The following is a 144,179-nucleotide window of genomic DNA, read 5'->3' on the forward strand; positions in this document are numbered from 1 at the left end:
TCCCAGGAGACAATGCCAGCGAGGAACGAGCATTGTCTCCATTCTCTACCAGCAATAATCTGCATGTGCGGTAGGGGGAGGGACACTTTTATAGTCTCTGAGACAGCCGTGACAGGACCCCTGGAAACTGAGAAAGGACACAGTTGTGATTGCAGTGATACAACAGCCTTGGCAAATGCAACTCTCTGATAAATGAATACTGTACCAAATATACGCACTGTCATTTATCTGTAACCGCAAATACAGTTATGTTAAAATATATGTTAAAATGTACAAAAGACACATTATTCTATCTTTGTCTTGTGTGTTTAAGTAAATGTAAGCTTGTAATAATGGTATAGTCTTTTGTTTGCTATGATCTCAATTTTAAGGATAGTGACATTACCAAACACAAAACTTACTCCAGTTCTGTTTCTCTGCTCGTTCTTCAACAGCAGTGTGCTTCACTGGTCTACCTTGCTTGGTGTGGGTCTGAGAAGGAGTTACTCTGAATCTGGAGGAATACGATGGAAGGACTCAGGATGGGACTACCTCAACAGCTAGGAAGGAGAAATGTATCTACTTCAAAGAAAACCTATGATGATGGTAAAGACTCCGGAGACTATTACTCATTCAGTTCTGTGAACTGGAGAGAGGTGTGTTCATTTTGAAATGCTGCTGAGTAGTTTTTTGCTGCATTGCTAGCTCAAATGTGAAACTCCTTTTATGTTTTTACTCTGCCTCTGAGTCGTCTTGTTACACTCCTGACTCCTCATGAAGCTTCCTTTGCTTTATTTTGTCCTTTTCCTTTACTCTATAATGCAGCTACTGTTTTTTTAAGACACAGGCCTTCTCCTAACCATCTCCTGCAGAAGAAAAACTTGGGGAAAGCTCAAGGCTCCAACTTACCCACTGGACAGATTCAGGCAGACACCAGAGTGTAGGACATTCCAATAAGAATGAACATGCATCACCCAATTTGGCAATACGTTATCATGTTGCTTTTAACATCATGATTTTTAGAACTGGGTGGGTTCCATTCAATATTCCATATTTCACAACTAGAAGACATTACACTTATGATACATTATCTGAGGTCTCTCTGGGGCAGAAGGACTGTTTCCAATGCATTTTCTGAACTGTGTCAATCTCACGTATCCCTTCATTTCCTTTGACAACACATTGATGGGGGTACGCAGCTCAGTGCCCCAACAAATATTGTTGTGGTTTCTTTTCTGTTGTGTTTGTCTTTGTCACACTTTTTCCCAAGTCCCCAGTCCCATCCATTCGCTGAGTCCCTAACCCCATTACCCCGGCTGTGTGATTTCTTGAGGTGTTACCTAATTTTACATTATAAATGAATCACACACTTACTGGAGCAGTTGTGGTGAGAGCAACACCAACTCACTGTATGACCTTCTTCCTTCTATTACCTGAGCAATATTGCACACTGGCCACATCAACAAGATCATTTAGCCTTGTATGTGTGTTCTGTAAATGCTTAATTTGGTCTTACCAATTCTGAGTCTGAGCCCCCTTCTCCTGACACCATGATTTGATTTCCTAAGTCTAGTTTTATAGCTCCCTACCATTGCTCAGAAGAAATTGACATCTCTAGACTTTATTATCATATGGTCTTCTTTGTCGTGTGTCTAATGCTCTCATTGTGGTAGAGTAATCTCAGTCTTCCTAAGGTTATGGCATATGACACACAAACTCGCTGTTTTATTTCAATCTAGTTGACAGCGATGGATGACCCTTTAATTAATCTTGCAGTTGGAGTTTGCATAGGTGGGAGTGGCACCTTCTGTCTTCCCTGTTTGTGCACTAGCCTGCTACTACTACCCCTACAACACCCTTAAGTTGCCACCTTAGAAAAAACCATGCAGTAAAAAGACTCCCTTGCTTTATCTATTCAAGTAAATGAAGAACTATGGATTGAAGTGAACTTGTATAGTTAGTAAATAACTCCTACTGAAGAAGTTGTTGTCTACATTTACCAGGTTTTTGTAGGCAAATTAGGCATGGGCAATCATCCCCTAATGATCAATATATAGTTGCAGAATGCAATAGAGCAAGGGTATAAGTAAATGATATACACTCTTTTAGCAGAGTAAAATAACAGGCCACTCCTAAAAGACAGCAGTGCAACTTAAAAGTCTAAAACACCAAAATAAAGATTTGAGATGCAGATGAAGTAAAGCAATTTCCCTTTAATTATTTACAAATAGAAAACCTCCTCTCTCCACCCACAACAGTCCCACCCCTCTCCCTGAACAAATAGCCCCATCTCCAAAAAGTCCAATGAAAAGTCCAAAATCCATTCCAAATCCCAGCCCATCCTCTACAGCCACAACAAATCCCTAACACCAAAACAAAAAATAAATATAAAAGGGCTTAAAAGAAGGCACTTTCAATATGGGTCCAGAGCTGGTACAGGCACTGCTGAATGCAGGCAAGTTGACTCTACAGCTGGTCTATCTGCTGCAAGATGCATCTGAGCAATGCCCTGTAAGATTGGGAGTGTACAGCAGCAGGTGCAATCAGTGACCCTGACCTGCTGATGGCTGTTCTGGCAAAGTACTGGCTGGGAGGTTGAGGGCTGGCGTGCTGATCTGTGGGTCCTGGGTCTGAGGCAGCTGTTCAGCCACATCCGCCTCCAGGATCACCAGCCACAGATATTCAACCCAGTTGTTCCCCAGTCTCTGGTGCCGCAGATGGGCCACTATCTCCTGCCTGGCTGTTAGTTTTCAAGCAGGAGTAGCTATATTGAGAAAAAGAAGAATATAAAAGTTAAATTGTAAAAAATGTTCTGAACAAACACTTCTTCAAATGATAGGTAGTGGGTGGCATAGTAGCACTACATTGCTGGTCCCCTCGGAATGTTGGAATTTGATGTGATCATGATTAGGAGAGTCACAGGGCCAAAATTGTATTTGTTTACCTACACATGCCTCACATAAATAATTATTTTTTAACCCCTTCGCTGCCAGGCCTTTTCCCCTCCTGTGCCGAGCCTTTTTTGGGCTATTTGGGGCAGTTCGCGCTTAGGCCCTCATAACTCTTTCTCCACATAAGCTACCCATGCCAAATTTGCGTCCTTTTTTCCAACATCCCAGGGATTCTAGAGGTAGAATGGTCCACTGAAGGAGACCAAGAAATTAGACAAAATAGAGTGAAAATTTAGTTTTTTTTTTTTTTAAATGGGAAAAAAGTGCTGAGGAAGAAGGGTTGTGTTTTTTTCTCTGAAAATGACATCAACAAACAGTTTGCGATGGTACAATAACCATCTTCATAGCTTTCAGGAACAGGCAGACTTAAATTAGCAAACCCAATTTTTCAACACAATTTTGGCATTTTACTGGGACATACCCCATTTTTACGATTTTTGGTGCTTTCAGCATCTTTCCAGTTAGTGACAGAAATGAGTGAGAAACCAATTCTGGATCTCAGACAGCTAAACATTTCTGATAATTAGACAAAGTTCTGAATTCAGTAAGGGGTCATTTGTGTAGAACCTACAAGTGTTTCCTACAGAAAATAACAGCTGAAATAAAAGAATATTGAAACTGAGGTAAAAAAACAGCCATTTTTCTCCACAGTTTACCATTACGTCTGCTGGACTCTTCTGGTTGCGGAATATATAGGGCGTGTAGGTTCATCAAGAACCCAAGGTACCCAGAGCCAATAAATGAGCTGCACCTTGCAATGGGTTTTCATTCTGCGGCGAGAATGCAGCAATTAATTTGCTGAAATATAAAAAGTGAAAAATAGGTATCAAGAAAACCTTTATATTTTCAAAATGGGCACAAGATAAGGTGATAAGAAGCAGTGGTTATTTTCTCATCTCTGAATTCCGGTATGCCCATACTAGCATGTGAATTACAGGGCTTTTCTCAAATAGACGTGTTTTTAACACACTGTCTTACATTTGGAAGAAAAAAATGTAGAGAAAGACAAGGGGTAATAACACTGGTTTTGCTATTCTGTGTTCCCCCAAGTCTCCCGATAAAAATGGTACCTCATTTGTGTGGTTAGGCCTACTGCTCGCAAAAGGAAACACAAAATGGACACATCATATTTTCACATTGAAATCTGACATGTTCTTTGCAAAGTGCCTAGCTGTAGATTTTAGCCTCTAGTTCAGCCGGCACCTAGAAAAACCTACCAAACCTGTGCATTTTTTTAAAACAAGGCACCTAAGATGTAGTGACTTGTGGGGCTCTGACCAGGTTCTGTTACCCAGAATCCTTTGCAAACCTCAAAATTTGGCCCCAAAAAACTTTTTCCTCTCATTTCGGTGAGAGGAGCCACAAATTTCCTTCCACCCAGCGTTCCCCTAAGTCTCCTGATAAAAATGGTATCACACTTGTGTGGGTAGCCCTAGTGCCTGTGAAAGGAAATGCCCCAAAACACAACGTGGACATCACATTCCCACAAAGAAAACAGAGCTGTTTTTTAACAAAGTGCATAACTGTGGATTTTGGCCTCTATCTCAGCCGGCACCTAGGGAAACCTACCAACCCTGCACATTTTTGACCAGGTTCTGTTAACCAGAATCTTTTGCAAACCTCAAAATTTGGGCCAAAAACACTTTTTCCTCTCATTTCTGTGACAGAACATTCTGGAATCTGAGAGGAGCCACAAATTTCCTTCCACCCAGCATTCCCTCAAGCCTCCCGATAAAAATGGCACCTCAGTTGTGTGGGTAGACCTAGTGCCAACAACAGGAAATGCCCCAAAACACATTGTAGACACATCACATGTTCACAAAGAAAACAGAGCTGTTTTTTACAAAGTGCCTAGCTGTGGATTTTGGCCTCTAGCTCAGCCGGCACCTGGGGAAACTTAGCAAACCTGTGCATTTTAGAAAACTAGACACCTAGGGAAATCCAAGATGTGGTGACTTGTGGGGCTCTGACCACGTTCTGTTAACCAGAATCCTTTGCAAACCTCAAAATTTGGCCAAAAACACTTTTTCCTCTCATTTCGGTGACAAAAAGTTCTGGAATCTAAGAGGAGCCACAAATTTCCTTCCACACAGCATTCCCCCAAGCCTCCCAATAGGAATGGTACCTCACTTGTGTGGGTAAGCCTAGCGCCTGCGACAGGAAATGCCCCAAAACACAACATGGACACATCACATTTTCACAAAGAAAACAGAGCTGTCTTTAACAAAGTGCCTACCTGTGGATTTTGGCCTTTAGCCCAGCCGGCACCTGGGGAACCCTACCAAACCTGCGCATTCTTTAAAACTAGACACCTAGGGAAATCCAAGATCGGGTGACTTGTGGGGCTCTGACCAGGTTCTGTTACCTGCAATCCATTGCAAACCTCAAAATGTGGCCAAAAACCACTTTTTCCTCTCATTTCGGTGACAGAATGTTATGGAATCTGAGAAGAGCCACAAATTTCCTTCCACCCAGCGCTTCCCCAAGTCTCCCGATAAAAATGATACCTCACTTGTGTGGGTGGCCCAGGTGCCTGCAACAGAAAAATGCCAAACACCTGTAGAGATTGAGGGGATAGCACAGCGACTTGATAAGCACATATTTTCATTTTCTACATATTTTAGGCTGACTCTGCTTTGGAGACCCACACAAGTGAGGAATCATTTTACTTGGGAGACTAAGGGGAACGCTTGGTGGTCCTACAAAGAAAAGTGATAAAAATATGCTTTTTTAAAATTTGAAGAGGAGTCTGGTTAAGAAACTGTTGGGGGATCCAGGCAAGTCACACCTCCATGGACTCCTTGGGGTGTCTATTTTTAAAACATGTCTGGGTTTGGTAGGTTTCCCTAGAAGAAGACTGCACCTGGGCCAAAAACATAGGTGCCCCCCCCAACACAGGTAATTTTGCAATAGATCATTTTGGTGTGTCCACTTACTTATGTGATGTTCCAAACACTAAAATTGTGAAAAGAAACACACTTAGGTTATGTTACAAAGACCCCTCACCCACCAACCAAGTTGGTGGCATGCTTTATCATTGGTGTCCCACCCAAAACACCTAGAGTGTCACAGGTGTGCTGCGACGCCTGATTACAGCTGGGCAGGTTTTGTTATTTTTACCACACATACTGGTTGAATTTGGCACGAGGGTGAGTGATGGTTCAGTGAATCAAATTTTATTAACAAGAGATTTCACAAAAATGAAATGCACTGTTATTAACTGAAAGGCCAAAAAACTGAACCAATGACTCAGCTTGTGAGATGTAATGCCACGACAAGGCCCCAACCGCTTTACATTCCATTCACACACCTTTCATACATGACATGAGCAAGACCATTCACGCCGCCAGTCATGGGCCCAGCACATTACAACACTTGCATCGACAGACAGCGCCATTCAAGGGCCCATCACTTACATACCCCCACATGCCTGATACAGCAAACACACCAGCTGATGGGAGTGTGTGGACTGGCGTTTGGCTGGCAGTGTGTTGCAGTAGCAAATGGTATCACTTTTGTTTTTGTTTTAAAAACAAAGAAAACACTAACTAATTAGAAATAACTACAAACACAAAAGCTCTAACTAAGTACCTGACAGAAATGCCAACCATGAAACTGAACACATGAAAATATAAAACAGGCAGTTTACACTCATGGTAGTTCCCAGTAATTCTTCTGGGTGTGGTAATTCCTGGAACAACCACCCACACACAGCCCAGGCTTTGAAGGACAATCTGGGCAGTACATTCGAGTCTCCCTCCAGATGCCTTTTTGAGCATAGCCTCTACATTTCTTAGCTGGAAAGTCTTTTTTGGGCATGGAAGGAATGTGCTCAGCAAAGTGGTAACCTTTCAATCTAGCCACATCCTCCACCACTGCTTCTTTAGGAACTCTTGCCTGTTCCACCACAATAAGGCTCTCTATCACTGACTCTTGAAATTTCACAAATGTCACCTTTGACTCTGGAGACCTATCCTGAAACACAATAAAAGCATTAAAACTTGCCAAGTGGAAGAAGTGAATTACTAACTTCTTATACCAAACGTAAGACTTACGAATAGCAGTATAAGGTTCCAACCTCTGATCACCTCTATCTACACCTCCCATGTGCTTATTATAATCTAAAATGCACACAGGTTTGCGCACCTCAGCAACCTGGCCCCAAACAGTCACGGGGGAAGTACTCTCATCATGGATGGTATTTAGCATGTAGACATCCCTCCTGTCTGAAAATTTCAAAGCTAGCAGCTCATCATTCCGCAAGGCACTGTACTGTCCCCTCTCAAGTTTTTTTACAGACAAGCTACCTTGGATAGCCTTTCTGGTTACAATGAATTGTGCTACAAGCAACAGTGTCCACTCTAAACAATTCCTTGAACAACTGCACTCCAGTGAAAAAGTTATCTACATACAAATGATGACCTTTGTTGAACAGTCGTCTACCAAGTTCCCACACAATTTTCTCAGTAACTCAAAAAGTAGGAGGACAACCAGGGGGTCAATACTGGAATCCCTACCAGTGTAGACACGGAAACTATAGACATGTCTTGTACTACTTTCAGACAGCATATACAGTTTAATTCCATATCGTGCCCTCTTGCTAGGAATGTACTGCCTAAAAAACAAACAACCCTTGAAGAGGACCAAAGACTCGTCCACAGCTATTTTTTTGCCTGGAACATAGACCTCTGAAAACCGATCTACAAAATATCAAGGACAGGCCTTATCTTAAAAAGACAGTCATTATCAGGGTGATCTCGTGGCAAGGCTAAAGCATTGTCAACAAAATGCAGCATCCTAAGAAGAAGCAAATACCGATTACGACTCATGGTTGCAGGAAATATAGCTGTTGCCATCAAGGGACTAGTAGACTAATAAGAAGCCAGTGATGGTTTCCTTATCAACCCCATCAAAAGAGTCAAACTCAAAAACCTTTTAATCTCCTCCAAATTTGTGGGAATCCACTGGGTAGCTCTAGAGTGTGGCCTAAGTCTAGCAGCGTCGTCCCTCAAATATTGCTCCGCATACAAATTAGTCTGCTCAACAATCTGTTCCAAAAACACATCATCTATAAATAACTCAAAGAAATTGACAGGCAAAAAAAATTCTGTATTGACTATACACCCCGGGAGACCAGTAAAGGCATGCAACTCTGGCTGCTCCATGTCTGGTGCCACCCAGAGTTCAGGTCTTCTAACGGGAAACCTTTTAGCCCCAGGTTGCTGCACTAATGGCACATCAGTGTCCTCCTCTAAAACAGACCCTTCACCTGTACTGAGTGGCTTCCTCATCAGAAGAATAGAACTTCGATAGAAACTTCACTGCCAGAATTTCTCACTTCCTCCTCTGCCTCAGATGCAGAGTCCGTCTCATGATCATGATCAGACAATGACTCAAAAAGCATACCAACAACCTGCTGAGCGGTCATCCTGCGGCTAGCCATGATCTTTCCTATGAAAAGTAACTGGACAAATGCACCACTTACAACCAGCACTGTGTAAGATAAGTAATAAAGTGTAGCTTTCTCACTAAGAGTAATAAACTCAAAAACTATACCGCTCACTTGCCTGAAAAAGCTTGACTCACCAGCAACTACTCTGCACATACGCAGCAATCCCCAATGATATCCCACTAAAGAGAAAGAAAGAAAATGCAAATTAGAAATAAGACAACACAAATGTCATTGTGCACAAATCTAAGGACAATTTCACACACAATCCTACATTTAGAACATCACCTTCAAACATGTCATTCATGCATGGCAACAATACTCCTTTGCAGTAAATTGTTTTTACTTACCTAAAACATGCAACTATGAAAAACGCAGGTCAACCACCGCCAAAACAGCAAGGAGCCACAGCAAAGCAAGCAAAAGCTTTGAACTAGAACAAAAAGGAGAAAAACAATTTATCACAAATGCAAATACTTCGCCAGTTGACAAACACCCCACCATCAAACTTTAAAAAATTGGTGCCTAAGTGGATTCTGCCCCCTATGGGGGCAGATGGGCGTACTAAAAAATAGGCCTATCTGCCCCAAGGGGGGCAGAAAATACCTTTAGTAATGTGTCCCCATGGGGAGCGACCTTGCCAAAGGGGCTGTCCCCCATCCACTAAACACTCACACACACACTTTATCCCTGGTCCCTAAGTGGATTGGCAGATGGGCCTAAAAAAAATAGCCTGCTCTGCCAAATGGCCAACAGTTCTATGCCCCCCCACATAAATAAACAAATAAAAAACATCCCTGGCATTCCAGTGGTTTCTGCCCCCCTAGGTGGCTTATCAGCCTAAAAATAATAGGCCGCTCCCCCCGCAGTAATGGCCATAAATAATATCCTCCCTAAGGGGAGCGACCCTTGCCCAAGAGGCCACCCCCATCCACTAAACACACACACTAACCCTGGTGCCTAAGTGGCTTCTGCCCCCTTGGAGAGCAGATGGGCCTAAAAAAAAATAGGCCGATCTGCCCCCAAGGGAGGCAGAAATGGTCAACAGTTCTATGCCCCCCTTGCCCAAGGGGGCACCCTCCCCCAAAATAAATAAGCAAATTAAAAAACATCCCTGGCATTCCAGTGGTTTCTGCCCCCATTAGAGGCAGATAAGCCTAAAAATAATAGGACGATCCCTGGTATCTAGTGGGCATTCCTGCTGCCCGATCACAATGCGATCAGGCAGCAGGAATGCTCAAACAAACATCAGGGGAAAGGAAAGGGTTTTCTCTGTGTCAGACCCCCCACCAACCGGAGGAGAATCTTACCTATTTCTCCGATCGCAATCTGGAAGCAAATGGCTCACAGCGTGACCGGCACCCTGTAATAATGTCAGCACGCGATCGCGTGCTGATGTCATTAGGGGGGGATTGGTGGGGTGGGACGGAATGGGAAGGGCTTCCCCTTCCATCCCTGCCTTTAGCCCACGGAGGGAGCAAGCTCCAAGCCGAGGACGTAATGTTTACGTCCTCAGCACAGGAGCACTGTGATGGTGGACGTAACCATTACGTCCCCGGTACAGAAGGGGTTAAAGGCTTTTCAAGTAACTGAACAGATACATTTAGTGGATCATAAAAATGAGTCATCTCTCATTTATGAAGAATAAGGTATTATGCAATATGGAGTACAAGTTGTTGTGAAAAATTATTGGAGGCATGCTAGCCAGTGCTTCAAATACTTTGCTCCTGTCTGCAGCTTGGGCAGCTGTAGCTGACAATTAAGTATCATTAATTCCAATGGCCCTTCTCTATCTCACATTCCTTTCACTTAGTTTAGTGTCTACCCTTACTCCAAAGAGACAGATGAATAAATAAGATACATTACACAAGTTATCTATAAAAGGTAGATATGTTTAGCCTTTCTGCTCTAAGTAGACAAGGGGCAAAACGATGCACTGCACTACAGGGGAAGAAATGGGCTATATGAGTTGTATTTGCTAAGTTTGTCATAGAGTATCCCCTATGCCAAACTTGAAATCATATCAAGCACCTACTAGTCCCACTTTACTCATTGGTCTTGCCCATCAGCACAAATTCTATCAAACAAATAGATTTGCTGGGCAGTAAGGAAAGTAAAGAAACTTGACTTTCTCTATTGCAGATTAAGGCAGATGAATTAGGCAGGTGGGTAGATTGTTTGCTTTAGAAGGATAGATGGATGTCACTGATCTGTCTAGAGAGGAAGAGTTCCCTTCTTTATTTATCCAATCAATTATTCACCCGTCCTTTCAATCTTCCTCTATATACACCCATAGCCACCATGATTTAAGCTTTACGTTCTGTCATCCAGTCTTTCACCCAAATTTCAATCCTTTATCCATCCATTCAGAATCCACGCTATCCACCCCTTCTTTCAATCATCCTTTACCCCATCCATCCATTTATCCAATAACAACACTCACCCACTCATTCTATTTCATCCCCCAATCTTCCTTCCCCTTTAGACTTCTCACCCACCCTTTCTTTTAATCTTACCCTCTTTTACAATTCTATCAAGCCATCATTTTTAGAGTACATTATGTGTGCTTGTGCTGAGTTGCAGATAGAAGAGATCATAAGTAACCCAAACACAGTTGTAGCTGTAATGCAGGGGTGCATGGATTTGATCACGACAACTCCCTTGAGCTAGTGAGTAATAGTAATTGTCAATAGCCAAGCAATTTGACTTACCAACACCTGTCCTTGCTGCCCCTTCACCCTCTGCTCCATCTGCTCCTGCAGCTGTAGAACTTGAGCCTATTCCACTGGTTGGTGTGGCTATAAAAAAAGCAGGATACAGTTTTTAGATGCCAGGTACACCTCTCATCCTTAATTATTTAAATAAAAAAATGCAACCGCAATACATTGTTACAGTTTGGTTACTACTGCAGTATCTTCTGTCACAAATATCACTGTGAGCATTTTGTTGGAATGCTAGAAAAGCCAGGTAGTTAAGCCAACCAAAAGCTTTGAGCAATAGAGGGGCAGAGCAATCTTCTATGGTTAACAATGACTCAGAATCATTGAAGAGCAATGAAGAGGTGGAACACAAAATGGTCAATGAAAGAAAGAAAAAAATAATACAGGTGTTGTAGGGTGGCTGAGTAAGTACACCAGGCTTCACGTTTTCTGTGGATACGTATATTTAATTGTTCAATTACAGAGTAGTTTTGGTGGGCTTTGTTTCTTGGCCGGTAAGAATATGGTTGTTTGTTCATAGTATTGTTCTTTTGTCTAAATGTTCATTTTCGTCTTCTTCTTTCTCTTCCTCTTCAATAGACCTCTCGGGAAGCATGTGGGGACAGAAGAATAGGTATGGTAAGTGAATGGTTCACATCTTTTCTCTCTCTCTCTATCCCTTCTCTAACTATACTTATTTTCTTCAGTTTAATGTCTCACTTCTTTTCTTCAGTTTAATGTCTCACTTCTTTTCTTTTTCCTCTCTGTTGTTCTTTGGCTCTTATCTCTTCCTTTTTCTCTTGGGCTTTCCTATGTCTTTGTTTTCCCTGTCCTGCTCTTCTTCTCTGAGCTGGTATCTGTTAGCCACTTGCTATCTCCTTCTCTTTCTGTCCTTGTATGCTTGTGTGGCCTATAATTTCATCACCCTCTGTCTTCTGTTCCTTCTCTCAGATCTCTCGCTGTCTCCTTCTTTCTTTCTTCTTTTCTCTACTGTACTGGTTGTATCTCCACTCCTTACCCTTTCCTATTACTAGTCCCACCCCGCTCGTGCCTGTGTTTTCCGTGCCCCAAAAACCCCTCACCCACTCCCGGTTTCCTTCTCCCCCCCCCTTTTCCCAGTGTTGAGTTTCGTACCTGACTTTGCCATGCAGGTCCTAGGCGAGTGCTCCCCGGGGTCAGCAGTCTTTATCCAGGAGTCGGGATCGCGAGGGTATCGGATCCTCCGAACTGTCTGCTTCTCTGTAACGCCGGAAACCTCCCGCTGTGGCTTCTTCGTGTTTTCCTCCCGTTCCTGTCGTCCTTTCGCCGGTCGGCTCCTCTGTTCTCCTCCTCTGGAATGGACTCCCCGGCATTATCCCTACGGTCCTTATAACTGCCCCTCCTTCCGCGGACACTGCAGGGAACCAATAGGGAGGCCTGCACTGCGGGGTGTGTCTGGGACGCCATGGACAGAGTCAGCACAAGTTGTAGAAATGTGCGGTTGGCACAGTCCGGCCCGTCACAACAGGTATAACAGGAATTAAACAAAACTTAGATAGGGGAGTTGGAAAAAAGGGAGACAGTATAAAAAAGTAAAGAAGACAAAATTAACAGTAGCATAAAAGTGGGAAGAGGTAAAAGTTAGGGAAATAATAATAATAATATTAAATAATAGTACATACTGAAATTAGCAGAGCCATCAGCGATGGTGGTCGGTGCTTCCCCAGCTCTTGCTAGACCCACCGATGCAGTACCTATCTTCATGGCTCTGGGAGCTTATGTAAGAAATATAGATGAATGTATTGGTCTCGCATGCAGGGTGCTGCATTTTCATCAGCTCCCTGTGTGCAGGAGCAACACTGGCTCCCACAGGAAATGGGGAGCCAGCTAGGATTGCGGGACTCTTGAGGCTTCCCCATGGCCCCCATCAAAATGACAAGAAATAAATAATCCTGCCCTGCGTATTTATGATAGATAAATACATAGGGCAGGATTCATTGTTCGCACAAAGCTAATTTTAGGGAAATTAAACCTCAACAGGAAGCACTTACAAAACAAGGGAGGAGACCAAATTTAAGTTCCCCTTCTGTAAAGTACTAATCAACCTAACTTCGTACACGTGACCAAGGCAAAGCCAGTGTGTTTCATCGGCATTTTCACTGGCAAAAGTTATATGTAAAACTTGAAGAAGGTATTTGATCCTTGCTTTTTAAGCACAATATCTCATGTAGTGACTGTGACAAGTGGGTTCTTTCTTGTCATATGCTGCAGAGACCAGATATCCTGTTATCTCTTTTCCAAAGATGATGGACAGGTTACTAAAAGTACCCCCTAAACGTGTTTCCCACTGATTTTGAGACATGTTCTTGATGAACAGGAATATCATCACATCTACACCAAATAAAAGAAGCACTTAATGAATGCTGTGAAGTAGGCTGAAGGGCCTGGCTGCAGGCCAAGCCCTGAATCCAACCTGCCAACCCCCACCATGCATGGGAAAAGTGATGATAGGGGATTGGCTGCAGGGCCTGGCACAGCCCAGGTCCTATGACCAACCTCCACTGCCTGGCTGAAGGCCAAGCATGATATTGGGGTTGGTGGCTTATAGGGGATTGGCTCAAGGGCCTGCCCACAGAAATTCACTTTAGTTTTCTTGTTTCCCATAGCACTAGAAAGACATTGGTCCTTCCTCTGGCTGTTGTCAATGGCAATTCAAAATGTTATAAAAAAAAGAGACTAACAGTTTGAACTAGACAATAAAAATTAATTTATTTTGGTTCATTGTAACTAAATTAAGGCCCATATCAGTTCAGAGTGCCAGCTGGGAGACAAATTGATGGAATCCGCAAAGCTGGCTCAAAGGGTGGACTACTGTCTGGGAAAGTGATGTTAGCCGAGTGGGGGTGACAGAATGGTGGAAGGGGGTTTGCACCAAAAAATGACGCTAGGCTCGTTAGAGGCAAAATAAATGCCTTTAACCAGCCTGGCATCATTTCCTGATGCAAAACCATCCATACCACAAGACTCCTGTCTTATAAAAGACAGGAGTCATGCCCACCACTCCAATGAGCAGCACAGGGGACAGGAGTCCCCTGGGCATGGCCCCTGCACCCAGTGCCATGTAGGGGGCCCAATTCAGGGCCCCCAATAACAGTTTATAATTTATTTTAAGTACTTACCCCTTCTTACCCTACTTACTTGGGATGAGGGGCCCTCATCCTCTGGTGTCCCTATGGTGTGAATGGTGTTGTTCCTGGGGCTTGGGGTGGACACCTGTGGGCTCTTTCCATTATGTTTGACCATGGAAATAGGTCCACAGGTCTCATAACGCCTGCCCTGACCCAAGTGTTAAATAATGGCGCTAAGCAGGCTTAGCACCATTATTTAGGTCTGCCTCCCTCCGGTGCACAATTTTTGCACAGGAGGATAAATAAGACGCCCTGGGGCTTAGAGTCATTGTTTGGACGGGAACGCATACCTTGCATCTTATTGAGACAAGGGGGTTTTACACATCCAAAAATCACTTTAACTCCTATATTTTTGTGCTGGATGAGTCTGGCATCAAAATATAAAATATGCAGCTAAATGTTGCTGCATTTGCATTAAAATGATCCAAACAAAGTATAAATATGCCCCTAAGTCTTTCAGAAAAAATAGAAATGATGGATTTAAGTTAACGAAGAGAAATTGAGTAAAGTAGATACCTAAGTGCCACTGGGAAGGCAAGCATTGATCCAGAATGGTCACCCAAAAATTTCACATCAAGTTTAATTTACCTGTAAATAACCCCTGAGCAATCACATGTATCATCATCAGTTTGTATGTACTTGTGGAAGTTACTTTTCTTAAGTTTTGTGACCATTTACCTTTGCGTCTCTCTTCCCAGTGGAAGTGATACATAATCAGTATAGTCTTTTATTATTAATTGGCAGCCCAGCATGGGAGTGAAACAGAGGAGAGTGATGGGAGGTAACTTTGTCTTTTTTTAAAACAGTCATAGCTCTTCTCTTTTTGCCCTATTTTGATATATTATATACTAAAACAGCTGGCATAAGCAGCACACCAAATATATGCATAGACATATATATACATATATACATATTCGCTAAAAACACAAAGGTTACGGGGATGCACAAAACTGTAGAAATTCAGCATTTAAAGTTATTTTAAGTATCTATAACTTGTGCCCCTAGGTAACTATAACTCACACCCTCACCATGCTCCGTTTTCTCATCAACAACTTTACTGCAAAGGTTACAGTGATATTGTCAATGATGTCATAGAAGATTTTATGAGTGATGTAATATCTAGGGTAGTTAGCAGGCACATGATGAGGGCATAATACATAGTTACATTAAGGCACAAGTTATAGTTACTGATAATAACACTGGTTTTCTGTGTGTAAAATCTGAACGTAACTATAAAGACCCTGCAACCTCTGTTTTAGTGACTTTCTAAGGTTTTTCTATTCTATTTCCTAACTATAACATCAATGTATCCTTTGCTTTTTTAGTGAATCTCTAGGGTTTTTTCTTATGATGACCAGTGCAATGCAAGGTGGGGCTTGAACAAAGGGCCTGGCCTAGCATTGTTCTGCCCCACCAAATCTTGCCGCTCCTGTCCCCCTGTTCCTTGCCATCCATTGTCCAAGTACAGACCCCTGCTCTCTCATTACAGCCCTGTGTGGCCATTATTTTGACAATGCCCTTCCTGAAAGCACTGAATAGTTAGTCTGCTGCCCCACCTACCTCCTCCCTACCCTTTGTTGCCCAAGTCCATGCACCAGCCCCCCCTTCCTGCCCTACCTGGACCAAGGTACTACCACTACCCTCAATTTAGCTTGATGTCCCTGCCCACTCCTCCTGCCCTCCATTGTCCAATTCATTGCCTTATCAATGGCCCTTGTGCTGCCTCTGTGTTTAGCGTGTTGCCCCTACACTCCTTCCCCCATACTCCGATGTCTGTCTGCATGCTCCTGCTCCCTCAGTTTGCTCACCATATTCCATGGACCTGCCACTGCCCATCCTATCCACTCTGAGTGTTTGTTGAACTGTGATTGCCCCTCCTGCCTCCCTAGCATGGTCAAATGCCTCCTGCCTGTCCCTGACATCTCCACCTTGCCTCTCTGAGTCCATGCCCCTATCCTCTCCCTTTTGTCCACTGTGGTCCATTTTGCTTCCACTCCCTTCTGCCCTCCATGCTCTGCTATTCTGCAACTGCTTCTCCTGCCTGTTCTGTGCAGTCTTTTGTGAAGCCTGTTCCCCTGCCCTCTCTTATCTGTGTCCAGCCCCTACCCATCCCTTCTATCCTCCTTGGTCCTTTGTACATGCCCTGCCTCCTCCCTTTTGCCCACCATGTGCTGCCATTAACCCTCCCTCTTGCCATGCACAGTGTTCTGTGCTGCTATAGCCCTTCCCACATGCCCTGCGTGGTCAGATCGCTTCCCCCAAACCCCCCCACCTTCTTTCCATTGCCTGTGTGTATGCCATTATAGTCTCACTATTGTCCTCCTTGGTATGTTGTGCTTCCAGTGCCCATCCCTCCTGCCCTCCATGGTCAGCTTACTGCTTCTGCCCTGCCCCTTTGCCCCCTTGCCCCCCAGCCCTCTGTTTTTCCTTGTGCAGGCCCTTATCCTTTCTTTACCTCCTGTCCTGTCTGATCAATTGTTAGGCCCATGCCCCCTACCTATTGCCTTTCATGGTCCATTATGCTGCAACTGTCCTTCCTGTCTATCTGGTATGGTCAGCTTGCTGCCCTAGCCTCTTTCCCCTCTGCTCTCTGTTGTCCATGTGCATGGCTGTTTCCCCTCCAGTATGCTTTTAATGGCCCATTGTGCTGCACTTCTGTCCTGCTTTCCTGTGTGCTCTATTGTGCTGCTGAAACCCCTGATGCCTGTCCTGGAAGGTCAGTTGTGTGCACCTGCGTATCTCACTTCTGCCCTCTGTTATCCGAGTCCATACCCCTACCCCATTCCTCCTGCCCTTAGTAATCTGATGTAGCATACTTGCCTACATTTTGAACTTGGAAGGGGGAGATCTTGAAAAAAAGATCCTGGGTGGGGAATTTATTTTCCCTTTTGACTTACATTGAATAATAGGAGATTTTATGCAAAAGACAGAAAAAATAAAGCCCTTTTGGGCTTAAAAACATTTTGAGTCTCATGCCTGAATTGGGTCTGTTGGCATGTACGGTTGTACTGCCATTGTCTCTTCCTTCTGCCCTCAATGGTCTGTTATATTTCCACAGCTTCTCTTGCCTGTCCTGTATCATTGTTTTATTGCCCCTGACCCCTTTCCCCTGCCCTCCATGGTCTGTTGTGCTGCCACTGCTTCTCCCATTTGCCCAGCATGAAAAGCTGGCCCCTCTGCACCCTCCTGCCTCGCCTGAACTATCTGAGTCCATAACCCTGACATCTGCCTCCACACAGTATTCTATTGAACAACTAGATTGCTAACTTCTATATATTTATTACAAAAGAGTGTGTTGGACCTGGCCCTTTTTGCAGGGCCATCCCCAAACGTTTTGCCTCCTTTCTCCTATATTTTGTGACCATTTTCTGTTGACTTTAGGACTCTGTGCATTTTACCACTGCTAATCAGTGTTAAAGTGTACATGCTCTCTGTGTAAATTGTTTTGGTGATTGGTTTGTCCATGATTGGCATATTTGATTTGCTAGTAAGTCTCCTGGTAAAGTGTACTAGAGGTGCCTGGGGCCTACAAGTCAAATGGTACTAGTGGGCCTGCAGCAGTGATTGTGCCACCTACCATATTAACCCGGTAAACATGTCTCAGAACTGACACTGCAGTGTCTGTGTATACAGTCTGGCACTGCAAGTTCAACTTGGCAAGTGTACCCACTTGCCAGGACTAAACCCTCCATTTTTATACATATAACGCTCCCCTAAGTTAGGCCCTAGGTTGCCCCATTAGCAGGGTGCAGTGTATGTTAAACGTGGGACATGTACTGATGTGGTTTACATTTCACAACAGTGAAATACTACCAAATTTGGTTTTCCCTGTGCAAGGCCTATATCTCTCATAGGTTAACATGAGGGCTGCCTTTAAATACTCTAAAGGTACAGATTACCTTTGGGAGCAGGTACAAATTTGGGGTTTGGTGTCCCTGAACTCACAATTTGAAAACACATCTTTTAGTGAAGGTGTTTTTTAGATCGTTAGTTTGAAAATGCCACTTTTAGAAAGTATGCAGTTTCTTGCTTAAACCATTCTGTGATTCTGCCTGTTTGTGGATTCCTCGTCTGGGTCAGACTGACAGTTGGGCTGTTTGTGAATCTCTTCTAGACAGTGACACAAAGGGATGTAGCCTACATATCCTCCTGAGCCATCTGGGTTAAAGTGCAGGGAGGAGCAGTCACTTATACATGAATGGGCTGTGCCTGCCCTCACACAATGCAGTCTCCAGCCCCCTTGTAAGTGCCTGGTGCCTGGTCTGGGCAAGCTTGTAAATGACAGAGACTTTTTTTGATGTTTGCCTACCTCAAAGGCAGAAAGGGGTATAAGTAGTGGGCCCAAAATCCCAGACTTTAGATTTTTTCAAAATTACTTTTGGGATCAAGAGGAAACTCTGCCAAGGAGAAGAGCTAAAAAGATGGAGGAGGAGTACTGCGCCTCTGCCTGTGACTGTGCTTTGCTGGGTTGGCCTGCAGTCACTGCTTCTGCCTGAAGGAGGACATACACTGGACTGTGGTATATTTCTGCTTGCAAATAATCTCCAAGGCCTTGAATTGAGCTTGCTTCCTGTTCTGAAGTCTCAGGGCCATCAAAGACTTCTTCTGCCAGCACCTAGACTCTCTGCTGAGACTGCTGCTCTGCCAACTGGTGATAATTCTAGTCCCTGGTCCCTTAAAAGGTGAATTTGGCAGAACAAGGACTGAAATCCACACACAAAACACCGTGTGGGGACAATTTTGAGGCACCACCAGCAATGTGTCTGAAAAATTACTGAACCATCTGCTTTGTGGCTAAAGTCAACACTCCACCTGCATCTCAGCTGGGAGATTGACTCATCGCGGCTGGAGAAATGATGCAACACCCACTTGCAGCTGCTATAACGACACAAACCCGATGTTGCGCGGTTTTCTATCACCGTGCGGCTGGATTTCACATGCATCAATACTGGGCATCAAAAATCAACGCAAGCTTGCGCGGATTCGAGGTGCCTGTCTGGAAATATTGCAGGAGAGAAAAACCAATGCAGCACCTACCCGACCAAAGAAGAAAATGACACACGGTCTTGCTTGTGAGTGAGAAATCAACACATCGCTGACTTTTTGGACGCACGCTTGCCCATACAGCTTCATTATTGACGCAAACAGAGTACTTTGTGTAATATCAATGTTTCCATTGTTTTCTATGGAGTAAGACTTTTATTCTTTTGAAAATTCATATCTTGACTTGTGTTGGGTGGATATTTTTGTTTTTACCTTGTTTGATTTAGATAAATATTTCCTATTTTTCTAAACTGGTGTGGTGTCCATTTTGTAGTGTTTTCACTCTATTACTGTGTGTTGGTACAAATTCTTTACACATTTCCTTTGAGTTAAGCCTGACTGCTTGTGCCAAGCTACCAAGGGGGTAAGCAGGGGTATTCCTGATTGTCTACCTTCATTGCTCTGACTAGAGTGAGGTTCCCTGCTTGGAAAGAGAGCAGACTGACTGCCAACCAGAGACCCCATTTCTAACAGTGTGGCACACCTGATGTCATTGCAATGTATTCAGAGCTGTAATACCTAAAGCTTTTCCTTCAGAAATTATAAAAAGTAGAGGGTCTTATTGCCAGAGAAATTGTGGTTAGTGCTCTAAAAAGCTAAAATGAGAACATATTTTCTGAGTTCTTAAATAATGACAAAGTCCTTTTAAATGATTTGCTATGTTTATGTTTTTTTATCTGGTTGATCACTTGATTATACGTTACACTTAAAAAAGAGGATGTGGCGTTACAGCCAGAGCTGTATACTTTGTAACTGGGGAAAAAGGTTTCAGTTTCAGTCTCAGCTCAACATCCTGTGATTCTGGGCAAATGACTTAATCTCCCCATGCCTAAAAGCAAAAGGAATGGGTCTTCTGTAATGTAACTAATGCTCCTGCAAAGCACTCCAATAACTTTGGGTCACATCTGGGTTATTTAAAACTGTAATACAAAACAAATTAAGGGCCTTATTTAGATCCTGGTGGCAGGATTACTCATTAGTAGTAGTATCAATTTAATTAAAACCATTAAAAGACAGACAAGCTCAGTGAATATTTGTGTTAAAATTTGATCACAATAAAATAACATGAAGACAACATAACAAGCGAAAATAATATGTTTAATTCTGTTAAGAGGCAGTTAGTGTTTGTCTCCATTATCATCAAAAGATGCCTATACTGCCTTTGAACCTATGTGCACTGTGCTGGCTGGGCTAGCAGCTGCCTTGGTATAGTAAAATATTTTGCACATCTAGCCAAGGCCCAAATTGTAGAGTGTGAAAAGCAGATATTGAATGTTTCTATGCAAGTCCACGTTCCCAAGGCCAAAGCTACTTGTTTCATTAACTGTCTTCTATCAGCGGCTAACATGGAACAGCATCACAGAAGGTCCATCCAACTTTTGTGTTGTTAAGAGCAGAGTCTGCAGGCTCTTTTGTCTCTGTGTGCAGGCCAGGAAGAATTAAAGTCCTTGATTGGCAGGAATAATGTTCGCACGTAAAGAATCCGGTGTTGAATTTCAGTGTTTATTGTTTCTAGGAGATATGGCTGAGGGGCCCCAATCAGATAAGAATCATTTAACACTGGCACTGCTGATGGTGATTTGGCTGACAGTAGATCATGGTTCCTTGAGATTTCTTTTACCCTATTTGTTGATTGATTTTTTTTCCAAGCACTAAATGTCACAGTGTCTGCCAGCTGAATGAAGTCGCCCATTTGAAAGGTCTTCAGTGCTTTGCTTTTCTGCGTGTTCCACAGATTGCCAGGAGTTTCAAAGATTGCCCTCAAATGATGCTTTAATGAGAGGGTGTTGGCCTTCCTGAGCCTGATTTTATATTTTAGGATGGCAGTTTAGCAGTCTAACTGCTGGGACACGAGGCCAAGTTCCAATCTGAGCCTGGACTTCGGGGTGTACTTCGGTTGTTGGAAGATTCTACCCTACAGTGGGCTTGTTCTAAGGTGACTTCTCAAGATCCAGGAAATGGCAGGTTGCTGTATTGCAGAGCTGGGAGTATGGTTGCCTTTGTTTCCCTCAGAATTGGGGTTGCTGAAGTGCTTCATAGTTTTTTTTATATTAATTATTTATGAGTTATTGTGCATAGAACAAGACAACATATAACAAAACAAAACAAGACAGCCAGAATATCTAGATGCAAAAGAATGTCTAAGTCCCAGCTCCGCAAAATTCCTGGGTGCCACCTGTTGAAGGGAATTGCAAATTAGTCATTGGTTCATGAGCCATAGCAAGGTTCCCCACTGATCACTAGTGGCCCCAGTCTCTGCAGAATAGGCACAACTGCCACTGAACTGTCTCAAGGCGGTACACCACGTATCCATCAGGTCATAGCCAACTACCAAACTCGCAAATAAAAAGAAAACGAGAAACAGGAAAGAAGGCAGACAGAAGAAAGGCACAGAAGCGCCTATAACAAATCAATGTCACATTTCCCACACCCCCAAGAGAAAGCGAAGGCACACCAAACTCCTAGCTGTGCATTTAGTCACAAAATACCACCTCAGCCATCCTTCAAGGCATCCAGATAAGTGCGCAGCGGAGCCCAAATATCCCTAGGTCGGGAACCCTCCGGGGTCAGCTCCCAAAAAATCATCAGCTGCTCTTGACAAAAGGAGGTGTTGCCCAGCCAATCAGAGCCCTGGGGGGCCCAACCCCAACACATCACAACCCTGCACTTAGCTAGCAACAAAAGAAGGCTCACCAACTGTCTGTGGGGTCGCCGCACCTCGTCCACATATTCCAGCAACGCTATTCTAGGGGAAAAGGGCAACTCCAGTCCGGTCATCCCCTCATTTATCCTTATGACCTCCACCCAGAAGACACGCACCTCGGCACACTCCCAGGCCAGATGCAAAAAAACAGCCCCGGGAGCCCGACACTGCTCAAAACTGCCATCTGCACGCAAGCCCATCGAACAAAGGCCTCTAGGGGTATAATATAGGCGGTTCAGGAATTTAAAGTGAATCAGGCAAATCCTGTAATTAGGGGACAGTGTTCTCATATGCGCACAGCATCCTCGCCACATCCGCTCAGACGAACCAAGATCACCTTGCTGCTCCTGCATACAATTGTACAATTTAGTAATACATTTTCACGGCGACTGAGCTCTGCACAGGGCCTCCATGGCCTCACACTCCAATGGAGGGTCCGAAATTCCAGAAATTTGCGCCCGTAACATTGCGCTGACACGCAGCACGTACAGCCACTGCAGCGCAGTAGCACATCGACCCTCTAACACATTCCCAATGGAGATAAATCGCCCATTCTCAAACCAATTCCCCAAGGTAACCAATCCCGAGTCCCGAGAAGTGCTTCATAGTCTATTACACAGTCAGGAGATCCAAGGTGAGATAGCAGCAGCTTTTTGTCTGATTGCGCTTTTCTGTCTCCCCAGTCCATTATTTTCGGTGAACCACACTCCGAGGTAGTTATATTTCCTGGCTGTGTTGATGGTGTAGCTTCCAAGCTGGCAAGTTATGATGTTTTTGTTCTTGTAACTTCTAAATACAAGGGCTTTTGTTTTTTCCTGGTTTACTTGGAGCTGGTTGGCTAAGTTGAAAGTGTTCAGGGCATTTAGTGCTCATTGTAGGCTGGTTTTTGTGCAGTCCATTATCACAATGTCGTTGGTGTATTGGGTGATTTGGAATTTTGTGAGGCCAATCTTTGGTAGAACCAGGCTGCTTGCCTTCGGGTGTGGCCTGTACAAACACGAGCGACCCTCCGCCCCCAGGGCAAAAAAGCATTAAAAAAAAAAATCAGCAGATGTAGTGGATCCATGTGTCCACCACAAATTCAAAAAAACTAAAACAAACATGGGCACTTGTGCTTCTTTTTTAATGAGCCCTTGTGTGGGCCTGTTCCCAGGGGCATTGTTATTTTCGTGCGGGCGCTTGACTTCCCAATGCCCCAGGGTCCGCCACCTCCTAGGGGCATAAACAAATATGGTGCAGGGGATCACACGCCCCCCTACAGTTCTGGGGACCACCACGTCCCGGGGTTTTAATATAATTATATGTGTGTGGATTGTGGCCACCCTACAGCTCCGGGGACCACCACCTCCTCAGGGCAAAGTGTAAAAAATAGAAAGGGGGTCTTGCAACACTGGGGACCTCCACCTCCCCAGGGGTTATTCTAAGGTGAAGGAGGGCCACCTGGCCCCCCACATGGAGACCCTGATGGCCCTGGGGACAGTCACACCCCAGGCCTGTTATGTGCTGGGGTGCCATCCCCTGGGACTCAGCTGCTTGCTATGACTTGGCTGCAGCTTTGAAGCTGCCACCAAATCATAGCAAACACTCCAGTCCAATGAAGGGAGAGGTGCCAAACAGCTCTCTCTTCATCGGAGCTGAGTTTCCCCTCTCCGCCTGCCCGGGAAGATGCAAACAGGCACACAGAGGAAACTGCTTTCAGAGAGAGGGAGTTGCTTTACTAATGCTGGCTCCCACAGGAGATGGGGAGTCAACTGCAACTGTGAGGGCCTTCAGGTGCCCTCCACGTTTCCCAACATTAAGACTGGGTGCCCTCGGGGGCGCCCAGGTCACATGGCCAGGCCACAGCCCCCTCCCACCAAAAAATTTAACATTTAGATTGGGCCCTAGTGATTGGGGTCCGTGGGGTGGAAATCCACCTAGGGAGACAGGCTGCATGCCCCCCCTCCCTAAAAAGAAATTAGGGGGGCATATATATATAATGTCCCTGTAACCCTTTGTTTTCATACATTCACTTAAAAACCAAAAAGGTTCAATTAAAAAAACAAAGGTTATAGGTACATTATAGTTAGGCTCACTTTTAAAATGTACAAAATCATATAATTTACCTGTTAGAGTTATTTCAAGTAACAATTACTCATGCCCTAAGGTAACTATAACTCGCGTCCTCGCCATGCACTGTTTCCTCCTCAATAGCTTTACTGCAACTGGTACATTGATATTATTATTGATGTTAAAAGATGTAATGAGTGCTGTGATGTCTAAAGTAATTAGCAGTGCATGGAAAGGGCATGATTTGTAGTTACCTTAGGGCATGATTTACAGTTACTTGAAATAACAGGTGAATTTCTATGGTGGTGTAGGTTAAAAGGTGATCCTAACTATAACATCCCTGTAACCTTTGTTTTTCTGAAGTGCATTGCTGGGGTTTTTCATTCTATTCCCTAACTATAAAGTCCCTTTATCTTTTGATTATTTTCCGTATAATTTCTATGTCTTTTTAAAGTAAAGTAATTTTAATTACTATACATTAATCTAACCACCTGACCTGTGGCTAGGCCCTGCAACCAACCCCCATATAACCACCCAACCCTGTGTCACTCATAACCTTTGCCTGTGTGTGGTGGGGGTTGGCTGCAGGCCTGTGGCCAGGCCCAACTTTCAATCCCCCAATAACCACCCAACCTGTAAAGTAATTTTAATTACTGTATATTAATCCAACCACCATAGCGGTGTTGGCCGAAGGGTCTGACCTGCAGTCAGGCTCAGCGGCCAACCCCCTATAACCACACCAACCCTGCACCATGGATGGCCTTCGCCCTGCATGGTCCTGGTTGGCCACAGGACATGGCTGCAGGTCGAGCCCTGTGTTCAACCGTCTTAAGCTCCGAACCCCGTACCATGCACTGCCAAAGGGGTTCGAAGCTTGAAGTGGGCAACATTAAATATATACTTAGGGGATCCACACGTACCCTCCTTGGCCCCAGGGATCACCACCTCTCTAGGGCTACCTAATAAAAACTGTTTGGGGCCATGGTGACACCCTCAGGCCTCATAGACCACTACCTCCCAGGGCAACATTAAATAGTTAAATGAGAGTTGCAAGGACCCTTCCAGGCCCCAGGGACCATCCCCTCCCTGGAGCTATTTTATAACAATGAATGGGGGGCTGTATATATCCCCCATGCCTCAAAGACCACCACCTCCCTGGGGTTATTTTAGGAATATGTATAGGGTGCTGCAAGGACCCCACGGACCCTGGGGACCACCATCTCCCCAGGGCGATATTTTAAAATCATATGAAGGGGCCCCATGGACCTATCCGCTCTGGGGACCACCACCTCCTGGAGATATTTTAAAACTAGGCATGGGGGGCCACGAGGACTCCAAGGAACCACCACCTCCCTGGGGCTATATTTTAAAGCTATGCGGGGGCCTCATGGACCTCCCCCAGGCACCAGAGACCACCACCTCCCCAAAGCTATTTTGAAAATAAGCATAGGGGGCTGCAGGGAAACCCTGGGCCCTGGGGAGCACCACCTCCCTGGGGCCAAGAGGTCAGATTTTTGTTTCCTGTCAATTGTAACTCACCACCATGGCTAGTGCTGAGCGTCAATTGTCCTCCTGTAAAGAACATGTACCATACATTTACCAGACACTTGACTATATTTTATGAGGATTATAGCAGAGAGTAACTGCTTTTGTCATAGAGATCCTTTTGTTACTTCTTGTGGAACTTCTGCCAGGCACCGCACCAAGCGTTGAGAGTGAGGGAGGGGGCAGTGATCAGGTGATGTCTTTATGCCAGCTGCAAACAATGTGTACCATGCAGATCACAGAACTGCATTTTATGTGGATAACTCAGTGGGCTGAAGCTTTTGTCACAGAGATCTTTTTGTTATAATGTATGTCATTTCTGATATTTATCTGTTTTCATGGACTTCATTGCTTCCTTTTACTCGTAAGAAAGTGTCACTCTGTCACACATGTTCATTGTACGTCACTCATATGTACACTGAAACTATAAAAATGTCAGACATAAGCGATCTGAAACCTTGGCATTTATGGAGAGAGAGAGAGACTGTATTAAAAAGATGCCATAATTGAAGTAAACACTTCTGTGCCATATCAGGTTAGTGCCCTTCCATTTCTTCTGCTTTGCACCAGTTTAAATATCTTCTTAGTGTTTTTTGTTGCTCAAATGGGTGTAATTTCTAATATTTATGTTTACCTCATCTTCTTTGCATGCTTTTTTGTGCAAGAAAGTGTCACTCATAATTACACTGAAATTGTGAAAACATTACACATAGAAATCTGAAACCTTGGCAGCTATGGCCAATTACTTTTTTAAAAATGGGAGCAGGGTCACGTGGCCACCCTACCTAGGCCAATTTTGGCCCTGGGTACCCCATACCCCAGGGCCTCACCCCATGTCCCTGAGTGCCCTTTCTCCACACAGGGTGTCCTGATTATATTTATGGGGACCACTGAGGAAGCCTCAATGCCCCCCTGGTCCCAGTCAGCTTCCATCTTCTGTGGGAGCCAGCATTGCTCCTGCATGCAGGGAGCTGCTTAAAATACCAGTTCCCTGCATGCAGGAGCAATGTTTGCATCTCTTTCCCTGCCCTCATGTTAGCAGGCAGGAAAAGAGATGAAAAATCAATTTTCAGCAAGCGGACATAATTTTAAAGCTCCCGCTCCTGCTTGCTGAAACTGGAATGTTTGCTTTTGCTTGGCTCGAGCTGTCACAGTGCCTGCCAAACAAAAGCAAATGGCTACCTCCTGAATATGGGTACCGTGGGAGGAAGCAGGAGCTGGCCTTGGGGGGTGGCAGTCCCCTGGGCAATATATATAGCCCAACTCCTCTCATCTGCTGAGGGCTGGCCCCAGAATGGTGGTGGTCCCTGCAGCCCAGGGGCACCGTGCAGCCTTCTGCCTTATTTTATGTTATAGTCCTGGGGAGGTGGCTGTCCCTACAGCCTGTGGGGGTCCAAGGGCCCCCTGCATTACATCATGTTTAAAATCCTTATGGGAAATTGTACGGAGAAAATAAGGCATGCCCGCCTCATTTTTCTCAGCCCCATGCTTGATGAATCACTCCAAAACGTTCAAGACAGCAGCTGAAGTGAGTGGTGTATTCATTTTGAAAATGTTGTGAACATTCATCAAACAGTTCAAAAGCTATTAGCAAAACAAAAAACACTCTTCCTATGGAAACTAGGTCCTAACTAAAACAACGTATGGCGACCATAGCTGAACTATGGGAAGCATCCAGACATCATCCACTTCTTCCCAGTGCCTTCTTCAAGCCAATCACCTAAGAGAAATTCAGTCCTCACATAAACTGAATAATTTGTCGTTTCTGTCTGCAGATCAGTAATACCACTTGTTCCCCTCTTCCTGCACTGGTTTCTATCTGCCAATTCCCCCACACTACACCTGGGGATATATCTAGGTGGGAAAATCAGTAGGCTGGTCAAATTTGCACGCAGCTAATAATGTAAAGTAGGGTGCAAACACTATTTCAGGCCGATTTTCATGTTATTGCAGGATTAAAAATCAGCACAAACGTCATATTAACACACCCTTTCCCAGGTCGACCTTTTAAACTATCTCATTTGGGTGTATACGGTTATAATTAAAATAATCAATGAGGACCTGGGGCCCTCATACACACAGGGCCAACTTTCTCTGCGTCATGGTGCACCTTAAAAAAAGCACAAACTGAGAAAGTGCACCCTTTTACATTCAATGCTCTGCCCTCAGTTCAGCCGCAAGCTCGCCTTTCAAGCGCATATGTCTATTACGCCCCCGAGGCACTTTGTATAATATAGCGCCAGATGCCTATTTCATTTTGTAAAGTCAATGCCGTGTCTGGGGTCATGGCCTATGAAGCTACAACTTTGTATCAGGTTAGCATTCTCATGCGCTTTCCTCCATTTAATAAAATAATTTCACGCGTTCCCAGGTGCGTGCCTCACGTTGACTATGTATGTGAGGGTTAAATTGCATCAGGAAGAATTCACAGTCATGTTCAAAATCTCTGTATTCAGTTTGGCTGCCCATTTCTCTCTTGCCAGAACTCACCTTACTTTTCAACTGACACGAGGACTGTTGCATGTGTTCTTCCTTTGCCCAAGTAATCTCTGCACGTTTCATTATTATAATTCGATGAGGAATATTTTTTTGGCGACATACTGATAATGCGCTTCTTTCTACACATGGTTTCAATCATTGCGCAGTGCTTGTGCAGTGAATTCAGATATTAGATAAAATATGGAACAGGAGCGACCAGAAGAGAAACCGTGATGATACCATTATTTATTGAGAAGATTACGAGAGGAATGTGTGTCTGCCTTTTGGTCACTTCGGGGCGCCTACAACTTGCTTACAAGGATAGGCTGGAGACTCTAGGTCCACGAAAAACAAGGTCATTGCATATATGTGTGTAGAACAACACATATTTTATCTTAACAACATGCTTGATTTGACATCATGCACAAAAAAATAGGTAAGGCTAAGCATTTATGGAGAGAATGTAGTAAAGTGTGACATCTAGGAAGGACTCCGTTCCTTACAGAACAATATACAGCTGGCGAACTTCAACTCAGACTAGAAGTCTATCAAAAGAATAATGGAATATCAATAGCACCTGCGCTATCAAAACGCAAATAAATGAATTGGAGTAGTATACGGCTGCTTTATTTGTTCCAGAAAACACTGATTTATGCCACCGTCAGGTTTCAATGCATGCAACACAACTTTCTCAGATTGAATTCCATTGATTTTCTATAACAATGCCAAGCTTTCAATGCATCACAGGAGCGGTGGGACTATAATAAATATTCTCATGAAAAAGAAGCGGTTTGTCTCTTCTTAAATACATAGGTAGGCTTGCTGTCTCCTATAGTGTTATAATCCTTGCTTTAGGCTCCTGCCATCCTAACCTTTACCTCAATCTCATGTTCAGTCTGTGCACGCTGTTTTTTTCGTTCCACCCTTTGCACTTGTGGTTTATACTTGGAGACAATGCATTCGAAAACGAAACCGCGCCATTCTATTTCTGAACCTGGAGTGCTGAAACGGTATGTTCCGAAATGGTTAATTAGTGGTACATGGTGTGAGTGTGCTATATTAAAACTTCAAATTTAGCAGTGGTTTCAATTATTATCGTTGAAAAGCCATTTCCTTAATGGTGCAGGTGGCCTAGAATAGTCATTTGTAATACACACCAATATAGATAATTAAAGGTAAAGCCTTTCAGGTCACATTGGCAGTAACCAACCCATGTCTGCCACTGTGAACTCTGACGCTTTTCAGCTAATGCCTAACATCTAAAGTAGTTATTTCCGTAATGTATTATTTATTTTTCACTAAAAATTACATTTCTGTTCTTATTTTGAACCGTTTATTTCCCATAACTCCACTTCTCGCAAAAAAGAAATTCAAATGAATTCATAATGAAAATATCTCATTAACGTAATTTAGACAACTTCAACATATGTGAAACTAATGTTTATGATGAACGACTTGACGGAGTGATAGCACTATGGTTGCTTAAAAGTCCCCACAGACTGTAATAAATACAGTGATGAATTTGGAGAATTTTTTTTTGCTGATTCTCAAAATTTTCCTTAGGGCACATTATCATCATGTCATGCAGTTCCGCAATAGACAGTGAACTACTCTTTCGATATAATATGTGCAGTGGGCATTCATGCCCACACATACCAAGAATTGCCACAGAAATTCCAGAACTTGCATAATTTTGAACATAAAAGGCAATATACTTTTTTGGAGGGCCAATAGTAAAAACACTAGCAACTGTTTTGCTTCTCTGGTTAAACTAAATTGGCCAGTGTCTCCCACTGTAGTACTGTGGCAGTGCACAGTTCACCTTATAGCTATGGTAGTATCTAGAGCTAAACTCATGCATCATCTTTAGCTTTAGAAAATTATGAGAATGACTTTCCTAGGGCCATCACAATCAACAATGGGTTGGCAAATGCATGGGTTGTTTAACTGTGTGAGAAAACTACACTTTTGCAAAAGCCCCCTCACTTTTTGCCCCCATTTATGACTTGTACTGGTGGTTTCAGACTCTCTGCCCTGGGCCCTGCTAACCAGGCTGTGATTAGGATGCTATATGCAACTGAGGCATATTTAAACCTACCTACAAGTCCTTTTTGTATGGTAGAGCATGTATGTTTAGGGATCCCAGTGAAGTTAAGGAATTCTTTGGTGCACTGCTGTGGTGTCTGCTGTCATTGTAAAGGCAGATCTGTATTTCCGGCTGCTTCTAAAATAAAATTAGCCCCAAATTTAACTTTGTAATTGAAACTACTTCAACAGTCTTAAACTACCTTATTTATACACATAAATCACCCCTCAAACCTGTTCTAGGTGCCCCAAGGGTTGAGTGCAGTGTAAATATAAGCATGGACATTAAAAAATATGTTTTATAAGCCCTGGTGAGGGTGCAACCGCCATTAGTTTTTTCCGCAATGTAGTGCATTAGCTCCAAAGGGTAACATTGGAAGGCTGTATTTTAAAATTCTAAACTCTTATTTCTGCCAGGAAAGAGCTAAATATGTCATGTAAGATAACCAACTAATTGTTAGAATGAAGCCAACGACTTGCCAATGTTAGATTCATTATATCTATTACAAGGTAAGAGTTATAGGACTCTTTTGAAAAGTTACCAAAATCAGCCCTGTAGTGCCCCTTCATTGTTGGTCAGCCTATGGCAAGATGAGCCAGACTACCTGGATGAAGTGTGTAGTGTCCTGGACTGAAACATAGGAAGCATCTGCTGGGTGGAGAACTGCTGTAGCAGATGGCAAAGCAGGAAGGGGGCAGTGTGGCCAAACTGGTCTTCAAAGGAGGGAGCCCCAGTAATTAGATTAGGAGAGGGGTGAAGGGGGTGTGTTAGAGAAACTTAGCCACACCAGTGTCTGGTCTCAGCCAGATCTAACCTCCCTGGAGAGATTTTTCCCATCTTGGATTTTCAAGGAATAGTGCATTCTGCGATTGATTCTTGCCACACTCCACAGTAAGTGGTCAACCAGAGTGTGGCACCCTGCACCCTATTGGTCATGGATGCCTCCCTGCAACCCAGGTACATGGAATAATATGGAGGCGCTACCCCTGCAACCCGGGAACATGGAATAATATGGAGAAGCTATCCAGCAAAAAGAACAGATGATGAACGGAATGCCGAACAATGCAAACAATCAACCCCAGTGTCAGGGAGTCCGGATCCTCGGGGTTTGCACATGTTCCCAATATGTCCACCTCTTTGCTGCTCCAAACTCTACTAGCCATTGTAGCACAGAGTTAATGAATAGCAAGGGTGGGGGATGGGGTCTTAGGTTGAGAACAGCAGAGGAAGGAGACCTGAGGAAGTAAAAGTTAAGAACACAATAGCCAGATTATTCACATTGACTTTCATAAGCTTTGTTCATAATATCTATATAGTGGTAACATGAATGATCGAGAGCTTTCCTATATCATGACCTTATTAGCTCTGAATACCTGGAGAATAAATAACGATTAAGCAAGCTTTCATATGAGAGTTTTGTAGAATACAATCTTATGCTCTGAACCTTGAACTGACTCAAGTTATTTCTTTGAATAGAAACTACTTAATAACAGTAATCAATAAACATGTTAGTTTTCAGGAATAAACTGTGTTAGACTCATGAATGATACTGCAATGACACACTATAACAGTAATCAGTTAACACATTGGTTTTCAGGAATAAAATGTGATAAGCTCTTGATGGAACACATTGGTGTTCCGGAATAAACTGTGATAAGCTCATGAATGAACACATTGGTTTTCAGGAATAAACTGTGACACACTATGTCTAGACTTTCAAGATTCAATTGCTTAGGAATTGTTATACACTTTGAACATCAAACTCTGCATCAAGATTTCAATGTCTAGAAATGATCGCGCAATCTGCTGATCTGAAACACAATTGTTAAATGCCAAGAATGACTAACACACTCTGCCATTGATTCAACCATCAGAATTTAAATGTCAAAATATGATCGCCCAATCTGCCGATCTGAGTTGCAAGTTTTAATTGTCAAGAATGAATCGTGCACACTGCTGTCGATTCAACCATCAAGGTTTAAATGCCAGGATATGATCGCACACACTGCCGATCCAAACTGTAAGAGTTACAGGCCAAGAATGAATCGTGCACTCTGCTGCTGATTCAACCATCAAGGTTTAAATGCCAAAATATGATCACGCACACTGCCGATCCGAACTGCAAGAGTTAAATGGCAAGAATGAATCGAACACTCTGTTGCCGATTCAACCATCAAGGTTTAAATGGCAAAATACGATCGCGCCCACTCTGCCGATCCGAACTGCAAGAGTTAATTGCCAAGAAAACAATTGCACACGCAATTTAACCGAAAGGCCCAAAACTCGAGTATTTCTGAAAACGGATTCGGGGGCCTAACCCGACCTCCGCCTTACTTCCCTGCTTGTAGATCACCAAGGAAATGAAGACAGGGCCTGGAAACCCTAGGTAGGCCTCTGGAACAGGAGTTCAGGAAAATGCTGCTGCGCTGCACTGGGACCTCTGAATAGTGAGCATGTGGAGCTGGGCTAGGTCCCTTAAATAGACCCTGGCCCTGCCCACGTGCCACACACAGCCAGGCTGCAGAAAAGGATTCTAGAAAGGCTTAGAATAGGGACCACACCCTAACCACACCCCGTAATCCTGCAGCAAAGTCTTGAAAATGAGCAATGCATTGCGAACAGCATTAATGATGTTTCAATATGAACATCTGCAATGCAAAAGGTTAACATACTGCATTAACACATAATGCATGAATTATTACATTACATAAGGATTGATTTTTGTCATTACGTCACCTGTAGAGCGCGCACTGTCCTGATGTTGACAGTACTCCCCCCTCCCGCGCGCGCTCTAAGGCCTGGTTTGTCTGGGTTTAGTCAATGAAAACACCGCACTAGTCGTGGAGCATGAATGTCAGATGTGGAAACCCATGAGTTGTCCTCTGGACCGTAACCTTTCCAAGATATTAGATACCAGAGATTACGACCTCTACATTTTGAATATAGAACCTGTTTTACTTCATATTCCAATTCTCCTTGTACTAGAACTGGAGTTGGGTGTGAGCATTTTTTTTAGAAAGCTCTTTTCAGGAGAGAAGTATGAAATAATGGATGAATATTTAGTGATTTTGCTAACTGCAGCTTATAGGTTACTGGATTGATCTGCTGAAGAACTGTGTAAGGACATATATATTTGGGATTAAACATATGTTTTTTCTTGAACTCAATATGGCGTGTGGAAAGATACACTCTGTCTCCTGGCTTATATTTTGGTCCGTTACAATGTTTTTTGTCATAATGTTTTTTATACGTTTGTTTTGCTTTATCTAGGTGTTGTTGGATTTGTTTCTGGTTTTGATGAAGTTGTCGGATTGTTTCTGACACCGCTGGTGTAAGTGAGCTTTCTTGTGGAATTTTGATTGGCAAAGTAGCAGGATGGTAGCCAAATAGACCAAAAAAGGGTGTTGCACCAGTGGAAGTATGATATGATTTATTGTAGGCCAGTTCGACTAACCAAAGCATTGATTTCCAAGAATGAAGTGCTTTCTCAGCATAAGCACGCAGATATTGGTTCAATGTCTGATTGAGTCTCTCAGTTTGGCCATCCGTTTGAGGATGATGACTGGTAGATATTGTAGATGTAACTTGTAGTGTTTTGCACCACATCTTCCAGAAGTTAGAGGCAAATTGTGAACCTCGATCGGAGAGGATCACTTTTGGTAATCCGGGGTAACGGACCACTTGATTTACAAGTATTGTTGCCAATTCACTGGAGGTAGGCAATTTCCTGCAAGCAATGAAATGTGTATACTTTGTGAGACTATCTCCTACCACAAGTATTACTGAGTGAAATTGAACAACTGGCAATCCTGTAATAATGTCTAATGATATGTGTTCCCAAGGTCAGAGTGGAGTTGGGAGAGGATGTAACAGCCCTTTTGGTTTTGAATGACTTGTCTTGATGCGAGCACAAACTTCACAGTTATCTACCATTTGCTTGACGTCTTTTGTCAAATTAGGCCACTAAAACTATTGTTGTATTAGTTCAAGAGTATTAGGAATACCTAGATGACCTGCCGTAGGTATAACATGTAACCAATGAAACACTAATTTGTGCAACTTGGTAGTTGGAACAAATAAACATGTATCATGAAAAGGTAGGTCTTGTTTGATTGATCTTTTGGGATTTGCTTGAGCCCAGTTCTGCCATTTCTCAATGGTGAAAGAATTACGAATCTCTTCAAAAAAGTCTTCTGTTTTGATGATACAGAGGATTTTGTCTGGAGCAATGATAGCTCGTGGCGGCTGGATTGCGGGTAACATGGTGGAATCTTGTCTGGACAAAGCATCCGCTTTGCGATTGTCTTTACTGGGATGGAAGGTTACCACAAAATCAAACTCAGCAAAAAAGAGCATCCAACGCAATTATTGAGGAGTCAAACGTCTGACTGAGCTCATGAACTGGAGATTGCGATGATCTGTGTATACTGTGATATTGTACTTGGCACCTAGCAAATAGTGTTTCTACTCTTCAAAGGCATCATGGATTGCTAGAAGCTCTTTCTCTGCAATGACATAGTTTTGTTCTGCTTCGTTTAGTTTTCAAGACATGTAGGCTACAGGCTGTAGCTGACCAGTATCTTTGCTGCGCTGTGATAACACTGCACCAATTGCCACATCTGAAGCATCTGCTTCCACTGCGAATGGACATTCAGTATCTGGGTGAGTCAAGACTGGGGCAGTGGATAAAGCTTCCTTTAAGGTGGAAAAAGCCTTGTCAGCTTCTGGAGACCATACAAATGGTTCTTTCTTTCGTGATAGCTTGGTGATTGGTGACACTGTCTGTGAGAAATGATCTACGAACCTACGATAAAAGTTTGCAAAGCCTAGGAAGCATTGAACATCTCGAATAGTCTTTGGAATTGGCCAATCAGAGACTGCTTGTACTTTTCTTTATGCCATGCCTTTAGGGGTAAGAATGACCCCTAAAAATTCAATGATGGTAACATGAAATTCACATTTAGTTAATTTGCAATATAGATGATGTTTTCGAAGGGCTGTGAGAATCTTCTTGACATGTTGCACGTGTTCGACTTCGTTATCAGAATCGATTAGAATATCATTGATATAGACAATTGGAAATATATCTAGAAATTCTCTGAGGACATCATTAAAAAAAAATTGGAACGCTGCTGGTGCATTACAAAGTCCAAAGGGCATGACTGTGTATTCAAATAGACCATATCGAGTTTTAAGGGCAGTTTTCCATTTGTTGCCTTCTTTCATTCTAAGTGGTGAGCACCTCTTAGGTCTAACTTGGTGTAGATTTTGGCCTTTTTAACTTGATCCAACAAGACAGGAATCAAGGGTAATGGGTATTTGCTTTTTATTGTGATTTTATTAAATCCTCTTTAGTCTATACAGGTTCAGAGATCCCCATTAGCCTTTGAGACAAAAAAAGAGGAGATGCTGCAGGAGTCTTGGAGGGACGAATGAATCCATCAGCTAGAAATTGGTCTAAGTATTTTCGGAGGTGTTCGTTTTCATGTGCTGAGAGGGCGTACACGCGACAACTAGGGAGTATAGCACCAGGAGTCAGATCAATTTGACAGACATATGGTCTGTGAGGTGGCAAGGTTTCACCTTCTTTTTCATCAAATATGTCTTGGAAAGATGAATACTTCCTGGGTAGCGTTACATTTTTTTCAGCAGCTGTGGCTATGTGATTTGTGTGAGGAACTGTGACTCTCGCTGTCTGGAGACATTTTTCTTTACATATGAGTGAAGAAAACATGATTTTTCTTTCTTGCCGGTCTATCACAGGGTTATGGTGACTTAACCAAGGCATTCCAAGGATGATCCCATACTGAGGAGCATGGCTGATGTCAAAGATTAGTTTTTCTATGTGTTTGGTATCTTGATTCCCCCCTTTGCAGATCACAGATAAGGGGAGGGTCTGTAGAGTCACTGGACCTCGATCTAGGAGCTTTCCATCTACGGCTTGTACTATTTCTGGTATTTTCTTCTTCTTACATGGGATGCCCCATGTTGGAACCAATTCTGCATCAATAAAGCTGCCAGGAGCCCCTGAGTCGACTAAGGCTTTCTTTAGATAACTCTTCTTTTTTACTAGCACTTCTAGGTCTAACTTGAGATATCTTGACTGTGAAGGTCACACCCATGAGCAACCCTTCTTTACACCTTGGATGTCCTAGTTTTCCAGCTCCATTTGTACATTAGCTACCACTTCCTTGGTGGAGATTTGTTTGCCTTTTGGTTTTACTGTACATTATTTGACAAAGTGACTCTTTCTACCACAGTATAGGCATTGTCCGTTCTTTCTACGTAGATCTTTTTCTTCTTTCGTCAAGGGCTGCCTGATGGTTCCAATTTCCATTGGTTCATGATGGTGTTCTTTCTGAACTTGTGATTCTCTGCGTTCATAAACACGCCAGGAATATTTCTCAGTCTTTTTGCATGTTCCTTGTTGTTCAGAAAGACAATGGTCTAGTCTTAAAACAAGATTTATCAAGTCTTGACAATCCGTGGGTTGAGGATCAATCTGAGCAAGAACGTCTTTTAACTCATCTTTGAGTCCTTGAAAGAACAGGGCTGCTTGTTTTTCTTCAGGCCAAAATGTTTCTGCTATCAGACGATTAAAGCTAGCCAAGTACAAAACTAAAGGGTCCAGGGCCAACGACCGCGGAAGCACCGCCAATAGGCTGGCAGTGCTTCCATGGGCATTCTGACCGCGGCGGTACCGCAGCGGTCAGAAACGGGAAACCGGCAGTGTCCCGCCGGTTTCCCGCTGCCCCAGGGAATCCTCCATGGCGGCGCTGCTTGCAGCGCCGCCATGGGGATTCCGACCCCCTTACCGCCATCCTGTTCCTGGCGGTTTTCGCCGCCAGGAACAGGATGGCGGTAACGGGTGTCATGGGGCCCCTGGGGGCCCCTGCAGTGCCCATGCCAATGGCATGGGCACTGCAGGGGCCCCCTAACAGGGCCCCACTATGATTTTCAGTGTCTGCCAAGCAGACACTGAAAATCGCGACGGGTGCAACTGCACCCGTCGCACCCCTTCCACTCCGCCGGCTCCATTCGGAGCCGACATCCTCATGGAAGGGGGTTTCCCGCTGGGCTGGCGGGCGGCCTTCTGGCGGTCGCCCGCCAGCCCAGCGGGAAACTCAGAATTACCGCAGCGGTCTTTTGACCGCGCAGCGGTATTCTGATGGCGGGACTTTGGCGGGCGGCCTCCGCCGCCCGCCAAAATTCAGAATGACCCCCTAAGTCTTTATTGCCTTGTCGCAATTCTAGCAGTTCTCTGTCTGTGGATAAATTGAGAGTTCTTCGATCAAGCACTCCTTCAAATTCCCGGACAAAGTTTCTCCAATTATAAAGCAGTGGACTGTCTTTACGCACAAGAGGAGTTGCCCAAGTGGCCGCATCTCCAGTCAAATAGGATAGCAAGAAGGCCACCCTGGATTGGACATCAGAGAAGGTCTTTGGTCGACAGGTGAAATGCAATTCTACTTGAGTCAAAAAGGATTGTGCTTTCTGAGGATCACCTGAAAACCTTTCTGGAGGAGCCAAAGGAATGGCTTAGGGAACTGTGAGGGAAATGTTAGTTGGAGGATTTCTTCCTGAGCCTTGAGTAGGAGGACTAAACCAACCCGTACCCAGAGGACCTTGCTCCTTCTTTTCTACTCAGTCTTGCAACTGACTCACTGTCTCTGCTAGACTGGTTGCTATATCTTAAGATGCAACTACATCCGATTGGAGCTGCGTAATTACTTTAATTAGCTCATCCAATGTGGCCATATTGACAACCTAGCGCAAACCAGGAGGATTAAAAAATTTGTGGGCTCAGTATTCTGTCAGGGAGTCCGGATCCTCTGGGTTTGCACATGTTCCCAATATGTCCACCTCTTGGCAGCTCCAAACTCTACTAGCCATTATAGCACAGAGTTAATGAATGGCCAAGTGGGGGATGGGGTCTTAGGTTGGGAACAGCGGAGGAAGGCGACCTGTGGAAGTAAAAGTTAAGAACACAATAGCCAGATTATTCACATTGACTTTCATAAGATTTGTTCATAATATCTATATACTGATAACATGAATGATCAAGAGCTTTCCTATATCATGACCTTATTAGCTCTGAATACCTGGGGAATAAATAAGGATTATGCAAGCTTTCATATGAGAGTTTTGTAGAATACAATCTTATGCTCTGAACCTTGAACTGACTCAAGTTATTTCTTTGAATAGAAACTACTTAATAACCGTAATCAATAAACATGTTAGTTTTCAGGAATAAACTGTGTTAGGCTCATGAATGATACTGCAATGACACACTATAACAGTAATCAATGAACACATTGGTTTTCAGGAATAAACTGTGATAATCTCTTGAATGAACACATTGGTTTTCAGGAATAAACTGTGATAAGCTCATGAATGAGCACATTGGTTTTCAGGAATAAACTGTGACACACTATGTCTAGACTTTCAAGATTCAATTGCTTAGGAATTATTATACACTTTGAATATCAAACTGTGCATCAAGATTTCAATGTCTAGAAATGATCGCGCAATCTGCTGATCTGAAACACAAGGGTTAAATGCCAAGTTTGACTCACGCACTCTGCCATTGATTCAACCATCAGAATTTAAATGTCAAAATACAATGGCACACTCCACTGATCTGAGTTGCAAGTTTTAACTGTCAAGAATGAATCACGCACACTGTTGTCGATTCAACCTTCAAGGTTTAAATGCAAGGATATGATCGCACAACTGCCGATCCGAACTATAAGAGTTACAGGCCGAGAATGAATCTTGCACTCTGCTGCCGATTCAACCATGAAGGTTTAAATGGCAAAATACTATCGCGCACACTGCCGATCCAAACTGCAAGAGTTAAATGTCAAGAATGAATCGTGCACTCTGTTGCCGATTCAACCATCAAGGTTTAAATGCCAAAATACGATTGCGCACACTGCTGATCCGAAGTGTAAGAGTTACATGCCAAGAATGAATCGTGCACTCTGTTGCCGATTCAACCATTAAGGTTTAAATGCCAAAATATGATCGCGCACACTGCCGATCCGAACTGCAATAGTTAAATGCCAAGAGTGAATCATGCACTCTGTTGCCGATTCAACCAGCAAGGTTTAAATGCCAAAATACGATCGCGCACACTGCCGATCCGAACTGCAATAGTTAAATGCCCAAAAAAAATTGCACACACGATTTAACCAAAAGGACCAAAACTTGAGTATTCCTGAAAACGGATTTGGGGGCCTAACCCGACCTCTGCCTTACCGCCCTGCTTGAAGATCACCAACAAAATGAAGACAGGGCCTGGAAATCCTAGGTAGGCCTCCGGAACAGGAGCTCAGGAAAATGCTGCAGCTCTGCACCGGGACCTATGAATATTGAGCAGGTGGAGCTTGGCTGGGTCCCTTAAATAGACCCAGGCCCTGCCCACGTGCCACACCCAGCCTGTAATCCTGCAGCAAAGTCTTGAAAATGAGCAATGCATTGCAAACAGCATTAATGCTGTTTCAATATGAATCTCTGCAATGCAAAAGGTTAATATACTGCATTAACACATAATGCATGAATTATTACATTACATAAGGATTGGCTTTTAGCATTACGTCACCCGTAGAACGAGCACTGTCCTGATGTTGACACACAGTCACAAAGATCTGGATTTAATCCATTGTTTTTTTGCCCATCACACCAACCAAGTTTGAACCCAGCCATCTGCAAATCAGTCTTGACCCTGTTCCCACGGGAGCAGTGTAGCCTGACCTGCCAAGCCAGTTCCACACTGGAGTGGAAACAAGCATCCTGAGACCGGTTTCAGGGTATCACCCTTCATTAGCCATGCTAGCTTGAATCCAGTGGTGCAGTGAGCACAGGACCCCCTTCTGGGCATACCCTTCCCATTAAGGGTGACAAAAGCAAAAAGAACAGATGATGGACGCAATGCTGAACAATGCAAACATTCACCCCCAGTCACAAAGATCTGGGTTAATCTATTGTTTTTTTGCCCACCATTCCACCCCAATGTGGATCCAGCCACATGCAAGTCAGTCTTGAGCCTGTTCCCATGAGAACAGTCCAGCCCGAACTGCCAAGACAGGTTCAGGACCTGGACCTATCTGGAGATACCAAGCAGCTCAGAGCCCTGCTGGAAGCAAGTCTGAAGAAGGACTGCCCTGCTGAACCACTTGTCTGCACCTAAAGGACTGCACCAGCTGCACACTCTGGGCTTCACCACAAAAATGACTTTGCCTTACTTCCAAAGAGCCAGGAGTGGACATCCTGTAAGCATCAGGTACAAATGAGCTAATAAGAGTCTTCTTCACCAATTCCTGCAAGAAGAGCCCAGCTGACCATCATCTGGTGGCCTTTTGAGGATTCTCACCAGGTGCATTCCGGGAATTATAGCCCTAACTCCCAAGGAGCAACTCAGAGCTTCTGAAACCTGGGACCAGGTTTGTGGACAGTGCAAGACCCCAAAAGTGATTTCTGAAAGAAGATCGAGATGTTTGGAAATGTTTTGAGCAACTTTGTTAAAAAGCTCCAGAAGACCTGTTAATGAGAGTCAAGCCAGTGATGTTGAACTGCAACCAGCCCTGAATTTCAGGTTTGAACCCTAAAGTTCCAAAGATTTTTCTCATCAACAAGACTTACAGGAGTTGACGGGGACCTCGTGCTGAGCCAAGCCAATGACATTGCATCTCAATGTTGAGAAAAAAAGCTCCAAAAAAAAGACTAATGGCCTGACATAGAGTTTTGTGGACACGTTACCCCATCACAAATGTGATGGATATCCCATCTCCCATATTATGATCTCTAGAGGCTAGCAGAGGATCATGATTTGGCAGACAGATAACCATCACATTTGTGACAGAGTAACCCCCTCCACAAAACTCTAAATCAGGCCCTAAGTCCATAGGTAAAAATTTAACAGAGGCCTCCAGTCAGTGTTTTTGACTTGGGTTTCATTGCAGTCAGCATCAGACTTTGACTATGCCCCTGTGAAGCGTGACCAGATGTCTGCAGTTGGTGCTTTTTGCTTTTAGGCACTAAAAAACATCTTTGTACATTTAATCTTCAAGAAATCAGATCTCTGGTTCCTTACATTTGTATTATTTTGGTGTCATTTTAAAATTAGAAATATTTTCTATTTATATAAATTGATCAGGATTTTTATTGTGCATTTTGTTTTACTTATTTACTATTTTTTTTATATTAAATGTTCATCAGCGTGTCTCGTAGGTTGAGCCTAACTGCTTGTGGGCCAAGCTACCAAAGGTTAAGCATGGATTAATCTATTGAGATCTTGACTGGAATGTATGGGAAACTGCGGCCTATTACTGAGTGCAGGTACCTACCTGCCCTTACTAATAATCAACTTTCCTACAACCTGTGACTCCAAAAGGCATTTCATACTCTAATGCTGTTGATCATTTAGTGATACAATTTTTCATTCTACCTATGCAGGTCTTAATCTGAAACTTAGATCTGGTATGTTTGCCACCGAGACCTCTCAATCACTTGTCAAGGATTTCCATAAACTTTCCACATTTGCTCATGAAGTTGCTGACTGTGCAGAATGTTTGGGAAGCATGGACATTCAGGCACATTTTTTTCAGACATTGCATTTGATGGTTATCTATGTGTGACTTTGGCTGCTTGTGAATCTGTGATGGCTTGTTGCCAGGTATGGTCTAGAAATTGAAAGGTAGAAGGTATACAAAAAGTTTCCATCATGAATTTGCCTTCTAAGTGGTCCAAGATTTTAATTCAAATATATGATTAATTATTGTGTCCATAAACATTATTGTATAAAAGGAAACCTTTTACAGCAGTGTCCTCTTCATTTAAGGGTCACCTTCATCATGATCATGCAGCTTCTTGACATAATTAGACTTGTGTTCCAATTTCAAATAGTCAGTAGGGTGGGTGGAAACATTTACTGTCCCTTCGAAACTTGTACAGAGATTTTGACTAGCTTGGGATACCATGACCGGTGAGAAGGCCGGCTTCAGGCATTCAAAGATATGTGTACAACTTTGTTTTCAGACCTTTGGCTGCACAATATAATTCACAGATGTTACAGACTGTAGTTATGAAATCACTTTCCATTTCTATCATTAGGGACAAGGATTGGCTTCTGCACCATGCCCAGTATCTCCTAAATAAGAAAGTAATATCCCTAGTGTCCTTGTTGGAAAGAGGATGAGGTTGTTACTCAGGTCCAGTCCCTGCCCTTATTGGACTTACCTGGGATCAGTACTCCGACTGGTCTAGTCACTTGTGGACCTAGCTCATGCATCTGAAGGCTCTTGCCTCTTCTCCTGATCTCGCTCTCTCTCTCTTGCTTGCACCTCTGTGCCTACCGCTTCTTGCTCTTTTGCCTTTCACTGTTTGCTTTTTTGTTTTTACGTCTTTTTGAATCCTTGCCCTTTTTGCCTTTGGGCCTTTTTTTCTCTTTTGCTCTTTCAACCTTTGAGTATCATTATTTTGTGCCTTTTCACTTTTCACTCTTTGCTTTATGTCTCTTACTCTTTGCTCTTTTGGCTTTTCACCCTTCACGCTCTTGCCTTTAGTGTCTTTTCCAGTCATTGCTCTTTTTGACATTTTTCTCTTTCTACCTGCCACTCTTTGTTCTTCTGTGCCACTTTCCATCGCTTGGTGACCCCTTCCTGCATTCTTTTTCCCTCTCCCTACGTCCTTCATCCCCTCTTCTGCTCCTTACTGTTCCTTCTCATATCCCTGTTCTTTCCTGTGCTCCTGCTAAGCCCCCACTCACTGCCCGTATCATCCCCTACACTCCCAGAGACAGACATAATGGTGTATAGCCATTTTAGTTATAGCTCCATGCACGTTATTTTAACACCATAGGCTGCTGTGTACTTCAAACTAGATACATTTTTTTCAGCGATGCTTTATTATAATTACAATAACAATTTTTACGGTCTTGTTTTATTTTCATCTATCTAACTGTTTTTGCCTAGGCCAGCACTCTGTTCTCAAACAAGACATTCTTGATCACTCTGTGCTTTATTCAAGGCTACAGCTTGGTACATTGTCGGTGAAGGTGGTAGAAGTTTAGTCTCCAACATTCATAGAAAATACACATCCTTACATAGGGACATTTTCTCAGAACATCAGCTGTGTTATTATATAAACACTTCTGTGTCCCTTACACGTTAGAGGGAGATTCCAGCCTGGGAACCACGACTGTATGCTGATTGCTGAATGCTTTGCTACAGATGCTAACGCAGACCACAGGCCTTTGCTCAGGTATGGGGGTTGATATCTTCCCAGGGGAACGTGAAAGGCAGAATTAGAGCTTAACATGCTGTGCTCAATTACAACCTAGATAGGAAAAAGTCAATTGATCATAGTGACAATATGATAGTGTTGTTTTTATGCTTCACTCTTCTCGTCACAATTTTAATACTGTCATGTTTTGTCATTCTGGTTATTGCAGCTCACGCTTTGTTACCTAAGATGCAGTTGTTTTATTAAACTCATTATTGAAGCACGTACTGCCTCTGTTTGTCATTTATATATTAGACTGAATTGTATATGAGAGAACCGGATGCAACCTGAGTGACCACGACTTCCCTGAGAAGCCTAGTATGTCATGTGCTCGGCTGCCCAATCATCACTATCCTTTGGTAGAGATGAGGCACTGCTAGTTAGCCGGAGCAAAACCAGGATTGGAGTGACAGGTGTCACCCGCAGTGGGTTGGACTCAGTCTCCCACACCGTGGGCAATTCTGCCGCTAAAAATCCAGTAGTCTCATTAGAATAATGAGAGCCTACGCAACAAGACACATAGCAGACAGGTGCAGTGGAGGCCCCAGCTGGCATTTGAAAGATGCACCAAAGACAAGAAAGTCTGTGCCTATCTGCACCCAGAGCTCAGCCAGTACCAGGAACCCTGATCCATCTCCAACCTAAGTAACTCTGTGGCGTTCCTCCAGTCACACCTCCCGGGATGCCCTTTCCCAATATGCTGCTGGACTGCACAGGATAGAAGGAGCCTTTGCTTGCACCCACAGTTGCTTTGCATGCAACAACCCACCCACCTCACCACGTTGTCACATAGGTCCTCATTATCCTAATGAGGGTATTGAATTTGGGTGGCAGAATCACAAGGATTGTGGGGTATTAAGCACAATTCCACATCATGTGATGTCTGTCGGCCTAATATGGGTTTTCCAGCTAATTAGCAGCGCCTCATCTCTGCCAAAGAGCAGGGATGATTATACCAAGAAAGACTCCTCAGGGGAATCGTGGTCAATCAGATCTAACCACTTTCTGTCAGTTACACTAGTCTCACACAGGGTAAGACAAACAGAGGCAGAATATAATTCAATAATAATTTATTGAAGTAACAACATCTTAGATAAAATGGCATGTATTGCTATAACTAGGATGATAAAACACACTAAAAGCAAAAGGGTGACAAGAAGTGTGAAACACAAATACAGTCCCACCATACTGTCACCAGGAGTGATATATATATCTTTCCTACCTAAGCTATATTAGAGCACAGCATAATAAGCCAAATCCGCCCTTCAGGTTTCCCCCCTGGGAAGACATCATCCCCCACACCTGAGCAAGAAAGCCTGTAGTCTAGAGAGACACCGTCCCCATAGAGGCCATGGATTCAGTAGTCTAATCAAGCAGCTGTATTGTAGACGATCAGCAATCAGCTTGCAGTCATGGCCATCTGGCTGGAATCTACCTCTAACCTGTACAGGACAAAGAAGACTTTTTATAATAAAACAGTTGATATTCTAAGAAAGGGTCCCTAATTAAGGATATGTATGTTTCTGTGAATGTTGAAGTCACAGCATACCACTTTTGCTGGCATCCCTATCTGACTGCAGCCTTGAGGAAAGCACAAAGTGAAATTAATGCAGTGATAAGAACAAGATGCTTTCCTAGGCAAAGGAACAAAGGGATAGAGAAAATAAAACAACACCATAAATGTGGCTATTGCTAGAAAAACTAAGTGATGCTGAATAAAATGATACTGGGTTAAAGTGCACAATACCAGGCCTAGTTTTCTAAAATAATGTGTGTAAAATATGGCTAAATGGCTATACAGCAACCTACACTCACTCACCCTACACACAGCACATCTTCTACTCCCACTGCTACTAGTAAACATATATGCCAAGATAAAATATCATGCTTGCTCCTCAACAACTGCTCACTCATCAAACAAGTTGAACAACAGCACCCCAGATTTCCTCTTCCTTTTGGGAACATGGCTGAGTCAGCACTCATTATTGCCATAGCCATCTTGGCAGGATACAAGGTAGCACAACAGGACCACCAGCACAAAAGGGGAGAAGGAATCACAATAAAATTAATAGAAACCATCAAGTGCACCAAAGTCACAGAGCACGTGACCCCAACCCATTCATGGAGAACTTACATTTCAAACTGCAAATCTCAGCAAAATAAGCCTGAACAGAGCCCTTGTCTACTGTCCACCTGTAGCACAAGCAGCCTTGACTTACATCACCTCTTCCGTCACACTCTTTACCATCCACTCCAAAGCCTACACCCTACTCAGAGACCTCAACTTCCACTTGGAAGACTGGAATGATTTCAGCTCTATCGCACTACTTAAAAGCCTAGGAAAACTTGAAATGGCAAAACAAATTACCAGATCCACACACTCCATTTGACACACTCTGGTCCCCATCTTGCCACCTTCAATTGTGTCAAAATAACCACAACCATGCCTCTCACTGGACAAATCACTCCATTGTACACTTTCAAATGAACATCCCTCATAAAACAAAGTCAGTTACCACCAATCTAGGCAGATGCCACTGGAGCAGCTTCTCAGAATCTAACTGGTCCCACACCCTGCACATGAACCAGCCCAACCATACAGGTGATCGAAACAGCAATATTAAAGAGTTTTATGATTGGATCACTGAATGTGCTGATTTGCTTGATCCCTGGAAACAGAAGAACCAAAAGAGAACCCAGAAGCAGGCTAGCTGATAAACTGAGGAGCTCCACTCAACTAAACAACATTACAAATAATTGTAAAATAACACACAAGAGAATCCAAAAGGCCCTACCCAAGCCCATTGATAACTGCTCCATTAGCTGTAAAAGAGTCTTCATGATCGTCAAAAACTTCACCACATCAGTTTCCACCACAAACAGCATCACTCTCTCACAAGACCTATGTGATAATCAGAATTTTTCAGCAAAAAATCAAAAACATCTACAACAACTTCGACCCTCAACTAAACTCCTGCAGCCGTGCCTTGATCCTACCCACTGAAAACCTCAGAAACATCCTGAAGACATGGGAAGCAATCGCCAGGGGGAAAAACAGCCAATATCATAGGAACCATTCACTTTGGGGCACAACAGACCCCTGCCCCCACCGTATCGCCATGTAGGTGCCTCCCAAGTCATCAAAGTACTCACTAGCATCCTGAACACCACCATCATCACTGTGACGTGCCCGGAGGCCTTGAAACAAGCAGCAGTCAAGGCATTTCTAAAGAAATCTTAGTACGTCTCCCTGCTACCCTACTGAGCTACAACCAACTACCTTGACATGCACCGAATCCTAGACACCATTCAAAAAGGTTTTTGACCCAGTCACAGCACCATGACTGCGCTCATCACAGTATCCGCGGCCCTCATACTGCTTAAGCTCTCAGCAAACTTTGACCTTTGATACATTCTCCCACTCCACCCTCATCGGATGACTACATGCGATAAGTATCTAAGGACCCACGCTCAATTCGATCTGCACCTTCCTCACAGGAATAACACAAACAAGTCAGAAGGCCACCCTACACGTCAGAAGCCAAGAACCTCATCTGTTGTGTTCCCCTGGGATCATCTCTCAGCCTGACCTTGTTGAAAATCTACCAGATCCCGCTGACCAACCTCCTCAGATCGCATGGCATTAACATACTTTCCTACTCAGATGAAACCAAACAGATACTCTCCCTAATTGACTAGACTCTTGAGAGAGTGTAGTTTATATAATCTGTATTAACATGAAATGTTTATGAACTAATAATGCCATGTAGAAACTGTATTAGAATATTTTGCTAAAACGTGCACTTGAAATGTGACCACGGGGAGTGGCCAGCCAATGTATACGGGGACTAATGAAAATGACTAATGCTTATGAATCTTTGTATTAAAGAATGATTTTATGCTAATTATTAATGATTATGTTATTGAAGTTTGCTAAATGAATCTTGTAGTCCTTAAGTTAGCATGAGCTGAAGCCTAGCTGCCTGACTCTCATATTAAATGTGTTTTTCAAAACGTGCAGTGTGCTGACTCGCAAAAGGACATGACCTCTTGTTTTCTTCAAACTAGAAGCTGAATGTAACTATAGTGGATCCCTTCTCATGAAATTCATATTGCTTGTAGAAATGTTTTAGACGAAATGCAACAGTGTAGATTAGTATAATGTACAAGGTCGTTTAAACCGGTGCAGGCAATGGAGCTACTGACCAAAAGATGTGCAAAGAATTACAGAAGGATGAAATCATACCGGACGTGCTACCTCTGAAGACGCCAATCATGTGGACCAATAAAACGCTTGTGAACTGTTGTGGGGTGACAAATTTGATGAGCTAATTCAAAGCTAATTGGGTAGAGATAGTGGGGTGCAACCCCTTAGCCAATTAGATTTTAGGGGAATGTACAATGAAAAAGGGATAAAATCCCATGACACAGGGAGCCTTTAGAATTGAGTTAGGGAATGCTATTGATTTTATCCAGAAACTTTGTCACTCTGTTTGGTGACTTTTTGGTTTACTAAAACCATCCTCTTCCTTTGATTGCCCATTTTACCGTTTACCTCCTTATGAGGGAAGTGCCAGTTTTGCCCGAGAGCTGAGTTTTTGACTGATGGCACATCAACTGATGTCCTGAAGACGAAGACTGAACCTGAGTGCTGACCTAAACCTTGGAGGGTAACTATGACAACGAAATTGTGATTTGTCTGTTTGCTTTTCCTTTTGTAGATACCAACTGCTTACTTTTGACTGAGACCATAGCTAGATGTTTTCCAAATTGGTGTTCTAAATTGTTTTGCATGAAGCCCAACATGCTAATGCTAATCAGTGGTTAGGACAGGGATTCACTAAAATTGACGCAAATAGACAAACAACTGAATCTGTGTTTTGTTGAACTGACGCGTTGATGACACTCTGCTAAAGTTGATCTATGTTCACGCCGTGTTATGTTCTGATGTTTGTGATTCTTGCCTTAATGAAATCTTATCAGAGTTGCCATATTGTGACTATGCTATTGTGTTTCTTTGTTTTGAGATTAACACACTTGCTTTTATAATAGTAACTAATAGGAAATAAAACTCATAAAATTCTACTAAACTGGTGTGGTTATTCATGACTGCAAGGTCATGGTGGTGTCTCGAGTTGATTAATGTCTTTGACTAAAGTCAAATGAATTGTTGTAATAAATATTGATGACATTATTGATGTATCGATTGATATATTTATTAGTTATCTCGTCCTAAGGTGTCTCTCAACTGGGTCAAAAGATTTATTGGCCTAAAACGAGTCCTGATGTGTAATAAATTATCATAAAGGGACGTGTTAAACAGTTCTGGTAGCAGAGCGACGGGTTGGCCCTTTGGGGCCCTAGGACGGAGAATTATTGTTTAAATTGTTTTTCTGAGATAATGCAAATTGGAGATATGATGCGTTTCTAAATTCCCCATGACGTTCCCGGGATCTCAGAGCCTGCCTAAGTGAGTTGGGAATGTTCTCAGCATCTTAGCATGTGTGGTGAAGAATCTGCGCTTGCTCAGCTTATGCATTTTGCAGGTGATTTGTGAAGATTATGAGGGTCATTCTGACCCTGGCGGCCGGTGGCCGCCAGGGCCACCGACCACAGGAGCACCGCCAACAGGCTGGCGGTGCTCCAACGAGCATTCTGACCGCGGCGGTTCAGCCGCGGTCAGAAGCGGAAAGTCAGCGGTCTCCCGCCGACTTTCCGCTGCTTGTGTGAATCCTGCATGGCTGCGGAGCGCGCTCCGCAGCCATGAGGATTCCGACCCCCCCTACCGCCATCCTGTTCATGGCGGGAAAGCCGCCATGAACAGGATGGCGGTAGGGGGGGTCGTGGGGCCCCTGGGGGCCCCTGCCGTGCCCATGCCAATGGCATGGGCACGGCAGGGGCCCCCGTAAGAGGGCCCCGCAAAGTATTTCAGTGTCTGCCTTGCAGACACTGAAATACGCGACGGGTGCCACTGCACCCGTCGCACCTTCCCACTCCGCCGGCTCGATTACGAGCCGGCATCCTCGTGGGAAGGTCGTTTTCCCCTGGGCTGGCGGGCGGTTTTTCAGCAACCGCCCGCCAGCCCAGGGGAAAACTTGTAATACCCGCCGCGGTCTTTTGACCGCGGCGCGGTATTTCGGAGGGGGGATTTGTGGCGGGCGGCCTCCGCCGCCCGCCAACATTGGAATGACCCCCTATGTGTGTTTAGGCCAGGAAATGTTGTTTTAGCAGGAGTGGGCGTACTCCACAGTATGAGAGTAGGGAAGTTGGCGTACTTCATATGAGTGTGGCGCTTTGTGCTAAAAAATTATCCACGTGGTTGGTTGTTAATGTGTGGACCCGTCGCGGTCTAAGACTCCGGAGTATATTGACACGTGTAGGAGACACTTGGGTTTATGTTGTAATTTGTGTGATTTATTAGGCAATCGGGCGTGGTTGGCAAGTCAAGTTTGAGTCAAAGTGTATGTGTGAAACCTTTGATGGAGATTTGGCAAGTTCTAAAGTGCACTAGGATGAACCATTGACAAGTCGAGAGTAGGATTTGTGGGTTGAATTCTGCTTGCGTATGCAGGAACTGAGAAGGAGAGAGGAGCAGCTGAGGCTTTAAGTGAAATCTCTGTAAAGTTCTGAAGCAATTGCATACCCTTCCTGTAGCAAACTGGCAAATTTGAGTTGTTGTTGTTGTTAAAAGTGCTCGCAGTAATTTTGCAGTAGTTTGGTGTGAATCCAGTGAGGGGTGGATAAACCACAAGACTTTGTCAGCTGCAGTGTGTGAGTGTGACGTCAGTGGTGCCGCGCTGGGATAGGTCAGTTGCCGAGAGGGGTTGCGCAAGGATTGTCAGCTGTCCGTGAGAGGCAATAGGTTGAGAGAGGTGGGTGAAGAGTGTCCTGGGAATTAAAGTCACTTCCTGATTAAATACAAGACAAAAGAAAAGACACACAGATTAATTTTATCAAAGCTTTTAGGAGCTCTCTGAAAGGAGACAGATACATTATGGCGAGTAAAGGGGAGCCTACACCTCCTGAGGGTACTCCAGCTTATATAGTAATGGAGGAGAAGGGAATCGCGCCTTGCTTATGGATGAAACAGTGGCGAAAATTGACAGAAAAAGAGGGATGTTTGGTGTTTCCGGAACACAGAACCTTCAATACGAGAATTTTAGAGAATTTGAGGTGGATGTTAAGGGTACAAAAGCCACCCCCGAGGCCAGCTCAGTACGAGGCATTAGCAGTCTGGGACTTAATGGATATTAAACAAAGACAGCAGAAATTTGAGAGGAGAATGAGAAGGGCAGAAAAGACCTTAGCTGAGGCTAGATGGGATAATGAGAGCAAAATGTGGAGAAGGGGAATAGTTGACGGACTCAAATTGTTTCCAGCAATTACACAGGGAGACGAAACACAGGGAAAGAAAGCCACTTGTAAGACAGACAAGGACTCTAGCAAACCAAAAGAGACTAAGTGGTCCTGGATAGAAGAAGACGACTCAGACGATGAAGAGTTTCTTAATCAATTGTTACATGATCGCCCGCCACCTTATGCAGTAGACGACAATGCCCCGAGCACTAGTGTGGGTCCTGGGAACCAGACGCAGGAGAAGGAAGTTACTGATACAGCACAGACTAGTGATACGGGTTTGATACAGAATGGTGTCAGTGTATCCACTGCGCCAGACATGCAGATACAGTTGCAACCTCCACCGTAGATACAGAGAATCTATCCAGACGTCCCAGTCATAGAGACTACTATGAATCTGATAGTGCCGCCTGATCCGATATATACAAAATCGAAGTTAGTACAGATTGAGCCAACTGCGCAATTGCTGCCCCAGCCGGAGCAACGGCTGATTCCAGGTTATAGTCCAGCATGTCAGGCCATAATTGAAATAGCTAAAACTAATTCAATTTCAGAATTTGTGGCTGATAAAGCAGCTGGCTGTCATTTAGATTAAATGCTCTGCTAATATATTTTAAATAAGAATTAAGTGTAAAACATTGTATAAGGACAGCAACTAATGTATCCAAGCAATAATATGTAAAATGTAATGCTGTATAGACAAATACATTGGAATGAATCCACAACTTTACCTCACTTGGATAACAATAACGTGTAATCTAGCTTAGCCTTTCAACACTGCTTTTCTTTGGGCAGATAGAAGAGCCAGTTAGTAGATTATTCAAATCTACTTACAATGCCAGTCTAAATATCATCACATGCCCAGGCCAAAGGCAATCTATCTCAATGTGAAGTGATCTTAGGCACTTATACTCCTGTCCATGAAAAAAGGTCAGTTATCTCCACCAGTCCTGCCTCTCGCAGAAACTCAGTGGAAGCCACAGAACAGCATTTGGCAGGGTACAGTGATAGCAATACTTGTTGGTCTTTAAAGCAGGTCCCTTCTACTAACATTACTTATTCTTTAGTCAATGGATTAACCCTTGAATCTCCCTGATAAACAACCATGGAGAGCTCTTCCACAGCTATTATTCTAATCCGAGAAGCATCAACTGTAGATGCAGCTGCTCGTAAACACAGGAAATGTATTTTAGACACCTACCTTTGCTACCACTCAAATATGATCTTCGTGAAGTCGCAACACAAAATGACAAATTCCCAATCACTCAGAAAGAGATGCTGGGCAGGTCTTCGTTTATTCCAGTGTTTTCCTGTACTCGACACCCGCACTTATTTGATAACATGCTCTGCACTTTTTTGAGTAGAGCACATCCGTGGACTATGGGGCGTATTTATACTCTGGTTGCGCCGAATTTGCGTCGTTTTTTTCGACGCAAATTCGACGCTAAACTAATGCCAACTAACGCCATATTTATACTATGGCGTTAGACGCTTCGGGCGCCAAAGTGCCCGGAGTGAGCGTCATTTTTTAGCGTGAACCCCTTCCTTGAATTAATGAGATGCAAGGGAGGCGTTCCCGTCTTAAAAAATGACTCCCAGGCCTTTACGTGGTATTTATACTCCCGGGCAAAAATGACGCCCGGGAGTGGGCGTGGCCAAAAACGGCGCATTTGCGCCGCTTTTTAACGCCTGGGTCAGGGATGGCGTTAAGGGACAAGTGGGCTCAAAATGAGCCCACAGTGCCCTCCCCTGCCCCCAGGGACCCCCCCTGCAACCCCTGCCCACCCCAGGAGGACACCCAAGGATGGAGGGACCCATCCCAGTGAAGTACAGGTAAGTTCAGGTAAGTATAATTTTTGTTATTTTTCAATTTTTTTTTGTGGCATAGGGGGGCCTTATTTGTGCCCCCCTACATGCCACTATGCCCAATGACCATGCCCAGGGGACATAAGTCCCCTGGGCATGGCCATTGGGCAAGGGGGCATGACTCCTATCTTTACAATGATAGGAGTCATGTTGATGGGGGATGGGCGTCGAAAAAAAATGGCGCAAGTCGAGTTACGACGATTTTTTCGACGTAACCTGACTTGCCCCATTTTAAGACGCCCATACGCCATTTTCCCCCTACGCCGGCGCTGTCTGGTGTACGTGGTTTTTTTCCACGCAAACCAGGCAGCGCCGGTCTGCTTGCGCCGGCTAACGCCATTCCATAAATACGGCGCCCGCATGGCGCTTCAGAATGGCGTTAGACGGCGCAAAATTTTTTGACGCTAAACTGCGTTAGCGCAGTTTAGCGTCAAAAAGTATAAATATGGGCCTATATTCATACAAATGTAACGCTTGTATGAGGGTGTTGGTTAGAGGCAAAGCTGGCACTGGCATTTAGCAGCAGTGGCAGGAGCTGTTGGTGGTGCCAGCTGCAGTAGACTCCTGAGAATTACCTGGCCATGATACTCATAGTTTTACAAATTAAGAGTTGAATGCTGGGGAGCAAAACACAGTGGGGCAGGTCTATTAAGATATGGGCAACGGAAGCCTTCACCAAATCTGCAGCATTGTATTGCTCAGTTTGCAGTAGTCCAGCATCACATTTACAGCGAGTTGCACTCGAATGATGTTAATGATAATAAAAAGTCCAAAGAATCCTGGTCCATGCAAATGCCCAAGTGTGACTCCCATAATATGCGAAACGTTTGGAAAAGTTACACATTTTAAACTCTAAAAATTATGAAATTATACCTGCACCAATTCATGTCAATTGTTTGCTCCTGTTTTCATTTAGCATTAGGTATTCGCAAAGTTTCCACTCCGTCATTTGTACTTTGCATATTGTATAAGTTTCAAGCTACATCACTCGATGTTTGACAGTGTGCTCAGTGTGACTTTTTCCCAAATTTCCTTTTGCTCGAGGACGTTGATCAGCGCTACCATTCGTACCATTACTCCTTATGTGATCACGCACCTTTGATAATTATTACTGTATCTGGTCCAAAGGTTAATACTTTCTGATATAGCAGAAGAACATGAAGAAATCAGAAATATTTATTTCAGGGCAGCTTAAAAAATGTTCAGTAGCAGAGATAATTGTCATGCTCATTGCATAGTTTCGCTCAGACCGTGACAAGGGAGTGAAGGTAGGCCTCTGTGCAGTTGCAATTTGTTTAGATTTGGCTTTTTGCACTTGTGGCCAGATGTATGAATATCTGGTTGCAAAATGCTCATTTGAAAAGTGCAACCAGTAAAGATTTTTAAGAACTGACCTGTGTACTAATACATTGGTTCTCAAAAAATTCAAATGGTAGTGGGCTGGAATCTGATCTACCTCATAAATATTAATGAGGTATGCCACAAATTGTGACTCATTCGGATATGGTGCCATCATAGGGAGGGTGGCCTGCAGAGGTCAGCAGACAACCATGTCTGAGATCACTTTTCAATAAAGTAAACATTTTTTTTAAATGCATCTCATTTCCCTTAAAGGACACTGGTCTGTGTTTAAAAAGAAAAGTTGACTTTTTTGTTTTGTTTTAGAGTTTGCAGTGGTTTCCTGGACCACTGCCTACTCCTTATCAAACTTTGGCCTAGATTTAAGAGGGCCTAGCACCATATAACAACACATTTGTGCATTTTTTTTAAGCTGATGTGGCCATAGATAGGCAAAAATAAAAAATGCCATATTTTCAAAGTGGTGCAATGCATTAATTGTGCCACTTTGTAACCCCTTGCGCCCCATTATACCTGAGCCAGGCACAAGGCATGCAAGGGGGAGTATTCCCCCATCAGGGGGCCGCAAAAATGGCACAAAGAAATCTAACAGATTTCTTTGCGTCATTTTTTCCAGCATTTTTAACACCAGCTCAGAGCGGGCATTAAAAAGGGCATGCCATTGTTCTCATTGGGCCCCTATGTACTGTTCATGATGAGCTCCAAAATTTTGGCACTAACCCCGAACAGTACATCAATAGAGAGGGAAATTCTGATGCTGATGCTATTGCTCCCTACTCTGTGCCATGGTGCACTGTATTTTAAATACGGCACACACATGGTGGCGTTAAAGAGGCCAAGGTGTCTCAACAAAAGTGGCTCTACATGTAATGTAGCACCACTTTTCTTGAGTCTGGCCCTTTAATGTTTTTTGACATTGATAAGGGGAAGTGGTTTTAATGGGAACCCTTACATTTTGTGAATAGGTTATCACCCAAACTTTGGGTTCTGTAACTTTTCAGTGGGTTACAGCTTCTCAGTTGGTCATTACTATTCATACATATAGATGGGAATCACTTTTTGGAAGGGACTCCTACATCGTGCCCCTTCCAAATAGCGATTTCTTATCCACTTCTAAACACATTTTAGGAGTCAGTAATACAAATTTACAGACTCCTAAAATAGGGTTAGTTCATGACTAAATGCAGTTTTGTAATCGCATACTCCAAATCAGAGCGTTTCTGACCAAATAACTGCTCTGTACATCTGGCCCTTGATCTGTAAATTGAACTCACTGTTTACATCATACATTAACCCAGATTTGAAATCAGGATATTCCGCCAGTGTGTGCACATGATGACCCTGAACCATGCACACACTCAGTGGTCTTGCATGCAGGACGTCTCTAAGCCGTCCTTGCACATGAGGCAGGAAATCTCTCTGGTGTGAGCACCTTGGGCAAGGGCTTTTTCTGCCCCTTATTTTTTTTCAATAATTCAGTCTTTCTTCCCCCTGGTGGCAGATGGGGGCAGGTGCCCCTAATCTTCCCATCTGGGGGCAGAAAGACAACAGAGTCTATTTTTATTATTTAGTAAGGGATGGGGGCTACCCATAATACGTACAGCAATCCCCCACTCCCCAAAGCATAGACACAGTCTCTCTGCCCACCCAGGGACAGATGGGTGTTATTGCCCCCATCTGCCCCATGAGAGGGGAGAACCCTCACTAGACATGGGCAGGGGTTGCCCACAATTGGCATGGTCATGCCCCCACCCTAGATAAATTAAGTACAAAGTCTTAGTGCCCCCTGGGGGCAGATAGTGTAATTACCCATGATCCACACCCGGGTCAGAAATACCACCATGCACCAGGGATTATTTGATTTAGAAAGGTCTAGAAGTGGACACTGGCCAGAATTGGTATGGCAATGCCCCAAGAAACCCCAAAATAGGTGGTCTTTCTGCCTCCCCTGGGGGGGGGGGGGGCAGATTGGGGTTTGTTACCATTTTTATAAATAAATGGGGGATGGGGGCTGCCCACCATAGTAAAATGGGGACCAAAATCTTTCTGCCCCCCTGGAGGCAGATAGGGTAGTCACACTGGTCTCCCCCCCAGGGATAGAAAACCCACTAGATCCCAGGGAATATTTTTTTTAAAGTAGGATGAGGGCTGACCCCACCCTAAATAAATGAAGATACCATACTTCTGCCCCCTGGGGAACAGGTGGAGGTAATTGCCCCCGATGAGCCCCCATGTGGTTCAGGCACGTCACCAGATACCAGTAAACAAAAAAAATAGTGTGTTGGGGCAGCCCAACACCATTGGGCATTGTTGTGCCCCTACTCCAACTGAAGAGGGCAACCATGTTTCTTCACCCCTGTGGACTGAAGCATCTTCTCCCAATGCTAAGCAAGAGGAGTTGTGACTATTTTGGGTTTTGATTTTACATATGGGCCAGGGGAGCTTGGCTAACCCCCAATATTGTTCCACTTGCAATGGTGAGCGACTGCACTTGGGCACGCTGCCACCTGGAAAAACCTACCAGATCAAGACAACTTTGGAAACTGAATATCTGGGGACAGCCAGGGTGGTGTGCTTCACATGCACTCTGAACCAGTTTCTTACCCACAGTGCCCTGCAAACCTCCAACTTTGCCTGAAATCACACTTTTCTCTATATTCCTCTGATGGAAACTTCTGGAATCCACATTAATCCACAAAAATCTCTACCGCCAAGCATTGCCCCATCTGTGCTGATAAAAACTCCACCCCAATTGTGTGCCTGCACCTAGTGCCAACAACAGGAACAGATCCAACTGTGGTCAATAGGAGTCTCCATATAAGGGCTCCCATTGTCCTTGGTTTGATTCATTCCTCTCACGACTCTAGATCCAGCCACACAAGTGGGACAGCATTTTTATTTGCTGGATTCCAGAAGTTAGAAGTTTCCATCAAATAAATGTAAAGAGAATGTGTGATTTCAGGCAAAGTTTGAGGTTTTCAAGGTATTGTGGGTAAAAAAAAGCTAATGGAATGCATGAAGGTCATACTATTCCGAATTCCTTCAGGTGCCTTGTTTTCAAACATGTACAAGTTAGCTAGGTTTCCCTATGTGCCAGCTGAGCCAGGGTCCAAAATCTAGAGCTACCCACATTGAAAAAAGCAGGTCAGTTTTGGGTAAAAAAAAATGTGCTGTGTCCATGTTGCATTATGGAGGAATGCAGGGTGAAAGGAAGTCGGTGGCTCCAAGCAAATTCCAAAACGTTCTGTCACAGAAATGTGAGTAAAATGTTTTTTTTTTACAATGTTTGAGGTTTGAATGGGATTCTTGGTACAAAATGTGGTGAGAGCCATGCATGTCAGCCCACCCTTGATACCCCAGATGTCTAGTTTCAAAAAAATGTCCAAGTTGACTAGGTTTCCCTATGTGCCAGCTAAGCTGGGGTCTGAAATCTAGAGCTAGCCACATTGGAAAAAAGGGACAGTTTTCAGTGGAAAAATGTACTGCATCCATGTTGCGTTTTGGACCTTTTCCCGTCTGGACACTAGGTCTACTTACACAAGTGAGGTACCATTTGTTTTAGAGACTTGTGGAAGAATAGAATAATAGAACATTTGCTATTACCAATTGGATTTCACTGCATTTCTGCCTTTCAAATGTATGCCGGTGTGTAAGAAAGATGACATTTGGAAAAATACTCACCAAATCGTACGCTGGTACAGGTATCCATAAAGTCAGAGATGTAGAAATAGATACTGCTCCTCAACTCTATATCTTGTGTCTATTTCAGAAATACATAGATTTCCTTGATATCCATTTTTCACTCTACCCATTTCGCTATAAGAATTAGTCCATACTCGGTACTTAATGAAAAATCATTGTATGGAGCAACTCAGTTGTTTTCTCTGGGAATCTTGGGTTCTTGGAAAACCTACAAACCCTATATAATCCCACAACTAGAAGGGTCTAGCAGAGATAATTGTATATTGCTTTTTACCAATTGGCCATTGTGATAAGTTACATATGAAAATGTTGTCACAAATGCCCATATATATTTCTTTAGTTAAACAGTTATTTTATTTGTGAAAACCTTGAAATATCTTATCATATGACCCCTGGCAGAATTTGGAATTTTGTCTATTTGTAACATCTATAGTTTTTCTGGATTACTCATGGGTTTCACACTGGCTTCCACCACAAACCTGAAGTAGGTTGAGATCACAAAAAGTAAGGAAAATAAGTTGGGCTGTTCATTAGGGCTCAGAGCTAGGGTTGGGGTGTTTTCTTAGGTCTGGGGACGTTCATTAGGGCTCAGAGCTAGGGTTGGGTGCTTTTTAGGGCTGGGGCCGTTAATTAGGGTTCAGAGCTAGGGTTGGGGTGTTTATTAGGGTTCAGAGCTAGGGTTGGGGTGTTTGTTAGGGCTCAGAGCTTGGGTTGGGGTGCTTTTTAGGGCTGGGGGGTGTTCATTAGGGCTCAGAGCTAAGGTTGGGATGCTTTTTAGGGCTGGGGCTATTAATTAGGGTTCAGAGCTAGGGTTGGGTGTTTATTAGGGTTCAGAGCTAGGGTTGGGGTGTTTGTTAGGGCTCAGAGCTTGGGTTGGGGTGTTTTTTAGGGCTGGGGCCGTTCATTGGGGCTCAGAGCTAGGGTTGGGGTGTTTTCCAGTATTCCTCCACTAGAATAGCCTATTTCACAACTTAGATGTTTTACTACGTTTGCTTACCATCTTCACGTCCTAAAGAGAACGCGTTTATTTGACAAATGGGGAATGAAGTAATGTGTGAAACTTTGATGAGAACTGTTAGAAACAGGGTCTTTGGTTGGCAGTTAGGTTACCCCTTGTCCAAGCAATGACCCTCACTCTAGTCAGGGTAAGTCACACACAATCCAAATTATCCTGTGGCCACCCTCTGGTAGCTTGGAGTCAGGCTTAACTTAGAAGGCAATGTTTAAAGTATTTGTGCAATGAATCATGCAATAACACAGTATAGCACCACAAAAATACACCACACAGTGTTTACAAATATATAGAGTATTTATCTGGATAAATGCAGATCAAAACAATCAAGATTCAATAAGTACACGTTAAAATGTCATTTAGAAAATGATAAAAAGAGCCTTTAGTTCTTAAAAAGCAGGAAGTGTCTCTTGCAAGCACAAAGTACTTGGTTTGTGTTCAAATACTCTGCAGGAGACCGCAGAGGAGGAGATGCGTGGAAAACGGGGAGGTGTGCGTCAGTTTCTCCGGGCACACACAGACGATGCGTCGATAATTTTGCACGCAGGTAAGGCTTTGCATCAATTTCTGACATGCTGACTTGGATCCTCTTCAGGTTGCAGGGTTTTCGGACGCCCCGGGGACGATGCTGTCAGGGGTTAACCGCGGCGCCTGCATTGACGATCAGGATATTGTAGTACTTCCGGACTACATATCCCATGACGTCTATCGCCGGAAGAGATCGCGTAAAACCACGCGCATCCAGGAAGCGTGGTGCGTTATTCGTTTCACAGATCAAGGTCGGATGGTCAACGAGGGCTCTTGTTGACGGCGTTCTCGAGGGTGGGTCTCGTTCGGCTTCCAGTGGATTACTTGCTGCTCTTTCGTTTCCCTCAAGTCTGGGATATTCCCGTTATCGTCGGGAGTCTCGAGTTGGTAAGCGGTGAGGCGATCTGGTGCCGGATTCCTTCGCCTTTTTTCCCACTATCCTATTCGACCAAGACACTGTTGATATCTGAGGCACGGCATTCCTGTACTTGAACTGTTCGATACCCAGGAACTGTTGTTTTCAGAGCTGGAGAACATTTTTATTCTGCTGTGACGCTGTGCTAATGTTGACTTTTACGGGGATATAAATGCTGGGACATTTTTTGCTTTTTAGCACATGGGGTAGAAAGAATGGGTCATTTCTACCATTTGCGTGACTATGACAAGAGGCTCAGTGTCTTAACTGAGTTATTGAAAGGAGCCCGAGTTGGGTTTTTCCGTTAGTCTTTTTCTTCTCTCTCTTCGTTTTGTTTCCTCACTATTTTTTGTCTATCTTGTACAAGAGTGGGTTTTGAACAACCCATAGGAGATTATCTGTGTTCATCGTTGGCCTGTGGTATCCATCTATGATTCAGATGGAGCATAGACAGGCGTGGGACTAATCCTGCCCTCAGGAGATATTGGCAGGTACGGTCGTTGGTGCTTTAGCGAGACATTGCGAGAATAGATAGGCTAATGTGATATTAACGCTGTGTATTCTTCTCATTACAGATATCCCTTCCATGCTGTTCCTTCCCCTTCCTTCCCTCGCCTGATTACTCCAATGCACCGTGGTTTTTATCGGTGACTTGGTGGTGTCAGGAGGCGGACTCCCATTTGCATCGCACCGAGTATGAGGAGCATCTACAACGTGACAGAATAACGCACCCACGAATAACGCTCCTCCCGCTCGGTGTGTTGCAAAGATGGCATCTATGGATGATGTATTACAGGCGTTAGCAGTAGTCCAACAAGAGTTGGCTAATTCTAGGGCTGAGGCAGCGGCTTTACAAGAAAGGGTAGAAAAGCTTACTAGAAATCCCTTCAACGTCTCAGCATCCACACCACAGGTAACCGTGAATGTCTCCCCTCCTATCCCTTTAGCCAGCCCAGAACGGTTTTCGGGGGACCCCAAGAAAATTCAGGCCTTTTTGACTCAGTTGTCTCTACATTTCTCTTGTAAACCCGCGTCCTTTCCCTCTAACCTTTCCAGGGTAGCTTTCGCTATTTCTTATCTCTCTGGAGACGCAGCTAATTGGGCCGTGCCATTAGTCAGGAACGATGACCCCTTGTTAACAGATTGGAATGCCTGTCGGACTGCCTTCGAGAGGGTGTTTGATCATAGAACAACCACTTTTAGTGCTGATAGGGAATTACTGGAGCTGAGACAGGGGAGGTCTGATCTGGTCACTTATCTTACGACCTTCAATAGACTGGTGGCGGAATCCGGGTGGCCAGAGGAAAAGAGAATGTCTCTCTATTATCAAGGCTTACGAGATGACATGAAGGATATACTCGCTCAAATAGATCCGCAGCCTTCTACTTGTACAGACCTTGTAAATCTTACCCTGAGACTGAACCACAGATTAGCAGAAAGAGGGGTAGAGCGTAGAGCGGGTGATAGGCGACCTGGCATTCTAGAAAGGGAGGTGCGATCTGCTTCTACTCCCAATGAGATAGGTGGGGAGCCTATGGACGTGGGAGCCGTTCGGGCACCCTTGTCGAAATCTGAGAAGGAGAGTAGGAGGGTACAGGGGTTGTGCATGTATTGTGGCAGGAAGGGTCATTATGTAAGAGAGTGTCCCCTCAAACCAAAAAAAAGATTCTCCTACTCCCCCACTCAAAAGGTGGCGGTTATGTCAGGAAAGACATCTGAGAAAGAGGTCCTGCCCTTTACAGAACCCCAACAGGTGCTACGGTTAACTTCCTTAACCTTTTTTCCACAGGAAGAAAGGGCGTCCCACCTTTTGTTTTCAGTAGAGTTGGTGACCAAAGAACGAAAGCATCCAGTATGGGCGATGATAGACTCCGGAGCCACGGGAAATTTCATAGATGCAGGGGTGGTTAGGAGATTGGGACTTCCTAGCATTCAGAGAAAGGACCCCGAAACCGTATTGGTGGTTGATGGTACTCCGCTGAAATCTGGGCCCCTCACAGAACATACGGAGGACATTGGTTTGATCTTCAATGGGGTATCTCCGGAACATAAAGAAAGAATCAGGCTGAATTTAATAGAGGCGCCTCAGTACGAAATTATTTTGGGAATGCCTTGGTTAAGAAAACACAATCCTTTTATCGATTGGCAAACCAAGACGGTTAGTTTTCAGTCCTCGATGTGTGAGAATAGCTGCTTCTTGTACGACGATCCCCCCACGGTAGCGTTGGCTCAAGGGTTACAGTTGGCCACAGTGGTGGAGAAAACAGTGATATTGCCCTCCGTTTATGTCAAGTTCAAAGATGTGTTCGACGAGGGTCGGGCTGAGACATTGCCACCACATCGTATGTATGATTGCAAGATAGATATGATCCCTGGAGCTCTCCTTCCTTCTTGTAGGGTTTATGCTCTATCAGACCAAGAAACCAAGCATTTGAGAAAATACTTGGATCACTTCCTAGAGATTGGGTTCATTAGACCGTCTTGTTCTCCGGCAGCCTCTCCACTCTTTTTCATAGCTAAAGCTAATAAAGAGTTGAGAACCTGCATCGATTATCGAATGCTGAACAAGAATACGGTACGGAATAGATACTCTCTTCCTCTCATACCAGTGTTACTGGACCAGGTGAAAGAGGCGGTAATCTATACAAGGTTGGACCTGAAGGGAGCTTACCATCTGGTCAGAATCCGCGAAGGGGACGAGTGGAAAACGGCGTTCAAAACCCGTTATGGCCTGTTTGAATACTTGGTAATGCCGTTCGGGTTGTGTAAAGCCCCGGCGGCATTCCAGTAGTTCCTGAACGATGTTCTCAAGGAATACATAGACCATTTCGTAATCGTTTACATAGATGACATTTTGGTGTATTCCACATCCCTGGAGCGCCACTTTGACCATGTTTCTTTAGTACTCCAAGTATTGCGACAGCATAGCCTTTTTTGCAAACTGAGCAAATGTGAGTTCCATGTCCAGAAGGTTGAGTTCTTGGGGGTGGATTTAAGCCCCGAGGGGTTTTGCATGTCGACAAGAAAAATACAGGCTGTTCAGGAGTGGCCAGTACCCACTAGTATGAGAGACGTGCAATGCTTCCTTGGGTTTTCTAATTACTACAGAAGATTCATCTCTCATTTTTTCCACATTGTGTCACCTATAACAAGGTTGCTAAGAAAGGGTGTGTCTTTTGTTTGGTCAGAGGAGGCAGAGGAGGCTTTTTGCTTTTTAAAACAGGCCTTCTGCTCCGCACCTATACTTCAACATCCACAGCCAGATGCACCTTTCATCGTTGAGGCAGATGCCTCTGACATAGCGATTGGTGCAGTGTTATCTCAACGAAACAAAACCACCGGACAGCTTCATCCTGTTGCGTTCTTATCCAGAAAGCTATCTGCTGCGGAACTTAACTATACGGTGGCAGAAAAGGAACTGCTAGCCATCAAAAAGGCATTTCAGGAATGGCGACACTACCTTTGGGGAGCTCAACACCCGGTCACGGTGTATACGGATAACCGCAATCTGCAGTATATGAAGGAGGCAAGACAACTTACCCAGCGGCAAATGAGGTGGATGTTGTTTTTTTCGGAATATGAGTTTGTGGTGACCTTCCGTCCTGGGGTTGACAATCGCAAGGCATATTCACTGTCCCGACAAGAGGACGTGAGAACCAGAGTTTCAAGACCCGAGGAAGCAATCCTCAAACCCGAAAGAGTGATTTGCGCCCTTCATATCTCCCATTTCCTAGAAAAAATTTCTAAGCATAAGTCTGCTGCTCAGTGGAAGAAATGGGCAGAACTAAGTCAGGACCGTACCCGTAAGCATGGAATACCGTTGCAAGGTAATCGTTTGTATTTGCCAACACAAGAACTCCGAGTGCAAGCCTTCAATTGGTGTCATGATGCGGTAACGGCTGGTCATCCTGGTTACACCAAAACTGCGCAAATTGTTCAACGACATTTCAGGTGGGAAGGTTGGGCTAAAGACGTTGCGGCCTGGGTGGCTCGGTGTGAGATTTGTGCATGAGCCAAGGGAGAAAACGCGAAGAGCCAGGGCAAACTGATGCCTTTGCCCACTCCGGATAGGCCATGGCAAACCATTAGCGTGGATTTTGTGGTGGGATTACCAATTGACCAGGGGTACAACGCTATCATGGTGGTAATCGACAGTCTTACCAAGATGGGTCATTTTCTCCCTTGTAAAAACCTGCCTACAGCAAGTCAAACCGCCCACCTACTTTTGTCTCAAGTGGTGCGGTTACATGGTCTACCGAGAACCATTATCTCGGACAGAGGCCCCCAGTTTGTCGCTAGGTTTTGGCGCATGTGGTGTAAGGTTCTGCGTATTGAATCCGCCATGTCCACCAGCTTCGACCCGCAAACCGATGGCCAGACGGAGCGCCTTAACCAAACTCTGAAGAAATATCTGAGGTGCTATGCTAAGGACGCTCAAGAATCCTGGGTTTCGTTGCTATGGTTGGCCGAACTTTCATACAACAATGCTTGGCATAGCTCGATAAGGGAGTCTCCTTTTCGTGCTAACACGGGTTTCCACGCAGAGATGTTGCCCATAACCATACCTAGGGATGTCACAGATCAACCTACGGTTCATGCTGTGATTAAGAATCTCCAATCCGTGCAAAAGAAGATACGACTCAATCTGGAGACGGCCAAAGAACAGTATAAGAAATGGGGTGATGAACATCGGCGTGAGGGACCGGCATATCAGCCAGGCGATAGAGTGTGGCTTTCCACCAAGTATATACGCTTCAAGATGCGTAGCGTCTTTCATCCTCGTTACATTGGCCCCTATGTGGTGTTACGCAAGATAAACCCTGTGGCTTATCGTCTCCATTTACCTGCTTCCTTACGGATCCATCCGGTGTTTCATTGCAGCCTTTTGAAACCGGCCCTTTCAGCGACCAGGCAGGCGGTGCCTCCGGTGGTCAGAGATGGGCAGCTGGAATACGAGGTGCGCAGAGTGTTGGATTCCAAACGACGGGGGGGTAAGCTGTGGTATTTGGTTTCGTGGAAGGGGTACAATGCCGAGGATGATTCATGGGAGCCAGAACGCAATGTCCATGCCCCTAGGGCGGTGCGGCTGTTTCATGCCTGTCATCCCTCTAAGCCTGGTCCAAGGAGGCGCTTTGGAGGAGGGCGTACTGTCAGGGTTTAACCGCGGCGCCTGCATTGACGATCAGGATATTGTAGTACTTCCGGACTACATATCCCATGACGTCTATCGCCGGAAGAGATCGCGTAAAACCACGCGCATCCAGGAAGTGTGGTGCGTTATTCGTTTCACAGATCAAGGTCGGATGGTCAACGAGGGCTCTTGTTGACGGCGTTCTCGAGGGTGGGTCTCGTTCGGCTTCCAGTGGATTACTTGCTGCTCTTTCGTTTCCCTCAAGTCTGGGATATTCCCGTTATCGTCGGGAGTCTCGAGTTGGTAAGCGGTGAGGCGATCTGGTGCCGGATTCCCTCGCCTTTTTTCCCACTATCCTATTCGACCAAGACACTGTTGATATCCGAGGCACGGCATTCCTGTACTTGAACTGTTCGATACCCAGGAACTGTTGTTTTCAGAGCTGGAGAACATTTTTATTCTGCTGTGACGCTGTGCTAATGTTTACTTTTACGGGGATGGAACTGCTGGGACATTTTTTGCTTTTTAGCACATGGGGTAGAAAGAATGGGTCATTTCTACCATTTGCGTGACTATGACAAGAGGCTCAGTGTCTTAACTGAGTTATTGAAAGGAGCCCGAGTTGGGTTTTTCCGTTAGTCTTTTTCTTCTCTCTCTTCGTTTTGTTTCCTCACTATTTTTTGTCTATCTTGTACAAGAGTGGGTGTTGAACAACCCATAGGAGATTATCTGTGTTCATCGTTGGCCTGTGGTATCCATCTATGATTCAGATGGAGCATAGACAGGCGTGGGACTAATCCTGCCCTCAGGAGATATTGGCAGGTACGGTCGTTGGTGCTTTAGCGAGACATTGCGAGAATAGATAGGCTAATGTGATATTAACGCTGTGTATTCTTCTCATTACAGATATCCCTTCCATGCTGTTCCTTCCCCTTCCTTCCCTCACCTGATTACTCCAATGCACCGTGGTTTTTATCGGTGACTTGGTGGTGTCAGGAGGCGGACTCCCATTTGCATCGCACCGAGTCTGAGGAGCATCTACAACGTGACAGATGCAGAGAAATCCTTGGCGTGCAGGACGAAGTCAAAGGAGCTGTGTCGATTCGGTGGGCGATGTAAGGAAATTTCTGTAGCACAGCAGGCGCTGCATCGATTCTTCTCACAGTGCTGCGTCATTCGGGTCAGCGTGTGGTGATTTTCTCACTGCGAGGCAGGCTGTGCATCGTTTCTGGCAGGCTGTGCATTGAATTTTTGACACACAAGAAGTTCTTTGCAGGAGGAAGTCTTTTTGGTCCTGAGACTTCAAGGAACAGGAGGCAAGGTCTATCAAAGCCCCTGGAGAGCATTTCTCAGTCAGCAGAGCAAGAGGGCAGCAAGGCAGCAGGGCAACAGCAGGGCAGCAGTCCTTTGCAGAAAAGCAGTCAGATGAGTCATTTGGGCAGCCATGCAGTTACTCTTGGAAGGTTGCAGGGTCTGGTTCAGAGTTTCTTCACCAGTGGTATCCTGTCCAGAAGTGTCTGAGGTGGTAGGGTCAGAGGCATGGTTTGAATACCCTTTGAAATGGGGGAGACTTCAAAGAGTGGCTTAGAAGTGGACAAGGTCCCCTTTCAATTCCATCCTGTCTGCCAGGGTCCCAGTAAGGGGTTTGGCAGTCCATTGTGTGACGGCAGACCACTGTCCTATGACATGTAAGTGTCAGGACCTCCACCCTTCCAGCTCAGGAAGACCCATTCAGTATGCAGATGTTTGCAGATGTGACTGAGCACCCTGTGTTTGGGGTTGTCTGAGTGAAATGCACAAGGAGCTGTTGAGTGACCCAGCCAGACATGGATTGTGAGACACAGAAGGATTTAAGTGCAGAGAAATTCTCACTTTCTAAAAGTGGCATTTCTTAACCAGTAATATTAAATCCAACTTCCAGTCATCAGGATTTTGTATTACCATTTGGACCATACTAAATATGACCTTGTTACTCCTTTAAGATCAGAACCTACCACTCAGACAGCATATGAGGGTAGACCCAATGTTAGCCTATGAAAGGGGTAGGTCTCACAGCGGTGTTAAAATAATTTAGGAGTTTTACACTACCAGGACATATAACATACACAGGTATAAGTCCTTCCTTTTATCTACATAGCACCCTGCCCTATATGTTACCTAGGGCCTACCTTAGCTGTGACTTATATGTAGAAAAGGGGGAGTTTAAGGCTTGGCAAGTACTTTTAAATGCATGCCTGAGGCATGGTTAAGGGGCTACTTAGGTGGGTGGCACAATCAGTGCTGCAGGCCCACTAGTAGCATTTAATCTACAGGCCCTGGGCACATGTAGTGACACTTTACTGGAGACCTACAAGTAGATGAAATAAGCCAATTGGGTATTAACCAATGTCAACATGTTTTAATGGAGAGAGCATATGCACATTAGCACTGGTTAGCAAAAACAGTGTCCAAAAATTGGAGGGAGGCAGGCAAAAAGTTAGAGGCGACCACCTTAGGCTGTCAGGTCTAACAAGAAAAATCTAGAATAGAGCAAAACTTTCTTATTTTGATACCTGAAATTTGTCAGAGAAGCGGGCCAGTGAATTGTTTGCGGCAATCTTTGTCATTTTCTGTGTTCTATATCTGCTAGAAATAAAAGAGAACTGCACTGTTCGAAGGGAAACAAATAACACTATTGTAGTCCTGTTTCATTTTTGTCATTGAGTATTGCTTTTATTAAACAAAAACCGCATCTTTGACATTTATTTGTGCCAGACCCTGGGAGAACATCAGAAAAGCACAGTTACAAATCCACTGCTCCATTTATGTTTACCAACATCGCCATTTTTGTGAATAACTGGTACACTACTTTAAAAGCTATAACACACCAGGTTGTGTAGCTAAGGAAATGTAGAAATATGGCAGTTGAAATTGCACACAATAGGAGTGTTTTCAATGCCTCGTTCCTGTTAATCTACAGTATCTGCAAGTAATCATATATATATCCTCACCTTCATATAATCTATCTTCTATATTTGCATGCTCACTTCTGCCATTTCATTGTGGATAAACTATAAAGAAACCAGCATTTGCTATTTTGTGTCATAGTAGGGAAAATGGTATGTTACCATGAATGCCTTTCATTATGTTTCCATGGCCCTCATTATGACATTGGCATTAAATCCCACTTACCGCCATGCTGACTGCCTCCAACATACCGCCGCACAGTGGATATCAGTTCACCATATTATGACACACACACACCAATCCATCACTAGTCAGCCACACACACAAGTCCCCCACACCAAAGGTCAGTGATAAACTGGTGATATCAAAACCCACACTGTTACCCCAGTAGAACAACGCCCAGCACATCATGACCCACAAATCACCACGGCGGACTTTCAGCGGCTGCAAACCATTGGCGGTACATACCGCTGCGCTTAAAATACAGACACTCAAACAAAACAACACCACATTGGTCAATTTAAATAACACACACCTGACTCTCATACACACACCACACCCACACCACTAAAAAACACACACCCACACTACCCACAACTCTTTATGACTACAAACCATTGGCACAGGACACACACCACAACTACAGACAAAACCAGAGCCACACACCACCCACACCTATACACCACCCACGCATCCCACATCACACACCCCAGCACATCACCCTACACTCCCTCACCTACACAACTCACACAACACCAATGGCACCACAAAGACACCCCAGGCTCTCAGAGGAGGAGCTAAGGGTCATGGTGGAGGAAATCATCCAGGTAGAGCCTCAGCTATTTGGAGCACAGGTGCAGCAGATATCCATTGCTAGGAAGATGGAGCTATGGCTGAGGATCGTGGACAGGGTCAGCGGCGTGGGACAGCACCCAAGAACAAGGGATGACATCAGGAAGAGGTGGAACGACCTACAGGGGAAGGTACATTCCATTGCAGCAAGACACCAACTCGCTGTACAGAGGACTGGCGGTGGACCCCCACCTCCTCACCCACGACTAACAACATGGGAGGAGAAAGTCTTGCAATGATGCATCCTGAGGGCCTTGCCAGAGTAGCAGGAGGACTGGATTCTGATAAGTCAACTCTCTACTACTACTACCCCCATACATGCATGCCATCACATACCCCACCCTCACTCCCATCACTCCACTCCATCCCACACACCCCACCATCACATCTCACTCATCCCAATGAAAAGCCCTGAATGCCATACCAATGCATGGTCACCACTCACAGACCAGCATGGACACCTATCACTAAAGCATGCACACTAGAGAGAACTAATCATCCCACCATACACCAACTTACACAAGTGAAAGCTGCTAGGGCAAATACAAACAAAGAGGGCAGCCCACTGATGCACAATATGTCACACACTGAAACAATAACACAGCATTTGCATCCCCACAGTTATCCCAGCCAATGTCAGCGATGAAAAGGTGCCAGCAATATCCAGTCCCCCAACTGAAGAGGCCCACAGAGATGAAAGCAAATCTGGTTGCCTGGATCAGGATGACCAACCTGGCCCATCAGGGACATCTGGACAGTAGGTTACCCAGGCTTAGTCACACACCACCAAAGAGCCTCTCCCATCAGGAAACACCACCACAGCACCCACCCAGCGTACCCATACCTCTGTCCTCAGGACATGTCAATCAGCAGTGTGTCCACCACTACAGAGACCCCAGGGCACCCCTCATTCCCAAGACAATCAGTGAACTGGGGTCAGTGGCAGTGGGCAAATGGTTCAGGGGACAGAGGTACAGGACAACAGGGAAACTGGGAGCAGTGCTGTGTGCCAGGGGGTGGACAGGCTCATGGAACTGACTTTCCAGGAGGCACTTGCAGAGATCCTGGGAGCCTACCAACATTTCCAGGATACGCTGGGCCAGATCCTGGACAACGTGCAGGAGAACAGGCGGCTGCAGGAGGGACAGTAGCAGGGGATCAGGGTGGACTTGCAGGTCATCAACACCACCTTGGTCTCCATAACAGGGGTGATGGCAGACATGGCCAACATTATGAGGGAGGCAGCCTCACAACAGCTGGCCCCTGCCACTAGCCAGACATCTGAAATGCCTTCCACCTCTGCTGCCGCTAGTGGACAGGAGGCCCCGCCACAGGAGCAACAGGCCACCAGCACTCCTCCCCCTACAGAAGGAGAACCATCCTGCAACATTCCATGCCATCCAGGCAGAAGCCAGATACTATTGCCAAGACCCCCGCCAGGAAATGAGACTCTCTTGATTGTCATCCTTGTGTCCCACTCTGTCACCCTGACCACCTTGAACTACCATTGCTCCCCTTCCAATGTCCCCATGGACAATGCACCTGAGCCAAAAATAGACAAGAACAATACCCTGGACTTTCCTCCATCATCACCCCATCCCAATGCACTTGCTCCACTACTTCTTAGCACTTAATAAACACCTTTTGAAAAAATATAAGTATGGAGTATGTCAAACGTATTTTAGTATGTATCAGTTAAACCAGGTTCAAACATTGCACTTCAATGTACAGTAATGTTCAAATAGGAAAGACCTGTAGTTGGCTGCAGTTATCACACCAGGAGTGATTGTGGGGCACCAACATCTGAAAAATGAGTTGCCAAAGAGTGGGCATAGAAGTGTGAAATAACAGCATGCCAGTGACAAAGATAATCTAAATAATGACTATGAAATGTGAAGTAACACTGTCTTACCTGTGTGTCATTGGAAGTATTGTCGAATCAGGTCAGGGTCCAGTAGGGCACACAGCTCTGTGCTTGAGGCCCTGTCCAGTCTATAGGTGAGGATAATGTGCCTGTCCTCCATTGTTGCAAAGTCTGCTAGGGGTCTGTACACGGGGGTATGTCTCCATCTCCTATTCATCCACAGAGGTTGCAGTCTAAGGGTCAAAGGAGTGAGAAGACGGTCACAAACTGAACATTGGAGCCACAACAGTACAATGCATGATGTTAATTTGAAATGGGTAAGTGTTTTTTTCCCTGTATGTTCAAATTTTAACTGTGACACAGTTATTATCCAGGCCCTAGCTTCACCTCAATGGAGTCAGAGCGACTGGTGGATGGGGTCCTACCCCAGTACGGACAGGTGTGTGGGCCTCCAGACCAACAGGTGACTACACTGTGAGCATGATGCATGTGGCATGAATGCATAGAGTGGTGTGTGTGAAGGCCTCGTGTAGGGGGGGTGGGTGGATGTCCCATGGGCAGCGTTCAGCTTATGTGCTGGGCTATGTGTGTATAAATGGCGGTGTGAAGGGGTATGGTGGGTCATAAGTGTAACAGGCAGGATGGTCTGACTGATACCATTTCCTGTGTGTATTTCACTGCTGGTCAGCACCCATCAAAAGAAGGGTATATGGCATGCCATCGCCAAGGACGTGCAGACCCTAGGGGTCTACAGCAGGCAGAGCACCCACTGTCAGAAACGGTGGGAGGACCTGAGACACTGGGCACGGAAGACGGCGTAGGCCCAGCTGGGGATGGCACCCCAATGAGGAAGGGGTGCCTGTCGAACCCTGACCTCCCTGATGGCCTGCATACTGGCGGTGGCCTATCCAGAGCTGGATGGGCGCTTGAGGGAATCACAACAGCACCAAGGGGGTGAGTACAGTGCCCATCATTACAACGGACGCATGTTAGGGTGGTATCTGGGTTTGTGGTTGTGTGTCAGTGGGTGCCCCTAGGGCAGGGCTGACATTGCAGTAGGTCCCATGTTTGCCAGGGTTCTGAAGTGATAACCCTGCTACCTAGCTCGTAGGCATCCACAACTGATCGGGGCTGTGTGGGTTCCAGGTGTGCTGCATTTGGCGGTATGTGCCCCCTCCATGCCTTGGTGGCTAGCATTATAACTGGTAGGGCAATGCATAGTGTGTAGGGCTGTTCCCTGTGTGTGACAGTGGTGTGTATGCCAAAAGTGGTGTTGGCGCAGCCATTGACCCAGTGTATCCTTTGTCTCTTCTCCCCCCTTTTTGTTATGTCACCCTGTCCCTATGTGCATTAGCATCATTTGGCAGAGGAACAGAGGCACCGGTGACGGAGGGAGCTACGTCCCACAGGACCCAGGAGGCAGAGTCCACTGACGCTTAGGGCACCAGTGGGACAGAGGGCGAGGGGAGCACCACAGCAGAGACTGGAGGGGACAGTTCAGACTCTGACACCTCCTCCGATGGAAACTCCCTGGTGGTGGACGACACCTCTATGACCACCCCAGCTACAGGTACATCTGCCTCCCCATACCAGCACCGTCCTCCCAGCAGCTCCTCATTGAGTTGCCTGTGCCCGCTCACCCAGGAAGGTGGTCATCTCCTTCGCCCCAGGCACCTCAGGCCCTGCCCCCGTGAGCCCTGCTGCTCTGAGTGAGGAGGCTATTGACCTCCTGAGATACATCTCTGTAGGGCAGTCAACCATTATGAATGCCATTCAGGGGCTGGCAGCCCAAATGCATCAAACTAATGCATTTCTGGATGGCATGCACACTGGCTTGGTGGCCCAACAGAGATCGATCCAGGCTCTGGCCTCCTCTCTGATGGCAAGACATTGTCCCTGTTTCCATCCTCCACATTCCTCTTCCCAATCCCATTCCCCTCATCCCGAACCTATCCCAAGCACACAGGCAGACGAGCAAGCACACAAGACAACACACAACAGAGGCACAGGCAAACACAAGCACCACACACCATCCCACAGGCATTCACACAAACACCATCCAGATGCAGACATACCAACATCCACAATTTTCACTGTCTCCCCCTCCTCCTCCTTCACCTCCCTCCCTCCCAGTTGCGTCTACACTCACACCTGCATGCACTACATCCTCATCCACTGCCGCCATCACCAGCACACCTAGCATAACACACACTTCACTGGCAGACACCACCACAACAGCCATGCTCACGTCCCCTGTGTCCTTTCCCACTGTGTCTGTCACCCCTCCCAATGTACACAAACGCAAGCACTCAGACACCCAACAGCCATCCACCTCACAACACCATCCAGCACCATCCAGCCCACGCACCTGCACCCAAACACAGATAGACACCTCCTACAACCACTCCCTCTTCCTCCACTCCCAAACCTTCTCCCTCTTCCTGCCCCAATGTCCCTAAGAAGCTTTTCCTCTCCACCATGACCTCTTCCATATCCGTACCCACCCGTGCTTCATGTCTGGCCAGGGTGGCAAAAACCCAGGCAAGCACCTTAGCCACCCAGTCCATGGTCCCAGTAGTCTCCACACCCACTCGTGGTGGGAAAGGATCCACACATGCAGCCTCAAGGAAGGGGTGTCTGCCCCAGCTGCTGCCCAGAAGGGCAAGGAGCCATTCCCAGCTTCTGCCCAGCAGGGCAAGGAGCAATCCCCAGCTGCTGCCCAGAAGGGCAATGAGCCATCCCCAGCTGCTGTCAGGAAGGGCAAGGAGCCATCCCCAGCTGCTGCCAGGAAGGGCAAGGAGCCATCCCAGCTGCAGCCCAGAAGGGCAAGGTGCCTACCCCAGCTGCTGCCAGGAAAGACAAGGAGCCGGCACCAGAAGGCAGGAAGGACAAGGGTCTGGTGCAGGGACTCAGACGGAGCACCCACCACCAACCATGGTTGTGCAGCCATCCGAGGCTGCAGGGAATGGGCTGGAGCTTCCCCCCACTACCACCAGCAGCGCCACCAGTGGGCAGCTGTCCGAGACTGCAGGGGATGGGCTGGAGCCTCCCCCCACCACCACCAGCAGAAGCAGCAGCACCACCAGTGGGCATCCATCTGAGGCTTCAGGGGATTGGCTGGAGCCTTCCCCCACCACTGGCTGCAGCAGCACCACCACCGATGTGCAGCCATCACTGCTGGTGGACGGTATGTAGTCCTGCCTCCATGGGCTGCTGTGCGGCCTGTCCCCTGCAAATCCTGTGGGTATGACACCCAGCTGAGAGACTGTGACCCTGCACTCCCCAGGATCAAGAGCACAGTGCACGATGCCCCCTCCAGAACTAGTGGGTAAGCCACCCACCAACACCATCCTCCCCAGGATCAGAGTATCAAACAACAACAATCCATCCGGTAACAATTATTTTCATTAATCATACACTTAAAATACCCAAACATTTGTTACTCAAAGATAATATAATGTACAGCATAGACATAAATAACATTCCCAATATCTTCTTTATTATTACTTCTGTACCAAATATATTTTCAATTTTTACACAAAAACATCAAATAACCTTTTTACTTGGAAAACAGAAGACGCAAGACGTGTGCCGCTTATTTTTACTATACTGTACAATAGGTACAGAGAAGATGCATTCATTTTTGTTTCATGTTAGGATAATATATGCAATGTGTACTTAGTGGAAAACAAAGCAATAATGCATACTTAACATGGTACTTACCTTCATTAATGTATGACTACCATTGCCCTTGCCATGAATTGCATGAGTTGCCCATCAGTACATCAGAACATCAGAAACTAGACCCTAACGGCCTTTGCATGGGTGTGGCAGATGGGATACATACCAGTTGCCCTGACGGTCATTTTTCAAATGCATTATACTGTAGTCTATGGTACTTGTGATACTACAGACAGGATATCTGTCATGTTTTGGATGAGTTATGCCAACTTCCAAGCTCTAAAACAAGTCTCAAAACATGTTTGAACACAAGAAACTGGGAATTTGGAAGAGGTGGAACACAAGACAGTGAAAAATACTCAGTTGTACTCATAAGAATACTTCATCCAGATTCACACACATGATGCCACCCACTAAAGGTCCAGTGAAATCAGACATACTTCTGGGTTAATAGTGTCAACCAGGTATGCTTGTCTGGCAACAGTGGTTGTTGCAACTCTTCACCATACAGTAATGTTTGCATTTGGCATGTTTTTTCTCTTCACTTTTGATGTTTTTTCCTTGTCCATTTGCTTTGATCCTTTACTCTTAGTTTCTGCTTGTGAGTCCTTCTTTATTACCCTCTTGTCCTTTGTTCTCCTTGTCCAGGTCTCCTCTCTTTCCTATTGCTGCATGAGCAACTCATCTTCAGCTCCTGTACAGGGTCTGCATTAGACTAGGGGCTTATTATAGTGCCACTCTACTTGCACCAGGTAACTTTGTTACATTTTTGATCAATTCATATTCTAGTTTGTTGACCCTTCGTCATTTTTCTCCCTCATTCAGAGATGGCATTTATATTTGTCCCTGAAATGTGGTGCCTCCAAAATCCATGCCAGATTTTCCAAAAACCAGCCTGCTGGATTGTGACTCTCTATCCTCCTCTGTAACCCCTTTTCCCCTAAACCTGGATCTTTGTTACCATCATTGTTTCCGAACTCAGGGGAGTCGGAGGGATTGAACTTGACATCCACACTTTTGAATCGCTATGGACCTGATTCTTAAACTACACTTTGTAATACTTTTTGTAGTATTACAAAACACAGTACAAATTGACATTCACAAACTTTGTGCAGAGTTTACACCTCTAACTGGTCTATCTTTTTCTGTGTGGAGTTCTCTGCCCAAAATGCAGTTTTCACACACTTAAGAAAAAAGGCATGTTTACTACTAAATGCTAGGGGAATAGGGAGCAGTAGGGTGGGGTTAGAGAGGTGAAGGGAGGGGTTTAGAGAGGAATGACACCCACTCAAAAAGAGTGAGGCCCAGATTTAATAATAGTTAACTTAATGCAGTGCATGAAGGCTAATTGATGCTCTGTGCTGTGCTGATTTGCATGAACAGGAGATAGCTAAATTTCACCATAATTTCAAAGATATGACACTGTTTAGCTCTTTCCCTGAGCTGGTGCACCTTTGGCTGTCTAGTACCAACAAAGGCATCCTGGACCATGCTGTAAGTGTGCCAGTGTTGTGAGCAGGATTGTTTGGTAAAGGAAAGAAAACCTTCCTGAACAACAGAAATCGTTAGAAGTGTATTCCTCTTTGTATGTGTGCTGCACAATGTATATGCATGCAAAATGAAAGAAAGACATGTCTTGTTACGCTGTTTTTCGATAGGCACATCATTTTGGTGCAAGCAAGGTTTGCTGACTTTAGTAAATCTGATTTGGCATCAATATACTTTGGATGGAGGCAAAGGACAACCCATTCTCTGTCCATGTGCACCTCCCTTACACAGGGTAATGAAACACAGATGTATTGCCTTGCATTGAAATGTGTGATGTAAGGATGACACAAGTGCTTAGTAAATCTGGACTTAAGAACATTGAGATTCACCAATTGCATAATTCACCACAAATATAAGAACACTAGTGAGTCAAGCACTACATATACAAAATATTTTTTCATAAAATAGCTTTTAATTACTGGGGCCTCTAACTAGACCCCTTCATTTACCTCTCTTACCAGTATCCACCTCGAAAAACATGAGCCAAGGGACAATTCTGCCCTCAACACCTCACACCCTGCTGGCAAATCTGTTCACAGTGAGTCTTTCACTGTGGCAACACACAACACTGTTATCTTGGACATCCAGGACATATTGGAGAAGGAAGTCAGAAGGAATTCAGCCATTTTGAAATCCTAGAGCTTACAGGTTTTATAGAGTGTGTGGCAGTTTGGCAGTTTGTCTAGTATTGATCTTTTCTTTTTTTGCAGGGGGGGGCTCATACCTCCATTACAATCACTCTGTGAGATATTAATGTCAACTGCAAAAACGCCATTAAAAACACATTGATTTGGAGGTATAAGAGTTACAGGGGTAATTTAATTACTCTCATTGGAAAAAACAGTCTCTGGGTCCACAATTGTATTAATGGCTGGAGTACTTATGAGGGCTTTTTAAGTGACCTGCAACCTCTCCTCAATGCATTCAATTTCACTAAGAACTGTTCCAATGGCACTTGTGAGGTAGTTCGAAACAGTGGCAGTTATTGAGTGTTCCTTAAAGGACAGCATTACTCACTTTTTTCCATTAGGCCTTACCTTCAGTTCAACAATACAAATAAAGATGACTAGTGAGATGGTATAACCACGAGGGGTGATCCAGGCGAGTCTCAGCCAGCTGCACATGGGGGCAGGCCGGAATGCTCTTGGCTGAGTCTTCACCCGGGCTGGTGCCTACACGTGCCCCATGCAATTTCTGTGCTGCAGCAACGTTCCTGCACTTTTCTAACGCACTGTAGAAAGGTTTGGCCTCTCCTTGCCTCTGAGAGATCTGGGGGATGTAATCCCACACCAGCCAGGGCCTCCAGTGCAATGCAGGTGGTACGGGCAGGGAAAACCGCCGTAGAACATGCAATTTTTAAATCATTTTGAGCTATTCCCACCTCAGAGAAGCATCCTCATCCACCCTGCTTCTCCGTGCCAAAATACCTCAAAATGGCTAAGGGACCAGAGCAGAAGGCGCCCCCTTTCACTGACACTGAATGAAACATCATCAGTTAGTGGGGTTGTAATCAAATACCGACAGCTTTATGGGGGACAGGATTTCAGCTGAGCAATGCAGTACACAACCGGCATGTGAAGCTGTGCCAGAAGCACTGGGAAGGCCTGCACTGTTGGACCCGTATTAAGGCCAAAGACCATAAGGGCTTTTCCTCCCAGCCACATACACATGACACCAGTGTACTGAATGCCTCATCGATATTCTGTATTAGTTCAATAAAGAACTTCTAATTCACATCAAAGCATAGGTATTTGTTTGGTCAAATTACCACAATATCAGCAATATTAATAAAGTTAAATTTTAAGTCAACCAAGATCGGCCAAATGAGAACTGTTTGCGTCTTTATTCTTTATGGTAGTCACAGCTGGTAAAGCAATGGCAGAAGGGGACCAGACACAAGAAATGAGAACCTCAGCTCAGTAGAGGACACTTTGCCTTGACACCATCATCAAGGAGGAGGAGGGATCTGTCATCAGCAAGGGAGGTGATCCTACCTAGTCAATATAATGATCTACTGCTAAAAGACTCTGGAAAGAAACAAATCAAGCTTCTAGGTCGAAAGGGGAAGTGGGCACAACCGGCCATGGGGACAAAGATAAAGGTTGTCCTCCTGGCCAACAAGATCTGAATGTTGTTTCCTAGGAGCAGGACCCAGCTCATCTGGGCCTTCTCCCAGCCCCTCCTCAACTGCTAGGGACCCAATCCTTCAGAGCCTCTAGCTGCACTCCTTTCATATAGTGCCTGCCTGAAAGAACATGAGTCGATGGACAATTCTGTCCCTGACACCCCAGTCCCCTCTGATGCTGACTAATTTGTTTAAAGTGAGCACTCCACATTGGCTGCACTCAAGGATGTCATTACTTCCATTTTAGAGGCTCAGGAGATGATCTCTTGAGGTATCTGTGACATTTAGGAATAGGACATCAGGCATTTTGAAAGCATTCTGAGCCATTCTTACCCCATAGGATAATTGGATGCTTCCTCCATCATCCTGCTGCTCCTTGCCCAAAATGTGTCCCTCAACATGGCTGAGGGACTAGAGTAGAAGGCTTGCATATTTCACCAAGACTGAATTAAACATTATTAGTGAGGGGGGCTGTAGCCAACTTACCACAACATTTGGTGACCCAGATACCCAGTTGAGCAATTCAGTACATGCCCAAATTAGAAGGGACTTTATCATGTACTGAGGTGCAATGGGTGTCTATAATCAGCCTGGGAAGCTGTACCAGAATCTCTTGGAAGGCCTGAGTCACTGTGCCCACATTAAGGCCCAGGATACCATGGGCTTGTCATCCCAACCACATACGCAGCACCCCCACATGATACCACTGTACTAGAAGGTCCTGAGAGCTGCCTGACCAACTCTCCATGCTCATCTGGAAGAGTTTGTGCAGTTGAGAAGAGAGACACTAATTCCATGTACTTTGGTATTTGTGATATAAGTACATGTGGGGTTTGACTGAGATGCCCTGTATTTATTTAATGTATTCGTTTTTGGGGGAAATTATGTGAAGTTTAGGGCTAATAGTATACATGTTGCTATTATATGTTATTTGTCTGTACTACTAATTGATTATTATCATTATGTAAAGTCTGACATTGAGTAACGTTACCTTACATCTAGCACAGCATATGCATTTCATGTTGCATATATTCACATATTTGCTGAGTAATGTGATCAACTTGGTTGCTCAGCACATATATAACAGTAAAAACTGCAATGCTTTGTTGTCAGTGAGTAAAAAATAAATGTGGGATACTTAAACATAAACAGTGCATGATACCTGTTTTGAAGCTCCATTCCCTATAGGTATGTTTGTTCTTAAAAATTTCAAAGATCACAAATAATTGGTACATACTTTCAATCTGTCATCTATATTGTGAGCCAGCTAAAATAAAGACCTTATTATTCACATCATTATCCTATGAAATCCTGGGTAGGTAGTTGTTTGGTCATGTTACCACAATGTCAGCAATATTAATAAAGTTAAGTTTTGAGTCAATTGAGATTGAACTATTCTGATTTTGTGTGTCTTTATTCTTTATCAGTGGACTGGGCTGTCAAGTATCTGCAAAACAGGCTGTGGACTGGAAAGCAGAACCTGATCTCAGAGGTGGGCATGTTGATCATCAAAATTGGCACCCCGAGGAGCTAGTCACCTGGAGTCTCTGGGGGCCCATATACGGGGAGACCCCTCTTTTTCGGCAAATGAAAGCTCTAAATCTAAACCTTGGAAGTAGTTTCATTTTTCAAGCCAGCAGCACCCCCTTTGAACTTTGAGACACAAAACTATTCCTTTTCAGGATACTAGACTTTCTGTCAATTTATTGGTATTAAGTGTTATGTCTTTGCCGTGTTTTATTATTCCCTAGAATTCGAATTTTGAACATCATAATGCATTGACTAGTAACAGAGTAACCAATTTATTACAAACATGGACAATATTCATGTACTCACAAACATTACTACAGGTAACTGTTTTGATGCAGTTCTGTGCTTTTTGTTGCATGAATGTGTTAAGACTTGAGATCACAAAGGTGATACTTTATGAATGTTCATGGTTCAGGGAGTTACATCTTTATTGTTTTAAAATGTTGTTTTATTTGTCAATGTTTATTGTTTTGTGTCCTCTCTGTTATTTGACTTTCTATTTATACTGTAAATATAATTGTATGTCATGAGTTATTGTTACAACTCTGCCTTTACATTGCTGTCTTTGGCGAAATTACAATGAATGTGCTGTAGGTTACCTAGACATACCCTATATCCACCTCCTTTGACCTAGGCTTTTACTTCACTCCTCAAATCAAGGATGCTTTGTGAGGGTAACTGACAGAAATGACATCCTTAGAGTGGTATTCCCCCAAATAATTAGCCTTCACCCCTTCGGTTTGCTGAGTTAGTTTGTTTAGGCTTTAGGACTGATAACCAGTGCTAAAGTGAACTTGTTATCCCCTTCAAATATGGAAGAGCTGACATACATCTAATTGGCACATTTAATGTTCTTCTATGTCCCTGATAAATGGTACTACTTGTACTGAGGTCCCGCAAATTAAATACTACTAGTGGGCCTAGAGCATTCCTTATGCTACTCACAAAAGTATCACTTTTCAAATGTCCCAGGTCTATTGCTGCTTCCTCTGGTACATATTTAAACTTCCATTTTAAATTATTACTAAAGTAACATTTCACTGATATAAGGCCTTTCTCTCCAATTGCCTAACCCAGGGTACCTTATTACTTTTCATTAGGTGTTGGAAAGTGGATTATTGGTAATGGCAGGTAAACACCTACACCTAGCAATAGGCCACTAACCCCCACTTTGATCCAGTTAGGTCTCAATAAATTAAACCCAGCTCAATCCTTGGAAGTTTGGCAACACGTGTCAAGGCTTAACTTAGGAGACAAATTTGTAAAGCATTTAAAAATCACAAAACAGTAAATAAGTAAAACACAAAACACAATAAAAGTCCAAAATCCAAAATAGAGTATACTTTCATCTTTAAAATAACATTAAAATGATTAAAATCAGATAAGGTTAACTGAAGAGATGATTTTTTAAAGAATTAATGTTTTCTAGTCCATAGAAACTAAAAGCGCCAATCTAATCATCTGGTCACACTAGACCAGGGCAAAGTCATAACTTGAGACCTACCATTATGGGCCCTGCCCAGCTACAGCAATTCTGAGGCCTTCCTCAAAATGTTACCTTCGGATGAAGTCTTTCTCTTGAAGATTTTCTTCAGTGAGATGAAGCCACCAATCTGATTCGACCTCCCTGGAGCCCTCTTCAGATAGGCATCACAAGAGACCTTGTGAAGAATTCTATCTTCTGACTTAGATGATTTTTCAGGATGGAAATATTCATTCGGGCCAAAGCTAAATCTTGATCCATCATCCCTGGAGCCCTCCACTGTCATGCTGTGCAGGAAGTCCCAGACAACTTTTACTTCTGGACTTTTTTGGAGATTTTTCCTTCCAAGGGGGATTGACCCTCCACAGCAAGCCCATTTTGATGCAAGGTCATGAGATCACCTTTCTAGGAGCCCTCTGTGAAATCCTGAAAGCCTGAAAGTCTAGGGCTCTGGAGCTTTTTAGCGGGATGAACCTGCAAGTCAGGTCGAGTTGCGGTTGAGGTAAGCAGGCTTGACTCACCACAGCGGGTCAGTCCTTTTATGGAGCTTTTTTCAAAATGTTTCCAAACTTCTGACTCTTCTTGCAGAAGGTCTTTGAAGGTCATTTAGGAGTCCACAGCTCACCCCAAGGTTCCAGAAGCTCTGAGTTGCTCCTTGAGTGTTAGGACACCAACTCCCAGAATGCACCTGCTTCATTTTCAAAAATGACTACTAGCCACTGGTCAGCTGGTCAGTTTCTTCAGGTTTTGATGCAGGGGACTCTAGTTAGCAATTTTTCACCTGTAGCAAGCAAGAAGTCCCTTCTTGAACCAGTCGAAGACAAAGTCCTTTTAGCTGTGAAGCCCAAGTGTGCAGCTGGTGTAGTCCTTCAGAGTGCAATGTCCAGGTGCAGGTCAGGGGTCCAGCAGGGCAGTCCTTCTTCTACTGATGTTGTTCATTGTAGGGGTCTGAGGTGTGGGTGCAGCTCAGCCAATTTATCCTTGCTCCTGGGGTGAAAAGCAGCGGGGGAAACTGTCCAATCACAGGCAGGCCTCAACCCCCTTGGACAGCCATTCCCTGGGAAGAGTGTGAAAAATCAATCTCAGAGAATAACGTTCCAAAATGGCTGAAACTGAATTTTGGAGGTTAGGTCTGGCTGAGCCCATCCACCTGGTGTGGCTAAAAATCTTTAAAACACCTCTCTCTTGCTCTCTCCTAATCTAATCAAGAAGGCACCTGAGTGGGTTTACAGGAAGTGTGGGAGGTCCCGAGCAGCTCCAAAAATCCTTCCATCCTTTGAAGAGCAGTTTGGCTGCTGTTCCACTATCTGCTGAGGCAGATCTTCTCCTCCAGGCACTTCCTTTGTGTTCAGCTCAAGACATTTCACACCTCAACAAGGCAGCCTGGCCAGGCTGCAAGAGGTTGGCCAATCAGAGTAGGGCACTACACAACTGAAACTGGTAACTTTTAGCAAGAGTTCCAAAACTCTTCCCCTGAACTAGTTAAAAAATCCAACAGTGGCAATTTGTTGCATTTATTATAACAATCAGTTTGAGACCAAACTTGCCTTATCTATCTCCTTTGGATACTTTATTAATTAAAATAAAGTTCCCCATTCAGCATATGGAACATATTCACTCATATTAGGTGTTAACTTTAAATTGAGACTATAGGCAGAGATGTGCTGTTTATACCCAAATTAATTATAATTTTAAAACCTCTTTAAGTTTGTAGTGTTTTTCAGTCACAAGTCTGAAAATACTACTTTCAGAAAGTTGGCATTTTCATGTCCTTACAATTTGCACCCTCTGCCAGTTTTCTGTGTCACAGGACTGAGAATGGCTTTGCTCTTGGGGTTTATGTATTGCCTCTAGAGAGTAACCCAAAGGAGGCTTAGGTATTTACAGGATGGGCCATTCTTGAAGGATGACTAGGATGGGGCTGTATCTAGCCCCATTTATACCTCAAAGTGCATTGCCTCATGCATGCAGAAAGAAAACTGGTACCACGCCTGCCCTCTGCTTTGCCACCCTCAGTCAGCTTGGACCCTTGACATCGGAAAGGGAAGAATGTTTCAGAAGCAGATGTGGGAGTGGGATTGCAAGTCCCCCAACCCAAAGACTGGCACTAGGTATTAATACTGGCTGTCCAGAGTCACTTTTCAGAGCAATCCTGGACCTTTGGAAGATTCAGAAGAAGGATTTTCCTGCTGCTGGAGGAGTGCCCTGCTGCTTGAAGGACTGCCTTGCTGTCTGAGAAAGAAGTTTGAACCTGCTTGTCTTTACCCCAGGTGGCCTAGAGTGACTCCATGGGTCAGTTTTATGACCTACTGTGTGAGCTTCATGGACACAGCGAGCTTTGGAGGCCTCTGTGCAATTGCAGAGCTGACCTGTTGCAACTGGACCTGCAACTTGACCTGGCTGAGTCATACAGCTGGCCTCTGCTGAAGCTAGCCCTGAACCCTAAGAGATGCCCTCGAAGTCTTGGACTCCTGGCTCGCATCAGTGAGAGCTCCTCCTGAAAGAAAAGGTGAGAATCTAGATGTTTACGGTCCTTCCAATTGCAAATGGGCTTGCTCATGCCAAGACTTTGCCACCCGTGATGACTGACAACATCAAGCTCCGGTGAAACCTGCTCTCTCACCAGCAATGCCTGTCCATAGCTAGTCTTGCAGTTTGTACTCCAATGAAGACAGCCAGCGATGCAGTCAAGGGTAAGCTACAATAACATCTGTCCATGATGCTTGACCAGCTTTTCAGGCTACAGCTATGACCTTCCACAACACCTGACCTGCTCTTAGCACTACAGTGATGACCATCCATGATGCTCAACCTGCTCTTCGTGGCCTTCTCAAAGTCAAACGGAAATCCTCACAGTGGACATGAGAAAGTAACTCTTCAGTGGGACTAACCTGGTCACTGTATCTGACCCATGCTCCATTGTGGTCGGCCTCAACTTGTGACTTCCTTTCAATTTAACGTGACTAGATGTCTTTGTACTTTTAGGTGCTATTTTCCCTGCATTTTTAAAATTGAATATTTCCAGTTCTACTGATTTGATTGTTATAATTCTAGTATAATTTTCTATATTAAAATGCATTCTATTTTTCTAAATTGGTTTCAGGTTTTTCTTGCATTGTGTTTTCACTTTATTGCTTCTTGTGTTCTACATAAATACTTCACATCCTGACTGTTTATGTGCCAGACTACCAGGGAGTTAAGCACAGATTAATTTAGTGACTTTTTTTTATTCACCCTGACAAGGATTGTGGTTACTGTCTGATGGGCCTGCCACACTTCTCAACCAATCACTCACTTTCTGCATTAACCTTGAAAAAAAATAGTCACTATTTGGTATTTTTGGCATTCACATGCCCAGATCTATGAAACATTGATGCAATGCATGAATGAAGGAGAGCCGAACAGAACCATATCTGTTAAGATCCTCTCTCCCTGTGCTTGAGCACACATCTTTGCAAGGTGTGTGCATTCAGTAAGGAATCGTTTTTGTACTGGAAAGAGATACTTCCAGAAAAAAGCCTGACCTTGGAAATTATGTCATGTTTGTAAGTAAAGAGCCATGTTCACATAATTTGGTGTGACCTTTCATTTCTGTGTTATATTTATGGGTTGAATTGTTAGCACATAATTTAAAAATATTTTGAGCATAAGTTTTTTGACTCTCTCTGTGACAGAGAGGTCTACTAAGGAGGAGACTAACACTATGCTGTGTTCAGGCAAAGATTAAGAGCAGAAACTGGCCAGGTCACCCAAGTCTGCGGTCCCTCTGGAAGACTCATATTTTTGTGAAATGAAAATACCTTTATGGAGTGGAGGCTAAATGGTGATTTAAATTCACACTTTATTTTCGTTAGCATTGACCCATATCCATATCATTGGTGTAAATCCAAATGTGACTATTTAATATTATTATTATTATTGTTGTTGTTCTTGCTATTTCATGGTTAATTGCCATACCAACAATAACAACAATAATAATATTAATATTAATAATAATAGAAGAAGAAGGAGATCAGAAAGAAGAACAACGACAAACACAATGCACGTTAAAGGACAGGCTACCGCAGCATTCCATTGTAGATAAATATAAATAAAAAAAACTTTTTTTTTTCTTACCCATTTTAATGATGCCCGTTTTTTCTGTGGTGCTATATCAGCAGTGTGGCTATGCAGATGTAATGTGCTTTTTATTCCAGTTGCTTATGTATTGCGATAATCTAATTGAGCACGTCTAAATATAAACAATAAATTGCAATCTTTATTTCGGCGACATTGACTAGAGGCTTGTGTTTGTCATACGGGATTTTGCGGTAAGCAAATCTTCCATAACAAGCAGCTCACAGGCTGCTACCAGTGCTTTTGACCTGTTAATTGCTGATTGGTGGCTGTGTGTGATCATGGCAACGGATATTGGTGGATAGATTCTGTTGAAACGGGAGATTCAACAGCCAAGTCTGCTGACAGATAAGAAGCATGTTCTCGATTAGAAAATGGAGGTGACTTGCACACGTGATTTAAGGACGCATGCTGTAATGTGCAGTAATTATGGCGAGATAAAGATCGTTGTAAATGGTACTTTGTCACTATGTTTATCACTTGCCTGCTTTTCCCACACACATGTAATACAATAACGTAGATTAGAATTTCTTTCAGAAGCGTAACATCCTGGGCACATGTCTCTCACCACTAAATAATTATCGACTGTTTTGACAGTATCATAACTTGAGTTTTATAGTCCGAAATTCTGTTCTAAAACTTATCCCTCCACTGCAGCATGTAAGCTGAACAACGCAAATGTTCCTTGTTCAATCCACGGGGTTTACATTTAGCAGCACAGATTGTGCCTATAATACTATAAAACCAATTTCAATGCTCTCCAGAGGTGAATAAATTGCAAGGTGGCCAGCAGATTGAAACATTTGGAAGAGACTTCCCTTAGAAGAATCGGCATGGCTCTGCATACAAAATACTCATCATGTGCACTGCTGCTTAAATCACTACAAATCATTTGCCTGGAAATGTGTGCTCTGCTCTTAATGAGCAAGTCATTGACCTGAACAATATCAATGGCTTGTCACTACCCATTTCAAGTGTATAAATGAACAACAGCCGAGAACAGAACCCATTGCACATACCTGAATGCGGAGAAGCCGGATGTAATTTACACCACAAAAGGATTCTTTGATGGAACGATGAAGATTGTAGCAGGTAGTAAAAATACGTGCCAACATGAACCTGAAAAAATCAAAGCTGCCAATTTTAAAGAGTGCTAGGATAAACACATAGTACTCTATATTTAGAATCATTTCAGGGGAAGGAAAACATTTTTATCCAGTAATATTATAATATGTCTCAGGCTAGATAAAACTGAACTATGAAGCCAAGCAAGCAAAACATATCATGATTCCCTTTTATCAACAGCATGTAACAATATATATGTTTGAAGTGTGTTTTGATATTTTAGAAGAATTTTGGGGGAAAATGTGTTCACCCAAAGTAGTCCAAGCACAGTGCTTAACTTGTAAAAAAATGAGTTTGATGACGCAGAAAAAGAAAGTCCGACATATATTCATACATACCGTGTAATCAATACATGTAATGTAGTGTGATTTTAGTAAAGAAAATAATGTACGAGGGAAATTGTGCCCTCGGGGTAGTTCGCCATCATTGTAAACGAGCTTTATTAATCATGAAGTATTGAAAATGTAGTAATCCGTCATAATCGCAAATGTATGCCATGATTTCTTGTTTGAAAACTGTTTTGCTTAGCTTAAATTTAGTACAGGCTTTGGCCTAGTTGCCTGGTTTCAAATTTTAACTGCGTGGTTTTTCCTTGAACTAATGAAACATATATTCTTGCTTGAAGTTGTATTTTTCCTAGTAGAGCTGACTGGTACACTTATCTCCAAGGTTTCGTACTAGGCCGGTTTCATCCCCTTTGATACAAGGTCAGTCTCTGCAGGTGCGGACAATGAAGGTACAGATAGTAAAATAATTGGCAAACCATGTTACAATTTGTGTTCCAAGGCTCCAAGGACAGTGTATGCATAAATGAGCGCTAGTAAAAGACAATTTTCATTGGACAATTTGAAGCCAACCTATGAACCCTCCAATGGAAGACCCTGCAGAATTTGGAATGTTTCTTACTTAAACCCACCGGACAAAGAGAAGTCAGCCATTTTCCTCGATGCCAGTTTGAAGCCTGATGCCAGACTCCATTTTGGACGACACCCTGATGCCCTTTTCTCTATCTGAGAGAAAGAGACTTTAAGAATTCTCACCCTAGAGACTTTAACTTTGATTTGCCCCGTCTTGCCCATGCAGTAACTTTGCCCCATTCTCCTTGCCGCTGCAAGGAAGCTTGCCCTTAACTTTGCCCCTTTGAAATTTGCCCCATGCTGATCAACCGGTACCTGAAGGACGAAGACTTTTCTTGAATGCTGATTGTATTTGGTAAATATGAAAGGATAAATGTATTATGCATTGCGTTTTTCCTTTTAGGTACCAACTGCTATTTTGATAGGGTCCTAGCTAGAAGTTTTCCAAATTTGTGTTGACTAAATTCGTTTTGCATGAAGCCCCACATGCCGATGCTAATTAGAGGTTAGTCGAGGTATTCATTCAATGTACCATGCTAAATTGAAATCTTGTTATGCTGACCAATGTATGCAATTAGTCAAATACAGTTAGTCATATTGGTGATTTGCATTGCGATAACAGAGTGTATCATTATTCAGATTTTACGTAGATTGCGTTTCTTCCGCCGTTATGGACAGCTAGTAATGTTCATATACATATATCAATTGGTTTTGAGACATATATACATCGTGCTAGCTTTGTTAATATAGGGAAATAAATTCACTAACTTTTAATAAACTGGTGTGGTTATTCATGACTGAAAGGTCATGGTGCGCCGAAATACCAACTGTTATTGATTTCTGATGTGCTATATTGATCTATTAATTGAGTATTGATTACCGATTACAATAGTTATTGATTATTGATCTGAGTGACTCGACTATTTTAGGATGAGGAGAGCCCGACTCGGTTAAAAGATTCACCGACCTCCAACGTGTCCAGGTACAGGTAATTTATAAGGGCTGGACGCGTTATCAAGTGCCAGTGCTTAGCACTGCGCACAAAAGTCCGCAGTCAGTGCAATTGAATGTCGGCGTGCCGCGTATAAAGGCTGTGTAGTACTAAATCCACCATCTGCCTTTTTAAACCACTACCAGACACTCCCTTCCCACTTATCTCACTCTTAAACGTTCCTGTGTTCTCCCCATATGAAGTTTTTTCTGTCTTTCGCTTTGTCCATTTTTCCTTTTTGCATGTTTTTCCTCTCTTGCTTTATTACTTGTCTGATGCTGAAAAATACATGTTGATCCCCAAACATTAGTGTCAGTGGCCCTCAATGTCCAACCACCTGTTAAAATTGCACTGTAGGTTCCAATTTCCTTTGTCCTGATCTGACAAAGGATTTCCTATCCATATCTGTAATTAAATTGCTGTGCATGTTTTTAGTTAGTAAATGATTTGAGTATTACTGTCTCTAGTCTTTTACCAAACACCCTCACCCCATTAAACTCTTCTCAAACAATGAATTATTTTGGTGGCAATCAACTTTACAGTTTCTCAATGACATGCTTTTTTGCTGGTACAATCCCCTTAACCACCTAGCATAATGGATTAACCCTTTAAAGTACACAAAGTAATGCCCAACAAGTTCAGCTCAAGCACTTCGATTTCTGACAACAGCCTAGAAACATCCTCGCCATTCCAAAGATCTGATGAAACAGAAATAAAGTGTGTGCCCAACGACAGTGTATACAGAACAATCTCTGGTCTCAAGGTTAGATTTTAATAGTAGTATTCGTTTTTTTTTACTCCTGATTTGACAAGGAAATGCCTACGTTTGAAATTGTTGTCTATCCACGTTGAGTTGTCTAAAGGGCATCAATTGTCAACTTCTGCAACAACTCAAAGTCACAATAGGCAACCTTTTACAGTCTACTCATGAAATAAGACAGCATATTCCTTTTTGGGTCCTTCCACTCCGTTTTGAACAGAGAAAGAATTGCAAAATGAACTGAAGTTTAGGAATACAAGGACTATTGGAAGTCTTACACCAATTCCTACTGGTAGAAGGCTGATCTTCATTGGTATGTAGTTGTAGATTTACTGTTCATTCGTCCATTTTAAAATACTGAACTCACCCCTTCCCCTTTTTCACCTTAACTGAGAAAAGAAAAGGTGAATGATAGAGAGGAAGGCAAATAAAAAGAAGGTAGGGAAGAATCATACCTTAAAGGGGACTCATATATTGCACTTAGATGTCGTTCTACTTTCTACATTTTGTTTGTTGAAACCCTCCAAACTTGATTAGATGAAAAAAGCCTCCATTTCTCACTCATCATGCTGAAAATTAATGTTCTTTTTCTACATTACCTAGTGGGGGTCAACACTGGCTAGTTATAGTTAAGACCATGTTTCCATTGAAAAAGCATTTTTTGACTTGCCTATGTCTTTGGCAGCGTTTGACGAATCTTCACAAAATTTTCCCCGAAACAGTGTTGCAGTGATTTGTGCAGCGCACAAAATGTTTTATGGTGATCTGTGAAGCGGGGGCAGAGAAAAAGAGGGTGGGGTGAAAAAAGTTGCATTTCCCACGTTAATTCCCAGAGGACCTTTGGACACGTCTACAGCCCGAACCACTGGATGGATTACACCAAATTTATCAGAAAGCTAACTTTTGGTAGGCAGATCACTTTTTTGCCTATTTGGTGTAAATCTGTTCAGTAGTTTTAGATATATTAATGGAAAAATAAATTTGTACATCTCTTGCTGCGATGCCTTTGCAAATATTTTACGAATAATTTGTGAAATTTGTGCATTTTTGACGAATAAGCATGCAAAGAAGAGTTGCAATAGGCTAAATGCAACTTGACTAGAAAGTTCCGACCATCATTTTATTTCATGGGACACGGTCCCTATGGCTGAAAATCCAAACTGGAAGTGGCACAAGGGGTCAGGGTGAAGGTACCCTGAACCCAGGGATGTGATATAGGTGTGTTTTAGTGGCATATTATGGGTTTAAAATAATTTTGCCTCATCATGTGCGATTTTCGCAAAAATTCTAACATTTTCACAAATTTATTCACAAATATAGAAAATTTTGAAGGAAAAACCACATACTCAGTCATACCCTAATTCATTCACTCGTAAATGCACTAAGAGACTCATACACCCATTCACACACCCACTCAAACACTCATGCACCCAATCACACCCACTCAGACTCACACACCCACATTCAGACCCACTCTAGCACTAACGCACCCACTCACAGATCCACTGATAGAGACAAGCCCTGTGACCAACTTGGCTGCCTGCAGCCAAAGGACATGCATGGTGCGGAGTTGGGCGGTTAAAAGGGCTTTCCTACATGGTCTGGCTAGAGGTCAGGGGTTGCGACCAACCCAGGCTACACATGGGCAAAGGCCGTGCTTTGCGGAGTTTGGAATAACATATAGGGGGTCATTCCAACCCTGGAGGTCATCGACCGCCAGGGTGGATGACCACGGAAGCACCGCCAACAGGCTGGCGCTGTCGCCCAGCCGGGTCCAGCGGTTTCCCGCCGGATTTCCCCCGGCTGGGAGAATCCTCCATGGCGGTGCTGCAAGCAGCGCCGCCATGGGGATTCCGACCCCCTTCCCGCCAGCCTGTTTCTGGCGGTTTTTACCGCCAGGAACAGGATGGCGGGAACGGGTGTCGTGGGGCCCCTGGGGGCCCCTGCACTGCCCATGCCACTGGCATGGGCAGTGCAGGGGCCCCCTAACATTACCCCAGCATGATTTTCACTGTCTGCATAGCAGACAGTGAAAATCGCGACGGGTGCAACTGCACCCGTCGCACCCCTGCAACACCGCCGGCTCCATTCGGAGCCGGCTTCTGTGTTGCAGGGCCTTTCCCGCTGGGCCGGCGGGCGCTCCCTTGGCGGGCGCCCGCCGGCCCAGCGGGAAAGTCTGAATGGCCCCCGCGGTCTTCTGACCGCGGAGCGGTCATTTGACGGGTTCAGTTTGGCGGGCGGCAACCGCCGCCCGCCAAACTTGGAATGACCCCCATAGTAATTAAAATTGCTTTATGTTAAAAAAAAACATAGAAATTCAGCAGTTATAGTTAGAGTTCTTTTAACCTTATCAGGTGCCTTCAATTAAATCTGCTGAGCAGCCAGGCAGTTGGTCTTTGAAAAAGGGAGGAAATATTTGTTCTCTGCTGGTGAAGGGATGAACCCAGAAACACGTGGCCAAAGATGCCCCAAAAATATAAGGCCTGAAATAATGAAAATGACAAAGAATTTTCTATAAGTTGCTGACTTTGCTACATTCCATAATGACCTGTTGTGAGTGCATTTTCGTTCAGAACAACTCTTTTTTCTATATATAGAGCCACTCACACACTCACTCACACACAGACATGCCCACTCACACACCCAATCAGATACTATCACACCCAGTCATAGAGCCAGACAGAGACTCTCACACCCACTCACAGATCCCAACAGACACTCATACATCCACTTGCAACCCACACAACACACAGAGACCCACTCACATACCCCCAGACACATTCTCAAACCCACTCACAGATCTACCCAGAAAATGATGCACCTAGTCCCACTCAGACAGTCTCACATCCACTCACAGACTCAGTCAGACATTCTCACACCTACTCAAAGACCCACTCAAACACTCACACACCCATTCAGAGAAATACTCAGACACTCACAGACCAACTGACAGACCCAAAGAGACACTCACAGACTCACTCACAGACCTATACACACAGTCAGACACTCACTCACATACCCATACAGACACTCAGGCACCCACTCATGGACTGGGAGAGACACTCAGACACCCCCTGACAGACCCACACTGACACTTACACACTGATTCAGAGGCCCACACAGGCACTCTCATACCCACTCACACATCCTACACAGGACATCTCACACCCCCTTACAGACCCACAGAGACACTTCTCACTCACTTAGAAATCAACACAGGCACTCTCCGATTGACTCACAGGCCAACAGACACACTCTCATACAACTCACACACCTACACAGATAGTGTCACACCCAGTCATAGACCCAGACAGTCACTCTGACACCCACTCACAGACACATACATTCCCTCACACACCCACTGTTACAGTGATGAAAACAATCAGATATCTATTGAAACATCATGTAGTATTGCCGGTGTATACTTGATGACTGCTTTGGGGTTGTGAATTTGCAGCAGATAAAAAATGAATTTCAGACTGTGTGTGGATTCCTAGATCTGTCACGATTGTACACAGGGGGTGTACTGAGCGTTGTGTTGGTTCCATGAATCTACCTAAAATCCTGTACCTAATTGGGCTTCTTTAGAGGGGTGTTGGAAAGGCATAACAGTATTGACCATTCAGAGCTAGAGTGTCATAGACCAGATATAAAAGGAAGCTGATGATGTTTTGTCTGCCTGAGTAAACTGGTAAGCAAAGTTGAAAATATTGCCATTAATGGTCGCTTTGTATGAGGGTGGTATATACTCTTCTTGTGTTTTCAGTGAGAAGAGATTCCAGCTGATACTGGGAGACAAAAATACACAGCAACAAACATATTTCACTGGCATGCGAATTAGGCTGCACTTTTAAATAAATGTGCTTCAAAAAACTAGTGTGTCTATAAGGTGGATGTGCTGCTTAGTATGTACAAAAGAGAGAAAGTGTAGATAAAAAAAATCACACATTGTGATAATAAGGTTGTGGCATGGACAGAGACCAATATCTTGGTGAAATAATGCAGGCAATAAGTGTTAATGAGTGTTTGTATTTTGTTTATCATGCACATGTCTTTGTCTTGATGGTTGTTTTGGTTCTATGTCTTTCTCAGGATGTTAGTGCACATCCTGCTTCTACAATTTTTTTTTATTTTTCTTAGTTTCTTGCTTCTCTCCGCAAGAATACCAGATGCTGCACGTCCTGGTCCATGTTACAATGGACCTCAAGAACGAGACTGTACACAGGTATCAGGTAAGAGGTTACTTCTGGGAGGGGAAGGACAGTGTCACTGAGGGAACAAGAGGTTTCCAAAACAGGTGTAACACATGAGTGAAGTAGTCAATCTTTTTACTCCTTACCAGGAGTAGCTGTATGATCATGCATACTCTTTTATAGTGACCAAATATATGCCCCTGGCATTCAGGATTTGGTAACAGCATGTGGTGACCAAACAATTCATAGCTGCATGTCACGTCATTCCCTGCGCCTTGTCCCCCCAGTTCACCAGCCCCCGGCCTCCCCAGTGACGCTGTAAACGGGCCTGTATCTTGGTAATTTGTGACTCTCCTGGGATGTGGTTGGAGTGTGTGTCCTGTATCTGGTCTCCTCACGTCAAGATGGGTTTTTCTCTGCATTCTTCTCTGTGTCTCCTGGCAGGCTGGACACTGGGATCCTAACGGCATTTCCTGGCAAGTTGGGCTCTGGATTCTTGTTCTCATCGGTCTCTGGTGTCTTCTCACTTCCGTGGTATGCATGTCTCACTGGTGCCTCCTTTTCTGGTGCTCCGATGTCTGGGTTGAATGCCCGGGCCTTCCTGCACTCTACAGGCCATGTCCCCGGGGTACAAGTGAGGGTTGTCCAATGCCAGGACACCTATCCCCACAATATGGGGCCTGTCACAGTACCTCCCACCTGGACAATGCTAATCGGGTCATGAGGAACCAGGAACCCATGATAAACAATTCCACAGCAACCTGGCATCGTCTGGGTAAGTGGAGAGTCTAAAAAGAAAAAGGTTGCAATACCAAGAACCAACATAAAATCCAACGATTAGCTTCCTTATGTCTGGCCAGCAATGTCAAGGAGGTGTCATCAGTCAGCAAAGTAAAGGAACAACCAAAGAGATAGTACCAGAGGGACTCGATGGCCCATTTGATTGCCAGGCATTCCTGTTTGATTGTGGTATAGTTGATTTCCTAGGGAAACAATTTGAGGCTGATATAGATCATGGGGTGCAGGTGTCCCAGGGAAACCGACTGAGAAAGCACAGCTCCCAGACCCAGTTTGCAAGCATCAGAGTGGAGCACAAAAGGTTTGAAAAAGTCTGGACATTGCAATCCAAACTAGCACACTGTTGAGGGGTTAAGACGGATACTTTGTTTGGATATCTGTATTTTAGGAGATCAGTCAAAGGAGCTGCCTGTTCAGAAAAAACATGGTATGAAGCATCTATAATACCTGGCTAGTCCTAAGAAGGATCTAGTATCCCACTTGCTTTTTGGGTAAAGTAGTCCTTGAGTGACTCTCACTTTATCCACCTTAGGTATTTTGTGACCTGCTGCAATGTGATACCATAAATATTTTAGGAAAGGCATGGCCAGATTGCACTTTTCTGGGTTGGCAGTGAGGCCGGCCTTTCTAAGGGTTGTGAGAACCAGTTCCAACTGTTCTAAATGGTCTTCCAATGTGGGGCTGTGAACAACTATGTCATCAGGATAAGCCACTGTATATGATTGTGTGCCATTCAGAGGGTGTAAATTAACCTTTGAAACCTAGTTGGGGCCCCATGTAACCCAGGAGGCAAAACCCTGAAGTAGTATAGTTCTAAAGGAGTGGAGAAAGCATTTTTATCTCATGCCTGCGATGCAAGTGGTATCTGCCTGTACCCTTTGTTGAAATGTAAGGCTGTAAGGTATTGGACACATCCTAATCTATCAATAAGCTCCACCTTGCTCATTGGGTAAGTATCAAACTTGGAAATACTGTTCAGTTGGTGGAAATTAATACAAGTCCCATTGGGTTTTGGGGCCAATACCACAGGAGAGCACCTTGGGCTGGTGGAGGGCTCAATGATGTTTCCTGCTAACATGCTGGATACTTCTTTTTCTAACCCCTGTTGTTGGGCTACTGCTAATCATAGTCCCCTTTCTGTTTCTCCTAAACTTTATACACATGGACTCCAACATCTTCCTACAGTGTGCGAATCCTGTCTTGTAGTGTTCAAGTGTAGTCTAATATTCCCTTTCCTTCATCCTTTTCTTCCGCCCATCATTCGTCTACCATTAAGCAGGCTGCATGGTTGTCTCCTAAATGCAAGTACAAAGTCACTATGTCCCGTGGAGGATTGGGTATGTGTAGGTATTGCATAAAAAACAAGAGGAAGTTTCTTGTCCCACTCCTTAACAGCATCTGATATTAACTTCTTGAGAACTGTTTTAAATGTTCTAGTGTACCTCTCATCCAGTCCATCAGTTTGGGGGTGATATACTGAAATTCTGATTTGTATGATGCTCAGTAACTGGCATATCTGAGACATCAACCAGGAGATAAAAGGAGTCCTCTAATCAATCAAAAGGTCCCTGGAAAAAATCCACATGGGAGAAAAACTCTATCATGGCCTGGCAACTGTTCACATAGTCATAATGGTAAGGGAAAATTGTTCTGGGTATCGGGTGGCATAGTCCACCAAGACAAGGATATATTGATACCCTTTAGAGGAAGCCACCAGGGGACCCACTAAATCCATGCCCAACCGAGAAAAAGGTATGTTGATGATAGGCAGTTTAAAAGAACATGAAGTCTCTTTTTGCATTTTACTTAATAACTTGACTTGTTTATGTTGAATTTTTGTTGTTTTGGTCATGTTTTGTTTAGATAAATATTTTCTATTTTTCTAAACCTGTGTTGTGTCATTTTGTAGTATTTTCATTAAGTTACTGTGTGTGTTGGTAGAAGTCCTGGTTATGGAGTGTGGAGACATTCCAGAAGAGTGCGGGTTGAGTGTCAGGGACTGTCAGGTACTGTCTCACCAGTCTCAGGTGGGCGATGTGCGGTGGTTTTGCAAGGCTGAGTCATTGGATGGTTGGATGAAGGGTAGTTTGGTTAATTCATGTGAGGGGTTGAGTAATGTAATTGCTGGAGAGCATATGTCTTGTCCTTATTTTACAGAGCTATGCCAATATTTTACAAATATTTATACCTAGCACTCTGAAGTTCAGCCTGCCTGCTTGTGCCAAGCTACCAAGGGGGTGAGCAGGGGTTAGCTGAGGGTGATTTTATTTTACCCTGACTTGAGTGAGGGTCCTTGCTTGGACAGGGGGTAATCCGCTTTACTTCCGCATAGGGAGCCTCACCTCCTGGATTAGCTGCCTGGTACGCGGTCTGGAGTTCCCTAGTAAGTAGAGGACCTATATACTGGCTGCAATGTTCTTGTGGCCATGTAGCTGATGTTGGTAAAGAAAGTGTCTGGGTCTTTCCTAACCTCATATTTCTGTGGTGCGAAGCTTGGTATGTTAGGGTGCACATTTGTACTGGCAATAGTTTCCATTAATTTCTGAAGTGCTGTTTCGTGCACCAACATATTACTGACAATGGCCGTGGCCTGGGATTTTAATGCAGTCTGTAACTTTTCTCTCTCCTGCTGGGCAGCATCCCTCTACACCAACTGACTGTGCCTTTGGTCTTCAGCTAATTGTGTGATCATTTCATTCAAGGTAACAGTTTGCTCCAGCTCTGTCTGCCTTGATTTGGAGGAAAAACACCACTTTTGACACTACTGTGGCGAGGACAGTGACAATACTTTGGTGAAGTAATGCAGCCAATAAGTATGTTTGAGTTTCTGAACTTTGTTTATTATTAACACGTGTTGGAATTTTTCCCTTATGCAGGGTCATCCCCAATCTTTTTGCCTCCTGCTTCTTCTTTTTTCTGACCTGTTGTTTTTGGCTTTTGAACTCTGAACACTTAACCACTGCTAACCAGTGCTAAAGTGCATATGCTCCCAGTGTAAATTGTATTGTTGACTGGTTTATCCATGATTGGCTTTTTGATTTACTGGTAAGTCCCTAGTACAGTGCACTAGAGGTGCCCAGGGCTTGTACATCAAATGCTTCTAGTGGGCCTACAGCACTGGTTGTGCCACCCACATTAGTAGCCTTGTAATCATGTCTCAGACCTGCCACTGCAGTGTCTGTGTGTGCAGTTTTAAACTGCCAATTCGACTTGGCAAGTGTACCCACTTGCCAGGCCTAAACCTTCCTTTTTCTAACATGTAAGACACCCCTATGGTAGGCCCTAGGTAGCCTCATGGGCAGGGTGCAGTGTATGTTTACGGTAGGACATGTAATAATGTGTTTTATATGTCCTAACAGTGAAATACTGCCAAATTAGTTTTTCACTGTTGCAAGGCCTAGCCCTCTCATAGGTTAACATGGGTGCTGCCTTTTAATATGATTAAAGTGTAGATTCCCTCTGGGAGCGGATAGACATAAGTAGTTTGGGGTCTCTGAACTCACAATTCAAAAATACATCTTTTAGTAAAGTTGATGTTAAGATTGTGTGTTTGAAAATGCCACTTTTAGAAAGTTAGCATTTTCTTGCTTAAACCATTCTGTGACTCTGCCTGTTTGTGGATTCACTGTCTGGGTCAGTTTGATAGTTGGGCTGTTTGCACCTCTCTAGGCAATGACACAAAGGGAGCTGGGGTGTAGCCTGCATGTCTGTGCTAGGAGGGAGGGGAGGGGTGTTACTCACACCTGAAAGGGCTGTGACTGCCTTCACACAATGTAGACTCCAAGCCCCTTGTGTGTGTCTGGGGCCTGGCCTGGGCAAGGCAGGATTTCACAAACAAGGAGAATTTTCTTTGAAGTAAGCCTACTTCAAAGGGCAAAATGGGTATAAAAAGGGCACCCAAACCACTGAAAAATTAGATCACTTCTGGAAACCAGGAGGAAACTCTGCCTGGAGAAGAGCTGAAGAGCTGAGGAGAAGTGCTGCCCTGCCTATGACTGTGCTTTTTGCAGCGATCCTGCAGTTGCTGCTTCTGCCTGTGTAAGAGGACAAAGACTGGACTTTGTGTGCCATCCTGCTTGTGAAGAACTCTCCAAGGGCTTGAAACTGAACTTGCCTCCTGTTGTTGAAGTCTCAGGGACAGCACAGACTTCTCTCTGCCAGCACCTGGACTCTCTTCTGGGACTCCTGCCCTGCCAAGTGGTGCCCTATCCAGTTCCTGGGGCCTTGACAGGTGAGGCTGGTGGACCAAGGTTGGAAATCCAAGCACAGATCACCATGTGGGTAAATTTCCGAGGCAACCTCCAAGAGCGGCTAAAGAAACGATGCGCCGCTGACTCCGCGGCTGAAGTTGACACATCGCTTGCAGCGCGGCTGTGAAATCGACACACGCGGCTGGAGAAACGACACTCAGCATTGCTGACGGAGGCTGCAACAACGCAAAATCGCTTGGTGTAGAAAAAAAATGCAAGCCTGCCCGGGCCCAAGGTGTTTTGTCTGGATTGATGCATCTCTCCTCTGTGGGGAAAGAAACAAAGCATTCCGATCGGGCTGGAGAAAGAGAAACAATGCACTGCCTTGCTTGCGCGTGAGAAATTAACGCACCACTTACCTTTTTCGACGCACACTCGGCCATGCTGGTTATTTTGACACGACCCAGGTAAATTTTCACGCTAACAGCGTTAACATTGTGTTTAAAAGAACATGAAGACTCTTTTTGCATTTTACTTCATAACTTGACTTGTGTATGTTGAATTTTTGTTGTTTTGGTCATGTTTTGTTTAGATAAATATTTTCAATTTTTCTAAACCTGTGTTGTAACATTTTGTAGTATTTTCATTAAGTTACTGTGTGTGTTGGTAGAAGTACTGGTTCTAGAATGTGGAGACATCCCAGAAGAGTGTGGGTTGAGTGTCAGGGACAGTCAGGTACTGTCTCACCAGTCTCAGGTGGGCGATGTGCCGTGCTTTTGCAAGGCTGAGTCATTGGATGGTTGGATGAAGGGTAGTTTGGTTAATTCATGTGAGGGGTTGAGTAATGTAATTGCTGGAGAGCATATGTCTTGTCCTTATTTTACAGAGCTATGCCAATATTTTACAAATATTTATACCTAGCACTCTGAAGTTCAGCCTGCCTGCTTGTGCCAAGCTACCAAGGGGGTGAGCAGGGGTTAGCTGAGGGTGATTTTCTTTTACCCTGACTAGAGTGAGGGTCCTTGCTTGGACAGGGGGTAACCTGATTGCCAACCAAAGACCCCATTTCTAACATTGGTGATCAGCGGCTGGGATTGGATATGTATTTATACTTGACATACAGTGATTAAGTGTACACTATTGTTTTCAGTGCAGACCATTACATGCCCACATATTGTTTTTCTTTTTGTTCTCTGGTGTCCTCCTGGATATATTGTTGATATCTTAGGACTCTGGTTTTTGGTTGTGAAGCCTTTGCAGAATGGAAGTCAACTTCTGGCACTTGGAGATCTATTCAAAGAGGGAGCTACAAGCTTTTTGCAAGGACAGGGGGCTGGCTGTGAAGAGAAGGTCCTGGAGGTGTGTCTTTGAGACAGCCCTGTTTCAGAATGAGATGAAACAATGGGAAGCAACCATAACAATTGAGTCTGAGGAGCAGGACTTCTCTGATGAGAAGGGCAGTGGTCCTGAGGAGAGAACAGAAAGAGATGAATTGCACCTAGCTGAAATCCAGAGGCTAGAAGAGCTAGATACAAAGATTGAGAGGGCTGAGGAGGAGAGTGCCTTAGCCCTGGAAAAAGAAATGATTGCAGATCAAGAGCCGAGCTGTGAAGAGCTGATGCTGGAGGCCATGAGGGCTGAGTCCATTTCAGATTGTGGCAGCAAAAATCTTGTATCCATTACTGCTGAAGAAGTGCACATACTTAGAGATGTGGCGCCCTACTTGAAGGAGGGAGTTAACACACACCAAGAGGTTCAGGGGTAAGAGGTAGCTCCAGTGATACACAGGATCCCTGAGGTGGAATGGGGAACTGGCATGAGGAGTCATATTCCTAGTGATGGGAGGGACACTCTACTGAATCTATGTGAGAGTGACAGGGAGAGAGGTCTCCCCAGGTAGAAGTCCTTGTTATGGAGTGTGGAGACATCCCAGAAGAGTGCGGGTTGAGTGTCAGGGACAGTCAGGTACTGTCTCACCAGTCTCACGAGGGCAATGTTCAGTGCTTTTTCAAGGCTGAGTCATTGGATGGTTGGATGAAGGGTAGTTTGGTTAATTCATCTGAGGGGTTGAGTGATGTAATTGTAGGAGAGCATATGTGTAGTCCTTATTTTCCAGAGCTATGCCAACACCAGGTGGAGTATGAGTTCTCTGACTCCACGGAACTTACACTGGAGGCAGACCTCTGGGTGAGTACCAGAGAGTCTGAGGAGGCATTTGGAGGTGTTCCTGAGGGGAGTGGTATAGGTATTTCCCAACAAGGTGAAGTAGTGAAGGATTGCAGTGTCCCAGGTAGGTCCCAGTGTAGTGGGATGGGTGAGGGACCCCATGTCAAGTCTCAGAGGAGAGGGAATGGGAATGGGCTGAGATCCAAGGTGCCCGAGATCCAGTCCCAGGTCCTGGAGGGTTCCATGAGGGAACACCAGGAGGGGAACCTAGCCTGTACTATAGGGCCATCTGCTGAGGGAGACCCCACAGTGTCAGGAGAACTTGGGGGGGTGGCTGTAGCCAGCGTCCCACCAGTTCTGGTGTCTGGCACTACCACTCCTAGTGAGGGGGTGCAGAAGTCCAGACAGAGAGTTGAGAGGGGGTTACGGACCCCAGTGGAGAACCTGGAGGGTCAGGGGTCAGCTCTAAAAGCAGAGCCCCCCAGGAATGACCTTGGTGAGACCATTTCTGGGTTGGGGGGAATACAGACTCTGCCAGATGGGCAGGGGTCAAGAGAGCTACCCCAGCCAGACTCTTGGGTGGCCCTTGCGCACCGTGTTTCCCTTGTGTCCCTTGTGCGGGGTAAGTGTGCCCCCCAGGAAGTACTGGTGTGCCAGGCAATGGTTCAACCACAGGGTAGTGACTCTGGGTTGGAGGATCAGGTTCAGGGGTTAATCTCTGACCTGATGGGGCGTAGGTGTGCCCCCCAGGAAGTCCTGGGTTGCCAGGCAGTGGTCCAGACTGTGAGTACAGACCCTGGACTGGAAGATCAGGTGCAGGGGGTAAACCCTAACCTGATGGGGGAGTTGCCCAATCACTCTTGTTGTGATTTCTGGGGATACTCTCCCTGAGGGGGGAGGGCAGAACCCTGGTTGAAAGGCCAGGTTCAGGGTGTGCCCCCTTACCTGGAGGAAAGAGCTACTGCTAACAGTGCCCCTACCATGTTGTCATCTTTGGGGGCCACTCCTAGTTGGGGGGTGCAGGACCCCAAAAGGGAGGGCAGGGGGAGGGAAGCCTCACTCCTGGCCCAGGTCCAACCTGAAGGTACAGACCCCAGGTTGGATGACCAGTGGCAGGTTAGCATCCCTGCATTGGTGGGAGATTTGTGCAGGACTGCTTCTATAAGTACACTGACAACATTGAACTCTGGGGGTGCCGCTCCTGAAGGGAGCGTACAGATCCCCAGAGGGGAGGACCAGGGTCAGGTTGTCATCCCTGACTTGTTGGAAGGGAGGGTGGTCAAAGGGTGCCAGGCACCTGGGGCTACCGCCCACCACCCTCCACAGTCACAATGGTTGGAGTGCCTTGAGATGCCTATCCCTCTCATGGGTTAACATGGGGGCTGCCTTTAAATATGATTAAAGTGCAGATTCCCTTTGGGAGCGGATAGACATGTGGAGTTTGGGGTCTCTGAGCTTGCAACTTATGCTTTGCATTCCTCTCCCGATCGCGTAGAGGACGCCAGAGAGGCTTCAAAGAGAAGGAAAGGAATTTCCTTCCCTTTGAAGTCTCTCTTAGCGTTTAACCAGCCGGATTGCAAGCAATCCGGCTGCTAAAATGGCCACTAGACACCAGGGATTAAATTTTTTTAAGTAAATTGGCATAAGGGAGCGACCCCTTGGGCAAGGATCGCTCTTAGGGAGGGCATTTTTTTAAAGGCATTTTCTACCCGCCCTGGAGGCAGAAACCTCTAGGCACCAGGGATCATTTTTAATTTTTTTTGTATTTTTGAGGTGGGGAGTGACCCCTTAGGCAAGTTTATTTGGGGGCAAAGTTATTTTAGGTCATTTCTGCCCCCCTGAGGGGCAGATCAGCCTATTTTAATTAGGCTGATCTGACCCAAAGGGGTGCAGAAACCACTAGGCACCGGGGATTTTTTGTTGTTGTTGTTCTTTTACAGATGGGGAGCGACCCCTTAGGCAAGGGTCGCTCCCCTGGAGGGGCAAATTGTATTTAGGCCATTTCTGCCCCCTTTGGGGGCAGATCGGCTGATTTTAAGTCAATCTGCCCTCAAGGGGGGCAGAAACCACTAGGCTCCAAAGATCTTTTTTTTGTGCCCACGTCACACAAGGGGAGTGACCCCGTAGGCAAGGGTCGCTCCCCGGGTGGGGTGGGGGGGCAAAATTATTTTAGGCCATTTCTGCCCCCCCTGAGGCCAATCGGCCTATTGTTATTAGGCCAATCTGCCCCCAGGGGGGGCGGAAACCTCTGGGCACCAGGGCCAATTTTCTTTTGTGGTTTTTCTTTTGTTTGTGCCAATGTCACGCAGGGGGGGCACCCTGTGGGGTTTGGGGGGGCAAATTTATTTTAGGCCAAAATCCACAGGTAGGCACTGTGCAAAAAACACCTCTGTTTTCTGTGAAAAAATGTGATGTGTCCACGTTGTGTTTTGGGCCATTTCCTTTCGTGGGCGCTAGGCCTACCCTCACAAGTGAGGTACCATTTTTATCGGGGACTTGGGGGAGCACAGAATAGCAAAACAAGTTTTATTGCCCCTTGTCTTTCTCTACATTTTTTCCTTCCAAATGTAAGGCAGTGTGTAAAAAAGACGTCAATTTGAGAAATGCCCTGTAATTCACATGCTAGTATGGGCACCCCGGAATTCAGAGATGTGCAAATAACCACTGCTTCTCAACACCGTATCTTGGGGCCATTTTGGAAATACAAAGGTTTTCTTGATACCTATTTTTCACTTTTTATATTTCAGCAAATGAATTGCTGTATACCTGGTATAGAATAAAAACCTATTGCAAGGTGCAGCTCATTTATTGGCTCTGGGTACCTAGAGTTCTTGATGAACCTACAAGCCCTATATATCACCGCAACCAGAAGAGTCCAGCTGACATAACGGTATATTGCTTTCTAAAATCTGACATCGCAGGAAAAAGTTACAGAGTAAAACGTGGAGAAAAATGGCTGTTTTTTTCACCTCTATTTCAATATTTTTTTATTTCAGCTGTTATTTTCTGTAGGAAACACTTGTAGGATGTACACAATGCCCCCTCTCTGAATTCAGAATTTTGTCTAATTTTCAGAAATGTTTAGCTTTCTGGGGTCCAGCATTGGTTTCTCACCCATTTTGGTCACTAACTGGAAGGAGGCTGAAAGCACAAAAAATAGTAAAAATGGGGTATGTCCCAGTAAAATGTCAAAATTGTATTGAAAAATTGGGTTTTCCAATTCAAGTCTGCCTGTTTCTGAAAGGTGCCAAGATGGTGCTCTTGCCACCGCAAACCCTTTGTTGATGCCATTTTCAGGGAAAAAAACACGAGCTGCCTTCTGCAGCCCTTTTTCTAATTTTTTTGAAAAAAACTAAATTTTCACTGTATTTTGGCTAATTTCTTGGTCTCCTTCAGGGGAACCCACAAAGTCTGGGTACCTCTAGAATCCCTAGGATGTTGGAAAAAAAGGACGCAAATTTGGCGTGGGTAGCTTATGTGAACAAAAAGTTATGGGGGCCTAAGCACGAACTGCCCCAAATAGCCAAAAAAAGGCTCGGCACAGGAGGGGGAAAATGCCTCGCAGCGAAGGGGTTAAACCATTCGGTGACTCTGCTTGTTTGTGGATTCACTGTCTGGGTCAGTTTGACAGTTGGGCTGTTTGCACCTCTCTCTAGACTGTGACACAAAGGGAGCTGGGGTGTAGCCTGAGTATCCTGATGAGCCATTTGTTCTAGGTGGGAGGGGAGGGGTGGTCACCTGAAAGGGCTGTGTCTGCCCTCACACAATGCAGTCTCCAACCCCCTGGTGTGTATCTGGAGCCTGGCCTGGGCAAGGCATGATTTCACAAACAAGAGAGACTTTTCTTTGAAGTAAGTCTACTTCAAAGGGAAAAATGGGTATAAAAAGGGCACCCAAAACCACAGACTTTAGATCACTTCTGGAAACCAAGAGGAACGTCTGCCAGGAGAAGAGTTGAAGAGCTGAGGAGAAGTGCTGCCCTGCCTGTGACTGTGCATTGTGGAGCTATCCTGCAGTTGCTGCTTCTGCCTGTGTAAGAGGACTAAGGGGGTCATTCTGACCCGCCAGGGTCGGCGGGAGCACCGCCGACAGGCCGGCGGTACCCCGCAGGGCATTCTGACCGCGGCGGTTCGGCCGCGGTCAGAAGAGGCAAACCGGCGGTCTCCCGCCGGTTTACCGCTGCCCTTAGAATCCCCCATGGCGGCGCAGCTTGCTGCGCCGCCATGGGGGATTCTGACACCCCCTACCGCCATCCTGTTCCTGGCGGTTCGCCCGCCAGGAACAGGATGGCGGTAGGGGGTGCCGCGGGGCCCCTGGGGGCCCCTGCCGTGCCCATGCCAATTGCATGGGCACAGCAGGGGCCCCCGTAAGAGGGCCCCGAAAAGTATTTCAGTGTCTGCTAAGCAGACACTGAAATACGCGACGGGTGCAACTGCACCCGTCGCACCCCTGTAACTACGCCGGCTCAATTCTGAGCCGGCGTCCTCGTTGCAGGGGCATTTCCTCTGGGCCGGCGGGCGCTCTTTTGGAGAGCGCCCGCCGGCCCAGAGGAAATGTCTGAATGGCCGCCGCGGTCATTCAGCGGCAGTACCCTGGCGGACGGCAGGGTCAGAATGAGGCCCTAAGACTGGACTGCCCGGACCTGAGGTGTTTTGTCCGGATCAACGCATCTCTCTCCTGCAGGGATAGAAACGAAGCACACAATCGGACCAGAGAAGGAGAAACGGCACGCGACCTCGCTTGCGGGTGAGAAATTGATGCACCGATTACATTTTTGATGCACACTTGCATGTGTGGGTTATTTTGACGCGACCCAGGTACATTTTTACGCTAACAGCGTTAGTGTTGTGTTTAAAAAACATGACAACTCTTTTTGCATTTTAATTAATAACTTGACTTGTGTATGTTGGATTTTTGTCATTTTGGTCTTGTTTTATTTAGATAAATATTTTCAATTTTTCTAAAACTGTGTTGTGTCATTTTGTAGTGTTTTCATCAAGTTACAGTGTGTGTTGGTACAAATACTTTACACCTAGCACTCTGAAGTTAAGGCTTCCTGCTCGTGCCAAGCTACCAAGGGGGTGAGCGGGAGTTAGCTGATGGTGAGTCTCTTTTACCCTGACTAGAGAAAGGGTCCTTGCTTGGACAGGGTTTAACCTGACTGCCAACCAAACACCCCATTTCTAACAACACATCTTAGTCGTAAGGGTTGTTTTGGTTCTATGTCTTTCTCAGGATCTTACTGCACACCCTGCTTCTACAGTCTTTTTTCAACCTATTTCTTCTCTCGCTTCTCTATATAGAGATCCCCAGATGCTTTGCATCCTGACCCGTTCCATGTTCCAGTGTACCTTGGGAAACAGGCAGGACACAGGCATCAGGTAAGAGGTTACTTCTGGGAGGGGTAGTGGTATGGGGAGGGGGAGGGGAATGACAGTACCAGTGAGGCAACGAGCGGTTTCCAAAATGAGTGCACCCCACAAGTGAAGTAGGTAATACCAAAGGTAGCTATATGATCACTCTTGCTCTTTTACAGTGTCTAAATATATGCCCCTAGCATTCAGGTGTTAGTAACAGTGTGTGGTGTCCAAACAATTCACTGCGGCATGCCCCATCATTCACTGCACCATGTGTCCCTTCCTGGTTTGCTAATCCCTTGCCTCTCCAATGACCTTGTAAACGGGCCCATACCTTGGTTAGCCACGTCCCTCCTGGGACGTGGTTGGAGCTGGCGTCGTGTATCTGGTCTCCTTTCGTCAGGGTCCATTCAATTTCTGCGTACTTCTATGCGTCTCCTGGCGAGTTGGACTCTGGGATCCTGATGGCATTTCCTGGCTGGTTGGGCTTCGGATTTTGGTCCCTGTCCACTTCTTCCACAGTCTCTGGCATCTTCTTGCTTCCATGGACCACGTCTCTCTCTTGTCCTCCTAGTCTTGTCTCCTTTTCTGCTGTCCACGTTGCATGCCTCGGACCTCGTACCTTCCTGCTCTCTCCAGGCCATGTCCCCAGAGTAATGAGGGAGGGTTGCGCAATGCCGGGACACCTATCTCCATGATACTGGGCCTGTCACAAAGGTAAAGAACTGTGACCAGCAAAAGAAGAATACACATTTGTAAAAAGTATTATGGAAGTATACTTAGATGGAAAAATATCAGTAAATAGATCAATAGAACATACGGCATTTTCCCACCGAGGCCAGCCTAACCAGCAGTGGTCTCTGCATTGCAAACAATGTTTTAGGGAGTAGAATAGGAATATTTTGGAAAAAGAAAAGAAATCTTGGCAGGACAACCATTTTCATCAGGGTTATATACCCCATTAGGGAAAGTGGGAGTCTGATCCACCTGCCTACTGCCTACTGCCTCTAACAACTTTTTTTTTTTGCTCTGCCATAATTCTCCAATACAACCACTGATGGATATATAGGCAGCTGAATCCCCAAATATTGTAGGGAATCCTCCATCCACTCAAGGGGAAAATCCATCTGTACTGTGGTCATGGCAGGAATGAGAAGGAATATAAGTGATTTGCTCCAGTTTACCTTCAACCCGGACTAGTCTCTGAAGAGGACTATCTCCTGGAGCAATGGAGGTAGGTTACACTCCGGGTCTCATACATACAACAGAGTGTCATCTGCATAAGTAGAAATCGACAGAATGTATCCAGGGAAGCGGATACTTCTGTCTTTGTGATATTTGCGAATGGCGCATGCTAGTGGTTCGGACATATAGCAGAGGGGACAAGGGACAAATCTGCCAGGTTCCCCTCGTAATTGCTATAGAGTCAGAGACGGTGCCGTTAACCCTTATGGGCTCAGTATAAAGGGTCCTTACCTTTTTTAGAAACAAATCTCCCACCCTGATGCTTCGCGGCTCAGCAAACATGAAATTCCATTCTACAGAATCAAAAGCTTTTTCTGTATCTAGGAACAGTACAGCTGCCTGGAATGCCAGATCTATTTGCTGTGGTGTACCAACAATTGTTTTGATATTCATTGTGAGGGAGCGACCTGGGACAAAGCCCAACTGCTCTTGCCTGACCAGTCGAGAAAGAGGAGAGGGCCAACCTATTTGCTGGGATTTTGGCATATACTTTGGTGTCAACATTCAGCAAAGATAGGGGCCTATAAGATGAGTAGTGCTGAGGACAATTACCAGGTTTAAGCAGAATGACAATCAGAGCTTACTTCATGGTTGGTGGCATAATAGCATCAGTGGCGATCTTACAGAATAACGTTTGCAAATGAGGAATAAGAAGCTCTTGGTATGCCTTATAGAATGCCACCACTAGTTTGTTCAAGCCCAAGTCTTTTCCAGCTGCAATTCCTTAAGCACTCTTCAAATCTCGGTCGGTAGCAGCGGAGACATAAGGCACTCTCTATCTCCGTTAGTGAGCCATATCATAGTGATCTGTCCTAAATAATCAATAATGTCTGAATCATTATGTACTGACTTAGTGATGTATAACTTCCCATAGTATTGAGTGTCACTAATACATTGTCCCTCTTATATACACATGTCCAGCACCACCTCCAGGTCTCTGTTAGTTCTCATCGGGGCTGATAATACCGCCCTAGGGCGTTCATTCTCTCCATAAGCTCAGGCTACTGCATATTTGCTCATATGTTTCACTTTGGCTTGAGCAGTAGCACAGTATTCAGAGACTTTATCCTTCACCTGACACAGTATTTTTGTGTATGCTGTGTTAAGATGTTCCTTTTCTGGTTCGAATATTTCCTCCTCTAACCGACATACCTGTACTGTATAGATTTCAGGTCCCCCCGCCTGTGTAGATATGGTGACTCCTCTGATAAAGACCTCGAATGCCTCCCAAACTATACTAAACTTGGTGACTGTCCCTATATCATTATGAAAGTAGTCCTCTTTTGCTTGTTTTTGAACCCCATGATACAAGTGAATAGGGTGTGAACTGCCACATAAATGGGTCAGCCTTGCCTCTATGTGTTCCCAGCGTTAGGAACACTGGTGAGTGATCCGAAAGCATTTTAGGCATCGTTACACAATCAGTTATTCTAGGGTCTAAGCTCCTGGACACCAGCCAGTAAGAAATTTGCATATATTATGCACTGATGAATAATGTGTGTACCCTCCTAATGTGGAATATCTATATCGCCATACATCCGTCAACCCCATTCCAGCCGATATTGTATGCAATGTGTGGGCCGTCAATGAGGGATGCCAAGGGGGCCCGGTGGAACAACCAGCTGTTGGGTTTAGTGTGCAGTTAATATCTCCACCCTAAATTTGTGGTGTTCTCCCCATCTGGCCAGTAGTGTTGACAGGTCCCTATAGAACTGGGGAATGTCATAATTTGGGACATAAATGCAGATTAGAATGACCGTTAAGTCCTTTCATGTACAGCGGACAATAATATACCTGCCATTTGTGTCCCGGGCGAGTTCCTGGATCCGTACCCTTGAGTGTTTACTAGTTTATATCAAAACCCCACTGGAGAGTGAGGGAAAGCCTTCCGCCACAAACTGCCCAGTAATCTACAAGTGGTAAGCACCGGGCTGTTAGGAACTAGATGAGTTTCCTGCAGAACAACTATGTCCACGTGATTGCAATTAAGATATGCAATAACTGCCCTCACCTTCCTGTAGTCATTAAGGCCTCTGTCATTCCAAGTCAGAAGCCTCAAGGACATGTGTAGAGTGGTAGTGCCCTATTCTGATTCATCCCTCGCCATGTGAAATGTGCATGTGTAATGGTTATCTCAGAGGTATCTGACACTGTGCCAAGGATAATTGTATGGAGGAAACAACATTGAACAACAAAACACTCCCAGTCAACGACCCCGCTCCCACGACAAGCAAACCGACAACTGTCATGTAGAATGTTACACAAGCCGCCCCAATCCCACCCATCTCCCAATTTATGAATTCAAACTCTGTGGTATACACACAATGGCAGATGTTGTCCAGCAGTGATTGCATAAGCCCTCCCTAACATTAACAGCCCTATATTAATGGGGGACCATATCCTTTAACAATAGCATGGTTTTGACCACACTGTTGACCAATTATGTTGCAGTTTTAACAAAATAATGACATTGAAGTTTGATTATCATATCGCTCAGCATAACCTGATACTTTGTAGACTGCTTATACTACGCATAGGTGCTTAGAGCAATTCAGTAGCAGTAGGGCCAACTCTCATTCCAAGTGAATTCACACATCAACATGCATAACTGTATAGCTGATAAATCAATTGTCGTGTGCCCCCTAAGACATAGCGGCCCATGTACTTTACTGTTAGCCGGACATCGGACTGTTCGCTGGACGTGTCTCTTCTTTTAAGAAATTGTCACAATTATTTATGGTCAGTAAACAGCATGAACTTACCATCCACCAGGACTCTAAAATTTGATGGATAAAGCATTCGGTATTCCAAATTAAGGGGGGTCATTCTAACATTGGCGGGTGGCGGACGCCGCCCGCCAATGTTCCCCCGACAAAATACCGCTCCGCGGTCACAAGACCGCTGAGGGTATTTTGAGATTTGCCCTGGGCTGGCGGGCGGCCGCCAAAAGGCCGCCCGCCAGCCCAGGGCAAATCTACCTTCCCACGAGGACGCCGGCTCCGAATGGAGCCGGCGTAGTGGGAAGGTGCGACGGGTGCATTTGCCGGCCGCCAGGGTCAGAATGACCCCCTAAGTTCTTGAAGTGGGCGTTTCACAGGCACAGTCTTCTAGCCTCCTTTACCTTCTGGGTGAAGTCCGGATATAGCTAAATGCCCGATCCTTCATACTACAGTGACTTAAGTTCTTGTGCTTTTTTTAGATCCCTATAATTCAGTAGTTTGGATATCACCGGGCAAGGTGGTGCTTCCGGGGGAGGCTTGGGAGCCAACAAGCAGTGGGCGTGTTCGATTGCAAAAATATCTGAAAAAGTCTCATGGCCTAGTAGTCTGATCAGAAGTCTCTCCACAAAAAGTTCCATATTATCAAAAGCCGGTGATTCTGCTACACCCACCATTTGTATGCTGCTTCTGCAAGAGCAGGCTTCGAGATCCTCAACCTTTACCCGCAGCGCAGCCACTGTTCTGTCTGCCTGTGTTTGCGCCTGTGACACAGTATTACAGTTGTCCTCTACTGCGGAGATTCTGTGTTCAGCCTCATCCACTCGCTTCATTTGCTTATCCAGCCATTCAGTTATTCTATCCATTCTACAGGATAATGAGTTAAAATTACCATTGATCATAGCTAAACAACTCTGCATTGATGCTAGGATGTGACACAGTTCAGGTTCAGCTTCTGACTCCAGCTCTTCTCTGCGCCCATCTCTGCTTCTAGGGGCCTTCCGTGACTCAAACTGCAGCTTTGTCTGGATTTTATCTGTCTTCCCCATCTTGCATTCAGTGGAGCAGGGGACCCCTCAGCTATTTTTGGGTGTGGCCCTGTAACGTTCCAGGCCTATCAGTCCGCTCTTTCGTGGCCCCCAGGTACAAGCAGCCCTCTACGCAGATGCCACCAGTGCCCACCGGAGTACCCACAGCAGCCGGGCCCATGAGCCAATCACTATCCCAGGCCACCCCCCACAAGGAGGGCTACCCAGGGACCCCAAGGCCTAAGTCAATACCGGGTCCGCGACTCCTCCAACCGGAGTGAGGTTCAGTCACCACCAGGGGGCCGACTTCTGGTTCTTCCGATGATGGAGCAGGGGCAATGCCAGGCCACTTTCAGCATGCCCACCGCATTTGTCTCCATTCGGGTGCACAGCAAATGGGCCGGTCACACCTGTGCCAGACCTCCTCACCTCCACTGCTGCCCAGCGACACCCGCCAGTGGCCGTAGCATCCAGGCCTCCCACATGTCACCCCGCTTACCTCCCCAGCCAGAGGGGTCCTCAGATCACCCCACGTCCCAGATCAATGTGGGCCCAACCAGTCCAGGTCTCTATACCACCGCAGGCGGCTGGCTGCTTTCCTCTTCCACAGGCCATGCCTCTGCTGCCACTCGCCTGCTGTGCTTCTGGCTGCGAACTACGCTCCCTGTCTTGCCACAGTACTTCAGAGGCATTAGCTGGACCTTTGTGAGTTGCAAAGCCTTAGTAAGGCTGTAGGATTATGTAGGATTACATAGTGGCTGCAGGAGCCGAGTTAGCCCATAGCCATTTTGTTGCATGGCAGGCTCCGTCCCCCTCCAATGTGGTTGTTAATGTACCATTCTTTTAACCTCATATTGTTCATGAAATTGAACAGAGAAAACACAAAAGAATGTGTTCTGCATCGTTTGGTTAGTTAGAACTCCTCTCCAGTGATAGAACTAAAATATATTTTGCACCTCATATTCGAAACCGTGTAGACATGTGCACTGGGTCTGTGCATTTTACTCAAAATAGTCAAGAAGATGCACAACAATTTTTAATGATAATATTTTGTGCCTTAGAAGAAGAGACAGTACCTATTGGCAACTTATTTGGTCTTAGTTACTTATGGGACCTTGAGTGTGAAAATTGTTCTTTTCCATCAAAAACTCAAATAGATTCAGAACGATTTCCATACTTTAACTATTGCAGATAGCAAAACTGTCAGTTTTGACAAGTTGTTGAAAAACGTTTCATAGACCGATGTCTGCAGAAATGATCAGATCTTCTTTCAACTTTGCATATACAAAGATTTGGCAAATACCTTATCCTGATGCTACAGCAATGCACAACAGATGGAAGTAAATTGGAGAGACAAATTGCAAATATTAAAGCAGGACAACTATCTATATTTGGAGAAACATATACCAATATGGCTATTTTTTTCAAGGCACTGCAACAGAATGGATAGAATATAACAACAGCAACCTCATGTTCAAGAAAAACTGCCTTTTATACTACCAAATTCCTATCTATTGTTTTTTGAACCTAGGTGTTAAGGTACACTAGATCTGAGAAAATAAAATCATTGACTTGTCACATTTCTAATACAACTATTCATTACAGCCGACCAGGGGTGATGTCTATATAAGGAATTAGAAACACTGAAATGCAGTTAATGGTAGAAGGAAACACTGCAGATGCCAGTAAATTGAAAATGTTATTTCAAACCAAAATCTGGGGCAAAAACGTTTTAGGGAGAAATAAATACTACTGAGATTATAATCTTTTACAAAGGATTTACTATTTCTTCTGAATACTACATTTACTCTTTAAAAACAAAAACTGGATGGACACAATCTAATTAGAAGAAGATTACAATCAAACAGCTATTTCAACATAACCTACAGAGTTACAGGGAGGATTATAATTGGGAAATTGAAATAGTGTACTTCTGCTTTATCTGCCACCAGTTTTAGTGACATTGTATGGCCTACCAGGGATGATGTCTTTATAAGGCTCTCCAAAGTTACTGTTTTTAATAGAAATAAATTGTATTCTATCAATCTTATTAAAAAAAACAGTTATGTTCAGCATATGTTTCTTTAAATTAGTTCAGTAAAAATAACTAAAAGGATCAGTTAATTAATTGTAGTGATTCCAATGTATGGTGTTGCTAATTTACAGTAAAATACTGAGCAGTGCTGCGTTTTTTGTTTCTACAATGTTTTTTTTTCACTGTTCTATGGTGATTCTTTATACAGCACATCATATTATGTGTAAAGATTTGGAAGCTGAGAACAGTAAAAAAGGAAAATGAAATGCTTAAGTTAAATGTATGATTGGTTTACAAAGTTGCAAATGTGTGCTTCTGTATTATTAACATGAACTTTTGCAAACTTCAACGTGCAAATTTACGTAACATTAAATTATGTTCATATTTTCTCTCTTTTTACACAGACAATGGGACCATTTATTGCAGTAATGTAGATTAATTACATCTTTCACCATACATAATGCATCCAATAAAAAACACACTCACATGGGTGCATATACTAACACGCTCAGGCACACACTGATGCAAACACTGAAACACCCAGACACACACTCATGCATTCACTGACATACACAAGCACACAATCTTGTACACAATAACATATCCAGGCACACACTCATTCATTCACTGACACACACAAGCACACTGATGCAGACACTGACACAAGCAGGCACACAATGACACACATACTGACCTACCCAGGCACACACTCATACATACACTTACATACCCAGACAAACACTCAATGTTAGACCTGACAGCCTTAGGGTGGTCATCTCCAACTTCTTGCCTGCCTCCCTCCACTTTTCTGACACTGTTTTTGCTGGTTTTAGTACTCTGCGTACTTTACCACTGCTACGTAGTGCTAAAGTGCATATGCTGTCTCCCTTAAAACATGGTAACATTGGCTCATACCCAATTGGCATATTTGATCTACCTGTAAGTCCCTAATAAAGTGCACTAAATGTGCCCATGGCCTTTAGATTAAATGCAACTACTGGGCCTGCAGCACTGGTAGTGCCCCCACATAGGTAGCCCCTTAACCATGTCTTAGGCCGCCCATTTCAAGACCTGTGTGTGCAGTTTCACTACCACTTTGACTTGGCATTTGAAAGTACTTGCCAAGCCTTAAACTCCCCTTTTTCTACATATAAGTCACCCTTAAGGTAGGCCCTAGGTAGCCCATAGGGCAGGGTGCTGTGTAGGTAAAAGTCAGGATATATAACTATGGCCCTCATTCTGACCTTGGCGGGCGGCGGAGGCCGCCCGCCAAAGTCCCGCCGTCAGGTTACCGTTCCGCGGTCGAAAGACCGCGGCGGTAATTCTGACTTTCCCGCTGGGCTGGCGGGCGGTCGCCTTCAGACCGCCCGCCAGCCCAGCGGGAAAGAGGCTTCCACGATGAAGCCGGCTCGGAATCGAGCCGGCGGAGTGGAAGCTGTGCGACGGGTGCAGTTGCACCCGTCGCGTATTTCACTGTCTTCGCAGCAGACAGTGAAACACATGTAGGGGCCCTCTTACGGGGGCCCCTGCAATGCCCATGCCAGTGGCATGGGCACTGCAGGGGCCCCCAGGGGCCCCGCGACCCCCCCTACCGCCATCCGGATCCCGGCGGTCGGACCGCCGGGATCTGGATGGCGGTAGGGGGGGTCGGAATCCCCGCGGCGGTGCAGCAAGCTGCGCCGCCGTGGAGGATTCAATGGGGCGGCGGTACACTGGCGGGAGCCCGCCAGTGGTGCCGGTCCGACCGCGGCTTTACTGCCGCGGTCGGAATCCCCATTGGAGCACCGCCGGCCTGTCGGCGGTGCTCCCGCGGTCCTCCGCCCTGGCGGACTTTGACCGCCAGGGTCAGAATGAGGGCCTATGTGTTTTATATGTCCTGGTAGTGGAAACTCTTAAATTCAATTTTCCACTACTATGAGGCCTCCTCCTTTCATAAGCTAACATTAGGGCAACCCTCATATACTGTTTGAGTGCTAGATTCTGATCAGAAAGGAGTAAAAAGGTCATGTTTAGTAAGCCAGAATGGTAATACAAATTCCTGCTTATTGATGAGGTTGGATTTTATATTACTATTTTAGAAATGCCACGTTTAGAAAGTGAGAATTTCTCTGCACTTAAAATCCATCTGTGCCTTACAGCCTGTCTCCAATCCACATCTGGGTTAGGCTGGTTGACAGCTCCCTTGTGCATTTCACCCAGATAACCACAGACACAGCATACTCCTTTACACCTCCACTCATCTGCATACTGAATGGGTCTTCCTGGGCTGAAAGGGTGGAAGGGTCTGACACTTACATTTCAAAGGCTAGTGGCCTGCCCTCACGCGATGGACTGCCAAACCCCTACTAGGACCCTGGCAGACACATCTATACTGAAAGGGGACCTTGTGCACTTTGAGGTCTCCCCCACTTCAAAGACACCCTTGGGTATATAAACTGGGTCCCTGACCCCACCAACTCACTTTCTGGGACAGACACTCTGAACCAGATCATGTAACCTGCGAAGATGAGCTGCCTGGCTGCCCAAAGGACTCACCTGGACTGCTTTGCTGTGAAAGACTACTGGCTTGCTGTTGCCCTGCTGCCTTGCTGGCCTCTGGCTCTGCTGAGAAGTTCCCTCCAAGGGCTTGGCTTGAGCTTGCCTCCCATTTCTGAAGTATCATGGCCAAAAATACCTCTTCTCTTTAAGGAAACTCCTTGGGCAGCGAACATCCACGCACAGCCTGCCGGAAACAATGCATACCCTGCCCCGTGGTGAAAGAATCGTCGAATCGCCAAACTGGAATGATACAGCCCGGCTCCCCGAGTGGAGATCGACGCAGCACCTGCGTTGCGACTGGAACTTCGATGCACAGCCACACCAGATAAACGCATTGCCAAACCGGAACAACGCAGCCCAACTTTCTGCATAAGGAATCGATGCAGCATGTGCTGTGCGACAGAAACTGAAACGCATTGCCACACTGGATAGACGCATTACCTGTGACTTCATCCTGCATGCCCAGGATTTCCACGTACCGTCTTGGGTGTCCAAAAAACCCGTATCGAGAGAGGATCCAAGACTACACAGCGGAAATTGATGCAAAGCCCTTGAAGCGTGGGAAGTATAGACGCATCTTCTGTGCCGCCTCAGAAAATCCAACACACACCTTCCTTTTCCCACACATCTTCTCCTCTGCCATCTTTGTGTGTGTAATTTTGACACATACCAGGTACTTTGTGCACCCAAGAGGCATTTGTTGATTTCTAAAGACTTAAGGCTCTTCTCATTGTTGCAAAAATGATATTTCAAATTGTGCTTATTAAATCTTGACCTTAATTTACTTAGATAAATATCTCATATTTTAATAAACCCTGTGTGGTGTTTTTTGTGGTGTTTTCACTGTGTTGCATTATTTATTGCACAAATACTTTACACATAGCCTTCTAAGTTAAGCCTGCCTGCTTATGGCCAAGCTACCAGAGGGTTGGCACAGGATAATTTGGATTGTGTGTGACTTACCCTGAGTAGGATTGTGGTCCCTACTTGGACAAGAGTGTATACCTCTTCCAACTACAGACCCCATTTCTAACACTCATGCATACACTGACACACTCAGGCACATATTCATACATACATTGACACACCCGCCACACACTCACCAATACACTGACAGACCCAGGAACACCCTAATGGATACACTGACACACCCAGACACACACTGGCGCATATACTGACATACTCAAGCACACACTGATGCAAACACTGACAAACCTAGGCACAAACTCTTGCATACATTCACAAACCAATGCAAACACTCATGCATACACCCACAAACCCAGACACACACTCATGCATACACTGACACCCCTAAGCACACACTAATAAAGAGTGAATTTCCCAGGCACACAATCATGCTTACACTGACACATCAAGACACACACTGATACAGATACCGACACACCCAGGCACACACTGATCCACACAGTAGCACACCCAGGGACACACTGATCCATACACTGACATACTCAAACACAGACTCATGCATATACTGACTCACCCAGGCATACACTAATTCAGACACTTACACACCCAGGCTCACACTCATGCATACACTGATACACTGAGAAACATACTCTTGCATACACTGACATACCCAGGCACAAACCCATGCGTACACTGACACACCCAGGCCCATACTGATACAGACACAAACACACCCATGCACGTACTGACAAATACACTGACAAATCCTGGCACACAATTATGCATACACTGGCACACCAAGGAACACACTCATGCATACACTAAAATACCCACGTACAGACTCATCCATACACTGACATACCTTGGCACACACTGACAAATAAATTTACACACACAAGCACATATAAAAATATACCCTAACAGACCAAGGCACACAATCGTGCATATACCAAAATATTCAGGCACATTCTCATGCATACATTGACACATCCAAGCACATAGTAATACAGACACTGGTATACCCAGGCACACACTGAGCCATACACTGACACACCAAGGCCACACTGATACAGACACTAACACACAAAGGCTCACACTGAGATAGACAAGCACATATTCATAGATACATTAACAGACCTAGGCACACAATCTTCCATACACTAAAATACACAGGCACACACTCATGCATACGCTCATTCACCCAAGACCACTGATACAGATACTGGCACACCTGGGCACACAGTGATACAGGCACTGACACACCCAGGCACACTCTCATCCATATATTTACACACCCAGACAACACTGATGCCTACACTGGTACAACCAGGCACACATCATATTTACACTGACACACCCTGGCACACACTCATCCTTACTCTGACACACCCAAACACACACTCATGCATACACTGACACACCTAGACACACACTCATGTATACACTGACACACCCAAGCACACTGATTCATATACTGGCACATTCAGAAACACACTGACATATAAATTGACACACCCTGACAGACAATGATGTAGATACTGGCACACCCATGTGCACACTCATGCCTACACGGACACACTCAGAAACACAGTGATAAAATCATTAACACAAGCAGACATACACTGGTGAATACACTGTCATACCCAGACACACCTTTAAATTAGCACTTGCATACACTCACATACCCAGGCACACTCTCATGCATACACTGACACATCCAAGTGCACACTCATATGAAAACAGACACTTACAGATACACATTGATGCATACATTGGCATACCCAGGCACACACTGATGCATGTACTGACACACCTAGACAAACACCCTTGCATACACTAACATACCAAGCACATACTCATCAATAAACTGACACTCCCAGGGACACAATTCTGCATACACCAACACACCTCGCAGACATTCATGTGTACATTGACATACCCATGCACACACTCATGCATACACTGACAAACCGAAGCACACACTGACACACAGGCTGATACACCCAAACACACACAAACTTATACACCCAGACACACTATGAGGCAAATACAGCCACTACCAGGCTCACAGTCATGCATACACTGAAAAACCCAAGCACACACTGATAGAGACACTAACAAACCCAGGCACACAGTGACAGATACACCGACAGACCCAGCTGCACAATAAAATATACACTAGCAGACCAAGGCATACAATCTTGTATGCACTAACATTCTCAGGCCCACACTCATGCATAAACTGACACACCCAAGTACTCAGAAAAACAGCCACTGATGAATCCAGGTACATAGTCATACAAACACTGACACATCCCGACACACACTGATACATACACAGAAACAACCAATCCCAAACTCATGCATAAACTGATATACCCAGGCACACACTGATACAAACACTAATACCCATGCACACGCTGACAAATATACTGGCACACCCAACCAAACATTCAAATATAAACTAAAAGATCCAGACACATATACTAATATACTCATGACCTCACTGATACACTGGCATACCCAGACAAACACTCATGCATACTGTGACACACCCTGGCACACACTGATCCCTACACTGACACACCCAGACACACAATCATCCATAGACTGAGAGACCCGGGCATACACTAATACAGAACTGACACATTCAAGCAAATGATAATAAAGACAGGGACATACTCAGGCACACACTCATGCATACACTGAAAAATTCAGACACACACTGATACAGACACTGACACATAGAGCACATACTCATCCATACACTGAAACACGCAGAAAATACGAATACTGAAACTAACACACCCACACACACACTGATGAATGCTCTCAAACACCTAAGCACACATCAAAATATGAACTAACAGACCCTGACACACAATATTGCATACACTAACACACTCAAGCACAAACTGTCCCACTGAGGCACACACTGACTCATAGACTGACACCCCTAGGCACACACTGATGCATACACTGACAAACACAGGCACACACTGATACAATCACTGACACACCCAGGCATACACTGACACATACATTAACATTCTCAGGCATACACTGACACACCTAAGCACACACTTATACATACACTGACCCCCCGAGGCAAACACTGATGCATGCACTGACACACCCAGGCACACACTCATGCATACACTGACATATACACTCACAGACCCAGCCATACACTAACTGCTCTCACAGCCAGTAACTCATCCATAGAAACACTCTCAAACAAACTCACTTATACACCGACTCACACACCCACTCTCTCTCCCATATGGCTCCTTATTCATGTCTTCACTCGCTCACACATTTACTCACACATCCATTCACATATACAGTCACTCAAACAAAAGGATACATTGAAATATTCAGAAACAAGCATAAAACATTTACTTTGTCTTTCTTTAAACCAAATCATGTGGTTCTAGTGTGAACCTTTTTTTGTTGTTTTCACGTTATTTGATTGTTTTGAGTTTTGGAAGCATTGTTGTTATTTTTTGGTGTTTTTCTTATTTTCAAAAAGCTGCAACTTTGGGAAAACAGTTTAAAAACAAAACTCACACCACTAGTGTAGTAACTGTCCAAACAAAATAACATTATGATTTCTGGCTGCCTGACGAACTGCTGGAATAGACTTTTCCCAATCAGAATCTTATTACAGTCAGAAAAAAATGTACCAGTGTTTAAAAGTTCTGGAGGTCTTGCAGGAACCATTTCAGAAGCAGTAGCTGGTAGTAAATCACCAGGTGCCAAGTGTGCTGCATTTGATGTAGGAGGCTGCTGCACATCTTTCTCCCTCTGAGCCCTGGCTATGTGCTGATGATGTAGCGACTTCATATGTTTGAACATTGAGCTGTTTCCATGCTAATACTATTTTAAAGTACCCCTAGACAAAATGCCATTGCACAGAGTGCATTGCATCTGTTTGGCCATTACATTTTTCCCTGGAAGCGATAATTGAAAATTTCCAAGCAATTGACTCCTTTTTAGGAGCAAGATGCTCTTCCTCCGAGGTACTACCCATCTGGTGCTCATCTAGCTCCTCAGTGCTTGATGATGCTATTATTGAAAAAAAAAAAAAAACAACACTCCCAAAACCAGCTACCCAGCTTACTTGAAGAGATGTTAAAATGAGAAACACACCCAAAGAGGGAAAAATATGGATGGGATTTCATATACGGAAGATTGTAAGGATTTTCAACTAATGAAACATTTTCTTTCCATGTCACATGGTATTCATGGTAAAATTGTCTGTCAAATTTATTTAAACAACATTTTATAACATATTTTTGTCTGCATAATACTTTTTTAATTATTTTAGCAAGCCCCTTACCACAAAAATTACTTTTAAATATTATTGCCCAGATTTATGAAATGGATCACAACATTAGATGTAGCGCCATTTTTCTTTTGGCCCTCTACACCCCCATACTGCCGCCATGTGGGAAAACTAGGCTGATTGCAGAGGACCCCTAACTTTTTGCCCCCATTTTTTACTTTTTGCTGGTGTTTATCTGACTCTGATAGTGCCCAAGGCACTGCTAACCAGTCCCAGGGCCTGTGCTCTGTGCAAAATGAGTATTCAAATTAAGCTAATTATAATTGGTTATGTCAACCGACCTATAAGTCCCTCATCTATGGTAGGGCATGTATGCTTAGGGACCTCACTGCTGAGGTGCCCAGAGATATTTTAAAGGCAGGCCTGCCTCGCTGGCTGCTTTTAAATTAAAGTTACATACAAATTCGATTTTGGAATTAAAAGTACTTCCAAAGTCTTAAACTACTTTATTTTTATTTCTAAGTCACCACTGAGGTGTGCCCTATGTGCCCCCAGGGTAGTGTGCAGGGTAACTATAAGCAGGGACCATTTAAATATGTTTTATAAGCCTTGGTGAGGAACAATAGACAAATTATTTTTTCCCTTATTCCAATGAATACACTGCATAGGCTAAAATGGGGAGACAAATGAGCTAGATATGGCACGTTTGGTCTCAAAGTGATTGTCGTAATAAATGCAACAATTAGCCATTGTTGGATTTAATATAACTTTCACCTAGAACATGTTTTAGAACTCTTCCTAAAAGATACTAGTTTCAGTTCTGTAGTGCCCTTCTGTGATTGGTGATCCTCTGGCAGATTGGCAGGCTACTTTGATGAGGTGTGAAGTAGCCTGGGCTAAAGACAAAGGAAGTACCTGGGGGAAGAGAACTACCACAGCAGATGGTGAGAGCAGCCAAACTGGTCTTCAAAGGATGGAAGGACCTTTGGGACAGCTACTGGACCGCCCCCGTTTCCTGCAAAACCCAGGCAGCCAGGTGCCCTCTGATTCGATTAAGGAAGGGGTGTGGTAAGGGAAAGCCAGACTTAAACTCTATCTTGGATTTTGAAAGACTGTTGCTCCATTGGATTGATTTTTGCCACCCTGAACATAATACTTTCTGATATTATTTATAGTGTTTACTTCTTTAATTGTTTCGGGGGAAAAGATTAATTTTCTTAGTTTATAGTATTGTTTTTCTATTTTGATGTGATCGCAGTGAATTTGATGTCCGTGAAATGTGGTACATGCATGTGTGTGTTTCAGCTTTCGCAGTTATCGCAATGATCGCGGTTACAGCGTATATTAAAAAAAAGTTTCAAACACAGGCTTTTGTTCATATTGTTTGGTACTAGTATTTTGGTACTAGTACTTTACTTTACTGATAGTTTTAAAGCTCATATTGTGTTATTGTTATGGTGTGAAATTACTTTTAAAACAATTTTTCTGTTTTCACGATCACGTTAAACTTCATTAACCACGAACGACATGTGACCATGAAATAGAAATCTGATTGGACAAAATAGTTTCAGTTATTTTTATAGGAAGACTCTACCCGTTTTTTTAGTTCCTGAATATTCCATTTCATTCTGGCTTCCAGAGAGGGCAGATGTGCTTTTGGGAAGTGTCCTGTGATTGGATTTTTTTGGTTATTAAACTATTGACTCAGTGAGTGAATAAATGTGTGCATGACTGTGTTAGTAACAGTGTGGCTCATGTATTACTGAATGATTAACTGTATGCATGACTGAGGGAGTGAGTGTATGAGTATGTGTGTGAGTTATTGCTGAGGGGGTGTGGCCTGAGGTCGATGGAGCAGCACGCGTAAAGCGGAGCTCCCGGCAGCCTCCAACCTTTGAGCATCTATCCTGACTCCCTGACCCCCGACTCCCACCAGAAATGCGTTGCGGCGGGTGGGGGAACCCCCGTGGAATGTGGCGATCATGCGGCGGGGAGCCTAACTGAGCCTGGAGGCGCGGTCGACCTGGGTCACGCGGCGAGACTGCCTGATAAAATAGCAGCCCCTGAGATGTGCGGCGAGTGAGGTCGAGCTCAAGCTGAGAGGAACGGCTCTTGTGCGGAGGCGCACAGCGGATGGAAGAAGGGAGCTGCCCGGGCCTCTCGCGGTGACCGCTGAGACATAGACAAGGTATCGGAGGCGGCGGGGCGAGTCCGCGCTTTAGGCAGGACTAGTGTGCACTGCAGGCCGAGGACCCTGGCCCTGCAGCGCGACCCCGGGCTCACCTCGGGGCTCCGGGGAGCGGAAGATCCCCCCTGGCCTGGGCATACATGGGGGAAGAGAAAGAAGAGACACGCTGGCCCGCACTAGAGACGAGGTAAGCAGCTGTCGGGCCTGAATCCTAGACCCAAAACTGGGCTCCGTGGGGATAGAACGAGGAGAGACGGTGGCGCCCCCCCTTTTCTTTTCTTTTCTTTTGCTTGCCTTTGCTCGGGAATCTGGGAGGTAGAGGGCTGTGATGAAGAGGCAGCCTGAAATCTGGGGAGAGAGGGCACTGCGGGGGCACCTGAGACCACAGCAGGGAGTACAGGCCTGGGGTCTGGACAGTGGGCCCACAAGACACAAACCAACAATATGCCAATAATCATTGAACTTGAGGGCCTCCCGGCCAGCCCCTGCGTGGAAGATTGGAACAGCTGGGGCTTTTAAGACAGCAAACCGACCAGACAGACCAGTACAAAATCGGAGGAAAGACTCAGCCATACATAACTGTGGTTATAAACATAGGTGGCACATCGGAGGGGATGGACAAGAAGACCTCAGCCCTAAGAAAGAGAAAAAGCAAATGAGAATGGGCAAACCTAAGAGGAAAGACGGGACTGGAGAGGAGGGTGGTTCACAAAGGGAAGGAAGGACCGAAGAACCTGATAAAGGAACCACGCTAGATACACTGTTTCAGGCAATCCAGGCGTCCAGATAAGCACTTGAACTTAAAATACACTCACTCTCGGTGGACTTGACGCTCCTCAAGGACGACCACAAGTGACTAACAGACAGAGTGGTCACCAACGAAAAATCACTGGAACGCCTCACCCCGGAAAATGTGAAGATCTCCAAAACAGAAGCCGAACTGTCGACACGGATCAAAACACTTGAAGCACACGCAGAAGATGCTGAAAATAGGGCACGGAGAAGAAACCTATGCCTGGTTGGTCTTCCAGAGAAAGCGGAACAGGAAGCTCCAGACATGGAAACATACCTGGAACAATGGATACACAGGGAGGTGGCCCCGGAAGGCTTGTCACAGTACTTTGCAATAGAGAGAGCCCAAAAAGTAGCAGCTAAGGCCCCCCCACACCCCGGGTGCTAGCACACGCCCGGTTATAGCGAATCTTTTACACTTCAAAGACAGAGACTTTATTGTATCCCAAGCCAGGAAAAAGGGGGAGATCAAGATGGGTGATCAGACGGTTATGATCTTCCCGGATTTCACAAGAGACACCCAAAAACGGAGAGCCACCTTTATAGAGATCAAACAGTGACTCAGAGCAAGATCAATACACTATGCCATGCTGTTCCCGGCCAAACTAAAAATTATCACAAACAACGATACCCTCTTCTTCACCTTGCCGCAACAAGTGCAAGAATGGCTGGATACTTTGGGGATGGCTGGAAAGGACAGCCAGGAAAGAGCTACAGATTCTCAAAAGGAACCATGCGGGAAAAAAGGGAGACACCTCACGAGGGCGGCCCGCTGCGCAATCAAGCACTGCTGGAGAGGGAAGAGGCGGTGAGGGCGGTGGCGGCCCTGGGTAAAGAAGGCTCCACACCCACACGCCCATCCGACTTTCAGTCGGACCGGGAATCATTATCGATGGGGCCTCCTACTCGTCACTAGACACAACGGAGAACCTGCCACGAATTACCCCCAGAACATCCGACTAAATCATCTGAGGTACAGATGACTCCACCTCACGCTCCGGGGAAACCAAGTGAGAAAGAGCACACCAGACCAGGATTATTGCGGGACACCTCTGCAATCATGGGATTGTGTAACTCGATGGAGCCCGGGAGAGCCAACACACAATGAAACTAGATTGAAGGCTGCCCGGTTCCACGGCGAACTGGAAGTAACACTGGGGAGCCGGGGGGAGGGGCATACCATTAAGTGACCTACGGATGGAAGGGGGCCAATGGGTTAAGCACACGGTTCTTGCCTTAGCCCCCACATATATAATGTGTTTCCAGTTGTGGAAGGTTTGGATGGGGAAAGTTGGAAATCCGGTCCTGGTGAGAGGGAGTTTGGATATAAAGAGAATTGTTTTGTAAGTAGTTAATAAGTTTAGTATAGGTGACCCAGCTCCGGGCTACATAACCCCCTGGCCAGACCCCTAGCCTCTGTCCTATTTAAAATGGACACTCAGAAATGTCAGAACCCCTTAATCACACACCCCCATAGACTATGGATAGAGCGTTAGACTATAAACTCCTCACCTGGAACGTTAGAGGACTGAATAGCATAAACAAGCATTATAAAGTATACAACCAGCTCAAAAGGTGAGGCATACACATAGCAATCCTACAAGAAACACATCTCATAAGTAAGGAGGTCACCACACTAACGAAAAGATGGAGAGGACAAGTGTACACCACAAAATACTCAGCTTATGCACGGGGAGTCTTGTTGTGGATCCTCCCTGGGGTCCCATTCCAGAAAACAAACATACCTATAGACAAAGAGGGATGATATGTACTAGTGACAGGGCGCTTGGGAGGTAGGGATGTCACCTTAGGGGGTATTTATGCTCCCAACCAAGACCAAAACATCTTTTTAAGCACACTCTCAAATAAGTGGGGATCACATTTAACTCAGCCACAATTGTGGGAGGTGACTTTAATTGTATTGCAAACACTGAGATGGATAGATCCCACCCAACTCTAGCACACTCCCCTATAATCAAGACAAAAGAGGGACTACCCTTTCTACTCACACATGCACGACCTGCATGTCCGCCTGGACACTTTTTTAACATCCCCTGACTTGAACTGTACAGTACGCAGTGCAGAATATCTCTGCCGTACCATATCCGACCACAACCCGTTACTACTTACATTGGAAAAGAGAACGCTCCCAGATACCAGATTGGAGGCTTAGTGCAGAAACACTAGAAGATAGTGCCTTCCGCCAAAAAATTAGAGACACAATCAAAGAATACTTTGAGCACAACCAGGGCTCTGCATCCACCCGAGCCGAAGAGTGGGAAGCATTTAAAGTGACTGTAAGGGGTCTCTGCATATCAGGAGTAATGGGGGTCAGGAAATCCTTAGAGGTAGATATTAACAAATACGAATCAGAACTGAGAACCCTGGAACGTAACAGAGCAGACAACCCTGAACTTGCCCCGAACATATCTGAGACTAGGCATAGAATAGCGGAAACCCTGGAAAAGCTTAGATGCTTTGACTATAACAAGTACACTGCCAGACGGCATGTGGAAGGAGACAAAGCAGGGGAATTGCTGGCCTGGCTTGCTGCCCGCCGAGACAGCAATCACTGGTAATGGAGCTGGTAGACCCAGTAGGAACGAGACTATGCGGTCAGGGCAAGATTAATACGAGCTTCCCTGAATATTACTCGACTCTATATGCCCCCCCAAACGACACCCCTGAGGCCCGAGCAGTTGCGCAACCTTGTAAATACCAAACTTTCCACTCTGGATAGGGATGAGCAATAAGCACTGGGGGGATTGATAACTCCTCTGGAGGTGAAGGCGGCAGCGGAGGGGATGGCTAGAGGGAAGGTACCCCGGGCAGACGGATTCCCGGCGGAATTTTATAAAACATACGTCGATCTCCTAGCACCGCAATTGAGTGACCTTTAGAAAGAGGCGCTTGAAAATGGCAGTCTGCCCCCATCCACAAACAAAGCCATTGTGGTCCCTTTGCCCAAGCAATGGCTCCCGCCAACAGATGTACGCTCCTACCGCCCATTATCCATGCTCAACATAGACTATAAAATACTGAGCAGTGCCCTTGACACAAGATTACTGCCCCATATGGAACATTTGATCCATAATGACCAAACAGGCTTTGGTCCGAACCATAGCACTGCTATTAATATTAGGAGACTAATTAAAATAATGCAATCAAGCTCTCCAAACAAAACAGCAGCGGTAATAGTGGTAGACATCGAAAAAAAGCATTTGATAGCCTCCGATGGGACTACTTAGAAAAAGTAGTGCAGCAGATGGGTCTTGGACCGGGGCTCCTCAAGTGGACAAAGCTACTATATTAAACCCCCACAGCACGAGTCCGTGTGGGCAAAATAATATCGAGATCGTATAAAATCGGAAGAGGCACAAGACAGGGATGCTCGCTATCGCCCCTGCTCTTTGCTATTGCAATGGAGCAACTGGCGCAAATGGCTAGAACTGGGACGCATTATGAGGGACTCACCATAGGGGAGCAGACACATAAAATCGCACTCTTCTCACACAATATGTTAATATTCTTCAGGGATCCCAACGCGGAACTGCCTAGAGCAATAGCACTGCTAGAGCAGTTTGGCAGTATGTCAGGCCTCCGCATAAACTGGCTGAAATCCCTCCTTTACCCACTACAACGAGAAGAACCCCAGTTCCTAAACAGACGAGGCCTGGGCTGGTCCCAGACCATGCTTTGCTACCTGGGTGTTAACATATACCGTGATATATGGGATTTACTGGAGGGTAACGTAAACAGGGCGATTCGGAAGTTGAAAACTCATGTCCAAATCCGGAAGACACTGCCCTTATCAGTGACAGGCCAGGTGGCACTGGTGAAGATGGTGGCCCTGCCAAGACTACTATATGGCTTCTCAACTTTGCCTGTAATAATCCCCCGCTCAACTTTTAAAGAGATTGACTCTATTCTTGCGAGCTTTATATGGGGGGCGGGACATCATAGACTAGCCTTACACAAACTCCAAAGACCAACAACAAAAGACGGTCTGCCAGCCCCAGATATGGGATTATATTATTTGGCGGGGCAGCTTCAATGGTTGGCCAGGAAATAGCACACAACCTTCCTAAATGGGCCGGAGACACACGCAGAGGAGATCCCAGCCACAGCCATTGCGGGGATTCTTCTCGCGCCAGGTGGGACGCGTAGGACGGGCTCATTAGAGTTTCAAGTACTGAACCACTGTTGGATACGCAGCTTGCAGCGCACGCGAACCACACTCCCATACTCACCAAACCTCCCATTGACCAGCCTAACCGCGCTACCAGGGGACAGCAACATTATGGGAATCACAAAATTAGGGATGTCTGGCGTCCCCTTAATGGGAGACCTTTTTAGAGCTGGAAAACTGCTAATATACGGAGATCTAATGACTCACCATGGAGCCCCGGCAGGGTTGTTCCTTACGCATAGATCACTCATGGCACTAATACAAAGACACTGCAAACAAAGTTCAAAGGAAACCCCCACACACGCTGGATGCCATAGTATATGCACAATTGGAGGAGACAAGAAAGCGATATAAACACTTTACAAAACATTGCAAGAAGATACACTACACCCCCTAGATAGGCTGAGGACCCAATGGCAAGCCGACACTGAGGAAAACATAGAAGAGTCACTATGGGGGAAAATCAAAACACACATCTACAGAGTCTCCCGAAACGCCAATTTCAAGCTGATTAACCTATACATATTTCACAGAGCATACTTAAGCCCCGCAAAAGTAGCATCAATGTATCAAGTTGCAAACAGTGCATGCTCCTGATACGCAGACCAATAAGCCGACCTACACATGCTCTGGAGGTGCAGAGCAGTGAAACAATACTGGGAAGAGATATTAAATAGCATTGCAATAGTATCAGGTAGAAGACTCCCACCCACCCCAACAGTGACACTACTAGGGGGTTTCCCCAGACCCCACCTGAAAACAAATCACAAATAAATTCATAGATCTAGCATTGATACTCACGAAAAGGGAGATTACAATGCATTGGAAAGACCCAAGGGGCCCACAGATATCAAAGTGGAGAGATACACAAGTCAGATGGGCTGAAGCAGAGGGAGAGGTCCTACACCAGGAAGTGGCAAAGGGGGCAGGGAGTGCGGATGGGACCCGGGGATGGGATAACCTGCTCGATCACTTGAAAAACCCACAAAATGGCTCCAGGGAACAGAGTGCATCATCAGAAGAATCAGATGTGGCAGAGGAACAGCACTGGTGACACATACACAGGCCCAAATGTGTCAAGCAAAGACTAGGTGGGATTGTAAATGACAGTGACCAGAGGGGAAGTTAAAAAAAAAAAATGAACTGGAGCGGGCACAGGAGAAGGGGTAAGGGGGAGAATGCGGGATAAGTTGTTTATTCCTTATTTGTTGACAAAATACCAATACAAATATTTTTAAAAAATGTGTGTGAGTTATTGCCTAAGTGCATCTATGTGTGAGTGAGAAGTGTTTGAGTGGATGTTTGTGTGACTGATTGAGTGCATGAGTGCATTTATGGGTGGGTGTTTGGTTGTATCAATGTGAGTATAAGTGAATCAGTAAGTATATCGCTGAATGTATGGGGGAGCCACTGAGTGCATGTTTGACTCATACATGAATGAGTGTCTACTCTTAAATGTGTGAATGAGTGAGTATATCTCTGCATGCAAGAGTGCCTCACTGAGTGTATGGGTTCTGAATGGGTGATTGAGTGAGCGTGTATATGATTTAGTTAGTGACTGAATGAGTACAACTATTGCTGAAAGAATGAGTTCATGAGTGCAAGCATGATAGAATGAGTGAGTGTCTGAGTGGTCCGTGTGTGCTGAGTGAGTGTATAAGTGAATGTATGAGTGAGTGAGTGTATGAGTGCATGTATGATTGAGTGACTGAGGGTATGGCTGTAAAAGTGATTGAGTGCATGAGTGCATCTTTGAGTGAGAGTGACTGAGGGTATGGCTGTAAAAGTGATTGAGTGCATGAGTGCATCTTTGAGTGACTGAATGCAGGAGTGCATGCATGATTGAATGAGTGATTGGTGGATGTGTGACTGTGTGAGTGTATAAGTACATGTATGATAACTGCAAGAGTGCATTTCTTAGTGATTGAGTGTATGCATGAGTGAGTAATTGAGTGTATCACTGTGTGCATTAGAGATTTAGTGAGTGCATGTATTAATAAGTGTGTGTAAGTGCATGAGTGCATGTATTGGTGAATGAGTCAGTGATTACATGCATGACAGAAGGAGTGACTGTATAAGAATCTGTGTGAGTGATTGCCTAAGTGCATCTATGTGTGAGTGAGAGAGTGTTTGAGTAAATGTTTGTGTGACTGAGTGAGTACATGAGTGTATGCATTGGTGAGTGGCTGTATCAGTGTATGTAAAAGTGAATCAGAAAGTATATACCTGTATGTATGGGTGAGTCAATGAGTAGATGATTGAGTCATGTGTGAGTAGCGGTCTTACTGTTACATGTGTGAATGAGTGAGTATACCTCTGCATGCATGAGTGGCTGACTGAGTGTATGGGTGCTGTATGGGTGATTGAGTGTATCTATGATTTATTTAGTGAATGTACGAGGGTAAGTATTGCTGAATTAGTGTGTTCATGAGTGCATGTATAATAGAATGAGAGAGTATCTGAGTAGTCTGTTTGTTGCTGAGTGAGTATATAAGTGAATGTACGACTGAGTTAGTGTATGAGTCCATGTATGAGTGAGTGGCTGAGTGTATGAGTGTTTGTAAAAGTGATTGACTGAGTGAATTAGTGCATGTATGTGTGTGTTAGTAACTGCATGAGTGCATCTTTTAGTGATTGATGGAATCTAGGCATGAGTGAGTAACAGATAGTATAACTGTGTACATTAGAGATTTAGTGAGTGCATTTATGAATAAGTGTTTGTGTGTGCATGAGTGCGTGTATTGACAAATGTGTGAATAAATATATGGGTGAGAGAGTGACTGTATGACTGCTACATATGTGTATGACACTGAGTGTATGACTAGTGTGTGGGTGAGTGAGTGCATGAGTCTTCTATGCATCAGTGAATGAATACATTGATGCTTTATAGGTGAGTGGGTAGGACTAGGGATGGTGTGTGGGTTATTAAGTGTGTATAGATAAGTTGAGATATAGGTAAGTGAGTGCTGCGTAGATAAGATTGTACGTTTATCAGTGTTAATTAGTTGTGATAGTCTCTGTGTGGGTAATATAATTTCTAGTAATGTATGGATATTGTATGGCTCAGGGTGCAAATGGTGCATGGAGAACTCTCTGTGTGTATGAGTGCATGTACAAATGGCTGAGTGTATGATTGGTGATTGTGTGGTTGACTGACAGAGTAAATTATGAGTAAGTGAATGAGTAAGTGTTGTGCAGCTCATTAACTGTATGAGTATTAGAATGGGTAAGTAACTAAATAGGAAAATAGAGAAACAGTGATTATATCAGTGTATAACTGCTTGTAAATAAAAGTAAGAGAGTGCATGTGTGGTATTATTACACATTGACTGAGTGGATTAGTGCACATATGGCTGAGTGAATCACTACTGCATAAGTGACACAGTGAAAGCATGACTGGTACATCGGTGTGTGACTAGGTTGAAGACTGCAGTATGTGGCAGTGAACAAATGTGTAGATGGTGAATGGATGAGTGTCTGATGGCATGTATGCTGCATGCAGGAGTCACTGTGGTGGTCATTGCAACCCTGGCGGTTGGTGTTAAAGTGCGGTAAAACCGCCAACAGGCCGGCGGTAAAAAAATTGGAATTATGACTGTGGCGGAAACCGCCAACAAAGACAGCCACTTTAACACTCCGACCGCCACAGCGGTACAGACAAACAGCGCGGCGGTCACCGCCAACAGACAGGCGGACGACAATGTACCACCCACAGTATCACAACCTACCAATCCGCCACCTTTTCCGGGGCGGATTCACCGCGGATAAAAACACGGCGGAAACTGCCATTTCAAAGGGAAAACACTCACCTCTACACACTCCACGAGGAACGACGACACCATGGAGCCGGAACTCCATATTCTGCCAGCGATAGTCTTCCTGCTCCTATACGAGGATCAACAACGCCGGCGGCGAAGACCACGGTGAGTACTGCACCTACGACATAGGGGAGGGGGAGGGGGAGGGAAAAATACAGAGACACACACAACCAACATCCCAACCCCCACCCAACCCTCACCCACTACAACACACACACCAATGCATATCCAAACATTACAGTAACAACCCCCAACCCCCCGGAAGAATGCAAAGACAAAAGGAAATGAGTTGAACCATTGTAATATATCAAAATACAGTAACCAAATATATACATATATATATATATATATATATATATCTATATACATTAAACAAAATATACACCACGATTAGTAGTGCAGGTAATGCACTATTCATTGTCCGTGGACCACTGGGCCCAAAATGCATGGGCGAGGCCCACACTAGATACCTGATCAAAACAGAGAGAACACTGCAGGGGCATCAGATAGAAATACAACAGGCACCTCAGGGGAAAGGGAAGGGGGGGCACCTCAGCTGGATGAGTGTACCACGCCAGATCCATGAGGGGGCTCCATGCCCATTGATGTATCCTGGGGCGTGCAAAGCCACAGTCTCTCAAGTCTCTACAGTGGGTGGTTTGCCCACTGTACCATCCTGAGGAGTGCAAAGCCACAGTCTCTCAAGCCTCTACAGTGGGTGGTTTGGCCACTGTACCATCGTGGGGAGTGCAAAGCCACAGTCTCTCAAGTCTCTACAGTGGGTGGTTTGCCCACTGTACCATCCTGGGGAGTGCAAAGCCACAGTCTCTCAACTCACTAAAGTGGGTGGGTTGCCCACTGTACCATCCTGGGGAGTGCAAAGCCACAGTCTCTCAAGTGGATGCATGTCTCCACTGGTTCTGGAGGGGGGCTGGTGCCCAGAGTGCTTCATCCTGTGCAGGACAGAGGTAGTGGATGCTGTCCTCCACTGGTTCTGGAGGGGTACTGGTGCCCAGAGTGCTTCATCCTGTGCAGGACAGAGGTAGTGGACGCTGTTCTCCACTGGTTCTGGAGGGGGACTGGTGCCCAGAGTGCTTCATCCTGTGCAGGACAGACGGAGTGGATGCCGTTCTCCACTGGTTCTCGAGGGGGACTGGTGCCCAGAGTGCTTCATCCTGTGCAGGACAGAGGTAGTGGATGCTGTTCTCCACTGGTTCTGGAGGGGAACTGGTGCCCATAGTGTTTCATCCTGTGCAGGACAGAGGTAGTGGATGCATGCCTCCACTGGTTCTGGAGGGGGACTGGTGCCCATAGTGCTTCATCCTGTGCAGGACAGAGGTAGTGGATGCATGTCTCCACTGGTTCTGGAGGGGGACTGGTGCCCAGAGTGCAGAACTCACCCAGTGACGGTCCCAGTTGCGTCACTGCACCTGCCGCTAATGGGCTAGCGGTGCTCGCCTTGGCGGTCTTTGCCCTATTCGGCGGTGCTTGAGTTGGCAGTTTCTGACCTGACAGCGGTGCTTGCCCTATTCAGCGGTGCTTGCCATGGTGGTCTTTGCCCTGTTCGGCGGTGCTTGAGTTGGCAGTTTCTGACCTGTTCAGTGGTGCTTGCCCTGTTCAGCGGTGCATTCCATGGCGGTCTTTGCCCTGTTCAGTGGTGCTTGAGTTGGCAGATTCTGACCTGTTCAGCGGTGCTTGCCCTGTTCAGCGGTGCTTGCCATGGCGGTCTTTGCCTTGTTCAGCGGTCCCTGGCCGGTTCAGCTGTGCTTTGAAAGGCGGTCTTTCATTGCCCAGCAGGCCTGTGGCTGGCAGTCCTTCATGGGTCAGCTGGGCTGTGGCTTGCGGGGCCCTCCTGGCCAGTGACTCTGGGGCTGGCTGTGGCCTCCTGGCCAGTGACGATGGGGCTGGCCTCCTGGGCAGGTACTCTGGCGGTGGCCTCCTGGCCAGTGACGATTGGGCTGGCCTCCTGGGCAGTGACTCTGGCGGTGGCCTCCTGGCCAGTGAAGATTGGGCTGGCCTCCTGGGCAGTGACTCTGGCGGTGGCCTCCTGGCCAGTGACGATTGGGCTGGCCTCCTAGGCAGTGACTCTGGCGGTGGCCTCCTGGCCAGTGATGATTGGGCTGGCCTCCTGGACAGTGACTCTGGTGGTGGCCTCCTGGCCAGTGACGATTGGGCTGGCGGTGGCCTCCTGGGCAGCGGGGATGATGGCGGTCTTCTCCGCCATGCTGCTCCTCCCAGACTTTGGAGATTTCTTCTGCCCCTTCCCCACCTTGGGAGGAGTCACAGCTGAGTCGACACTACCCACGGGACCCTTGTGAGCGGCTTTGCTGGCTGGAGTCTTCCCCCTCTCCCGCCGGGCACTGTCTAACTTCTGGTGCTTCACAGGGGGAGGACTGGCTGTGCTCTGGCTCCATGCCACACTGGCTGGCCTGGTGGCCGGTGCACTCCACATACCTGTAACAGGCACCACTGGTCCCGGAGATTTTTTGGCAGAGGTGCTTGTACGGGACTTGGAGGGGGGTGGGAAAGAGGTCAAAGTTGGCCAGGAAAAGTTTCTTATGAACAATGGGACGGGTAGCTGGAGGGGGTTTGGGAGTGGAGGAAGAGGTAGTGGTTGTAGGAGGTGTACATTTGGTGACGTTGGATGAAGGTGCATGGGCTGGAGGCTGTCGTGATGTGGATGGCTGTTGGGTGGGTGTGTGCCTGCGTTTGTGTATTTTCGGAGGGGGCGTCACAGACATACTGGGAGAGGACACAGGGGACATGTAAATGGTAGTGGGGTGGTGAGTGCACGTGAGCGGGGTGTGGTGGTGGGTGTGCTGGTGCGGGACGTAATGGCTGTAGTGGTAGTGCATGCAGGTGAGAGTGTAGACGAGACTGGGAGGGAGGAGGGAGACAACGAGGAGGGGGACACAGTGGAGGCAGTGGATGTTGGTGTGTCTGTATGTGTGTGATGCTTGTGTGAGTGCCTGTGGGATGTGTGGTGCTTATGTTTGCCTGAGCTTCCCTTGTGCGTGAGGTGTGTGCAGGCTGGTCTGATGGTGGGCTTGGGATACGCTGGGGTACAGGGGATTGGGTCTGGGTGGAGAAAGTTGGAGGGGGGAGGCTAGAGACAGGGACAATGGCTGCCATCAGTGCTGAGGCCAGAGTTTGCAGGGTTCGACGAATGGCAGCCTGACCAGAATGAATGCCCTCCAGGAATGCATTTGTGTGTTGCAATTCCCTTTCTCCACCCTGGATGGCATTCAAAATGGTAGACTGCCCAACAGTGAGGGACCTGAGGAGGTCAATGGCCTCCTCACTGAGGGCAGCAGAGGTGAAAGGGGCAGGGGCTGAGGTGCCTGGGGCGAAGGTGATGCCCACCCTCCTCGGTGAGCGGCCACGGGGCAAAGGCGGAGGGGCTGCTGGGAGGGCGGTGCTGGTAGGGGGGGTGGCGGCAGTACCTGTAGAAGTGGGGGGGCACAGATTTTGCCACCACCACAAGGGAGCTCCCATCGGAGGACAAGTCTGTGTCGCTGGTTGCTGATCCTGTGACTTCCGTGTTGCTCCCCTCGCCCTCCGTCCCACTGGTGTATTCAGAGTCCGTGGAGTGGCCCTCCATGGCCATGTGGGATGCAGCTCCCTCGTGCTCCGGTGCCACTGTACCTCCGCCTGATGATGCTGATGCACACAAGAACAGGGAGACCACAAAAAGGGGGGTTACGACAGAAGAAAGACAGGTTGAGTGCATGGCTTACCGCTACCATTGGCGGACAATACAGACACAGCAGCCCCCTGCACTACGTCGCGCTGTTGAGCTCTACAGATGCAATTCCTGGGATATGGCCTACATGGCTATGGTCGACATCTGCAACACATAGATGACACAGGGGCATGTATACCTGTACTTGGCACTCTACAGAGGTGGGGTGGGGTGCCACATGGCCTGCAGTACGGAAGGGCCTAGCCTACGGAACTTGCCCTGGCCTAGGGAAACCCACAGCCCTCCTCCCCCACCAAGACACCTTCACTGCGCGCAAAGTCCACTGAATGATGTTGTACTCACCCCCTTGTGTCTGCTGTGATGCACTCAAGCGCCCATCCAACTCAGGGTAGGCCACCGCCAGGATCCGGAACATCAGGGTGGTCATGGTTCGTCGGGCACCCCTCCCACGTTGGGAGGCCATCCCCAGCTGAACCTCCGCCGTCTTCTTGCTCCAGCGGCAAATGTCCTCCCATCTTTTCCGGCAGTGGGTGCTCCGTCTGTGGTGGACCCCTAGGGTCCAGATGTCCTTGGTGATGGCACGCAAAATATCCTTCTTCTGGTGGGCGCTGACCTACATGACATGTACAGGGAAAGAAGAGAAGTCATTACCAACTGCACCGTCAAAGTGAGTGGCCCACATCCCTACCCTTGCCATGTGGCACATGCATTCACTGTCCTTCATGCATGCAGAGCTGTGCCCCCTTCATTCTTACAACCAGCCCTCTCCACACAGGCATAGCCCATACAACGTGCTCCCTGTGTACTTGCCTGTTGGTCTGGAGGACCGTAGAGTAGCGTGTACTGGGGGAGGACCTCGTCCACGAACTTCTCCAACTCCTCTGCAGTGAAGGCAGGGGCCCTTTCCCCAGACGCATGAGCCATTGTCTCTTCCAGACCGAGGTCACAGCAGCACTTGCAGTGTAGATCCTCTCCTGTTGAAGATCAGGTATCGAGTGATTGAACAGATAGAAAATGGCGGTCACGTCCACGCCGGTGCGTAACATCACCGCCGGCGTACATCGTCATTGGCTCCTGGGACCCATAGGGTCCAATGTTAACCAATGCAGCATTGCGCCGCGGTCTTCGACCACTTACCGCGACGATGTACAACACCAGCGCAGTTACCTCACATCCCGTTGTCCCACTTTAGAGGTCAGGCAGCCGCCATTTCAGAGGCCCACATGGCCTAATTACCAACTGCGTCACACAGACCTAGGCCTTGTCGCACAACACAAATACAGGCCAGATTTTGTGTATGAATGGTGTTCTGTGTAGACTGTGGGTATATACCTCTGAGTTGTTTGACTCTGTGGTCGCTGTTGTCATTCCTAGGCACCGTCTGCTGGGACATGTGAGGAGATGGTGGAATCCTCCGGCGTACCGACCGCTGGTGGACCTGTCGACAATGGAGGAAAGACATTTGATCATCACCTACAGGTTTGACCGTGCCACAATCCAGGAACTGTGTGCCCAGTTGGAGCCTGACCTGATGTCAGGAATCCGCCATCCCACAGGGATCCCCCCTCAAGTGCAGGTGCTATCAGTGCTCCATTTACTTGCAAGTGGGTCATTTCAAACAACAGTGGCCATGGCATCAGGGATGTCCCAGCCTATGTTTTCCAACGTGTTGTCCAGAGTGTTGTCTGCCCTGCTGAAACACATGCGGAGCTACATCGTTTTCCCTCAGGTGGAGGATTTGCCTACAGTTAAAGGTGACTTCTATGCCCTTGAACATATCCCCAACATCATAGGTGCCATTGATGGGACCCATGTAGCTCTGGTCCCCCCCACAGGAGTGAACAGGTGTACAGGAACCGGAAGAGTTATCATTCGATGAATGTACAGATGGTATGTTTGGCAGACCAGTACATCTCCCAGGTAAATGCTATGTTCCCTGGCTCTGTGCATGACGCATACATCCTGCGGAATAGCAGCATCCCTTATGTGATGGGTCAACTCCAGAGGCACCAGGTGTGGCTATTAGGGGACTCTGGTTACCCCAACCTGTCATGGCTACTGACCCCAGTGAGGAATCCCAGGACCAGGGCAGAGGAACGCTACAATGAGGCCCATGGTCGGACTAGGAGGGTGATCGAACGCACCTTCGGCCTCCTGAAGGCCAGGTTCAGGTGCCTCCATATGACAGGTGGTTCCCTATTCTACTCACCAAGGAAGGGGTGCCAGATCATCGTGGCCTGCTGTATGCTTCACAACTTGGCTTTGCGACGACAGGTGCCTTTCCTGCAGGAGGATGGTCCAGATGACGGTGTTGTGGCAGCTGTGGAGCCTGTGGACAGTGATGAGGAGGAAGCAGAGGAAGAAGACATTGACAACAGGGACTCAGTTATCCAGCAATATTTCCAGTGACACACAGGTGAGAACACATTCCTGTCTACTACAAGTACTTTCACATTTCTACCTCTATCCTGTCTGTCGATTTCAACCAGTATATGGTAACTGAGTTGTACATTTCCCTTACGGTTTCACAGGTGTGAGATTCCTCATGGACTTGAGATGTGTGACAGATATGTTGACATTACATTTGAAAAGGCATTTTGTCACTGTCATTGCTAATACACAATTTCGAAATCACAGACTGACTCCAGATTGTTTTGTGCTTCAAGGGTGTTTATTGAAGTGCTCAATATTGGAGGGGGGTTATAAAATGGTGAGGGGTGATGGTGGAGGAATGTCCATGGCAGAGTCCAGTCTATTAGTCTCACAGGTGCATTGCCCATATGGGCATAGGAAGTGGAGGTGGGGCAGTTCCAATATGGACAGGGTTACAAAGTGGGACAGTAGGATGACAATCAGGGTGGTCTCATTTCTTGGCGGGGGTCTTGGTATCGTGCTCTGTCTTGTTCCTGCATCTCAGGGACCGTTTGCGGTGTCTTTCTCCGTCTGCAGGGGGTGGGGTGCTGGTGTGGTGGTCCTGTGGCGGGGCGTCCTGTCCACTAGTGCCGGCGGAGGTGGTGGCCAGTTCATCGTCCATTCTACTGTCAGGGGCCCCTTGGAGTGCCACAGTGTCCCTCCTGGTGTTAAGTATCTCCTTCAGCACCACTACGATGGTGCCCAGGGCGGAGCTGATGGTTCTGAGTTCCTCCCTGAACCCCACATACTGTTCCTCCTGCAGCCGCTGGGTCTCCTGAAACTTGGCCAGGACTGTTGCCATCGTCTCCTGGGAGTGGTGGTTTGCTCCCATGATGGAGGAGAGGGCCTCGTGGAGAGTGGGTTCCCTAGGCCTGTCCACCCCCTGTCGCACAGCAGTCCTCCCAGTTCCACTGTGTTCCTTGGCCTCCGTCCTCTGGACCGTGTGCCCACTACCCCCAGGTCCCTGTTGTTGTTGGGGTGGTGGGTTATCCTGGGTTCCCTGTAGTGGTGGACACACAGCTGATTGACATGTCCTGGGCACGGAGGTATGGGCCCGCTGGGTGGGTGCTGTGCTGGTGTTTCCAGAGGGGGGAAGGTCTGTGGTGGCCTGTGACTGGGTGTGGGGAACTGACTGTCCCGAGGACCACGATGGTCCGGGCTGGTGATCTGGATCCAGTTGGACAGAGCTGCTGTCATCACTGTGGGCCTCTTCTGTGGGTGGGGTGGAGATGTCTGGACCCTCCTGTCTGGTGTCATTGGGTAGTGGTCCTGCAGGGGTGTAAAAGCATGATTATTGCATCTGTGTGTGTCATGGTGTGCAATGGGTGGGTGACCGTGTACCCCATTGCTAGCATTCCTGTGTGGGGGCTTGTGCGATGATGGTTGAGGGGGGTGTTATGGGTATGTGCAGTGGGCATGCTTTAGTGATGGGTGTCCATGCTTTGTTGTGTCATGCAGGGCTTGGTGTTGGCATGTGTGGTTTGTGTTATTAATACATTTGTGAGGAGTTGGAGTGATAGGGGAGGGGGCGAGGGTGGGGGTCTGTGATAGCATTCAGGTAGGGTGGGGGATATGATAGTTAAGATTTGACTTACCAGAGTCCATTCCTCCACCGACTCCTGCGAGGCCCTCAGGATGCAGAATAGTCAAGAACTGCTCCTCCCATGTTGTTAGTTGTGGGGGAGGAGGTGGGGGTCCGCGCCAGTCCGCTGTACCGCGATGTTATGTCTTGAGACCACGGAACGCACCTTCCCCCGTAGGTCATTCCACATCTTCCTGAGGTCGTCCCGATTTCTTTGGTGCTGTCCCACTGCGTTGACCCTGTCGACTATTCTTCGCCATAGCTCCATCTTCCTAGCTATGGAGGTGTGCTGCACCTGTGATCCAAATAGCTGTGGCTGTACCCGAACGTTTTCCTCCACCATGACCCTGAGCTCCTCCTCTGGGAACCTGGGGTGTCTTTGCCATGCCATGGGGTGGTGTAGGTGATGTGTGGGGTGGTGTATGTGGTGATAAGTGTGGTGATATGTAGTGGTGTGTGGTGTTTTGTGCGTGGAAGTAGTGTGGGTGATGGTGTTGAGTGCCTGTGGCTGCTAGTTTGTGGATGGTGGTGTCTCTCTCTGGCCTTCTTTCTGAATTTTTGGTCGTAGGGGTTTGTGGGTGATGTGGGTGTGTGTTTTATATTGTATTGGGGTGTGTGGGAGTGGTGTGTGTATGTGTCTCAGGTGTGTATTTGGAATTGTCCAATGTGGCTGTGTTTTGTAAGAGTGTGTGTATTTTGAGCGCGGCGGTGTTCACCGCCAATGGAATACCGCGGTTGAAAGACTGCTGCGTGGATTCGTGGGTCGTGATAGCATCGGCGTATTTCTGTTGGTGTGATGGTGGAGGTTTTGTTTTTGCCAGTTTATCACTGACCTTTGGTGTGGCGGACTTGTGTGGGTGTCTTAATTTTGTTGGATTTCGGGATGTGGGTCGTAATAGCTGTGGCGGAATTCCACGGCGGTGTGTTGGCGGTCTTCTGCGCGGCGGTAAGCGGCTTTTACCGCCAATGTTGTAATGACCCCCTGTGTGTATCAATGAATATACATGTGAGTGAGTGCATGACTGATCCATGATCGACTGAATGTATAATGATGTGTATGACTGAAGAAGTGACTGGATAAGTACTATAAGTGTGATGGAATGTGTGTATGACTGTTTGTATGAGTGACTTAGTTTGTGACTTAAATAGTGTACTGGTGCTTGTTTCAGTGTGACCGCTTGCTTGCAAAAGTGAGATAGAGATGAGTAGTTTTTACAAGATTGAGTGAATGTGTGAATGCACAAATGGCTGACAGAGTGAATGCATGAGTTGTACATAAAATGTGTAGCTGTCTGCAAGAGTACTGTATGTGTCATTTAATGAATTAATGGATGGTCTATGGATGAGTAGAGGAGGGTACAAATGGTACACGGGTGGCTTGTTGTTTGTATGAATTCATGTATAGATGAGTGAAGGAGTTCATAAGTGGTCCATTAGTCATTCACTGAGTGGATTAGTGCTTCTATAGATGAGTAACTGAACACATCAATTGTGCGTAAGAGCAAGTGTAAGTGTGCACATGGTTAAATAGTAAGTAGGTAAGAAGTTTGAATGAGTACATGAGTCCACATATGAATGAGTGGATGATTGTATAAGTTGTGCATGAGTAAGGTATGGAGTGTTTGAGTGCTGTGTGGGTAAATTAGTCAGTGCAACAGAGCAGTAACTATGTATTTATGGATGTGTGGATAGGATATGTGTTAATGGATGTGGGCATGAGTGCTACAGAACTGATTGACTGAGTGCATGAGCATCTGTATAAGTGAATGAGTGAGTGTATAAGTGGTATATAGGTGACTGAATGAGTGCATGATTACTTATCTGGATCAGTGAGTGATTGCATGAGTGATAAATGAGTAAGAGAGGTAAACAATGAATTGTTAGCATCAGTACTACTCTACACAAGATTTCTACCATTCTTTCAGTTACTATGTGTGTACTATATAACATTGACAGAGTACATACATGACAAACTGAGTGAATGCATTCATGCTATATGATATCTTAATACATAAATGACTCTGTGCATGACATAATTTGTACAGTTCTTTTAAAGGTACTTATCTGAAACATCATTGGATAAATTAAACACGTTAACAGTAAATAGGAAGTAAATAATTAAACAAAGGTTTAGTACAAGTATTTTTTTCTTTAAAAACTGTTTAGATTGTGTCTCTCAGCAATATTAATGTGCTTGAATAAGTATTTTCTCATTCATTGCGATCATGAACTTGAACAACTGTTAGGAAAAAATAAAAACAGAAAAATATCTTAGAATGGAATATTCGTAGTTAAAAAACATCATAATTAATAATTTCTCTTACGTATAAATACAATGATTTAGTATATCAATTTGTATATTTTTGACAGTTCTCAACTTTTATATTTCTTCACCATAAAATGATGGTTTGTATAAATCTTCATCTTGAAACAGCGGGAAAAAAAATAATCAATGGATTGCAAAATTAAAAACCAAAATATGCACAGTACATCACTGCAAATAAGTGAGACTATGCATTGCATTCCCTGTGTTTCTTATACTAGAAGCTTTGTTCTGTGCTGATTATAGTAAAGTAAAGAATTACATGTCAATGTTATTCATGAGCAACAATATCTGCTACAATATCACCAGTAAATTACAAATATTTTTCTAATTCAGAGATCTTTACAAAAAACATAGGGGGTAATTCTGACCCTGGCGGTAAAAGGCAGTTACCGCCGGTCAGAAGACCGCCATAACACCGCCGCGGCCGCGGTAACCCGCCAGGGTCATTCTGACCCACAACTGGCAAACCGCCAAAAACCCGACCTCCACTGAAGGCCGCCACATCAGCGGTCAGCGATAAACTGGAGATGACCAAACCTCCACCGTCACGCCAACAGAAATACGCCCATGCCATTACGACCCACCAATCCACGCGGCGGTCTTTCAACCGCGGTATCCCATTGGCGGTACACACCGCTGCGCTCAAAATACACACACATCTACAAAACACTGCCACAATGGACAATTACAAATACACACACCTGATACACATACACACACCACTCCCACACAATCAATACGATATAAAACACACACCCACATCACCCACAAACCCCCACAAATCGAAATTCAGAGACAAGGCGCAATACACAGAGAGAGAGCACAGGGAACGCAAACCACAACACACACAGGAACCCAACATCATCCCCCACACTACATCTACGCACAAAACACCACACACCACTACACTCATCACCACAAACACCACCCCACACCTCATCCACACCACCCCATGGCACCCCAAAGACACCCCATGTTCTCTGACCAAGAACTCAGGGTCATGGTGGAGGAAATAATTAGGGTAGAGCCCCAGCTCTTCGGCACACAGGTGCAGCACACCACAATAGACAGGAAGGCGGAGCTATGGCAAAGGATCGTCGACAGGGTCAACGCTGTGGGACAGCATCCCAGAAATCGGGAAGACATCCGAAAGCGCTGGAACGACCTACGGGGGAAGGTGCGAACGATGGTGTCAAGACACAACATCGCTGTGCAGAAGACTCCCACCCACTCCACCCGAATTCACAGCATGGGAGCAAGAGGTCTTGAACATCCTGCATCCTGAGGGCCTCGCTGGAGTAGGCGGAGGAATGGACTCTGGTAAGTCTAATCTCAACTACTTCACCCCCCCCAACCACCAGCATGCCAACCCCCACCCCCACCCTTACCCCCAACCCCCCAGCACATATCCTCCCTGCTAATGTCTCACCAGCACAACCCACCCAAACCAACACCAACCCCTGAATGCCAACACAAACCATGGACACCCATCACCTAAGCATGACCACTGCACATACCCATCCCCCCCCCAAACCACCCTCACAACTCCTCCCACAAGGGAATGCCAGCACTGGGGGACAAGGGCACCCATAAATCGCACAACATGGCACACACAGAAGCAATAACCATACTCTTTTACCCCTGCAGGGCCCGAACGCCAACACACCGGCCCGGAGGGTCCAGAAATGTCCATCCCACCCCCAGAACAGGCCCCCAGTGATGACAGCAGCTCTGTCGACCTAGAACCTGATGACCAGCCCGGACCATCGGGGACCTCTAGACAGTTGGTTCCCCTCAGCCACAGCCACAGGCCACAGCAGACCTAGCCCCCTCTGGAAACCCCAGCACAGCACCCACCCAGCGGGCCCATGCCTCTGTCTCCAGGACAGGTCAAGCAGCGGTGTGTCTACCACTACAGGGCACCCAGGGCAACCCACCACCCCAACAACAACAGGGACCTGTGGGCAGTGGTAGTGGGCACACCGGCCAGGGGACAGAGGCCCAGGAACAAAGGGGAACTGGGAGGGCTGCTGTGCGACAGAGGGAGGACAGGCCTAGGGAACCCACTGTCCAAGAGGCCCTCACCACCTTCATGGGAGCGTACCACCACTCCCAAGAGACGATGGCGACGGTCCTGGCCAGGTTCCAGGAAATCCAGGCCATGCAGGAGGGCCAGTACATGGGGTTCCGGGAAGAACTGCGCAGCATCAGTTCCGCAATGGGTACAATCGTGGTGGCACTCAACCAGATTGTCACCACATTGCGGGACCATGTGGCCCCCCAAAGGGCCCCTGCCACGAGCAAGGAGGAAGAACAGCCCACCACCTCCGCCGGCGCTAGTGGTCAGGAGGCCCCGACACAACAGCAACGGGCCACCCGGACCCCACCCCCTGCAGAACAAGAACCACCCCGCAAGAAAGGCCTGAGATCTAGGAAGAAGACAGAGTAGGATGTCAAGCCCCCCGCCATGCACGGATCCCCCCGGATGTCATCCCACTGTCCCACTTGTTCACCCTGTCCAACCTTGAACTGCCCCTGCTCCACCTTCCACAGGCATATGGACAATGCACCTGTGCGAACGAGAGTCTGGACTCTGCCATGGACATGCCTCCACCATCACCCATCACCCTTTTTGAACTATATACCAATTGTTGCACTTCAATAAACACAATTATTGCACAAAAACCATCTGGAGTCTGCTATTTATTTTTTTAAACCAAATGTATTCGATATAACCAACCAAAAATGTCCAATTACATTGTGATGACAACATACCAGTGTCACACAGCGGTAGTCCATGGGGAAATAAACCAGTGGGGACCAGATCACTGAAATAGGAAGGCAAATTCACAACTAAGTTACCATACATTGGGGTGAAAGGTCAGACAGTAGAGAGCCAGTACTGTTACAGATATAATAAAATGCAGGAGTAGATTCTTACCCTTGTGTTACTGGAAATACTGCAGTATCACTCTGTCCCTGTTGTCTGTGTCGTCCTCTTCGTCT

The sequence above is a fragment of the Pleurodeles waltl genome, chromosome 8 (assembly GCF_031143425.1).
Source record: "Pleurodeles waltl isolate 20211129_DDA chromosome 8, aPleWal1.hap1.20221129, whole genome shotgun sequence".
Lineage (NCBI taxonomy): Eukaryota > Metazoa > Chordata > Amphibia > Caudata > Salamandridae > Pleurodeles > Pleurodeles waltl.